Source organism: Equus asinus, chromosome 4 (assembly GCF_041296235.1).
Source record: "Equus asinus isolate D_3611 breed Donkey chromosome 4, EquAss-T2T_v2, whole genome shotgun sequence".
Classification (NCBI taxonomy): Eukaryota; Metazoa; Chordata; class Mammalia; order Perissodactyla; family Equidae; genus Equus; species Equus asinus.
This window is the reverse complement of record NC_091793.1, coordinates 61,591,197-61,734,008: the sequence shown is the minus strand read 5'-3', so window position 1 is coordinate 61,734,008 and position 142,812 is coordinate 61,591,197. Positions and strand designations below refer to the sequence as shown.

The following is a 142,812-nucleotide window of genomic DNA, read 5'->3' as shown; positions in this document are numbered from 1 at the left end:
TTGTGAAGCTGGCCCTGCACGTCCCCAGCGGGACGGAGGTGGCCGTCAAGATCATACAGAAGAAGGAGCAGAGCGCCGCCACTGCCAAGAGACTTCTGTGCGAAACGCAGGGTCTGGCGCGATTACGTCACCCCCATATTTTGAGGCTGGTGGAGGTGATCGAAAGCGAGGAGACACTATTTATAATAAGTGAATATGTGCGCGGAGGCAACCTGCTGGACCACCTGATGAAGCACGGCCCCCTGACTGAGGAGGAGGCGCGAGGCTGGTTCCGGCAGCTCGTCTCTGCTCTCCAGTACTGCCACCGCCGGGGCGTCATACACCGGGACCTGAAGCCAGAGAACGTGCTCCTGGACCCGGCGGGGAGCGCGAAGCTGGCCGACTTCGGCTTCTGCAGCCTGGACCCTGGCGGGCCGCTGAGCACGTTCTGCGGCACCCCCGGCTACATGGCCCCGGAGGTCATGCGGCTGCAGCCCTACGCCGGCCCCCCGGCCGACGTCTGGAGCCTCGGCGTGCTGCTCCACGCCATGCTTGCCGGGTCCCTGCCGTTCTGGGGGGAGGACTTCGACGCCATCCAGCGCAGCACGCTCAGGGGGTCTTACTCGCCGCCCAGGCTGGTGTCGTGCCAGTGCGCCCAGCTGCTCAGAGGCCTGCTGACCCTCGACCCTGGGAAGAGGAAGACTTTGGAGGAGGTGATGGGGGACCCGTGGGTCAACTGGGGCCAGCCGAGGCTGAGGCCTTACAGGGAGCCGCCTGCTGACACGAGGGCCGCCTGGGGGACCGACGAGATGCTGAAGGCCCAGCAGCCGCAGGGGGGTGGTCACGCCAGACCCCCGACCTCCCTCCCCTCCAACAAGGCCCACAGCTGCCGTGCTTTGCAACACTGCACGGCGTGGCGGAGGGCCTTGGAGCCCCGCGGCCGGCGCGCTGGCAGTGAGCCAGTTCTGCCTACCTGGCTCCGGGAGGCTGGCCGTCAGCGGCCCAGCGAGAAGCCGCAGTCAGGGCCGGAGGCCGCAGAGCCTGGCGGTGCTTTGCCCAGCCTGGACTCATGCCCCGCTGCCCGCAGCCCGGCCCCCCCATGGGACCCCGGGGCCGTCCCCTCCTCCGACAGTGCCCGCACCACACGTGGGGCCCAGGAGGGAAGCTGCCAAGGAGACTCCCGGCAGGCGGCGCAGCCCCATGAGGTGACCCCGGCCTCGCCCTCTGGCCGCAGCCAGGGCCGAGGGGGCGCTGCCAGGAGGCTGTTCAAGGCACTCCGAGGTCTGTGCTGCTGCCTGCCAATCAGGATCGGGTCTGGCAAGAGGAACAGGGTGTGGCCCCGGTGAGGTCCCAGCAGGTCCGGTCCCAGCCCAAGGGTCGAGCTGCCCCCTGCATTGTCCGCGCACAGCGAGCAAGTCGCAGAATCCGGAGCCGGCCCCGGGCGTGGGGTTTCGGCCAGAGGGAGACGCCTTCTGCTGTGATTGGGGGCCGTGCAAGAAGGACACGCGTGTGTGCAAAGATGCGGGTGAGAGGCCTCGCTCCAGCGGCCAGGGGAGCTGTGCCAACCACGGCGGCGCTCTCTGCAGAGATTCAACTCGGAAGGGACCTGGCCCCTCTGGGAGCCTCCAAAGCATCGCGGCCAAACACTCGGGGAACCTAGAGGACGGCCTGGAGGCACCTGGGGGACACGAGGAGAGGCCACCCTCGCTGCAGCTCTGCCCCTTGGCCCCACCGGGGTGGAACCTCAGAGCCTGGACTGCTTTTCCCGGAGCACAGCTTCCCTCCCCGTCCTCTCCGTCTCTTCTTCCACGTTGAGGGGCTGACGGTCGGGTCTCGGAAAGTCCTCGGTTTTCCAAGTCTTGTAATAAACTTGCTGCTGCAGAAAGCTGTGTCACAGATGCTCCGTTTTGCACCCTCCTTACACAGAGTGGGGGCTGGGTGGGCTCCAGGTTGAGACGCGTGTAGGGATGTAGCACGAGGAGGTGATCAGAACAACTAGGTGGAGAAGTGACTCAGAATTCTTGGGGTAATGCTCCTAGCAACTAATGCGGGTCTGAAGGGACAAGGCTGGGAGCCACAGTGGAGGGCAGAAAGGCAGCGACCGTGGCTAACACTAGCTGACGTTTCCAGAAGCAGCACGGGAAACTTCGAGCCTGTGGCTTTTATGACTACAAGCGAGAGGTCCAGATAGGGTAACCGAGTCCGTGAGCCACCCTTGGGGGATCGGGGTGGCAGGGTGTGGGCCCCCAAGCGGCCTCAGGTGACTTCCACGTGCAGATGGGTCTTCCGACTGTATCGCAGGACTTGGCCCTGGGCACTGGGACGATTTCTTCTTTTGATGACGGTGATGCGGAGCAGGCCCCTAAGAGCACTGACGAGGTGTGGGCTGTTCGGACAGCTGCAGGTTCCAGGGGAGGCGACAGGAAGCCAGACATCCTGGGGCTCCAGAGGGAGGGTCAACCATCAGGGAGCTTCCGCAGGGGCTCCTCAGAAGCCTGAGGATGGCCAGGAGGCCGCTGGCTGCTGCTCGCGAGGCCGGTGGCACTGTGTGCAGTCTTTCCACGTGCTCACGAGACGGCTCGGGACGGTCCCAGCACGAGAGTGGGCAGAGATTTCCCTGCGCCCCCGGAGTGCAGGGCCAGGGCCAGGAAGAGGAGGGCTGCGGACATGCTGGGAGGCTTGTTGCTCCCCGTTCGGGTCCCCCGCTGTGGTTTTCCTTACGCCAAACAGCCCAGCGTGTGGTCCTCCGGCGCTGCTCTCCTGGCATCTGTCCAGGGACCCCTTCCCTTCAGGGCCAGTCCCACTGCCTCCGTGGGCTTTCGGGACCCTCTGTGACCTGCCCCCGGCAGCCCTTTGCACTCCCACCTCCTCCCTGGGCTTTACTCACACTGACTGGTTCGGTTTTCCACAAATCCTCTGCCCGTGAGGCTCCCCCTCGGTGAAGCCCACATGCTGGGCGCTTGGCCAGACTCCCGGGCTCCCCGAGGGGAATCAGGCATGGATCCTGCTGGAAGAGCACAGACCAGCTGGGAAGAGAAGGCGGGGACCCAACAGGAGGACAGTCCCCTGTGCCGGGGACAGAGGCAGGACGTGCCCAGCTCAGCACACGCTCACCCCCTGCTGGCAGTCTAAAGGGAGGTGGCATCTAGTGGGGAGGGCTGCAGGCTCTGACCGCAGCAATCGGAGGAGGCGTCCCAGACAGAAGGAGGCTGCGGTGGTGGGCACGTACAAGACAGAGGCAGGCGCGAGGCTTGGAGGGACGTGGACCAGCACCCCTTGTTTCTGGGACCACTTCCGCTGGGTGCATTGTGCTCTGCGTCTCTGAACTTCGATATCCCCCAGCTCGGGCCTGGAGAGCAGTCAGCTGCGATGACGGAACGCTCTGCTGATGAGGCTTTCTCTGTCTCTTCTGTGAGCTTGGGCGCTGGCTGGCTGGCCGGCGGCTGCCTCTGAGCTGCCTCGTTAGGCTAAGCTCAGTTCCACAGCAAGGGCCCTGGGTCAGTTTCTAAGGAGCAGGGGAGCAGGAGCAGGGAGCGACGTGCTCGGCCTCCGCTGGAGAAGATGCTTCTGGCTTCAGGTGCACAGTGGGCTCTGCGGGGAGAGACCGTGAGTCGGTGTGGGGCCCCACCAGGGATTTGCCAGCGCAGCTAATGAACGCCCCCGCTGGCCCGGGATCTTCAGCTGACTCCTGAATTATGAATTACTTAATGCAACTGGTCTAATGGGTCATTTTACACAAAACAGCAACTCAGGGTGGGGAGTGGTGGGGTGGTGGGAGAAAACATTACCAGGGGTGTGGCAGACAGGTCCGGGTGGCTCCAATGGCATCGTCCACCTCCCAGAGCAACCGAACCCCTGACTCCTGGCTGGGCATGTGGCCACCCAGGACATAGAGTTCCCAGCCTGCTCTGCAGTGGGCTGGGCATGGAACCCAGCGCTCCCTCAGGACGGGAAGGGAAGTGACTTGTGTGGCTTCCAGATATTTCCCAGGAGAGAGAAGCAGGCTCTTCTATCTGCATCTCCCTCTGTCCTGTTGCCGGGAGCACGAGCTCTGAGGCTGGAGCTCTGTCCTGACCACACGGACGAGGGCGGCTCCTCTGGGATGACAGGGCAACGGGGACAGGAGCCTCCCGGGCAGCCCTGCCAGACCAGCACCAACCGTGTGCCTCCAGACTGAGCGCGGGAGAGGGGCCAGCTCTGTGCGCCACTCTGCCGTGGGCCTTTGTTCCAGTAGCTGGACCTTGACCTGACCAGGATGGCCATCTTGGAGGTGACTTTCTGGGTGGCTCCCTTGGGTCAGGCCACTCCCCGGGCCACAGCTGCCTGCAGTGTTCAGCCCTCCTTTCCGTGGGGTGACAGCCAAGCTCAGCTCCAACCCACTCCCCTCTCAGGGTGCTGCCCTGGATATCGAATGCGTGAAGATCGATGCCCCCAGGAAACAAATCTGGCGTTGGTGCCACCCAAGGCGTCCCCTTGTTCTGTCCTCCCACACTGCGCACCCCCACTCTCTCCCAAAGACACCCCTTGTTGTGAAACAGGCCAGGCTGAAACTGTCTCTCCCTGCTGATGTCTGCAGATTCTCGTCACCTGACTCAGGGAGCAGCGCTCTAACTGGATTATTGCTGGAAAGATAAGTTAGGAACTGAGGGCTGTCTGCTAAAGTGACAAGATTAAAAGCTGAATCCGAAAAACCCACCAAACTCCAGGCTCAGTGGGCGGGCAGAGCCTGGGACTCGGTCAAGCCCTGGCCCCGAGCCCGCCGCCTGGGAAGACAGACGTTCGGGACGTCCCGGGGCTCTGGTCTTGTCCGTGGAATGCCTGATGTGCCCTCCACTCTTCTGGAGCCTCCCGTTTGATGGGGAAAGGAACTCCAGTGTGTATTCCAGGTTCACCTTGTCGAAGATGCTGTGACAGGGCGCACACTTCCTTTGCTCTTCCTCTGTTCAGGCTAAGCGTCTGCAAAGGGTCTGGGAGGGCAGGTTTCACAGAGAATGTGACAAGGGAACGTGTGCGGTTCAGTAAGGCCAGCGGACCTGGAGACGATGCCATTGAGAAGATAGTTGATTACTTGCAGTTCTCCGAGGCGGAGCTCGCAGGGCCACGCAGGGCCACCCGGGAAGACCCGGGGGTCAGGAGGTGAGACAGCAGGGCACTGCGGGCAGGAGCCTGTCCTGTGGATTCTGCGGGGAGGAACAGCGAGGCAGGGTGAGCAGGCTCAGACGGGCTGGTCTGAATAACTCACAGGCTCCGGGGCAGGGGGCGGTCCCGCCTGTCTGGTGCCTGCCCTGGGGGACAAGGGCAGGGGGCCCGTGGCCCTGAGTGTGAGTGTCCAGCAGAGGAGGTGCTTGGGGTGTGGATGGCCCCTGGATGGGTCAGTTTGTATTTGGAATGTGGGCCCAGGAAGGAGGGCTCTTCCTGGGGTGGGGGTGCGACAGGGGAGGCAGGAGGCTGAGCCGAAGGGACTTGGGACAAGGCATGTCCCATGTGCGCACGCGGGCCAGAGGTTAAAGCCTCAGGTTTCCAGAAGCTACAAACATGGCCCAGACAAGGCTCAGCTCCGATGTCACCTCCTCAGAGGAGCCTTCCCTGCCTCCTCTGTCTACAGTGACGGCCTCCCGCCCCGGTCTCCCTCGCGTCGGCCCTTTCATTCCCCTCACTGCGTTCAGAGCCAGGCCCCCCGCTCAGCACCCGCTCAATGGGAGACGGGCAGGAGGTCAGGGCGCCCGTTCATTTCTTCACTCACTCACTCGTTCTTTCCTCATGGATTTGGTTCCTGCCGGGTGCCAGGCCCTGGCTGGATGATGGCTTGTCCTTGGAGACCCTGCTCAGATTTCACCGCCTCCATGAAGCCCTTCTCAAACCACATCCCCTCCTGCAGCCCCCTCTGGCCTCACCTGGGCCCCCAGAGCTGTGCTCACTGTCTGATGGCCTCTCCAGCCTGGGAGCACTGGGAGGGCTCTGGGACAGATACAGAAAGGGGCTCAGAAACGTGTGACGATGGCTACACCCTGACTAGATGGAAGGATTGCCCACAGGCGCACGGGGGTCCAGGTCACCCCCTCCCGTCTTCCTCCGGGAACAGGGCCCCTTCCTCACCAGGAACAGAGGGACCTTCTCTCATCCTGTGCTCATTTAGACCGTTAGCAGTCTGGATTCTTTTCTCAATTTTAATTCTTTTTAAACTTTGAGGACATGTCATGAGGGTATCCCTCGGTACTGAGAAACTTAATTATCACTTCAAGGGAGGGAACCCACCTGTTGTGTCTGAGCCAAGACCGGACAATGTGGAAAGAGCAGGATGCTGAGGAGGAGCCGGCTCAGGGGCTGGGCCTCGGGGCAGCCGGAGGAGGGCTGACAGAGAGATGGATGGAGGCACAGCTGCCGGGGCGGGGGTCAAGCCGGGAGGAGGGGGAGTCCAGGGGCCTCCACAGGTGAGGGCGGTGGCTTCCAGAGCCCCCTCTGTCACGTACAAGCCGTGTTTCTCAGGCCGCCGCACCTCCAGGCCTTAGCATGAACTGGTCCTCCAGCAGGAGCGCCTTTCCTCTGCTCTCCAGACAGCAGTGCCCTCACCCTGCGAGACTCTGCCCTTCTGGCATCTGTTCCCCAGCCTGCCCGGCCAGTACCCCGCCCCCACCATGACACACGCAGCCCGCTCTGTGCTTAGGTCACCTGGTTGTCATCGCCTGAGGCTGGAATGTCTGCTTGTGTGAGAGACCGGCAGACCTGGCTTCTAGCTTTCTAAGTCTGTGTGACCTTGGACGGGTCCCTCGTCCCTTTGGAGGCTCAGTTTCTCTCTATAAGTGGGTCTGGCAGTGGTACCTCATGGGGGCGCTGTGCTCTCTGAGCTGCTGGAGATGGAGTGTTGGATGGGTGCCTGTTGCTGGTGCCCTTGGTGCTGACCCCGGGGCCGTGGCCCCCGCATGCCCAGGGTTTGCGGGATCCCTGGCTGCAGTGATGCACGAGGGAGAGGGAGACGGGCAGGAGGTCAGGGTGCAGCTTTGGAGTCAGAAGACACAGCATTCCTCGGGGACACTTCCCTGAGCCCCTGGTCCCGGGCCTCGCCCACCCACCTCGTCTCAGCTGCCTTCGGGGCACTCAGTGAACCCCTGCTCTGAGGCTGCATTCCCAGTGCATCTAACCCAGGCTGGACACTGCTGTCCTCACGTCTCGGGTGAAGAGGTGAAGCTCCATGGGGCTAAAGGGAGGACCGCAAACTCAGATGCCTCCAAGGGTCAGGTCCAGAGAGGTGGGTGAGGCCCTGGGCCAGAGGCAAGCTGAGGGAGTGGCGGGGACTGTGGTGAGCTGGGAACACATGCTCCATCCAGAGAGTGGCTCCAGCTCAGCTCCAGAAGAGCGTCTCCTAGAGGGACTGTCGCAGGTGGCCAGCCGTTCACATGTCATACCAACAAAAAGCTTGACACCTGGCATTCGGTCTGTAGTCTTCCAGGTTTTCAGTATTAGAATGAGCTTTTAAAATCTACCTTTGCCCTGGCGCCCTGAGTTGAGATGCCCCCTTGCTTCCGGCTTGAACCCTGACTGTGCAGATATGATGGCTGGAATGGAGGCAGCCACACTGCAGTCATGAGGGAGTGACACTAACATTCTGTTAATGGTGGGATAGAGAGGGGGTGGCTTCTGGGTCACCGATGACATTGTCGGGCCACCAGACCACGTCTGGACTTCCCGTCTCTCACATCATTTTTAAACATTACACGTTAGATGTCTTTGTGGTTTAAGCCACTCTTAATAGAGTTTTCCATTATTTGAGCCAAACTCATATCTCACTGGAAGCCTGCAAGTCCCAGCTAAAACTTCTCTGTACTTAAGTAGTTCCCCAGCAGACGTGGGCCTCTGCCCCGACGCCACCGTTCACCCCTGGAAACGGCCCGTGAGCTGCGGTTCTGTCTGCCTGGCTGGCTCGTCCGCGCTTGGGCTGTGAACAGCTCTGGGCCGGCCGCTGTCCTTGCTTCTCTGCACACAGCGGGCCCTCAGACACCGCAGGGACCTCGACCCCCAGCACGGCCAGAAGCCCCCAGCCAGCACGAAGCCTTTGGGGTCCCTTTGGCCCGAGCCCTGTGTCCGCCCCTCGGGGCCTCAGCAGCCTCCTCAGCAGGTGCGAGGTCCCTGGTGGGCAGCTCTCGCCTCAGGGCCCTTGGGGGCTGAGCTTGGTGCACCGTCCACCCGGGCCCTCCTGTGGCGGCCTCTGGAGGCCACGAGGCAAAGAAAGCAGGACCCGAGCTGCGTTCCAGGGTGACGTGGAAAGGGCAGCGAGGGACCCATCGCATTCCAGAAGGAGCGAGGTGCCCTGCATATTCTGGAAAGACCTCCGCTGTGCAAGTGGGGAACAGGGTCCTGCAAGGCCCGAAGGAAGGAAGGGGTGTCCGGAGGGCCGGCGGGCGGCGCAGGCTGTGGCCTCCCCTGTACAGGCTCCAGACACTGGGCCTGGTGGTCGCCTGAGCGTGACTCCCCCAAGCAAAGCAAGACAAAGCCGGGAGGGGAGCCGGGCGGGGCCGGGCCAAGAGCCGGCCCCCTGTGTGTGCAAGCCCTCCGGGTGCCTCTGGGCGGCCCATGCAGCCACCACGGCTCAGGCGCTCCCAGCACACGTGCCACTGGCGCCAGAGCCCCCGGCACGCGGGCAAGCCACCTCGGCCAGCTCCCCAGAGAGCAGCAGCAGCGTCTGGGCCTGCTGCCTGGTCCACACGTCCTCGCTATGGCCACTTGCCTCCCTTCTCTGAGCCTCAGTCTTGTCCTCCAAAACGAGGATTAACTTGGGTAACAGTCTATAGCAGGCCCCCAACAGATATGGCTTGAGTCCAGTTGGGCTCCAGGTTAGACTGGAGCCTTGCAGTGTTATCTGGAAGTTCTTCCTTGAAGCTAGCCTAAATCCTCCATGTTGTAGCCATGCCAGAGTGCTCCATTTGCCAGCTGAAAGGAACAGTCAGAAGCTTTATTCTTTTCCTTTTGTGTTGTGAGGAAGATTGGCCCTGAGCTAACATCTGCGCCAATTTTCCGCTATTTTCTATGTGGGACACCTGCCACAGCATGGGCTGATGAGCGATGTGAGTGTCTGCACCTGGGGCCCAAACCTGCAAACCTGGGGCCGCTGAGGAGGAGTGCAGGAGCTTAACCACTATGCTGCCGACCCGGCCCCGGATTCTTTTGATAGCCTGTGGCAGAAACCCAAGGGGCTTGAACTAGCAAACGAACAAAGCAGGAGAGAACGATTTCTGTAACTAGGCCGTCTAAAGGCAGAGAGCTTCAGGTGAGGCTGTACCTGGGTGCTCGATGCCATCAGCAGGGATCGGCCCTCCCAGCCTCTTGGCTTGGCTGCCTGCCCTCTGTGCTGCTGTCCTGCTCAGGGGGAGCTCTCCACTGCCACTCCCGGGCTGGCCTCAGCACCTGTCAGCAGCCCAACAGAAAAAGAACTTCTCTTCCCCAGGATTCCAGCCCTAACTGCTCCCCGTTTCCCAGGTGGGAGATGGGGTGCCTGGCCGGGCCAAGGTGGGACCGGCTCTGAGTTCACATCAGCCCCGCCGTCGGTTCCCCTTTAGAGAACCCAGCAGAGATGGGCTAAAACTCAAGGCCCACATCCCCAGGGCCCTGGGTCCTTAGTGACACTCATAGGTAAAGGCTTGTTTCTGTGACCTCTGACCCCTTCAGCTATAGAGCCAAATGGAATTAGCAAATTGTTCAAGTCCAGATGGGCTCACGCTGGGCTCCCACTAAAGTCATGCTGATCGCAGGACCTTGAAGTCCTTTTACAGAGAAACTAGCGTCCAGACCATATCCAGAAACCGAGGCTTCCCAGGCCCAGCTCCTCGGCTCCCTGACGTCAGAGTGCACCTTCCCCCGTGGAGACAAACAGCCGAGGACGCTCATCTGAGAAACCCTCTGTCTCCTCGGCTGGAAGCAGCCCCAGACGCAGGCCCATGGGAAAACGCTGACCAGGAAGGCCACGGCACCCTCCCCTACCTAAAGCCCCAAATCAAAAGCCCCACCCGTTTCTTAACGGGGAGCTAGCAATTTGGGGGCCCCTGGCCCTTGCTTTGCTGCCCCTGACTGGTGAAGGAAAGCTTTCCTTTTCCCCCAAGACTCTGTTCTCGTTATTTGAACGGGCATCGGGATCAGAGACCAAACATTCAGTAACCAAGGGTGCAGCCGCCACGCTCCTCTGCACCCGGTCTCCTGGGGAGCCTGTTCCGTGGGCTGCCCACACCCGGTGGTGTGCTCCTCACCAGGGACTCAGGGCCGCACTGCTCCCCTCCCGCCTCCTTTCCGAGCCCCACTTCGCTCGTCTGAAAGAGGAGCAGGAGTTCCTGTGGAAAGGCAGGATTTGGGGTCCGCTCCCAGCTTCACGGCCTGCTTGTGCTGTCCCATTAGAAACATTTATTCAGTCACAAATGGCCCTGAGCACCTACTGTGTGCTCCTCTGAGTTTTCAGCGCTGGGAGTTGTCCCGGGCAGGGGGCATCGCCCAGGAGCCTTCCAAAGGAAATGGGTTCTGTCCAAAAGCTCACTTCTACGCCCCCTCTGCCCCTCGCTGTGTGTCCTGAGGGAATTCCTCCCCGTCTCTGGGCTTCTGCTTTCTCATCTGCAAGCCAGGCTCTGGGGAAAAGGAGGTCCTAGACCCCCTCAGCTCTGACACAGTGGGGCTTGGTCTCAGAGTGTGTCTCCAGCTGCGAGTCAGCCCGTGAGCATCTCGGACAGTGACCATGATGCTCCAGAGGCGGGCTGGGCTGAGAGGAGGCCACAGTCACACAGTTGCACAGTTGACTCCTTCCCCTTCGGGCCGTTAAGGGCACCCAGGGCAGAGGAGGATCCGGGGCTCTGAGCTCCTGTGAGCTGCCCAATGCTGCTGCTGCAACAGAAAATCTCTCCTGGGGTGTTGGTGACTCCCAAGCCCGCCCACCACGGATGGTGAAGTTGTGTACTCCGAAAGGGAAGCACAGGGAGGCCACACGGCGGGAGGAGAGGATGAGGCAGAGGTCCCTCGGAACCGTCCATGTCGCCTGCCTCTCCTTCCCTCCTCCTTCCCGCCCACCCCTCCCTTCTCTGTCACAGCTGAAATTGGTCCGCGCCCTGGAGGAGTGGAGACCCTGAGGCATTGGTGGCGGAGGTGGGGTCCCTCAGAGTATGTCCAGTTCGGACCACTTCCTTTTTCTTCTCGTTGAGCCTACCTTCTCTTCATTCTTTGAACAGCTGGGGACATGAGTGAATCCCCCTGGTGCCTCTGTCACCCGTTTGTCAGTTCACTCAGCACTCCTCGCCTCATTAAGCCGTGGGTTCCCTCCTTTATTCAGCTCATGCTCTTCTTTTGAACAAGATGGGAGATTTATTGGGAGAACACAGGGTGCCCCAGAACAAACAGAGAATAGGCTCACCGGTCTTCCCCAAAGACCAGAGCCCGCGGCTGGTGAGACAGGAGAAGCCAAGCCTGCTCCCTTCCTTCCCCACCCTGGGGCCACATAGCCACCCAGGCCCCTCAGTCAATCGTCCTATCTTTTAAACCTGTTGGTGTCTCCCCACTTCCACTGCCATCACCCTCGTCTAAAGGACTGTCCTGTTTTGCGCTTGGAAAATTGAAACGCCCTCCCAATTTTTCTCCCAATTTATTATCACTCTTGCCCGTTTCCAGTCTGTTGTCCTCCTCGCTGTGGCCAGCGTGACTTGCTGCAAATGGAGAATTTATTCAGTGGTTGTCCTTGCTTCTGGGATAGTCTCCAGAATCGTAGCGTGGTGTGGAACTGGATGATGGCTCACCCACGCTCAGGGCCCTTGTGGTGGCCCCTCCCTCCCTGGAGGATTTGGCGGCCCTGCCCCTTGTTGCTCTCGGGCAGGGCACAGGGGCTGAGCAGCTGCAAGAACCGGCGTGGGCTTGACAACTTCTCCTCCTTCTGAGGCCACGGTGGCATTCCCGACCCAGCCTGCCCTGGCGGCCTGAGTCCAGAGGGAAGGTGCCATGCAGCAGAGCCACGTGGTGCACACATTGCGTGAGAGATGCACAGACTGATAGTAGGCCCCTGAGATCGAGATCTCATTTGTTATTAACCATAACCCAGCTGCTCCTCACTGATGCGTGTGGTCCACGTGACCTCGCTCATTGTCCCATCTCTGCTGGAGCCATCAGTGCTCACACAAGCCTGTCCTCACTGATGCGCGTGGCCCACGAGCCCTCGCTCACTGCCCCTTCTCTCTGCTGGAGCCTTCAGTAGTTACACAACGTGCTCCTTCCCACCTGAGGACGTGGTCTGTTATTCTCTTTTGAAAGAATGAGAGGCACATGTTTTCCAAGCACCCCAGGGGCTCAGGCCACCTCCGGGACAATCCCCGTGTTTTGCAGCTGTAGGAAATAGCTTTTACAGAAAGGGACTCACCCAAGGTCACGTGGAGAGTAGCGGCAGAGGCGGATCACAGCCCAGGTCTTCGGACCACTGGCCGGGAAGCCTTGGTCCACAGCACATCATAACGATTCGAATAATGGCTAACGGACGTCTCTGCATTCCAGACAGTTCGTACGTATTAACTCATTAGCTTCCACAACGACCTAGAGTGAAGGCACGTTTTACATAGGAGGAAATGGAGGCACAGAGAGGTTAAGCACCTTGTCCAAAGTCACACAGCTGGTAAGTGGCAGAGCTAGGATTCAAACCCTGGCATTCTGGCCTGCTCCTGGGGGCTCACAGGTGGTGGGGGGAACGTGTCACATGCAGACAGACTGAGCCTGCCCAGGGCTCAGGTGGTGAGAAGGGGAGGTCAGGGAAAGCCTCACTGAGGAGATGACATTTGATCAAAGATCTGGAGGAGGCGAGGGAGCCGTGTGGACATCAAGAGTGTTCTAAGAGGAAGGACCAGCAAGAGCAAGGGCAGGAATGGTCTTGGTGTGTGAGAGAAGATGGGGAGGCCGGTCGGCTGGAGTGGGATGGGCAGGAGGGAGCGGGGTGGCAGGAAATGAGGTCGGCTCGTCATCAGGGCCTGGCAGGGCCGGGCTTTGCCTGGAGGGTGGCCACGGAGGGTGTGGAGCAGAGGAGGATGTGAGCTGACGTGGTCCGGCTGTGGTGTGTGGAGAGCAGACTGGAGGTGCAGGCGCAGCAAGGGACCACAGCCATTAGAGGGAGGGCTGGTGTGGTTTGGCCCAGGTTGGGGCGGGGGGCATGGGGAAGGAGCAGATTCGCGGAGGTTCTGCAGGTGGAGCCACCAGGATGGGCTGAGGGATGAGATGTGGGTGGAGAGACGGGGGGACAGGCACTTAGACACCTTGGGCCAGGCGAGTTTGTGACATCTACAGGCAGCTGGGCAGATGAGCCAGAAGGCAGGTGGACCTGCCAGGCTCGGGTCTGGGAGGGAGCTGGTCTGATTACATGCGCTTGGTTTCCAGCCCCTGTTGATTCTTGTTGGAGGTGGAAACCCTTCTTTTGAAACAGGAGCAGAACCTTCTGGAGTTGGGCAGAGGCGAGGTGGCCGCTGGTGAGCCCTGCCTGTCCAGGCTCTGAGATGGTCCTCAGAGCCCTCAGGGATGCTCCAAGGGCCGTGCTGAGCCCGGAGGAGGGCCTGAGCACCACCCTTCCTGGAGTTTGCCTCCCTCTGGGGGCAGGAGGGCCCTGGCATCCCGCTGCAGAGGCTGCTGGGGGCTGGTCCCCAGGAGTGACCTGGGAGTGGAGCAGCCCCTGCCTCATGCGGTGCTGGCCCAAGGGAGGAAGTGCTACCGGCACCAGAAGCTGGAGGGCCCTGGGAGCCCCGAGGCTGGCCTCTGTCCAGGGTGGAGACCCTGTGGGCCGGGAGGACCAGCGGCTCAGCCAGGTCTTGAGATGGACATGGGACACAGAGCCAGGGGCTCTGCCCTCTTCCTGACCTGCAGCTCTTGGCCAAGGGATATTAAAGGTCCCCAGCTGGTTGCCTGGCCGAAGGGAGTGTCGCATGTCCTTTCAAGGTGACAGGCTGCTGCAGGACCGAGAGGGAAAGGGAATCCCAAAGTGCTTGGAAGTTTCCCAAAGTTTGTCAGCACCAGGCAGTTCCTTCCATGTTGATCTCAGGAGGAAAAATCTCAAAATGACAGCAAGTTGGCTTCAAGGGGCCTTTCAAGGAAACCCTTTGAGGTTTTTCCTGCCTCCTGAAGATGATGAGACTGTGAGGGTCCCCGGGCGGCCTTGGCCTGCAGTGCTGGGACGGTGCTACATGGTCTTGGGGTCAGAGAGAGCTGCCCTGAGAGTCGGGCAGGAGTCACTCCCGGGGCACAGATGGGGATAGTGAGCCCGGGATGCTGAGGATCTTCCCAGACACACGCCAGGAGGCAGGGAGCACACCGGCCCGCTGGACACGCCGGCCCAGAGCCGCTACACAGGGACCCGGGGACACTGCAACCAGCAGGGTGACCTCGGGGGTTCGCTTTGCCTGTCTGCACAAACAGGACAGTGGCGGTCCCCACCACGCAGACTTATTGCGCCAGGACAGAATGAAGTCATCAACACCAAGGGCTCAGAACGGGCCTGGCCCCTCACCCGCTCTCAGTGAGTGCTCATCAGTAGCGTGTCTGTTCTTGTCATCCTGCTCTGCTGTGCACACCTGGCTAGAGGGCTGGAGCACTGTGTGGGGAGCCCCATGTCCATTCCTGTCGCTCCTCTGCTCCGGCTCCCACCGTGGCTCCCTGTGGCCTGGACGTTCTTTGTCAGTGCTCTCTGTTGAAGTCCCACACCCGCCATCATGTTCTCCCCTCTGTCCTCACTCCACAGCCCTCTATGGAAACAGACCCACTGTGTGCTGGCCCTGCTCCAGCACCTCCTGGCCGTGGCCACAGCTGCTCCCCAGGCCCCACCCTCCCCGGTGAACTTCAGCCTGGAGGCTGAGGCGCTGCTGGCCTCTGAGGCTCAGCTGGGAAGGAGGGAAGAAGAAAGTGTCAAACATTTCCTCCAAAATGTCATTTGGACAGGAAGCATGTGTCCCGTCCGTCGTCCCGGCTTCTATACGCTGTGTCCTGCACACAGCGGCAGTTCTCCGTGCCTGCAGTCGTCTGGGTGGGGCCTGCGTAGCCCACCCCAGGTTCTGGAGGAGGGGAGACACTTTTTGTGCTGACATCCAGGCAGTTGTTGCCCTCAGGCCTCCTCCCAGGAGCCTCTCTGCTTGCCTCCTTGACGCTGCGGCCTGGGTCTCTTGACCCCCGCTTTGTCCCCTCCAGGAGCCTCGCACACACCAAGCCCTGAGCAAGCGGCTCTCTGCTGAACTCTGCTGACATCCGTCCTGGGACCAGGCAGCGGGCTGAGCTGTGTGGATGCTTCCTGTGGAAGGACAAGCACCGACTAACAGAAGTGCATGGGTCCTGGGGCTGTGTCACCTGCAGGACACTCCTCACTCTGCTGACCGCACTGCCCCCCAGGAGGAGTTTCTGGACTTGCCTTAACAGAGAGGGACAGTCAGATCTCAGGGTCCTGGCATCTCCTGATGGCTGAAGGGCCCTTGGAGACAGGGCAGTCCCTTATTTGCTCTGCACGACTTCTCTACCAGCCCAGAATCCAGGGACAGGAGCTCTGTCATTTGGGCTCCACCGTTCCGTCCTGAGAAACCCGCAGTTCTTCAGCGGTTGTGGTGGAGAGCCATACTCCGCCCTCCCCGGGGTCCTGACTCCCCCTGCTCCCTGCCCCGCCCCTCCTGGCTGACTGTCTCCCTGCACACACTCTGGTTTCCCTCCCCCTGAGACCTGACCCCTTTCATTTTTTGGGCAGATGGGAGAATTCGCTCCAGGCTGGGCTCATTGGGGTGGCTGAGAAATGCCTCAGGGGAATGAAGGCTCCAGGATTCCGGATCTCACGGATAGGGGCGTCCCCACGGCCACCCCTGGTGCTCCCGGGAGGGGAGGCTGGGCAGTTCCCAGCAGGTGAGCCGCCTGACGCTGGAGCATGGACTCGCCCCGACTCAGCACCACCGAGGACTCACACCGTGCAGGATCCACGGAACTTTTGGGATGTGTGATTCTCATCCTAAGCTCGTCCTCCCTTTCCGAAAATCCTCTGTCCAAGAGTTCGTAACTGTCACCAAGGGCACAGCAGAAGCGTGTAAACAGGGCGGGCGGCTCCGGTGGGACCGTGTCTACGGATTTGGAGGACGCTTGCTGCCTTCTGCCCGATCCAGGGCACATTGACTGTTGTGCCACGAACATCTTTGACGAGGGAACATTTACGGAAGGAACCTTTTGGGCCTCTTCGCCCTGGAGCGGGCAGCCGCACTGCCCGTGTCATGACACGCGCTGGCCCCGATGCCAACTGTCTCCACGGTGGCCACCCTGGCTGGTGGGGCAGGTGGCCTGGTCGTGTCACATGGAACGTCCTTCCTCGCTGGGCCTGCTGCAGAGGGCTCCCGGAGCCCCTCCTGTTGGGACACAAAGCTCTCTGGGGAAGCCTTTCGGCAAAGACAGGAGATGCCGTCTGCACTCAGTGCACGCGAGTGTCATCGTGACGCGAAAGGAGGGAAGAGGGCAGCCACTCACTCGGTCATCTGCCTCTTCATTCAACAACACGCACTCTGAGCAGCCCTGACGCCTTGGGTTCCAGTTCAGCGCTCTCACAGCTTCCGAGGCTCGGGTTCATTTCCCGGTCCCAGAACCACACCAGCCGTCTGTCAGGAGCCACGCTGTGGCTGTGGCTCACACAGAACTGGAAGGACTTATGACTACAGTGTACTACCATGCACTGGGGCTTGGGAGGAAAGGAAAAAGGAAGATTGCAGAGATGTTAGCCCAGGGAAAATCTTTGCCGCTGTGTGGGACTTGAAGTGGCCGCCCCAAGATACATCTCTTTGGCATGAGGGTTATTTTGGGCTGGCTCCTTTCAGACCCTGCAGACATTGGAGAAGCTCTGAACAACAGAAGTCACCCTTTGTAAGAGCTGACTGCTTTCCAGGCCTGAGCTGGGGGATATCGAAGTTCGGAGACGCAGAGCACAATGCACCCAGCGGAAGTGGTCCCAGAAACAAGGGGTGCTGGTCCACGTCCCCCCAAGCCTCGCGCCTGCCTCTGTCTTGTACGTGCCCACCACCGCAGCCTCCTTCTGTCTGGGACGCCTCCTCCGATTGCTGCGGTCAGAGCCTGCAGCCCTCCCCACTAGATGCCACCTCCCTTTAGACTGCCAGCAGGGGGTGAGCGTGTGCTGAGCTGGGCACGTCCTGCCTCTGTCCCCGGCACAGGGGACTGTCCTCCTGTTGGGTCCCCGCCTTCTCTTCCCAGCTGGGCTGTGCTCTTCCAGCAGGATCCATGCCTGATTCCCCTCGGGGAGCCCGGGAGTCTGGCCAAGCGCCCAGCATGTGGGCTTCACCGAGGGGGAGCCTCACGGGCAGAGGATTTGTGGAAAACCGAACCAGTCAGTGTGAGTAAAGCCCAGGGAGGAGGTGGGAGTGCAAAGGGCTGCCGGGAGCAGGTCACAGAGGGTCCCGAAAGCCCACGGAGGCAGTGGGACTGGCCCTGAAGGGAAGGGGGGCCCTGGACAGATGCCAGGAGAGCATCGGAGGACCACACGCTGGGCTGTTTGGCGTAAAGAAAACCACAGCGGGGGACCCGAACAGGGAGCAACAAGCCTCCCAGCATGTCCGCAGCCCTCCTCTTCCTGGCCCTGGCCCTGCACTCCGTGGGCGCAGGGAAATCTCTGCCCACTCTCGTGCTGGGACCATCCCGAGCCGTCTCGTGAGCACATGGAAAGACTGCACACAGTGCCACCGGCCTCGCGAGCAGCAGCCAGCGGCCTCCTGGCCATCCTCAGGCTTCTGAGGAGCCCCTGCGGAAGCTCCCTGATGGTTGACCCTCCCTCTGGAGCCCCAGGATGTCTGGCTTCCTGTCACCTCCCCTGGAACCTGCAGCTGTCCGAACAGCCCACACCTCGTCAGCGCTCTTAGGGGCCTGCTCCGCATCACCGTCATCAAAAGGAGAAATCGTCCCAGTGCCCAGGGCCAAGTCCTGCGATACAGTCGGAAGACCCATCTGCACGTGGAAGTCACCTGAGGCCGCTTGGGGGCCCACACCCTGCCACCCCGATCCCCCAAGGGTGGCTCACGGACTCGGTTACCCTATCTGGACCTCTCGCTTGTAGTCATAAAAGCCACAGGCTCGAAGTTTCCCGTGCTGCTTCTGGAAACGTCAGCTAGTGTTAGCCATGGTCGCTGCCTTTCTGCAGAAAGGCACTCCACTGTGGCTCCCAGCCTTGTCCCTTCAGACCCGTATTAGTTGCTAGGAGCGTTACCCCAAGAATTCTGAGTCACTTCTCCACCTAGTTGTTCTGATCACCTCCTCGTGCTACATCCCTACACGCGTCTCAACCTGGAGCCCGCCCAGCCGCCGCTCTGCATAAGGAAGGTGCAAAACGGAGCATCTGTGACACAGCTTTCTGCAGCAGCAAGTTTATTACAAGACTTGGAAAACCGAGGACTTTCCGAGACCCGACCGTCAGCCCCTCAACGTGGAAGAAGAGACAGAGAGGACGGGGAGGGAAGCTGTGCTCCGGGAAAAGCAGTCCAGGCTCTGAGGTTCCACCCCGGTGGGGCCAAGGGGCAGAGCTGCAGTGAGGGTGGCCTCTCCTCGTGTCCCCCAGGTGCCTCCAGGCCGTCCTCTAGGTTCCCCGAGTGTTTGGCTGCGATGCTTTGGAGGCTCCCAGAGGGGCCAGGTCCCTTCCGAGTTGAATCTCTGCAGAGAGCGCCGCCGCGGTTGGCACAGCTCCCCGGTTGCTGGAGCGAGTCCTCTCACCCGCGTCTTTGCACACACGCGTGTCCTTCTTGCACGGCCCCCACTCACAGCAGAAGGCGTCTCCCTCTGGCCGAAGCCCCACGCCCGGGGCCGGCTCTGGATTCTGCGACTTGCTCGCTGTGCGTGCACAATGCAGGGGGCAGCTCGACCTTTGCGCTGGGACTGGACCTGCTGGGATCTCACCGGGGCCACACCCTGTTCCGCTTGCCAGACCCGATCCTGATTGGCAGGCAGCAGCACAGACCTCGGAGTGCCTTGAGCAGCCTGCAGGAGGCGCCCTCTCGGCCCTGGCTGCAGCCAGAGGGCGAGGCCGGGGTCACCCCGTGGGGCTGCCCCGCCTGCTGGGACTCTGCTCGGCAGCTTCCCTCCTGGGCCCTACATGTGGTGCGGGCGCTGTCAAGGGGGGGACGGCCCCGGGGTCCCATGGCGGGGCCGGGCTGGGGGTAGCGGGGCCCCAGTCCAGGCTGGGCAGAGCACCATCAGGCTCGGCGGCCTTCGGCCCTGACTGCGGCTTCTCGCTGGGCCGCTGACGGCCAGCCTCCCGGAGCCAGGTAGGCAGAACGGGCTCACTGGCAGCGCGCCGGCCGCGGGGTTCCAAGGCCCTCCGCCACGCCGTGCAGTGTGGCGAAGCATGGCAGCTGTGGGCCTTGGAGGGGAGGGAGGTCGGGGGTCTGGCGTGGCCACCCCCCTGCGGCTGCTGGGCCTTGAGCATCTTGTCGGTCCCCCAGGTGGCCCTCGTGTCAGCAGGCGGCTCCCTGTAAGGCCTCAGCCTCGGCTGGCCCCAGTTGACCCACGGGTCCCCCATCACCTCCTGCAAGGTCTTCCTTTTTCCAGGGTCGAGGGTCAGCAGGCCTCTGAGCAGCTGGGCGCACTGGTGCCACACCAGCCTAAGTGGCAAGTAAGCCCCAATGAGCATGCTGCGCTGCATGGCGTTGAAGTCCTCCCCCCAGAACGGCAGGGACCCGGCAAGCATGGCGTGGAGCAGCACGCCGAGGCTCCAGACGTCGGCCGGGGGGCCGTCGTAGGGCTGCAGCTGCATGACCTCCGGGGCCATGTAGCCAGAGATGCCGCAGAACGTGCTCAGCGGCCCGCCAGGCACCAGGCTGCAGAAGCCGAAGTCGGCCAGCTTCGCGCTCCCCGCCGGGTCCAGGAGCACGTTCTCCGGCTTCAGGTCCCGGTGTATAACGCCCCGGCGGTGGCAGTACTGGAGAGCAGAGATGAGCTGCCGGAACCGGCCTCGCGCCTCCTCCTCGGTCAGGGGGCCGTCCTTCATCAGGTGGTCCAGCAGGTTGCCTCCGCGCACATATTCACTGATTATGAATACTGTCTCCTCGCTTTCAATCACCTCCACCAGCCTCAAAATATGGGGGTGACGCAATCTCGCCAGACCCTGGGTTTCACACAGAAGTGTCTTGTCAGTGGCGGCGCTCTCAACATCATACCCAAGAAGGAGCAGGGGCAGGGGGCCCGTGGCCCTGAGTGTGAGTGTCCAAGAGAGGAGGTGCTTGGGGTGTGGATGGCCCCTGGATGGGTCGGTTTGTATTTGGAATGTGGGCCCACGAAGGAGGGCTCTTCCTGGGGTGAGGGTGCGACAAGGGAGGCAGGAGGCTGAGCCGAAGGGACTTGGGACAAGGCGTGTCCCATATGCGCACGCGGGCCAGAGGTTAAAGCCTCAGGTTTCCAGAAGCTACAAACATAGCCCGACGTCACCTCCTCAGAGGAGCCTTCCCTGCCTCCTGTGTCCACAGTGACGGCCTCCTGCCCTGGTGTCCCTCGCGTCGGCCCTTTCATTCCCCTCACTGCGTTCAGAGCCCGGCACCCCGCTCAGCACCCGCTCAGTGGGAGACGGGCAGGAGGTCAGGGTGCCCCTTCATTCAGCTTTATTCTTTTCCTTTTTTGTTGTGAGGAAGATTGGCCCTGAGCTAACATCTGTGCCAATTTTCCACCATTATCTGGGCGGGATGCCTGCCACAGCATGGGCTGATGAGCGATGTGAGTGTCTGCACCTGGGGTCCAAACCTGCAAACCTGGGGCCGCTGAGGAGGAGTGCAGGAGCTTAACCACTATGTCGCCGACCCGGCCCCGGATTCTTTTGATAGCCTGTGGCAGAAACCCAAGGGGCTTGAACTAGCAAACGAACAAAGCAGGAGAGAACGATTTCTGTAACTAGGCCGTCTAAAGGCAGAGAGCTTCAGGTGAGGCTGTACCTGGGTGCTCGATGCCATCAGCAGGGATCGGCCCTCCCAGCCTCTTGGCTTGGCTGCCTGCCCTCTGTGCTGCTGTCCTGCTCAGGGGGAGCTCTCCACTGCCACTCCCGGGCTGGCCTCAGCACCTGTCAGCAGCCCAACAGAAAAAGAACTTCTCTTCCCCAGGATTCCAGCCCTAACTGCTCCCCGTTTCCCAGGTGGGAGATGGGGTGCCTGGCCGGGCCAAGGTGGGACCGGCTCTGAGTTCACATCAGCCCCGCCGTCAGTTCCCCTTTAGAGAACCCAGCAGAGATGGGCTAAAACTCAAGGCCCACATCCCCAGGGCCCTGGGTCCTTAGTGACACTCATAGGTAAAGGCTTGTTTCTGTGACCTCTGACCCCCCGAGCTATAGAGTCAAATGGAATTAGCAGCTTGTTCAAGTCCAGATGGGCTCACGCTGGGCTCCCACTAAAGTCATGCTGATCGCAGGACCTTGAAGTCCTTTTACAGAGAAACTAGCACCCAGACAATATCCAGAAACCGAGGCTTCCCAGGCCCAGCTCCGCGGAACCCTGACGTCAGAGTGCACCTTCCCCCGTGGAGACAAACAGCCGAGGACGCTCATCTGAGAAACCCTCTGTCTCCTTGGCTGGAAGCAGCCCCAGACTCAGGCCCATGGGAAAACACTGAACAGGAAGGCCACGGCACCCTCCCCTACCTAAAGCCCCAAATCAAAAGCCCCACCCGTTTCTTAACGGGGAGCTAGCAATTTTGTGGGCCCTGGCTCTTGCTTTGCTGCCCCTGCCTGGTGAAGGAAAGCTTTCCCAAAGGGGAAGTTTCCCAAAGTTTGTTAGCACTAGGCAGTTCCTTCCATGTTCATCTCAGGAGGAAAAATCTCAAAATGCCAGCAAGTTGGCTTCAAGGGGCCTTTCAAGGAAACCCTTCGAGGTTTTTCCTGCCTCCTGAAGATGATGAGACTGTGAGGGTCCCCAGGGCGGCCTTGGCCTGCAGTGCTGGGACGGTCCTACATGGTCTTGGGTTCAGAGAGAGCCGCCCTGAGAGCCGGGCAGGGGTCAGTCCCGGGGCCCAGATGGGGACACTGAGCCCAGGATGTTGAGGAGCTTCCCAGACACACACCGGGAGGCAGCGAGCACATCGGCCCCCTGGACACGCCGGCCCATAGCCGCTACGCAGGGACCTGGGACACTGCAACCTGCAGGGTGACCTCGGGGGGTCGCTTTGCCTGTCTGAACAAACAGGACAGTGGTGGTCCCCACCACGCAGACTTATCGCGTGAGGACAGAATGAAGTCATCGACACCAAGGGCTGAAAACGGGCCTGGCCCCTCACCCTCTCTCAGTGAGTGCCCATCAGTAGCGTGTCTGTTCTTGTCGTCCTGCTGTGCTTTGCACACCTGGCTAGTTGGCTGGAGCACTGTGTCGGGAGCCCCGTGTCCATTCCTGTCGCTCCTCTGCTCCGTTATGTTTCTGTTCTTGTCGTCCTGCTCTGCTGTGCACTCCCGGCTAGTGGGCTGGGTCACTGCAGGGGAGCCCCGTGTCCATTCCTGTCGCTCCTCTGCTCCGGCTCCCACCGTGGCTCCCTGTGGCCTGGACATTCTTTGTCAGTGCTCTCTGTTGAAGGCCCACACACGCCATCACGTTCTCCCCTCTGTCTTCACTCCACAGCCTTTTATGGAAACAGACCCACTGTGTGCTGGCCCTGCTCCAGCACCTCCTGGCCGTGGCTGCAGCTGCTCCCCAGGCCCCACCCTCCCCGGTGAACTTCAGCCTGGAGGCTGAGGCGCTGCTGGCCTCTGAGGCTCAGCTGGGAAGGAGCGAAGAAGAAAGTGTCAAACATTTCCCTCCAAAATGTCATTGGGACAGGAAGCATGTGTCCCGTCCCTCGTCCCAGCTTCTATACGCTGTGTCCTGCACACAGCGGCAGTTCTCCGTGCCTGCAGTCGTGTGGGTGGGGCCTGCCTAGCCCACCCCAGGTTCTGGAGTAGGGGAGACATGTTTTGTGCTGACATCCAGTCAGTTGTTGCCCTCAGGCCTCCTCCCAGGAGCCTCTCTGCCTGCCTCCTTGACGCTGCGGCCTGGGTCTCTTGACCCCCGCTTTGTCCCCTCCAGGAGCCTCGCACACACCAAGCCCTGAGCAAGCGGCTCTCTGCTGAACTCTGCTGACATCCGTCCTGGGTCCAGGAAGCGGGCTGAGCTGTGTGGATGCTTCCTGTGGAAGGACAAGCACCGACTAACAGAAGTGCATGCGTCCTGGGGCTGTGTCACCTGCAGGACACTCCTCACTCTGCTGACCGCACTGCCCCCCAGGAGGAGTTTCTGGACTTGCCTTAACAGAGAGGGACAGTCAGATCTCAGGGTCCTGGCATCTCCTGATGGCTGAAGGGCCCTTGGAGACAGGGCAGTCCCTTATTTGCTATGCACGACTTCTCCACCAGCCCAGACTCCAGGGACAGGAGCTCTGTCATTTGGGCTCCGAGGTTCCATCCTGAGAAACCCGCAGTTCTTCAGCGGTTGTGGTGGAGAGCCATACTCCGCCCTCCCCGGGGCCCTGACTCCCCCTGCTCCCTGCCCCGCCCCTCCTGGCTGACTGTCTCCCTGCACACACTCTGGTTTCCCTCCCCCTGAGACCTGACCCCTTTCATTTTTTGGGCAGATGGGAGAATTCGCTCCAGGCTGGGCTCATTGGGGTGGCTGAGAAATGCCTCAGGGGAATGAAGGCTCCAGGATTCCGGATCTCACGGATAGGGGCGTCCCCACGGCCACCCCTGGTGCTCCTGGGAGGGGAGGCTGGGCAGTTCCCAGCAGGTGAGCCGCCTGACGCTGGAGCATGGACTCGCCCCGACTCAGCACCACCGAGGACTCACACTGTGCAGGATCCACGGAACCTTTGGGATGCGTGATTCTCATCCTAAGCTCGTCCTCCCTTTCCGAAAATCCTCTGTCCAAGAGTTCGTAACTGTCACCAAGGGCACAGCAGAAGCGTGTAAACAGGGCGGGCGGCTCCAGTGGGACCGTGTCTACGGTTCTGGAGGACGCTCGCTGCCTTCTGCCCGATCCAGGGCGCATTGACTGTTGTGCCACGAACATCTTTGATGAGGGAACATTTACGGAAGGAACCTTCTGGGCCTCTTCGCCCTGGAGCGGGCAGCCGCACTGCCCGTGTCATGACACGCGCTGGCCCCAGTGCCTACTGCCTCCACGGTGGCCGCCCCGGCTGGTAGGGCTGGTGGCCTGGTTGTGTGACATGGAGCGTCCTTCCTCGCTGGGCCTGCTGCGGAGGGCTCCCGGAGCCCCTCCTGTGGGGACACGAAGCTCTCTGGGGAAGCCTTTCAGCAAAGGCAGGAGATGCCGTCTGCACTCAGTGCACGCGAGTCTCGTCGTGACGCGAAAGGAGGGAAGAGGGCAGCCACTCACTCGGTCATCTGCCTCTTCATTCAACCACACGCACTCTGAGCAGCCCTGACACCTTGGGTTCCAGTTCAGCGCTCTCACCGCTTCCGAGGCCCGGGTTCATTTCCCGGTCCCAGAACCACACCAGCTGTCTGTCAGGAGCCACGCTGTGGCTGTGGCTCAAACAGAACTGGAAGGACTTATGACTACAGTGTACTACCATGCACTGGGGCTTGGGAGGAAAGGAAAAAGGAAGATTGGAGAGAGATGTTAGCTCAGGGAGAATCTTTTCCTTTCAAAAAATAAAATTTATTTTACCACCTGTGTCAAGACCAGATATGGAGATGTGCCTATCTTTCACTTACACCTGTCTTATTCCAAAATGCTGTGCTTTTCTCATTCCTTCTCTCACTTTTAATATCCCTGTTTTACAGGTAGGTAACTTGAGGCCCAGAGTGGGTAGAATTTGCCTGACATCGCCCAGCACGGAGGGCTCATGGATCCAGAGCTCCTTTCCCAAGCCAGGTGTGTGTGTCTGAGGCTGGCAACATCCCCGGAGTGTGGAACTGCCCTGCCCAGGCAGCCCAGGAGACGTGCAGCGACTGGTCAGCGGACTAGGGGAGGCAGGAAGCAGCATCGTCTGCAGAGGCCTTGGGATCTGCTTTCGAGGCATCTGCTGTTGTCTGGAATCACGAGGCCTGCTCTGAGCTCAGACAACAAACCCCTGTGTCCTTTCTGGTTCCCTTCTGCCTTCCACTGGTGCTCATCCTGGGGGCCTCACCTCCTGATCTGCCACACTCCCCACCCCTCCCCAGTGCCTCCCTGGATTCTAGCCTGTGGGGCCACATGCCGTCGCCCAGTACCCCCTCTCCCTGTCCCTTCACATGTCCTGTCTCCTTTGCCCAGCCCAGCCTTCCCACTGGAGGAAGACAGTATTCACTGAACACGTGTTTATACCAACTCTGCTGGGCACCTGATGCCCTGCTGGGCTTCGGGAATACAGCAGCACGGGCTGAAGCTGAAGTTTGCCCATGGCACCAGGGACTCATCACTCGTAAGCTGAGAGCTGAAGGAGGAGCACACGCTATGCAGGCCAAGTAAGAGGTGAGAATCCGGGAGGACCCGCCTGTGCAAAGGCCCTGAGGTGGCCCGTTTGAAGCACTCTAAGTTCCTGTGAGTTCAGGATGGGGACAGCAGCCATCCTGCCTGTTGACTCAGGAGCAAACCCTGTCCTTTCCCACCCCAACGTCCTTCCCAGGCTAAATTTGTAGTTAGAGGGCTAGAGTCTGAATCTGGGTCTGTCACTACTTATAGCTGTGTGACCTGGGCCAGTGGCTTCCCCTCATGAAGCCTCAGTTCTCTCCTCTGTGCAAATAATAGGAGCAAATCGCAAAGCGTTGAAGAAGTCTAGACGAACATGTGTAATGCATGTGAAACACTCCCACGCTCAGTGCTGCATGTGCGCTGCTATTTTCTACTGTTACGACTGTTACTACTCCTTTTGTTCAAAGCTTATATGACTTAAACCCATAATCCCAGTCTAATCATGAGAAAAGCATCGGCCAAAACAAATTGGGGGACATTATACAAAATATCTGACCAGGATGCCTCAGAACTGTCAAAATTGTCAACCTTATGAAAAGCAAGGGATGTCTGAGATGCTGTGACAGCCCAGAGGAGACTAAGGAGGCCTGATGATTGAGTGAGTGTGGTTTGCATCAGGCTCACTGCTGCACCTGGAGATTTTTCCAGTCTCCCGCCCCTGCCCCCAGCCACACACACGTAGAGGCTGTGAGACCAGCCCATTCTCTGGGAATGAGCCCTCTCTGGGCTCAGTCACAGTTCACAGACCATTGCTCTAGAGAACAGTGAAGGGTGGCACACCCAGAGCTGGACCACACATCTCCAGCCTGGGATTCTACGGGTCCAATCACCTCCTCTTTGAGTCTCTTCTGGGGTTCCTCATTTTCTGCCTCATAGTTGGAAATGGGGCGTGGCTTGTGAGGAATAAATAAACTCATGGAAAATACCTTTAGCCTATAACTGGCACACAGTAGATACTTAATAAATGGAAGTTATTATTACCTCTCTTACTGGATTCAATTTTCCTCAGACTATAATTCTTACTCTAAGGTAAGTGGTTCTCAATCTGAAGAGACCCATTCTCTTTTTTTTAAATATATTTTGTGACATTTCCATTATTATCCTGAAATTATCAGATAATAAAACACATCTACACATATGATTTTAAAAATACCAAAGCAATACTAAGAGAGAAGTTTATAGCAATACAGGCCTACCTCAACAACCAAGAAAAATCTCAAATAAACAGTCTAACAGTGCACCTAAAGGAGCTAGAAAAAGAAGAACAAACAAAGCCCACAATCAGTAGAAGGAAGGAAATAATAAAAATAGGAGTGGAAATAAATGAAATAGAGACTTAAAAAACAATAGGAAAACTCAATGAAACTAAGGGCCGGTTCTTTGAAAGATAAACAAAATTGACTAGTCTTTAGCTAGACTCACCAAGAAAAAAGAGAGAAGGCTCAAATAAAATCAGAAACGAAAGAGGAGAAATTACAGCGGACACCTCTGAAATAGAAAGGATTATAAGAGAATACTATGACAATCTATATGCCAACAAACTGGATAATCTGGAAGAAATGGATAAATTCTTAGAATCATACAACCTTCCAAAACTGAATCAAAAAGAAGTAGAGAATTCAAACAGATCAATCACTAGTAAGGAGATCGAAACAGTAATCAAAAACCTCCTAAAAAGTAGAGCTCCAGGGCCAGATGGCTTCCCTGGTGAATTCTACGAAACATTCAAAGGAGACTTATCACCTATCCTTCTCAAACTCTTCTAAAAAATTGAAGAGGAGGGGAAGCTTCCTAACTCATTCTACAAAGGCAAAATTACCCTGATACCAAATCAGACAAAGACAACACAAAAAAAGAAAATTACAGGCCAATATCACTGATGAATATCAATGCAAAAATCCTCAACAAAACACTAGCAAATCAAATACAACAATACGTTAAAATGATCATACACCACGATCAAGTGGCGATTTATCCCAGGGATGCACGGATGGTTCAACATCCTCAAATCAATCAATGTGATACACCACCTTAACAAAACGAAGAATAAAAATCACATGATCGTCTCAATAGGTGCAGACAAAGCATTCGACAAGATATGGAATCCATTTATAATGAAAACTCTGAATAAAATGGGTATAGAAGGAAAGTACCTCAACATAATAAAGGTTATATAGGACAAACCCACAGCTAATATCATATTCAACAGAGAAAACCTGAGAGCTATCCATTTAAGAACAGGAGCCAGACAAGGATGCCCACTGTCACCACTCTTATTTAACATAGTCTTGGAAGTCCTAGCCAGAGCAATTAGGCAAGCAAAAGAAAGAAAAGGGATTCACATTGGAAAGGAAGAAGTGAAACTGTCACTTTTTGCAGATGACATGATTTTATATATAGAAAACCCTAAAGAATCCCCCACAAAACTTTTAGAAATAATGAACGAATACAGTAAAGTTGCAGCATACAAAACCAACACACAAAAATTAGTTGTGTTTCTATACACTAACAGCGAAGTAGCAAAAAGAGAAATTAAGAATAAAATCCCATGTACAATTGCAACAAAAAGAATAAAATACCTAGGAATAAACTTAACCAAAGAGGTGAAAGATCTGTACACTCAAAAGTAGAAAACATTGTTGAACGAAATTGAAGAAAACAAAAAGAAATGAAAAGATATACCGTGCTCTTGGGTTGGAAGAATTAACATAGTTAAAATGTCCATAATACCTAAAGCAATCTACAGATTCAATGCAATGGCTATCGAAGTTCCAACGACATTCTTCATAGTAATAGAACAAAGAATTCTAAAATTTATACAGAAAAACAAAAGAACCTGAATAGCCAAAGGAATCCTGAGAAAAAAGAACAAAGCTGGAGGTATCACACTCCCTGATTTCAAAATATACTACAAAGCCATAGTAACCAAAACAGCATGGTACTGGCACAAAAACACACACACAGATCAATGGAATAGCACTGAGAGCCCAGAAATAAACTGACACATCTATGGACATCTAATTTTCAACAAGCGAGCCAAGAACATACAATGGAGAGCGGAAAGTCTCTTTAATAAAATGGTGCTGGGAAAACTGGACAGTCGTGTGCAAAAGAATGAAAGCAGACCATTATCTTGCACCATACACAAAAATTAACTCAAAATGGATTAAAGACTTGAATGTAAGACCTAAAAGCATAAAACTTCTAGAAGAGAACATAGGCAGTGCACTCTTCAACATTGGTCTTAGTAGCATGTTTTCAAGCACCATGTCTGACCAGGCAAAGGAAACAAAAGGAAAAACAAAGAGGACTACATCAGACTAAAAACCTTCTGCACAGCAAAGGAAACCACCAACAAAATGAAAAGACAACCTAACAACTGGGAGAAGATATTTGCAAACCATATATCAGATAAGGGGTTAATATCCAAAATATGCAAAGAATTCATACAACTCAACAACAAAGACCAAACAACCCAATTAAAAAACGGGCTTGGGGCCGGACCCGTGGCTGAGTGGTTAAGTTCACACGCTCTGCTGCAGTGGCCCAGGGTTTCACTGGTTCGGATCCTGGGCACGGACATGGCACTACTCATCAGGCCACGCTGAGGCGGCGTCCCACGTGCCACAACTAGAAGGACCCACAACTATAATATACAACTATGTACTGGGGGGATTTGGGGAGAAAAAGCAGAAAGAAAAAAAAAAGATTGGTAACAGTTGTTAGCTCAGGTGCCAATCATGGAAAAAAAAAAACAAAACGGGCAAACGATTTGACTAGAATTTTTCCAAAGAAGATATAGGGATGGCCGATAGGCATATGAAAAGATGTTTGATATCACTAATTACTAGGGAAATGCAAATCAAAATTACAATGAGATGCCACCTCACACCCGTCAGAACGGCTGTAATTAATGAAACAAGAAATAGCAAATGTTGGAGAGGATGTGGAGAAAAGTGAACCCTCCTACACTCCTGGTGGGAGTGCCCGCTGGTGCATCCTCCTTGGAAAACAGTATGGAGTGTCCTCAAAAAATTAAGAATAGAACTGCCATACAACCCAGCAATTCCACTTCTGGGTATTTATCCAAAGAACACAAAAACATGAATGCATAAAGATACACGTACCACTTTGTTCATTGCAGCATTATTCACAATAGCCAAGACTTGGAAATAACATAAGTGCCCATCAAGGGACAAATGGATAAAGAAGATGTGGTATATATACACCATGGAATACTACTACTCAGCTATAACAAAAGATGAAATCTTGCCATTTGTGACAACATGGATGGATCTTGAGGGTATCATGCTAAGTCAAATACGTCAGATGGAGAAAGAAAAATATCGAATGATCTCACTCATAAATGGAAGATAAAGAGAACAACAACAACCATATACATAGATACAGAGGTTAGATTGGTGGTTACCGGAGGGGAAGGGGGAACAGGGGAGGCGGGAGGGTGAAAGGGATGATTAGGCGCATGTGTATGGTGATGATGGTAATTAGTCTTTGGGTAGTGAACATGATGTAGTCTACACAGAAATCGAAATACAACGATGTACACCTGAAATTTATATAATGTTATAAACCAATGTTGCTTCAATAAAAATGAATAAATAAATAATAATATCAATATATTGCTCTGCGATGTGAAAAAGAACAAAAGGGAAATAATGTAATCATTTACATTTTTATATAACATAAATCAATATGTAAATCTCAGGCATTGACTACAGTAGAACACATATTTATGAACACATAAGTAATGCAATGTGGTATCCTAGATGCGGTCCTGGTACAGAAAAACAATGTTAGAAGAAAAACTTGAAGTCTAAATAAAGTCTAGAATTTTGTTAATAGTATGTACTGGTGGTGGTTTCTCGGTTTTGACAAATGTAATGACAAATGGTAATGTAAGATGTTAATATTAGGGGAAACTGGATGAGGAATATATGGAAACTATGCTATCTTTGCAAATTTTCTGCAAATCTAAAATTATTCTAAAATTAAAAGTGTATTAAAAAACAAAGACTCCACCCTGTTTCAGTTCTTCGGGATTCATACCAAGGAGTAGAGTTGTTGGTCATATGGTAATCCTATGTTTAACTTTTTGAGGAATGGCCAGACTTCTCCACAGCGGCTGCACAACTTACTTTACCGCCAGCAACCGTATGAAGATTTCAATTTCTCCACATCCTCACCAACATTTGTTAGTGTCTATTATTTTGATTATGGCCATTCTGTTTGGCGTGAAGGGGTGTCTCTTTGTGGTTTTGATTTGCATTTTTCTGATAACTAACGATGCTGAGCATCTTTTCAGGTGCTTATTGGCCATTTGTACATCTTCTTTGGAGAAATGTCTGTTCAAGTCCTTTGCCCATTTTTGAATTGGGTCATTTGCCCTCTTGTTATTGAGTTGTAGGAATTCTTCATATATCCTAAATATTAAGCCCTTATCAGATACACATTTTGCAGAAGACTTCTCCCATTCTGTATGTTGTCTTTTCACTCTCTTGATAGGGATCCTTTGATGTACAGAAATTGTTAGTTTGAATGAAGTCCACTTTACCTATTTTTTCTTTTGCTGCCTACGCTTTTGATGTTATATTTAAGAAACCATTGTTAAATCCAAGGTCCTGTAGATTTGCTTGTATGTTTTCTTCCAAAAGGTTTAGCTCTTACATTTAGATCTTTGATTCATTTTGAGTTAATTTTTGCATAGTGTAAGAGAAGGGTGCAACTTAATTTTTTTTCTATGTGGATATCCACTTTTCCCAGCACCAATCGTCGAAGATACTGTTCCTTCCCCACTGACTGGTCTTGGCACCCTTTCAAAAATCCATTAACCATAGATGTAAGGGTTTATTTCTGGACTCTCAATTCTATTTTATTGGTCTATATATCTATCCTTGTGCCAACGCCACACTGTTTTGATTAATGTAGCTTTGAACATTTTTACTAAGGTAGTAAATTTTGAAATCAGGAAGTGTGAGTCCTCCAACTTTGTTCTTGCTCAAGACTGTTTTGACTCTCCAGGAGTTCCTTGAAATTCCATATGTTTTAGGGTGAGTTTTTTCCATTTCTGCAAAAAAAAAAAAATACCATTGGGATTTAGATAGGGATTGCATTGAATCTGTAGACCATTTTGGATATTATTACCATCTTAACAATACTGAGTCTTCCAATCCATGAACATAAGATATCTTTTCATTTGTTTATGTCTTCTTTAATTGCTTTTAGCAATGTTTTGTAGTTTTCAGTGCTCAAGTCTTATGCTTCCTTGATTAAATTTATTCCTGAGTATTTTATTCCTTTTGATGCTATTATAAGTGGAATTGTTTTCCTAACTTTCTTTTCAGATTGTTCACTACAGTGCATAGAAATAAAACTAATTTTTGTGTGTCAGTTTTGTGCCCTGCAACTTTGCTGCCCTTAGCATCATTATTCACAGTAGCCAAAGGTGGAAACTATTCAAGTTTCCATCAAAAGAATAATGGATAAACAAAATGTGACATATACATAAAATAATATTTAGCCATAAAAAGTAATGAAGTGCTGATCCATGCTACCACATGGATGAACCTTGAAAATACGCTAAATGACAAAAGCCAGTTACAAAAGAACAAATATTGTATGATTCCACTTACATGGAATATCTAGAATAGGCAAATTCATTGAGAAAGAAAGTACCTTAGAAGTTACCAGCTCCTGTGGGGAAGGGAAAATGGGGAATTACTGCTTAATTAGTTTCTGTTTGGGTTGATGAAAAATTTTGGAAATAGATAGTGATGATGGTTGCATAACATTGTGAATGTAATTAATGCCACTGAGTTGCACAATTAAAAACGACTAAAATGGCAAGTTTTACATTACATATATTGTACCACAATAAAAAAATAGTTGGAAAAATGCTGTGAAGGCTGCTTGGTCCAACCATGGTTCCGAAGCAGAATCCCTGTGTTAGACACTGGCCGTCACTGCCCACACACTCTCACTGATGTGAAGCTGAATCCCTGTGTTAGACGCTGGCCGTCGCTGCCCACACACTCTCACTGATGTGAGGCTGAATCCCTGTGTTAGACGCTGGCCATCGCTGCCCGCACACTCTCACTGATGTGAGGCTGAATCCCTGTGTTAGACGCTGGCCGTCTCTGCCCGCACATTCTCACTGATGTGAAGCTGAATCCCTGTGTTAGACGCTGGCCATCGCTGCCCGCACACTCTCACTGATGTGAAGCTGACCACAAAGCAGAACCCAAACCAAAGCCAACTAAACTAAAACAAAACAAAACAAAGAATTCTTTTCCAACTTGAATAATTACTCAGCCACACACAAATAATTATGCACTGGAGAGGTGCTTGGCTCAGAGCAGGGCGCACATCTACGAATTCCATACCAGGCAAGGCCAGAGTCCATGAAGACAGCTCTGCCCAGATCATCGGGCCTGGAGACGGGGCCTGATCATAGCAAGCTGGCCTGGGTACTTTCCACACCATGGGCAACTGAAGGCGGGCACTTCCAGTGTCCAAATTAGGGACTGTAACCTATCAATGGCCTGTGAAGTTAATCTGATATGACAGGACAAAATTAAAGAGAATCGAGGAGAGGTTATGTGGAGGAAGAGCAAGTAGTATATGTTATTAAAAAACCTTAAAGGCTCATTGCCACCCCCTTCCCCCATCCTCCCTTCTACCCACAGACAATCAATACTCTGTTTCTTATACAATTTCCAAATCTTAAAAATACAGCTACAAGCAACAACAAATATACGTTATCTTCCACTTTTCACAAAAGATGGCATACTCTAACACTGTTCTGTATTTTGCACTTTTTCACTGAATCCAGCTTGGAAATCTTTTTAAATCAGCATGTAAAAGAGTTTCATCATCTTTTGTTCTATCTGCATATTATTCCACTGTACAGGTGTATCACCATTTTGTGGTCATTCCTTCCCGGACACTTAGGTTATTTCCAATATTTTGCAGATAGTGCTGCAATGAATAATTTTGTGGTTATGTCATTTGTAGGATATGTTTTCTGAAGTGAAGTGGCTGGGCCAAAAGGGTCTATGCATTTGTAATTTTTATAAATATTTCCAAATTGCTTTCAATCTACTCCCACCAGCAGCGTCTAGAGGGTCTCTTTCTCAAAGCCTCATCAAAGCTATGTTACCAGATTTTTGCAACCGGAAAAGTGAAAAATAGTATCTCAATATGATTTTAATTTGCTTTTATCTTATTTTAGGGCGAACATCTTTTCATGTATCTTAGGGCCATTAATATTTTCTCTTCTATAAATTGTCATATTCTTTGCCTATTTTTCTATTGAGTTATTAATCTTATTGATTTCTGGGAGGTCTATATTTATTAGGGAGATTAGCCCTTGGTCTATGATATAAGTTGAAAAAAGCCCTTTTTTTGGTTTCCTAATCATTCCTCTTTCAATTTAGCTAATGGTGTGTTGTTTTTGCCATGCATATGCTTTTTTTAAGTTTTTATTTTAGGTAGTGAAATTTTTCAGTCTTCTATGGTTTTGAATCTTTGTTGAAAAGTCCTTTTCCCTGTATATTTATTAAGGAATTCTTAGGTTGGGTTTTTGTTTGCCGTTTTTGTTGTTCACATAAATAAATTCATGCCATTTATAGCATTTTATGACTTTTTTTTCACTTCCTATATAGTCTGGACATCCTTCTATGCGAGAGGTGAAGATGCAGTTCAGTTGTGTTAGTGGCTGTGTGGTGTGCCATGGTACTGATGTTTAGTGATTCGCTATTAACGGGCTTTCAAGTGAGCTCCAGTTTTCAGCATTACGAAACTAGGCAGGACAAATCTTGCCTGCGTCCCAGTGAGTTGTGAGGCTGGGATGTGTAAGAAAGTGCACAGAGCCAGGGAAGTAGGCTTAGAATGCACTTGTTTCATCTATGTCTTCACTTGCAGGGCCCCCTAGTGGTTCAAGGACAAGGAGGGTCCAACTTGGAGACCTGGCTTCGCTGACAGAATGATGAAACTCAGGGGCCTTGAGATCTTCTGATTTCACATGTGGCAACTGAGACTCTTAGAAGGCTGGTAGCTTGTCTCAGCTCAGCAAGCACAATAAGCCCAGAGCTTGGTCCGGAACCCAGAGCTCTGAGCCCCTAGTCTGCAGCTCTGCCAGTGCCAGGCTGTTCCTTAAATTGTGTGGCCTCTCACTCTCTGACATGTTCAGCGAGTTACAGTGTCTCAACAGGCTGCCAAACAAATCTCTCATTCATTTAGGGACTCAGCGTCTCTGGGTTATCAGTCAAGGGAAAGAGAGTTCTGCACTGCTGCAAGCTCACTCTCCCTTCCTCGCTTCTCCATCCTTAGCATGCTTGGTGAGAAAAACAGACTCCCTTCTGGGTGCCTCTCCACCCCCACCAGCACGGTCCAACTGTTCTGGGGCTGGAGTTGGGAGTGGGGGTTGCAGAGACAGCAGTCCTCAAAATGCAAAGTGGCCAAGACTTGGAAAGGCACATCTGTGCTGCTCCAGCATTTCTCTATCAGGGGGCCTGAGGGACTCCAGCTGATGAAAAGGGGCTCTGGAAACTCTCCTGGAGTTGTGTTTGCATCAAAAGCACACCACTTTAACTCAGGCTCTACATGTATTTCCAAAGGTGTGTCTTGTCTTACTCACTAAATCGTTGGCCTCCTGAGTACAAAAATCTGACACTTCTTTGCAGCCTTCTGGGGCTTAGCGTTGCTGCGTGTTCAGTCTGCTTGTATCTTCCTTCCAAACTACCAGGACAGTTAGAAACTTACGTTAAAATTCAATAATTATCCTCTCATAATTGCATCGTTTAGCTCAACCGCTTTTATGGCCATTAGTCTTGTACCTCTGGTAAAATTACAAGACCTTTATTCATAGGATTTTCACTAGGTTTCCTTTGACTGAACCTCTTCTTGGACTTCTGCCCTATTCACCTTGCCTTACTTACACAAGTACAACCTCACCCACTCTCTTTAGAAGACAGCTTAGACCTGGGGTCTCTTCTATCAGATGGAGGGAAGTGAATATTTTAATTTCGTAGCTTTGGTTTCAGGCACTGGTCATTCCTTGCTCTTCTGATTCTCACAACAGCCTGAGAAGATGTCATTCCCACAGCTGAAGGGAAGGCCTTGGATTTCAAAGCTGTTTCCACTATAGAGGGGAGGGAATGTCCACGAACTGTCTCATGAGAAAATGGGAATTTACAGAAACCACTCCTTTCTCTTCTCATGTCCTTTCCTGGAGCCTAGAACTGAGTTCTGCCAGCATATTCTGACTGGCTAACAAAGGGTTCAAGGATTATCAAGGCTGGGATGTGGCTTGACAAAGAGCACTCTGAGAACTTATAGCAGAGCTGGCATCAGAGAATCCACAGGTCTCAACTCCAAGGTAGGAGGTGGCCCTTCCAGGACACCACATGATGCCTTATAGCAGGACAGGAATGCCCAGAAATCCAGTCCCAGGTGTGTGCTTTGCCAACTAACAAAAGGCCCTCTTTCTACAAGTCTATGTCTCCTGAGGAATCTTTGCTAATACCTCCACTGGCCCTCCTCCAATCAAAAGGCGAGACTATGCTCCTCTTTCTCTACAACAAAAGCAAACAAATAAGGAAATGGATTTTACTTAGGGTATTGCAATAGGGAAATCATCCCAGATATGAAGACCAGTGTCTAGGCAGTGTGGTTTTGCCTTAGACTTTCACAGGAACAAAAGTGGTGTTACCGTACAAAGGGCATGACCCGCTTGCCACGAGACAAAAGCCAGTCACCAAGAGGCAAGATGGTGGCAGAGAAAGGGCATTTTATTACAGCTTGCTAGCAAGAGATAAGATGGCTGACTAATGTCCAAAAGAACCATCTTAAGGCGGGTGCGGCACAGAATCTTGAAGCAGTTATATATGCCAGTGGGTTTTAGGGGAGAGGGTTGGGAATGTTGACCCTCTGGTGTTACAGGCTGGGAGTTGCCACATCAGGTCTTTCAGTTGTCACGGATGATGGCTATCAGCATACACTCTCTGTTTGGAGGTCATCACATTCCTAAGGAACTCAAAAGAAGGGCGTTATCGTCTTATCACAGCTGGGAGGCATATGCACAAGCACGGGTCATGGAATCTACAGAACAGGTGGATCTCCTGGAGGGTGCAAATCCAGCTGGGTTAGTTAGTCAGAGGTCACTCAAAGTTACAACACGGTCTCTTTTCTACAAGATGATTTCCCTTATGTCAAACTTGTGTTGAGCCAGTTTCAGTGGGATGATTTATAGTTGGGACTGATTTGCAATCAGAAATTTCAGTCAGTCAAGTGGACAGAAAATGTTTATCTCTGTGTCTCCCTGGCTTTATGAGGGTAAAGAGTTCTCACTCAGCTAATCATTCATCAGTCAAAGAACAGGAAGTGGAGAGGTCTGAGTCCTCCCTTAGGAGAAGGTTCAGAAGAAAGGGGAAAGGTCTTTGGCCTTGCAATGGGTAAACAAGAGAGTCATCCACAAGTCTGACGGGAGTCCTGAAAAACAGCGGCGGGTGAGTTTTCTCTAAGGCATTGGGGGAACAGCGGTTCTCTCTAGTGTTCTGGGAACGGTCAGGGGGTTTCTCAACCATCGCTGTTTCCGGGAAGCACAGGGCTGAAGTCAAGCGCAACGGCACCCTCCTCCTCAAGATTTCGTCAGGGGACCTTTCTGGCAGCAAAAATCTGTACTTCCTATTGTTGACCACAAGGTTTCTTAAGATAGAAATTAAGTCGTTATTTTAAAAAAGAAGGAAAAGAAGAAAATACCTTGAAAGGAAACCCTTTAGATCACGCCAGTCAGTAACGCATAACTCCCAAGGCTTCCAACTACAAGTCCCAGAGAGCAGCGCGCCTCCTCCTTCCCGGATTAAGGGCGGGAATGAGGAGCCTCGTTGCATGATGGGAACGATAGTTAATTGGCCGTATGATGGGAAATGTAATTATAGCGGGTCTTTATTTTTCGGAAGAGTAACTCAGAAGTTCCTCACACAAGGTGCGGAGAGAGAACCAGCAAAGTAACATTGCCATCTCCTTGCGGGACAAACCAGGCTCCTGCAAGGGAAGGTATTTAACTGACGCCGGAGCTCCCATTCATTGTCCCTGTAGACTCCTTTCCGGCCTTGCCGTGCGTTATTACCGCTGCGTCTTCTCATTGGCCGGATGACAGGTGAAGGCGCCTGCGCGCTGCATTCCTTTGAGGGTCGTGGGCAGACGCCATTTTGGCCCCAGAGGTGCTTCTGGGAAGTGGCGCTGCGACCGCACGCCTGCCGGCCTGCCGGGCTCGGCCTCTTGTGGCGGCTCCCGGGTGGAAGTGTTGGCGTCCGTCGCTGCTGCGGTCTTACTCTCCGCGCTCTCCAAGCCGTCTAGCGGCGGGAGTCTCTGAGCACCGGGCCGCGCCGTCGGGGTCTCACCGCGGGAAGGAGGTGACGGGGCGGCGCGGGGCGCGGACCCTCGCCGCCGAGAGCCGCCTGCCATGGACTCGGAGTACTACGGCGGCGACCAGTCAGGTGGGGCAGGGGCCGGGGGCGGCGCGGGGCGGGCGGAGGCGGCGCGGGGCGGCCCGAGGGAGGCCCCGGGAGAGGGGTGCGGGCGGGAGCGCCGCCTTCTCGCCGGCCGGGGCTCCGCTGAAGCGCTTCCCGTGCGCAGAGTCCTGGGGGCGGGCTCTCCTGCTGGGGTAGTTTTTCGGGAGTTGAGTGTTTCTTCGGGAATCCAAGGGGCTGGTCGGCGGGGGGTGCTGCGCCTTCCCTACACTCTTCACTGCGAGCTCGGGCCAGTCTGGTCTCGCCTGTGACCCTGGTTTCCCGGAAAAGAGAACGTAGGCCCCGTGTCTGAGCTGTATGAACAGCGTGGAGTAAGGCGTGTGCCTCTGGCACCGGCGTTCTGTCCTTTCCTTCCCCGTGAGGTCTCTGCTCTCTCCCCGCTGAAGTTTGCTCTCCTCTCTTTCCTGTTTCCTCCGTGAGCACCTCCTCGGCGCCCCTCTGCTCACGTGCTGCCGGCACCGGAGATGCGGACGGACGAGGGGACCTGGTGGGGAAGAACGCGCTCGGTCTGCTTTCCCCTAGGCTCCTGGGTGCATTGAGTGCCCTCCGTCAGAACTGCTTCAGTAACTGTCTGAACGTTAACCTCTTTTCTGTTCTGACTTCGCTTCGATTCCTTACATATGACAGCGGATAGTGATGACTGCATACGTGTTTCCAAGCACGCGCTGCTGGCTTAAAACGTCTTCCTGATGTTTTCGAAATAGTTTTCAGTTCCTTTGTGTTTGTAAATAAGTAATTATATGTATTACATGTATATAAAGTGCTAAAAAGACATGAAAAATATTAGTTCCCCGACTTTCCATTTCTTTTAGATGTTTTTTGATATTTACCTTCGTATTACTAACTTATGCTGTCTCTTTTTGCATCATTTTTAGGCATTCTGTAATGATTTCTTACCCTGGGACAGTATTTTAGCCTCTTACGTGCCCTCTTCTCCCCATACTCTCACTGTTGCAGCATAATTGTTACATTTCAAAATTAATTATTTTTGTTGTGACTATAAGTAGAGTAGCTCATTGGTAAGATAATTCGATCCTTATGTAGCTTTTTGGTTTTCCTGTAGTTGACTGATTCATTTAAAAATTTTTTTTATTAAATTTCTAACCAAATCTTCCCATATCCTCCAACAGTCCTAAATTCCTCTCAATACAATTTTGCTTTATGTCTTTAAAGTATTGGTTAAAGGTAGGTAGCAAATGATTTTGTTTTTTTACCACTTTGTAATAGTATAGTACGTGCTTTACTTTGAGTTTGCACTGTTTCTGGACTGGAGTTCCTTGTGCTCTTGTTTTATAAACAATACATACTGTACGTCAGGTACCAGGCAGTGTTTTGGGCTCCGGGGATTCAGCAGTGAGCCAAAATCCCTGCTTTTTTGGCACTTTCCTTCAAGTGAGGAAAGACCCACAGTAAGCAGAATAACTTGGTAAGTCGCATAGTACATTAGGAGGTGGTAAGTGCGTGCTGCGGAGAGAACAGACGCAGTTTTTCACAGAAAGTTGAAATAGTTAAAGAGCACACTGTTACTTAGAGGTTGTCGACTTGGTCCTTAGTGATGTTTCTTAAGCTTCATGTTCCTTTTATGATGTATTTTTGCTGCCACATTTGTCGCAATACATGTCATGATTGTTGGTATTTGTATAAGTGTTATCCTGTTGTCTTATTCACAGTGTCAGCATCACTAGTTCTGCCTCATCGGTGGTAACCTTTGCTCTTGCATTGTTCTTGACTCATTTGTGTTCATTTCAGCTGTAGATGTCATCCATCTTACACCTTAAGTGGGTTTTTGTTTTATTTTTAAGCAGATGATGGTGGCGCTACCCCAGTGCAGGATGAACGGGATTCAGGGTCAGACGGTGAGGATGATGTAAATGAGCAGCACTCTGGATCAGACACTGGAAGTGTAGAGCGTCACTCAGAGGTATTGGCTACACGGCATCTTCGGGGGACATGTCCCTTGCATTCTGTGAGACCTGTTTTGTTGAGGAGTTATAGAGACCTTGGCTCAGGGTTTATACCTCACACCCTGGGAGTAAAGCATTTTAAGTTGAGAATTGCTTTAAAAATAAGTGAATAAATAGGGAGAGTCTGGTTACTTATGACATCAGAGGGAAGTAAGTTCTGACTGGGTTCCATTTCAGGTATTAAGCAGTTTTCACCTGTGCATATTGATTCATAAAATGGGCTGGGCCTTGATGTTTGACTGGGCTTCCCCGTTCCCAAATGATGTCTTACTGGGACAATGAGCATTTGCAATCTGGACAAGTATCAGTTGAAATCGAAAGTTATAGGGGTTTATCACGTATCAGAATTTATACCAGGATTTGGCTTTCTCCCTCTGAACTGTTCCACTGTCTATAATGTGTGTGATAACAGCAAGTGTAATCTAAAAAGCTGTTTTGGCTTAATAGTGCACAGTACTATTGGATCTTGTGTACAGCATTTCAGCCTATTTGGCCTAATACATAAATGTTTTTAAACCTACTTAATTTGCTTCTCTGCTTATACAGTCTGTACTGCACAGTGTTAACAAAATAAAATTGGGATGTTTTCAATAAGTCACTTGGAAGTCTTTGGTGAACACAAACTGAAACATACAGGAATGATACAGATGGCCAAGTTTTCTTCTAAGAGCTTTATATGCCTTATATTTTGCTTGATTACACATGCACAGCAAATTGTCCAGTTTTAAGTAGTAGGTACGATTGTTAGAGATTTATTCTTAACTCTGTCCTTTGACATGTCATTAGTGTATTCATATCCAACAAATATTTATTGACCACCTGCTGTGTCTCAGGCTCATTTGACATATCAGAGACTAAATGAGGTTCCACCACCACTAAAGTCCTTCTCTTGAGTTTATTTTCCAGTAGAGGGAGAAAGTCGTTGAACAACATACATTTTTAAAAAAATTGTAGTTTGTTAGAAGATGATAAATGCTGTGGAGAAAGAACAAAGTTGAAACAGAATGAAGGGTGCCAGGATGGAGGGCCGGTTTGAGTGTTAAATAAGGAGGTACATGGAGGCCTTATTAAGGAAGTGACATTCGAATCAAGGCCTCAGGAGGTGAGGGAATATTCACATGGCTACGTAGGGGAGGAACATTCCAGGCAAAGACCCTGTGGTAGGAGCGTGCTTGCCATCTTCAAGGAACACCAAGGAGCCAGTGTAGTTAGAGTGGAGTAGGCAAGGGGCAGGTGAGATCGGAGGTCAGATGGACTGGGAGAAAGACTTAGTTATTTTGATGGCTCTCAGTTTTTTGTGTGCTCTTAAGCATTTAGGCTAAGTTTGAATAAATATATTAATTGATAGGTAGAAATTACTTGATAATGTAAACATTATTACAATATATTTAGTGTGTAGTATCTTAAGTTTCTCCTTAGGAAAACAGCACCAGATTGACTCATGAATTCATGCTTCAGTTAGAAACATAATGTAGGCTTACCTTTAAGTGTCTTCAATTTGGAAGTTATATAAAAGTTTAAAGAAGAAAATTAAAATCAACGTGCTCCTATCACAAAGATGACTAGCTTTTTATATTTTCCTGCATTTTTATTCTCCCTTATGTATCTAATGTATATATGTATCTTAAGTTGAGATTTTACTCTGTATATTTTGTATGTGTAATATTTTTATGTCTTTAGTGGAGATTGTACTTAAGTATTTCCTCATGTCACTCAAGATTGTCACAGCATAATTTTGACTGGTTGCATAATATTTCATAATATCACTGCACCGTGACTTAGACAACAGTTTCCTAATTGTTGACATTTAGGCCGTTTAGGTATTATAAATGCAGTCTGCCATGAACATATGTTTGTACTTCTCACTTTCCTAAACTACTAGTAGTTTGAGAGTTCTGGTCATACCCTTATTAAGTGTTGAGTTCTATATCAATGCTCTTTTTTCTTTTTTAAGATTTTTTTATTGTTTTCCTTTTTCTCCCCAAAGCCCCCCCGGTACATAGTTGTATATTCTTCGTTGTGGGTCCTTCTAGTTGTGGCATGTGGGACGCTGCCTCAGCGTGGTTTGATGAGCAGTGCCATGTCCGCGCCCAGGATTCGAACCAGCGAAACACTGGGCCGCCTGCAGCGGAGCGCGCGAACTTAACCACTCGGCCACAGGGCCAGCCCCAATATCAATGCTCTTTTGCCTGTTTAAAGTGACTTCTCAGAAATTTTGTATTTGCCCATTAAAAATATTTTCTAGAAGCCATGGCATGTTAAAAGAGTACGGTTGTATGAAGTGGAGCAGTGGAGGTTTCAGGACCCAAACCTTAAAAGATGTGTATTAGTTTCCTGTTGCTGCCGTAACAGCTTGGCACAAAATGTAGTGGCTTAAAACAACAAGGACTTCTTATCATACACTTCTGGAGGTCAGAAGTCCAGAAGGGATTTCACTGGGTTAAAGTCAAGGTGTCACCAGCACTGTGTTCCTTCTCTAAGGGAGAATCCATTTCCTTGGCCTTCTCCAGCTCTACAGGCCACGTGCGTTCTTTGGCTTGTGGCTTCTTCCTCCATCTTCAACACTGGCACCATAACTTTTTTTTTTTTTTTGAGTTATTGATAGGTTACAATCTTGTGAAATTTCAATTGTACATTAATGTTTGTCAGTCATGTTGTAGGTGCACCACTTCACCCTTTGTGCCCACCCCCCACCCCACCTTTCCCCTGGTATCCACTAAACTGTTCTTAGTCCATAATTTTAAATTCCTCATATGAGTGGAGTCATACACAGATTATCTTTCTCTTGCTGGTTTATTTCACTTAACATAATTCTCTCAAGGTCCATCCATGTTATTGCAAATGGAATGATTTTGTTCCGTTTTGCAGCTGAGTAGTATTCCATTGTATATATGTACCACATCTTCTTTATCCATTCGTCTGTTGATGGGCACTTAGGTTGCTTCCACGTCTTGGCTATTGTAAACAGTGCTGCAATAAACAGTGGGGTGCACAGGACTTTTGGGATTGCTGACTTCAGGCTCTTTGCATAAATACCCAGTAGTGGGATGGCTGGATCGTATGGTAGTTCTATTTTTAGTTTTTTGAGGAATCTCCATACTGTTTTCCATAGTGGCTGCACCAGTTTGCATTCCCACCAGCAGTGTATGAGGGTTCCTTTTTCTCCGCAACTTCTCCAACATTTGTTGCTATTGGTTTTAGATATTTTTGTCATTCTAACGGGTGTAAGGTGATATCTTAGTGTAGTTTTGATTTGCATTTCCCTGATGATCAGTGATGATGAGCATCTTTTCATGTGCCTATTGGCCATCAGTATATCTTCTTTGGAGAAATGTCTGTTCATGTCTCCAGCCCATTTTTTGATTGGGTTGTTTGATGTTTTGTGATTGAGTTGTGAGAGTTCTTTATATATTAAGGATATTAAGCCCTTGTCAGATATATGACTTGCAAATATTTTTTCCCAGTTAGTGGGTTGTTTTTTTGTTTCAATCCTGTTTTCATTTGCCTTGAAGAAGCTCTTTAATCTGATGAAGTCCCATTTGTTTATTCTTTCTATTGTTTCCCTTCTCTGAGAAGGCATGGTGTCCGAAAAGATCCTTTTAATACTGATGTCAAAGAGTGTACTGCCTACGTTTTCTTCCAGAAGCCTTATGGTTTCAGGTCTCACCTTTAGGTCTTTGATCCATTTTGAGTTTATTTTGGTGAATGGTGAAAAAGAATGGTCAATTTTCATTCTTTTACATGTGGCTTTCCAGTTTTCCCAGCACCATTTGTTGAACTTTCTTTTCTCCATTGTATGCCCTCAGCTCCTTTGTCAAAGATAAACTGTCCATAGATGTGTGGTTTTATTTCTGGGCTTTCAATTTTGTTCCATTGATCTGTGCACCTGTTTTTGTACCAGTACCATGCTGTTTTGATTACTGTAGCTTTGTAGTATGTTTTGAAGTCAGGGATTGTGATGCCTCCCGTTTTGTTCTTTTTTCTCAGGATTGCTTTAGCAATTCGGGGTCTTTTGTTGCCCCATCTGAATTTTAGGATTCTTTGTTCTAATTCTGTAAAGAATGTCATTGGGATTCTGATTGGGATGGCGTTGAATCTGTAGATTGCTTTAGGTAGAATAGACATTTTAACTATGTTTATTCTTCGAATCCATGTACATGGAATGTCTTTCCATCTCCTTATGTCGTCATCCAATTCTCTCAGAAAGGCCTTGTAATTTTCATTATATAAGTCCTTCACTTCCTTAGTTAAATTTACCCCAAGGTATTTTATTCTTTTTGTTGCGATTGTGAATGGTATTGTATTCTTGAGTTCTTTTTCTGTTGGTTCATTACTGGAGTATAGAAATGCTACTGATTTATGCAAATTGATTTTATACCCTGCAAATTTGCTGTAGTTGTTGATTACTTCTAAAAGTTTTCCAATGGATTCTTTGGGGTTTTCTATATATAAGATCATGTCTGCAAACAGTGAGAGTTTCACTTCTTCCCTCCCTATTTGGATTCCTTTTATTCCTTTTTCTTGCCTGATTGCTCTGGCCAAAACCTCCAGTACTATGTTAAATAAGAGTGGTGATAGAGGGCATCCTTGTCTTATTCCTGTTTTCAGGGGGATGGCGCTCAGTTTTTGCCCATTGAGTATGACGTTGGCTGTGGGTTTGTCATATATGGCCTTTATTATGTTGAGATAGTTTCCTTCTATGCCCATTTTGTTGACAGTTTTTATCATAAATGGCTGTTGGATCTTGTCAAACGCTTTCTCTGCATCTATTGAGATGATCATATAGTTTTTCTTCCTCAATTTGTTGGTGTTGTGTATCACGTTGATTGATTTGCAGATGTTGAACCATCCCTGTGTCTCTGGTATGAATCCCACTTGATCATGATGTATGATCCTTTTGATGAATTGCTGTATTTGGGTTGCCAAGATTTTGTTGAGAATTGTTGCATCTATGTTCATCAGCGATATTGGCCTGTAGTTCTCCTTTTTCGTGGTGTCCTTGTCAGGCTTTGGTATCAGCGTGGTGTTGGCCTTGTAGAATGTCTCAGGAAGTGTTCCGTCCTCCCTAATTTTTTGGAATAGCTTGAAAAGGATAGATATTAAATCCTCTCTGAAAGTTTGGTAGAATTCCCCAGGAAAGCCATCTGGTCCTGGGGTTTTATTCTTTAGGATGCTTTTGATTGCTGTTTCAATCTCTTTCCTTGTGATTGGTCTCTTCACATTGTCTGCTGCTGCTTGACTGAGCTTTGGGAGATTGTAGGAGTCCAGGAATTTATCCATTTCCTCTAGGTTATCCATTTTGCTGGCATATAGTTTTTCGTAGTATTCTCTTATAATCTGTTGTATTTCTGTAGAGTCTGTTGTTATTTCTCCTCTTTCATTTCTGATTTTGTTTATTTGAGCTTTCTATTTTCTTTGTAAGTCTGGCTAGGGGTTTGTCAGTTTTATTTATCTTCTCAAAGAACCAGCTCTTTGTTTCCTTGATCCTTTCCATTGCTTTTTTTGTTTCAAGAGCATTTATTTCTGCTCTGATTTTTATGATTTCTCTCCTTCTGCTGACTTTGGGCTTTGTTTGTTCTTCTTTCTCTAATTCGGTTACGTGTAGTTTAAGATTGCTGATTAGGGATTTTTCTTGTTTGTTAAGATGTGCCTGTATTGTGGTGAATTTCCCTCTTAATACAGCTTTTGCTGTATCCCATATGTGTTGGTATGGCATGTTATCATTTTCATTTGTTTCCAGGTATTTTTTTTATTTCTTCTTTATTTCTTCAATGATCCATTGCTTGTTCAAAAGCATATTGTTTAGTCTGCACATCCTTGTGCTTTTCTCAGCTTTTTCCTTGTAATTAATTTCTAGCTTTATAGCATTATGATTGGAGAAGATGCTTGTTATTATTTCAGTTTTTTTAAATTTCTGGAGGCTTGCCTTGTTTCCCAACATATGCTCTATCCTTGAGAATGTTCCATACGTGCTTGAGAAGAACATGTATTCTGCTGTTTTTGGATGGAGTGTTCTATATATGTCTATTTAGTCCAACTGTTTTAACTTTTCATTTAGCTCCACTGTTTCTTTGTTGATTTTCTGTCTGGATGATCTGTCCATTGATGTGAGTGGGGTGTTGAGCTCCCCTTCTGGTATTGTGTTATTTTTGATATCTTCTTTTAGGTTAGTTAATAGTTACTTTAGGAACTTTGGTGCTCCTGTGTTGGGTGCATAGATATTTATAAGGGTTATTTCTTCTTGATGAAGTGTCCCTTTGATCATTATATATTGGCCCTCTATGTCCCTCTTTACCTGTCTTATCTTGAAGTCTGTTTTGTCTGGTATAAGTATTGCGACACCTGCTTTGTTTTGTTTCCTGTTAGCTTGGAGTATCATCTTCCACCCCTTCACTCTGAGCCTGTGTTTGTCCTTGGGGCTGAGGTGTGTTTCCTGGAGGCAACAAATTGTTGGATCTTGTTCTTTAATCCGATTTGCCACTCTGTGTCTTTTTTTTGGAGAATTCAGTCCGTTTACATTGAGGGTGAGTACTGATGCATGAGGGCTTAATGCTGCCATTTTATTGCTCGTTTTCTGGTTTTCCTGTGTTTCCTTTGTTTCTCGTCGTGTATGTTTTAGCCTACCCCTTGACTTCTGCAGTTTCTTATGGTGGATTTCTTAGATTTTTCCTTATTTATGTTTTGTGTGTCTGTTCTGTTTTTCAGTTTAGTGGCTACCCTGAAGTTTGTATTCAGAATCTCGTGTATAACATAGTCCATTTTCTGGTGGTCTCTTACTTCCTTAGTCTAGACTGTTTCAGTCCCTTTCCTCCTCCCCTCCTAAATTATTATTTTCATCTCTTATTCCAACTTGTGTTGTGAGTTTGTGGTTAGAGTGATAAGATCATTTTTGCTTTGGTGATTTACTTCCCTTTATCCTAATGCTGTAGTTGAATATTTGCTATCCTATTCTGATTCTGTCTGTCTCCCTACTCTGTGTTTTGTGACCTCTGTCTCCCTTTTTTCGTTTTTCAGGTATGAGAGCCTTCTTGAGGATTTCTTGTAGTGGAGGTCTTGTGACTACGAAGTCCCTTAGCTTTTGTTTGTCTGGAAAAGATTTAATTTCTCTCTCATATCTGAAGGATGTTTTTGCTGTATAGAGTATTCTGGGCTGAAGATTTTTATCCTTTAAAGTTTTGAATATGTCACTCCAATCTCTCCCAGCTTGTAAGGTTTCTGTAGTGAAATGTGCTAAAAGTCTGATAGGGGTTCCTTTGTAGGTTATTTTCTTCTGCCTTGCTGCCCTGAGTATTCTTTCTTTGTCATTCATTTTTGCCATTTTTATTACTATATGCCTTGCAGTAGGTCTTTTTACACTGGCAACTCTAGGAGATCTGAAAGCTTCCTCCACACACATTTCTCTCTCAGTCTCTAGATTTGGGAAGTTCTCTTCTAGTATTTTGTTGAGCACACTTTCTGCTCCATTTTCCTTTTCCATACCCTCAGGAATTCTGATTATTCTTAAGTTGCATTTTCTCATTGAGTCAGCTATTTCTCGGAGATTTTCTTCAGTTTTTTTAATTCTTAGTTCTCTTTCTTCTTCTGTCTGGAGCTATTCAGCCAGTCTATCTTCGATTATGCTAATTTTTTCCTCTATGATGTCTACATGGGCATTCAGGGAATCCATATTCTGTTTTATCTGATCCATTGTGTTTTTCATCTCTTCTATTTCTGATTGATTCTTCTTCATAGTTTCAATCTGTTTTGTGAAGTAACTCCAGAACTCGTTGAGTTGTTTCTCTATATTTCCCTTTACCTCATTGAGTATTTTGATGATAGCTACTCTGAATTTATTGTCACGTAGTTTACCTATTTCCAAGTCCTCAGGACATACTTCTGTGTTTTTATGGTTTTCCTTGTGGACTGGAGCCTTCATAAATTGCTGGATGGTAGAGGAGTGGTTTTTACGCATGATGCTGTTATTCGGTTGCAGTTACAGCCTGTCGCCCCTAGATGGGGATCGAGAGCCGTGTGTTCTGAGCCCTCCACCTTCAGGTGGGATGGCGCGGGCTGGGAGAGGAGGGGCACTTTCTCTTGCGTGCTGACCTGGATTTGGATCAGCTCTTGCTTTCTGGTCTCCTGGGGCCCTGGCTGGGGTTCACCCATGTGAAAGCTTTCCCCCATTAGAGGGTTTCCACTGCACCGGTGGTGGGAGTCCTGGACAATCCCCAGACACGCGGCCCCTCCCCGGCTCCTTCCCTCACCTGCGGCAGCAATCCCAGTCTCTAGGGGCAGGAGTGAACTTCTCTCTTACCGCATTCCAGCTCCTCCGAGGGCAGCTCCAGCCTCTCTACCCTCCATTGTTTGGCTCCTGTGGGTGGTTGACAATTTCTGTTATTAGGATTTTTTTTTGGTTGGAAAGCAGTTACTCTTTTTGGTTGTAATTTGGAGGGGAGAGAGTCTCGGGTGAACTCACGCTGCCATGGTGCTTATACAGTACTAATCTTAATGGGACCTCTGTCATTGCCGAAACAGCATTATGTGTTGCATGACTATATTTACAGTAGTGCAACCATTACCATAGTCAATTTTAGAATGTTTTTGTCACCTCAAAAAGAAACCCTTTAGTTATTACCTCTTTATCATCTCCCTGCCCACAAACCCCTCTCGCTTCTGGGTTTAGTATGAATGGAATTATATAACGTCTTTTGTGACTGGCTTCTTTCTCTTAACGTAGTGTTTTCAAAGTTTATCCATATTGCAGCATATATTGATACTTCATTCCTTTTTGTTGCAAATAATATTTCATTGTATGGATATGCTGTATTTTATTTAATTTGTCAGTCGATGGACATTGTTGTTTCCACCTTTTGACTATTATGAGTAATGCTGTAAACATTTACGTAGAAGTTTTTGTGTGGATGTAGGTTATTTCTCTTGGGTATGTGCCTAGGAGTGGAATTGCTGGGTCATATGGTAACTTTATGCTGAATTGTTTGAGGAACTGCCAGACTTGTTTTCCACAGTGGCTGCCCCATTTTCTTTCCCACCAGCAGTGTATGAATGTTCTGATTTCGCCGTATTAGTTTATTTTCTTTTTTCTCCCCAAAGCCCCCCGGTACATAGTTGTGTATTTTTAGTTGTAGGTTTTTCTACTTGTGGCATGTGGGATGCTGCCTCAGCATGGCCCAACGAGCGGTGCCACATCCGCACCCAGGATTCGATCTGGCAAAACCCTGGGCCACCAAAGCGGAGTGCACAAACTTAACCACTCTGCCATGGGGCCAGCCCCTCCATATTCTTGCTAACTCTTGTTGTTACCTTTTTGATGATAGACATCTTAGTGGATGTGAAGTAGTATCTTGTGGTTTTGATTTGCATTTCCCTGATGAGTAATGATGTTGAGTATCTTTTCAAATGCTTATTGGCCATTTGTATCTCTTCCTTGGAGAAAAGTTCATTCATTCAGATCCCTCGTTCATTTTTTAGTTGGTCTATTTGTGTTTTTTATTATTGAGTTGTAAGAGTTCTTTAAGTAGTCTGGGTACGTGTTCCTTATTAGCTGACTGATGAGCACATATTTTCTCCCATTATATGAGTTGTCTTTTCACTTTGGTACCCTTTGAAGCACAAACGTTTCTAGTTTTAATGAATCCCAATTTATCTGTTTTTTCTTTTGTTGCTTGTGCTTTTAGTGGCATATTTAAGAATCCTTTGCCAAATCCAAGGTCTTGAAGATTTACCCCTGTTTTATTTTTGAGAGTTTTATAGTTTTAGCTCCTACATTTAGGTCTTTTATCCATTCTGAGTTAATTTTTGTATACTGTGAGATAAGGGTCCAATTTCATCTTTTGCATATGGCTGTCCGCTTGTACCAGCATCATTTGTTGAGATGACTATGCTTTCCCCATTGGATATTCTTGACACCCTTGTCAAAAATGAGTTGACCATGAAATATGTGGGTTTTTTCTGGACCTTCAGTTCTAATCCATTCATGTCTGTGTCTGTCACTTGTGCCAGTACCATAGTACCTTGAGTAAGTTTTGATATCAGGAAGTGTGAGTTCTCCTTTGTTGTTTTCCAACATTTTTTGTCTCTTCTGGGTCCCTTGCAATTACAGATGTATTTTAGAATCAGTTTGTCATTTTCTGCGAAGAAGTTAGCTGAGCTTCTGGTAGTGATTGCACTCAATCTGTAGGTCACTTTGGAGATGTCATCTTGACAATAGGAAGTCTACTGATTCACGAATATAGAATGTCTTTTTATTTATTTAGGTCTTTCTTGATTTCCTTCAACAGTGATTTGTAATTTTTCAGTGTACAAATGTTGCATTTCTTTGTTAAATTTATTCCCAATTATGTATTCTCATTAATGATTAGTAAGTTAAATTGCTTCATTAATTTCATAGTCAGATTGTTCTTGAACATTTTTCCTACTAAAATTAATTCTTTTTTTTCCCTTGTGGTCTGAAAATATACTTTGTAAATTTATTAAGGTTTGTTTTATGGCCTCGCATACAGTCCATCCTGGAGAATGGTCATATGCAGTTGAGAAGAATGTATGTTCTGTTTCTGAACCTAAAGTGTGTGTCCTGTAGTCTACTTATTTAGATCAGGTTTTGTAATCCAGTTTCTGTCCCTTGATTGGCTTGTTGAATCCATTCACATGTAGTGTTTTGATAGAGTTGGAGTCTGCCATTTTACTTTTGATTTCTGTATGTCTCATGTCTCTTTTTGTTTCTCTGTCCTTCCTGTCTCCTTTCTTTTTCATTAAGTGAATATTTTCTAATGTAGCATTTTAATTTCTTTTTCTTTTTTAAATCAAAGTTCTTTTTACTATTGCAAAACGAGAGTCTTTAGAGAAATTAGTATTCAACTTAGTTATTTAATCTTTTGCTAGACCAATCAGCTCATACCGTTATAGTGCCCTTTGGGATGCTCTGTTTATCAGAAGTTCAGATCTTTTGGGGGGCATGACACATCTATGCTTTTTTATTTTTCATCTTTATTGAGGTATAATTGACAAAAATGTAAAATATTTCAAGCGTACATTGTGGTGGTTTGATATACGTATACATGGTGAAAGATTTCCTCCCATCTAGCTAATGAACATGTTCATCACCTCACATATTTATTTATTTGAAGGAGAACATTTACACTCTACTCTCTTAGCAAATTTCAGTTGTACAATACAGTGTTATCAACTATAGTGAAAATGTTATACATTAGATACCCAGACCATACTCATCTTATGGCTGAAAGTTTGTGCTCTTTTTACCAACCTCTCCTTATTTTCGCCCTCCAACCCCCAAGCCTCTGGCAACCAGTTTTCCACTCTCTCTTTCTCTGAGTTTGCCTTTTTTTCTTTTTTTCCAGATTCCACATATAGATGATACCATGCAGTTTTTGTCTTCCTCTGTCTGGCTTAATTCACTTAGCATAATGCTCTCAAGGTCTGTCCATGTTTTTGCAAACAGCAGGATTTCCTTCTTTCTCATGACTGAATAATGTTGCTTTGCGTATGTATATACACACAACGTCTTTATCCATTCATCTGTGGATGGGCACTTAGACTGTTTCCATATCTTGACTATAGTAAATAATGCTACAATAAACATGGGAGTACAGCTATCTCTTCAATAACCTATTTTCATTTCCTTTATGTATATACCCAGAAGTGGCATTGCTGGATCATGTGTAGTGCTATTTTTAATTTTCTGAGGAACTTCTGTTTTCTCTATTGGTTGCACCAATTTGCATTCCCACCAACAGTGTACAAGTGTTCCCTTTTCTCTACATTCTGGCCAACACTTGTTATCTTTTCTCATTTTAAGGACATTCATTCTAACGTGTGTGAAGTGGTATCTTATGTGATTTTGATTTGCATTTCCCTGATGATAAGTGATGTAGAGCACCTTTTCATGTACCTGTTGGCAATTTGAATAGCTTCTTTGGGAAAATGTTTATTTAGTTCCTCTCCCCATTTTTTAATCAGATTGGAGTTTTTTTTTGCTATTGAGTTGTATGAGTTCTTTATATATTTTGGATATTAACTCCTTACCAGGTATATGATTTGCAGGTATTTTCTCCAGTTTTTTAGGTTGCTGTTTCATTTTGTTGATGGTGTCCTTTGTTGTGCAGAAACCTTTTCGTATGATGTTGTCCCATTTGTTTATTTTTGCTTTTGGTGTCCAATCCACAAAATTATTGACAAGACTGATGTCGAGGAGCTTACTATCTAGGTTTTCTTCTGGGAGTTTTATGGTTTCAAGTGTTAAATTTAAGTCTTCAATCCAATATGAATTGATTTTTGTGTACAGTGTGAGATAAGGGTCCAGTTTTATTCATTTACGTGTGTCTGTCTAATTTTCCCAGCACTATTTATTGTAAAGACTACTTCCCCATTGTATGTTTTTGCTCATTTCTGGTAAGTTAATTGACCATATATGCGTGCGTTTATTTCTGGTCTCTCTCTTCTGTTCCATTGATCTTTGTGTTTGTTTTTATGCCAGTACCGTACTTTTTTTGTTATTAAAGCTTTGTAATATAGTTTGAAATCAGGAAGTGTGATGCCTCCAGCTTTGTTGTTCCTTCTCAAGGTTGCTTTGGTTATTCGGGATCTTTTGTGGTTCCATACAGATTTTAAGATTGTTCTATTTCTGTGGAAAATGCCATTGCAATTTTGGCAGGGATTGCACTGAATCTGTAGATTGCTTTGGGTAGTATGGATCTTTTAACAATATTAATCCTTCCAATCCATGGGCATAGGATATCTTTCCTTTTATTTGTGTCTTCTTCTATTTCTTTCATCAGTGTCTTATAGTTTTCTTTGTACAGGTCTTTTAGCTCCTTGCTTAAATTTGCTCTTAGGTATTTTATTCTTTTTGATGGAGTTATAAATGGGATTGTTTTCTTATTTTCTCTTTTTGGTCGTTTGTTAGTGTATAGAAATGCAACTGATTTTTGTATATTGATTTTGGATTCTGCAACTTTACTGAATTTGTTTATTCTAACAGTTTTTTTTGTGGAATCTTTGGGGTTTTCTGTATGTAATATTATGTCTTCTGTAAATAATGGCAGTTTTACTCCTTCTCTTCCGATTTGGATGCCTTTTATTTTCTTTTTCTTGCCTAATTGTTTTGGTTAGAACTTCCAGTACTACGTTGAATGAAAGTGATGAGAATGGGCATCCTTGGCTTCTTCCTGATCTTAAGAGGAAAAGCTTTCAGCTTTTCACCATTGAATTTGATGTTAGCTGTGGGCTTGTCGTACATGGCCTTTATTATGTTGAGATATATTCCTTCTTTACCGAGTTTCTTGAGAGTTTTTATCATGAATGGATGTTGAATTTTTTCTGCATCTATTGAGATGATCATCTGGTTTTTATTCATTTTGTTAATGTGGTGTATCACATGGGATTGAATTGTGAGTGTTGAACTGTCCTTGCATCCCTGGGATGAATCCCACTTGATCATGCTGGTCTTTTTAATGTATATGATCCTTTTAATGTATTGTTGAATTTGGTTTGCTAATATTTTGTTGAAGATTTTTGCATCTATGTTTGTCAGGGATATTGGCCTGTACTTTTCTTGTAGTGTCCTTGTCTGGTTTTCGTATCAGGGTAAAGCTGGCCTTGTAAGATGAGTTTGGAAGTATTCCCTCTTCTTCTGCTTTTTTGGAGGAATTTGAGAAGGATTGGTATTAATTCGTATTTAAATATTTGGTAGAATTCGCCAGTGAAGCCATCTGATCCTGGACTTTTCTTTGTTAGGAAGGTTTTGATTATTGATTCAGTCTCCCTACTAGTAATTGGTCTGTTCAAATTTTCTGTTTTTTCATGATTCAGTCTTAGCCGGTTGTATGTTTCTAGGAATTTATCCATTTCTTATAGGTTGTCCAATTTGTTGGTGTATAATTGTTCTCAGTCTTTTCTGATCCTTTGTGTTTGTGTAGTATCAGTTGTAACGTCTTCTCCTTCATTTGTAGTTTTACTTATTTGAGTCCTCTCTTTTCTCGGTAAGTCTAGCTAAAGGTTTGTCTGTTTTGTTTATCTTTTCCAAATATCAGCTCTTAGTTTTATTGACCTTTCTGTTGTCTTTTTAGTCTCTATTTCATTTATTTCTGCTCTGATCTTTGTTGTTTCCTTCCTTCTTCTAACTTTGGGTTTGGTTTGTTCCTCTTTTTCTAGTTCCTTGAGGTGTAAAGTTAGGTTGTTAATTTGAGGTCTTTCTTTTTTCTCAGCGTAGGTGTTTAAACTTCCGTCTTAGAACTGCTTTTGCTTCATCCCATCGTATTTGATATATTGTGTTTCCATTTTCATTTGTCTCAAGATATTTTTGAATTCTTTGACCTATTGGTTGTTCAGTAGCATGTTATTTAATTTCCACATATTTGGGAATTTTCCAGTTTTCTTGTAATTGATTTCTAGTTTCATACCAAGTGGTTGGAAAAGATGACTTGTATGATTTCAGTTTTCTTAAATTTGTTAAGACTTGTTTTGTGGCCTAACTTAGGATCTATCCTGGAAAATGTTCCATGTGCACTTGAGAAGAATGTATATTCTGCTGTTGGATGGAATGTTCGGTAAATGTCTGTTAAGTCCATCAGGTTTAACATGTAGTTTAAGTCCAGTATTTTCTTAGTAATTTTCTGTCTGGATGATTTATCCATTGTTGAAAGTGGGGTATTGAAGTACCTTACCGTTAATGTACTGCTGTCTTATTTCTCCCTTCAAGTCTGTTAATATTTGCTTTACGTATTTAGGTGCTCCGACATTGGCTGCATATTCGATATTTACAAATGTTATATTCTCTTGTTGGATTAACCCCTTTATCAATACAAAATGACCTTCGTATCTTCTTTGAGCTTTTGGCTTAAAGTCTGTTTTGTCTGATAAAAACATAGCTACCCCTGCTTTCATTTGGTTTTCATTTGCATGAAATACGTTTTTCCATCCCTTTACTTTCAGTCTGTGTGTGTCTGTCCTTCTGAAGTGAGCCTCTTATAAGCATCGTATGTTTGGGTCTTTTTTTTCTAATCCATTCAGCCACCCTCTGTCTTTTGATTGGAGAATTTAGTGCATTTACATTTAAAGTCAATGTTGGTAGGTATGGCCTTTTTATTGCCATTTTGTTCATTGTTTTCTGGCTGTTTTGTAATTCCTTTTCTCCTTTCTTCTCTTGCTCTCTTCCTTTGTGATTTGATGCTGTTCTGTAGTGTTATGCTTAGATTCCTTTTTTTTTAGTCTCTCGTGTATCTATTATAGGTTTTTGCTTTGTGGATTACCATTGAGGCTTACATCAAATATAATAGCCCATTTTAAGATGTTAAGTTAAAATGAATACTAAAGTTCTACATTTTTACTCTTCCCCCCTCAACATTTTATAATTTTCTTGGTACACTATCGATCTTTTTATCTTGTGTATCTGTTAACAAATTATTGTAGTATAGTTACTTTTAATACTTTGTGCATTTTAATTTCTTAATAATATTTTTGCTGTGTATTTTAAGTGGTTGCTCTAGGGTTTATCACATATAGCTTATCAGAATCAGGTTCAAATTTACAATAGTGTAATTCCAACGATATGTAGAAATGTTACTCATACTCTGTTCTTTTTTCCTTTTTACAATATTATTGTTATATGTATTGTATGTTAATGCTACACATCCAACAATACATTATTATAGTTATTGCTTTACTATCTTAAGTCATTTCCTTAACCATCTTTTATCCCACCCACTTCCTTTGTACTGTCATTGGCAAATATACATATCTTACATTTCTATATATTAAAGAACAATACATTGTATACGTTTTACTTTATACAACTGCTATTTAAATTAAAGAAAGGAGAAAATATGCATTTATGTTTTCTTTTATGATTGCGTTATCTTTACTAGTGTGCATTGTTTCTTTGTTTAGATTCTAGTTACCATCTGAAGTCACTTGGTTTCAACCTGAAGAATTTCCTTCAGTGTTTCTTGTATGGTGGGTCTAGTAGACAAATTCTCTCCTTTGATGTGAACATCGTGCTTTCTTCTTTAATCATGGTTTCCTTTACTTCTGTGAACATTTTTACAAAGGCTACTTTGAAGTCTTTTTCTGATAAATCTGACATCTGGTTGCTCTCACAGGCAGTTTCTGTGGCCTTCTTTTCTGCTAATGTATGGGACATAGTTGTTTCTTTGCATGCCTCTAATTTTTTGTTGGAAACTGGAAGCTCTAGTTATTGTACCCAACTCAGGGTGCTGGTCCCTCCCAGGGCAGGGGCTTTTTTTGTTATTTGCTTATTTGTTTAGTGGTTAGCTGGATTATTTTAGTGAAGTCTGGTTCCTCACCTACAATTTTAAATCTCTGATAACTGCCTCTTAGGGATGTGCAGTTTGGGGCATGCCCACAGACCTGGGATGACAGTAGTATTAGTAGGGCTCTTTTTTCTTTCCCTAACCACAGTCAGCTGTTAAATTCCACTGATTGCTCTATTATTTTCAACAGTACCCTACAGCAAAAATTGCTCCACGAGCTAATCCAGTGAAATTGGGGCTCCTTTGGAGGTGTAAGTTTCCAAGGTCTGTGTTTGATTTGTTCTGACCCCAGGATGACTTCTCCCAGCTGTCTTATTCCCTAGTCCTCTCCTGCAAACTAGCTAGTGTAGTTTTTCCTGCATCTTGACTCTCTTCCCAAGTGCCTCCAACCACAACTTGCAGTATTCTTGAAAGTGTCTTAGCCTCGACTTCCCCAAGCTTGGTAACAAATGAAGCCAGTTTCTTTGATGAGCAATTAGCAGGCAGTAAGCCAGGTAGCTTCTTTTTTCCCATGCAAAATCTTTGAGCCAAGGCTCTAGAGCTGGTGGTGGAGGGCGATGGGAGGTTTCTCTCTGAGTGACACCCCCGCTGCAGAAGCTGAGCTCTCATTGGGGAGTGGACATTGGCTAGCAGCCTGAGGTGCTCTTAGCTTGCCCCTCTTGGCATGGAACCTCTGTCTCACAAGTTGGGGCAAGGGCAGGGTCCCAGTATTCTCAGTGTGCTGGGCCCAGGATAGAGCCTTCATTCTGTGATTGAGGGCTGAACAGAAGATGGCAGCCCCCACTCTAAATCACACTCTCCTGGAACTTAGCCTCAGCAAGTCGGATGCAAGATGAGAAACGGTGATGTCCTGCTCTTCCTGGGTATCACACGGTCTACCTGGGAGCTGGAGGAGAGGGAACCCTGTGTTCTTGGTTGCAGTAGCCTGAGGTGGAGTCTCCTTGCCTAGCTGTGAGGTTGGAAGGGGAGTGGTCTTGGTTCAGATACCAGTTGACTCTTGCCTGTCTTACCAGATTTTTCTGGATCTTCTTGGATAAATGCTGCTTCATATGCTCTTTGCCTTTAGGACCATTTCCAGAGGCTTTAAGTGGTTGTTTTTAAATACCGTCAACTAATTTCACTGGAGAGTGAGTCAGCAGAGGTGTGTGTGCTTTCATACCAGAAGTCCTCATTTGGCTTCATTTTCATTTCTTTTACTAATTGAACCTCTCTGTATATCCCAATTCAAATCCTGGAAGGACTCAGTATACTTTACTTGTATGTTACCATAATCTCTATTGGGCCCTTTGAGTTCTTTCATCTCATTAAGTCACTTACCTGTGTGTGGATGGGTCCTGTCTGTGGCCACCCCTGCATAGAGAGCGGCGGCCTGGTGCTGCTTTCCTAAACAAAGAATTCTGAGTAAGCCAGCTGTTGTCTTTTGGGGGCAGGCCTGTATATTGCAGGACATTTAGGTCTTGGTTCTCAAACATTAAATGACATGCTAGTGACATGTCCTCTGCAGTCATTGACAACCAAAAGTGGCACCTCACATTCACAAATGTCCCTTTAGGTGAGGAGCCAGAACCACCCTTAGGTTGAGAACACGGAAATGGACAAGCGAGGCATGGAAAGCATGAGAAAGGAAACAATACTCAAGAATATGAAAAATGAGTGACTAAAATGTAACTGGCACATTAATAAGGATGGCATTGCAGCCATTCACATTATTTTAAAAGAATATTTAGTGATGTGGGGAAATTCAACATGTTGCTTGAAAGATATAGGCTATTAAATTATTGTGATTCTAGATCCTAGTTTACTTTTTTAAAGTAAATTCACACAGAGAAGAGATTGGAAGGAGATGGTTTAGAATTCTGGCTTGTATAGCATCTTCAGCAAAGAATGTTTTTTTTGGAGAAATGACAGGACAAAGAAAAGCAATTTTAGGCTTTCTAGGATGGCAAACCGGGAAGGTAGAGAGATGGGAAGGAACCAATGTAGTAAGGTTTTTGTGCAATTCTTCTGGTGGCATCTCTGAGCTGTTAACCTGCCTCCAGTAAAAGGAGAGTTTATATCCTGCTGTTAGTCAGGAAAAAAGGGGAAGTTAGAGCTTCTCTCACATTTGCTGCTGCTTAATTGCTTTCAGCTCAAAATTTTATGTCAAGGGACGTATTTTAGGGTGACAGAATCTAGCTTCCCTTAATTACCTTACAATTATCCTCTATAGTATGTAGGGCAGATTTTTTTTTTGGAATTTTTTTTTATTGAGTTCATAGTAGTTTACATCATTGTGAAATTTCAATTGTACATTATTTCTTGACTGTCACCACATAAGTGCTCCCCTTCACCCCCTGTGCTCACTCCCTACCCTCTTCCCCTGGTAACCACTGAACTGTTTTCTTTGTCCGTGGGTCTGTTCATGTTCCACCTATGAATGAAATCATCTCATGTTTGTTTTTCTCAGTCTGGCTTATTTTGCTAAGCATGATGCCCTCCAAGTCTTTCAATGTTGTTGCAAATGGGATGATTTTGTCTTTTTTTCCCGCTGAGTAGTATTCCACTCTCTATATATACCACATCTTCTTTATCCAATCATCAGTCGATGGGCGCTCGGATAGTTTCCATGTCTTGGCTATTGTGAATAGTGCTGCGATGAACATGGGGGTGCATATGTTACTTCGGATTGTTGACTTCAAGTTGTTTGGGTAGATACCCAGTAGTGTGATAGCTAGGTTGTATGGTAGTTCTATTTTTAGTTTTTTGAGGAATCTCCATATTGTTTTCCATAGGGGCTGCACCAGTTTTCATTCTCCCCAGCAGTGTATGAGGGTTCCCTTCTCTCCACACCCTCTCCAACATTTGTTATTTTTAGTCTTAGTGATGATAGCCATTTTAACAGGCGTAAGGTAATATCTTAGTGTAGTTTTGATTTGCATTTCCCTGATGATTAGTGATGTTGAGCATCTTTTCATGTGTTTATTGGCCATCTGTATATCTTCTTTGGAAAAATGCCTGTTCATCTCCTCTGCCCATTTTTTGATTGGGCTGTTTTTTGTTTTTTTTTTTTTATTCAGCTGCGTGAGCTCCTTATATATTATGGCTATTAGCCCCTTGTCAGATATATGATTTGCAAATATTTTCTCCCAATTGGTGAGTTGTCTCTTTGTTTTGATTCTAGTTTCTTTTGCCTTGCATAAGCTCTTTAGTCTGATGAACTCCCACTTGTTTATTTTTTCTTTTGTTTCCCTTGTCTGAGAAGACATGGTATTTGAAAAGATCCTTTTTAGTTTGATGTTGAAGAGCGTACTACCTATGTTATCTTCCAGGAGTTTTGTGGTTTCAGGACTTATCTTCAAGTCTTTGATCCATTTTGAGTTTGTTTTTGTGTATGGCATGAGATAATGGTCTCCCTTCATTCTTTTGCATGTGGCCGTCCAGTTCTCCCAGCACCATTTATTGAAGAGACTATCTTTTCTCCATTGTATGTTCTTGGCACCTTTGTCAAAGATTAGCTGTCCATAGACGTGAAGTTTTATTTCTGGGCTTTCAGTTCTATTCCATTGATCTGTGTGCCTGTTTTTGTACTGGTACCATGCCGTTTTGATCACTATGGGTTTGTAGTACATTTTGAAGTCAGGGATTTTGATGCCTTCGGCTTTGTCCTTTTTTCTCAGGATTGTGTTAGCAATTCAGGGTCTTTGGTTGCCCCATCTATTTCCATGAAGAATGTCATTGGGATTCTGATTAGGGTTGCATTGAATCTGTAGGTTGCTTTGGGTAGTATGGACATTTTAACTATGTTTATTCTTCCAACCCATGTGCATGGAATCTGTTTCCATCTCTATGTCATCATCTGTTTCTTTCAGTAATGTCTTAGAGTTTTCATTGTAGAAGTCCTTCACCTCCTTGATTAAATTTACTCGTAGGTACTTTATTCTTTTAGTTGCAATTGTAAATGGAATTGTATTCTAGAGTTCTCTTTCTGTAAGTTCATTATTGGAGTCTAGAAAAGCAATTGATTTTTTTAAGTTGATTTTGTACCCTGCAAGTTTACTGTAGTTGTTAACTATTTGTTAGTTTTCCAATGGATTCTTTGGGGTTTTCTATATATAAGATCATGTCGTCTGCAACAGCGAGAGTTTCACTTCTTCCCTCTCTATTTGGATTCCTTTTATTCCTTTTTCTTGCCTGATTGCTCTGGCCAGGACCTCCAGTACTATGTTAAATAAGAGTGGTGATAGAGGGCATCCTTGTCTTGTTCCTCTTCTCAGAGGGATGGCTTTCAGTTTTTCCCCATTGAATGTGACGTTGGCTGTGGGTTTGTTATATATGGTCTTTATTATGCTGAGGTAATTCTATCCCCATTTTGTTAAGAGTTTTTATCCTAAGTGGCTGTTGGATCTTGTCAGATGCTTTCTCTGCATCTTTTGAGATGATCATGTGGTTTTTATTCCTCAGTTTGTTGATGTGGTGTATCATGTTTATTTGCGGATGTTGAACCATCCCTGTGTCCCTGGTATAAATCCCACTTGATCATGATGTATGATCCTTTTGATGAATTGCTGAATTCAGGTTGCCAAAATTTTGTTGAAGATTTTTGCATCTATGTTCATTAGCAATATTGGCCTGTAGTTCTCCTTCTTTGTGTTGTCCTTGTCAGGTTTTGGTATCAGAGTGATGTTGGCCTCATAGAATGTGTTAGGAGGTGTTCCATCTTCCCTAATTTTTTGGAATAGCTTGAGAAGGATAGGTATTAAATTCTCTCTGAAAGTTTGGTAGAATTCCCCAGAGAGGCCGTCTGGTCCTGGGGTTTTATTCTTCGGTTGTTTTTGATTTCTTTTTGAATCTCTTTCCTTGTGATTGGTCTATTCAGATTGTCTGTTTCTTATTGATTCAGCTTGGGGAGGTTGTAAGAGTCTAAGAATTTATCCATTTCCTCTACATTATCCATTTTGTTGGCATATAGTTTTTCGTAGTATTATCTCATAATTGGTTGTATTTCTGTGGTGTCTGTTATTTCTCCTCTTTCATTTCTAATTTTGTTTATCTGAGCTTTTTCTCTTTTTTTCTTTGTAAGTCTGGCTATGGATTTGTCAATTTTATTTATCTTGTCAAAGAACCAGCTCTTTGTTTCATTGATCCTTTCTACTGCCTTTTTTGTTTCAAGAGCATTTATTTCTGCTCTGATTTTTATTGTTTCTCTCCTGCTGACTTTGGGCTTTGTTTGTTTTTTTTCTAATTCAGTTAGGTGTAATTTGAGATTGCTTATTTGGGATTTTTCTTGTTTGTTAAGGTGTGCCTGTATTGCAGTGAATTTCCCTCTTAATAAGCCTTTTGCTGCATCTCATATGAGTTGGTATGGTATGTTATCATTTTCATTTGTCTCTAGATATTTTTTGATTTCTCCTTTAGTTTCTTCAGTGATCCATTGCTTGTTCAGTAGCATGTTCTTTAGTCTCCACATCTTTGTCCCTTTCTCACCGTTTTTCTTGTAATTAATTTCTAGCTTTATAGCATTGTGATTGGAAAAGATGCTTGTTATTATTTCAGTTTTCTTAAATTTATTGAGTCTTGCCTTGTTTCCCAACATATGGTCTGTCCTTGAGAATGTTCCATGGGCATTTGAGAAGAACGTGTATTCTGCTGTTTTTGGATGGAGTGTTCTGTATATGTCTATTAAGTCCAACTGGTTTAGCTTTTCTTTAATTCCACTGTTTCCTTATTGGTTTTCTGTCTGGATGATCTATCCATTGATGTGAGTGGAGTTTACCCCACTATTATTGCGATATTATTAATGTCTCTTTTAGATTTGTTAATACTTGCTTTATGAACTTTCATGCTCTTATGTTGGGTGCATAGATATTTATAAGTGTTATTTCCTTTTGATGAAGTGTCCCTTTGATCATTGTATACTGCCCCTCTTTGTCTCTCTTTATGTGTCTTATGTAGAAGTTTACTTTGTCTGATATAAGTATTGCAACATCTTCTTTCTTTTGTTTGCCATTAGCTTGGAGTATCCTCTTCCATCCCTTCACTCTGAGCCTGTGTTTGTCCTTGGACCTGAGATGTGTTTCCTGGAGGCAGTGTATTGTTGGGTCTTGTTCATTAATTCATCTTGCCACTCTTGACTTTTTATTGGAGAATTCCATCCATTTATGTTTAGAGTGATTATTGACATATGAGGGTTTAATGCTGTCATTTTATCACTCGTTTTCTGGTTCTGCATTTCCTTTGTTTCTCATCCTGTGTGTTTTGGTCTACCCATTGAATTATGTAGTTTTTTATGATGTGTTTCTTTGTCTTCTCCTTATTTATTGTTTGTGTTGTTCTGCTTTTTTGTTTAGTGGTTCCCCTGAGGTTTGTATTCAGAATCTCGTGTGTAAGATGCGCATTTTCTGATGGTCTATTTCCTTAGTCTAAATGGCTTCAGTCCCCTTCCTCGTCCCCTCCTAAGTTGTTTTTCTCACATCTTATTTCATCTTCTGTTGTGAGTTTGTGGTTCAAATGACAAGATTATCTTTGTTTTTGGTGTTTTACTTCCCTTTAGCTTAATGCTATACTTGAGTATTTGCTATCCTATTCTGATTCTGTCTCCCTGTTTATCTTGTTACTCTGTGTTTTGTGACACCTTTCTGTCCCTTTTTCTTTCCCTGGTATGAGGGCCGCCTTGAGGATTTCTTGTGTGTGTGGGGTCTCGTGGCTACAAAGTCCCTTAGCTTTTGTTTGTCTGGGAAAGTTTTTATTTCTCCCTCATATCTGAAGGATATTTTTGCTGGATAGAATATTTTTGACTGAAGATTTTTGTCTTCTAAAGATTTGAATATGTCATTCCATTCTCTCCTAGCTTGTAAGGTTTCTGCAGAGAAATCCACTGAAAACCTGATAGGTGTTTCTTTGTAGGTTATTTTCTTCTGCCTTGCTACCCTTAGTATTTTCTTTGTCATTCAGTTTTCCCAGTTTCACTACTAGATGCCTTGCAGTAGGTCTTTTTACATTGACATATTTAGGAGATCTGGCAGCCTCTTCCACATGGATTTCCTTCCCTAGATTTGGGAAGTTCTCTGCTATTATTTCTTTGAACAAGCTTTCTGCTCCATTCTCCTTCTCTTCTCCTTGGTAATACCTATAATTCTTATGTTGCATTTCCTAATTGAGTTGGATGTTTCTCAGAGACCTTCTTTCTTTCTTTTTAGTCTTACTTCTCTCTCCTCCTCTGTCTGAAGCATTTCAACATGTCTGTTTTCGATTATGTTGATACAGTCCTCTCTGATGTCCACGTGAATGTTCAGGGAATCCATATTTTGTTTTATCTCTTCCAATGTATCTTTCATCTCTAACATTTCTGATTGATTCTTCTTGATAGTTTCAATCTCTTTTGTGAAGTAGCTCCTGAGCTTGTTGAATTCTCTGTCTCTTTGAACTCGTTGAGTTTTTTGATGATAGCTATTTTGAATCCATTGTCATTTAGATTACATATTTCTGTGTCCTCAGGACTGAATTCTGGGTGCTTGTCATTTCCTCTCTGGTCTGGAGATTTGGTGTAGTGTCTGATATTGCTAGAGGAGGTGGGTCGGCTCTTACACATTGTGATATTATTTGGTTGCAGTTTTCCCCTATCACCACTGAATGAGGGTCAAGAGCCGCATATTCTGAGCCCTCTGCCTTCAGCCGAGATCCCAAGCGGTGGAGTGGGCGTGGGGCAGGTTGGGGGAGGGCACTTTCTCCTGCGTGCCCTCTAGGCTTTCTCACTCTGCTCTCACACTCTGGTCTCCTGGGGTGTTGGCTTGATGAGGTCACACCATTAGAGGGCTTCCCTCTAGGCTGCAGGGGCCCTAGGGAGTCCTTGTTCCTGCAAAGAAGCGACCCCTCACCCATTCCTTCCCTCATGGAGCCTCCTGCAGTTGCAGTTCACAGTCTTTAGGGGAGGGAGCGAAGTTCTCTCTTACCCCGTTCCAATTCTTCCAAGGGGGGCTCCAGCCTCTCTGCCCTCCGTCCTATGGCTGCATGTGTGTGTGTCTGACATTTTTGTGTTGTGTTAGGATGTCCTCTCTTGGAGTATGGATGCCCCTTTTTGTTGTATGTTGGAGGGATGAGAGTCCTAGGCAAGTTCACTCTGCTGTGATGCTGATGTCACTCTCAGATATTATTTCTTAGGGGGGCTAGTCCAGAGTTAATCTTTATGAAGTTGAGGCTACACTAGTTTAAGGCAAAAGAGACTTATCATATGAAATAAAGTTTATTTCTTTTATTTTTTCCTTTTTTTTTTTTGGAAGATTAGCCCTGAGCTAACATCTGCCACCAGTCCTCCTCTTTTTGTTGAGGAAGACTGGCTCTGAGCTTACATCTGTGCTCATCTTCCTCTACTTTGTATGTGGGACACCTGCCACAGCATGGCTGGACAGGCTGTGCGTAGGTCCGTGCCTGGGATCCAGACCAGTGAACCCCAGGCTGCCGAAGCGGAATGTGCAGACTTAACCGTTGTGCCACTAGGCTGGGCCCTGAAATAAAATGTAAAAGTAGTGTTCTTGAGCTTAGGCTTGGTTTTTAAAAGAAATCTATATATAAGCAATTGCAGTAATAACTTGATTACATATTTAAATTATTTGTTTTTAAGGTACTGACATCTTTTTGACTAGGTTCCTAAGCAGGATGTAAACATCAGTGGGATTTTCATCAAGTATAGTTGTTCTCTGTAGAGCACTTGGGAACTCAGACTCTTCATACACCTTTTGTGGTAGGACAGATAAGGAAAGGGGAAAAGATTGTTAAAAATCTTTTTGAATAGTCATCACTGAAAACATGATTTTTTAGTAAAGCAGTTTGAGCACAAATGTGACCTAGTTATATAACTAGTTGGAATTCTAATCTTTGTTGTTTTTACTTGAATATTCTCTTGAACAGCATGAGATTTGTTATGTGGGTTGTAGTCAGCTGGTTTCTGTTCCATGGAAACTATATTGAAGGATATATGTATTTAAAATCCAGAACCTGTAGATTTCATCTGCATAGAAAAGTAGAGTGTTCCCCTCCTGAGGGTCTCACAGAAAAAAATAGTGTACGGGACTGTTAAGGAAGAGGTTGTTTGGAAATGGAGCCTAGCCTCTCATTGTTATTCTGACTGTGGGCAAAGTGTAGTGGGCCTAACCATCCGTCTGCTGTTGAGGTTGATGTCAGCCCCATTAGCTCCAGTGTCACTTTGAATTGAGTAAAGATGGCAGTCTCCTGTCGTTTGGCTCTTTCCACAGAGAGCTTGTACTAATATAATGAAAGCATTCCCAGGGGGAGTACATCAAAGTAGCTAGAGAATTCTTTTTGGCCGTTCTTTCCTTGTTTCCCCTATTTCTCACCAGTTCTTTGGATTCCATCTGTGCTTTCCTTTCTTTGTGTTAGGCTTCTGCCTTTGTCTTTAAATCTACCAAATTGAAGAGAAAAATATTATTTTGCATTGGTTCCTTTCTCTTAAGCAGTTGTCTTTTGGAGTTTCTGTTTCGTTTTGGTGAATTTATTTTGAGTGTCTTCTGTATACTGAAGGTAAAAGATAACATTTTTAAAAACTGGTCTCTGATGAAGATAAACGGGTAAACAGTCACCTTTCAGTGAGGTGGAGGTGCAAGATGCTATGGGGGTATGTAGGAAGGAATGATTGACCAGCTCACCCTTCACAGATGACATATTTGGGCCACGTCTTGAAGGGGGAGTGCTTCATAATTAGTAATTAACAAGATACTTCATTATGAATGGTTGATAACATTTGTTGAGTGCTCACAGGCACTGTGCTAACTACTTTACATGCATTTGATCCTCAGAATAGCCCTCTAAGGTATAGATACTCTTCCTAACTCCATCAGATTGAGGACATTGATGCTTTGAGAAGTTAAGAAGATTCCTCTTAGATTACACAGTAGAAAGTGGCCGAGCTACGGTTTGGGTCCCATATCTTTCTGACACTGATGTCCATGTTCTTATGTTGCAAAAAGTCCATTCTAGCTAGAGGGAGTTCAGGAAGGGGGTATTTTTGTCCAGTTTTGAGGTATGAAAAGGACATGGTGGGGGAAGGATATTCTAGGCAGAGGGAACAACATTTATAAAGGCATGGAGGTGACATAATGAAGTCAGTGGTTCCACATGTCTGCAGTAGAATTTTAACCTGCAGCCTAGAGTCACTTGGATTAGATATCAAAATGTAGAATGTAGATTCTTTGACCCCTTCCCTAGACTTACTGGATTAACATGTGGAGGTGAGAAGCACAAAAATCAGTATGTTTTTTCACTCTTGGTAGAAGAATTCACCAAATGATTCTTACGCATACTGGTTTGGAAACTGCTGGTGCTGTGTATAGGGTTGATGTTGGTGAGAGGACAGAAATGAGTCTGGAGAGGTGGGCAGCAGTTTGCCTCATTATTGTAAACTCTTAAGCTTTGTGTAGAATTTTCTTTTGCCAGTAATCATCAGAAGTGCTTTTGTTTTTGACTGAGTCTACGATCAGTGAGCTGTTGACAGACAAAGGTCACTCTGGTACGTAGCTTCATTTTATCGTGTGTGTGCCTCCTGTGAATTGGGCTCTCAAAGTCACAGCCTTGCTGCACTCCATGAGCTGCACTGCATTCACAGCGTTGTGTAGGTTAATGCCTGGGCTTCTCAGATTCCTATATTTCCTAATTAAGATATGTACTTGACAGACTCCGAGATGAGGATGTCAAATATATCTTCTGGAACTAAGGGGCAGGTTTTTGAAAATGCTCCTATAGATATTTCCTCGTGGAATTTACTGTGTGTGTTTTACCAATTTATAATGGTAGGTAAGTGTGCAAGTTCAACAGTTTGGAGTTTGACTCTTCTAATGGATAGGGAAGAAACAAGTGTCCTGAGTTGTTTGATTTTTTTGTGAGGATTTCTATTTGACATTCGTGTACTACTTTGAAATTTACAAATTGACTTTTGCCTTCTGGTAGTTTTATTTACTTTGTAATTTTAAAATGTTAATTATCTCTGTGCATGTATATTGTGGCCCTGGCCCATAAGGAGTGGGATTCCTATTTGTATGCAGAGATGAACTACCATGATGGTTCAGTGTGGGTAACTAGTAGTTACAAGGTGGACAATTGTAAGCAGAGGGTGTGAGGCATTGTGGAGCTAGGAGGCTCAGAGTGCTCAATTTCTCTGACAGTTACAGTGAGGAAATTTTTTACATTATTAAGAAAATGACATTTAAATGGCAGTTCCTACTGGTGATTTGTTGTACTCATATCCGAATTTAAGAAAATGTGTTTTGTTTTTTTTAAGTTTGCAACTTGAATTAATTGCTGAAATCAGTCTAAAAATTCCTCAAAAACTGATGGGAACTCCTAACTTTACGATGGTTATTGTATGTAATGTTCTTATAATGGTGGTCTGAATGCATACACCACGTGTCAGGAAACGCAGGGCAGAGTGTAGCAGATAAGTTTTGGGATGACTGCCCAGTTCACGGAATCTCTTCTTTCTTTGGGAGTGGCTCCCAGTGCTGTGCCCCTGCTCTGGCTGTAACCTGTTGAGTCACCGAGTTACAACATCTGGTATTTTGGCCAGCTAGATCCGTCTCTCCTGGGAACTTAAAATTTAGATCCTAGACACTTAAGTTTAGCATGGTTAAAGCTGAGTCTTGTTATGACAGTGCTCTAGTGAAAAGGTCCTTGAGTTCCCTTTTCTAAGCTCTCTGAGCTGCCTTGGTGCCTACCCTTCCTGAGTCTTTCTTTGGTCATTCATCCCACTTTGATGCTCAGAAGATTGTTCTTTTTTCTGGAGCTAGCCAGAGGTGGTTTCTGTTGTTGCAGCTAAAATAAATTGTCACATATGAACATGCTCTTCGTTATGTCATGGTATGTTGTGGAAAGCATTCCAAAAGCCGGTTACAATTTTCTCTGTTGCCTCCTGCTTTAGTTGTCTCTGCTGGTACTTGTGTGTCATCGTGTGTCCTGTTCTCCTCCCCCCTGCCCCCACCCCCAATAATCTAGTTAACTTCTTAACTCAGTCATCACAAACTAATGGCAAATACCTTTGTTTATATACCTTTTATGGCTCAGTCTCATAAAGATCACTTCCTGTAGGCTTTCAAAACATCATGCCTACCTTCATAATAGTCCTTATTGCACTATGTTGTTGTTTTGGTTGGCTCATTAGACAACAGCTTGTTAAGGAGGCACTGAGATGTGTTCAGCTTTGATTCCTAGCACCTTGCACATAGTAGACATTAAAGAGATGCTTGTTGAATTAATTATTCCTCACTTTAAATTATTCCCACTTAACTCCTTTATTGTTCATTCAACGAATTCTTTATTGTGAGTCTGTGTGATGTACCAGGCACCTTTCTGTGCTCTGAAGATACCTGAATGAAGACAACAGATCAAAAAATGCATGCCTCCTTAGGGCTTAGATTCATTTACATTCTTTTAAAATATAAAAATTAAAGTATTGAGTAAACCTTGAGGTTTGAGTAAACCTCAATTGAGGTTCAAAGTAAACCTTTAGCAGTATATGGAGTATTGTACTGTATTGCAAGATTCTCTGTTATTTCTCTTGTCCTAATATCACATTTAGTAGATAAATGCTGGTTTCAGTGGCATAATAAGATGTATAACTGACAAGGAATCCAGTGTCTGCTGAGTTCCCAGTGAGAATGTAAGAAAAATGCCTGTGGGAAATTTGAAAAGTTTATGATTTTAGAAAGTTTCCTGAACATGTTATATTTGAATGAATATGTATAACAATTACTGTTTCTCTGGAACTCGGTGCTATCAAGATGGTAATAAAATATGGAGGAAAACAACTCCTCAGACTTTTGCTTTGTAAGTTTATTTTATAATTTTTTGACGCTGTAGACACAGCATACTTAATCTTTTTTAAATGAGCCTGAGACAAGTTAACGTATGAGTTTGGTGAAACATTTTCATGCCGTTTATCTTGTCACTGAATTCTCTTAATCACTTAATTATTTTCATAACATGATGGTGGGCATGTAGATTATTAAAGACTCTTTGCTCCTTGAAAATTATCTGTGGTAAGTTCAGATATGTCTGTCATATATTCCGAGGAGAAATATTTGGCTCAGTAAATTTTTAAGGGGGAAAACTCAGACACAGAAATACTTTCACTTTTTAAACCAGAATATTAATCACCATGTTATTGAAAGTTCAGATGCCAGATGGGGAAAAACGCCCCAGATCCTACTTATTAGTATTTTGGTATGTTTAATTTTGTATGTTTTCCTCTGCATTTTTAGAAACATAGCTATAACGCGCACAGATCAAGTTTGTCCTCTAGAGCATGTGCTTTCAGATTCCTTCATGTAGCGTCACGTATTAGTGTGGTTAATTAGTCGTGTTTTCCCTGAAACTGAGACTTCTGTACCACAGTTACTATACGTATCACCAAGACTGCTCCAAGCCTCAGTTTTCTTAGGAAGTGCACTGTTGTGAGGAGGAAATGCACCACCCAACAGGAGAGAGCTTAGCATGATATTTGCCTCTTATTAGGTCCTTAGTAATATTAACTGCTCTCCTGGTTTGTTTAGATTTGCTTGAAAGAATGTGCCCTATAAATAATATGGTTCTTTACGTAAAGTTTTGTAGTTCTTTCCCTTAAAATAATTTTAACCTTTAAAACCCAAGAGTGTTCCTTTTAAAAGAATTTGGGTACATGTTTATTTATATTTCTTTGAAAAATCGATCTAGTAGCTAGAATGATTTTGAGAATGTTAGGCTTTTTTTTTAATTTAGCTCTTCAGAGTATGTCTCCTTTCTAGTAATCTGGGGGTGTACTTCACAGATATGGTGAAGACTGGTTATCTTTCTCAGTTTTGGGATTCAGACCATGTTAGCCATTTCATAAATAGACGACCCTCTTTAAAGTGGGATGTTTCTGTATAGGTATAGGACAAGAGTTCTATGTTTAAGTTTGCATAGTTACATTTTAAAATGTTGACGATTTTTAATATTTCACCACCAAAATTTTTTTGCACTTTCCTAATTTTTTCTCCCTTGATTTTTCAGAACGAACCTAGTGATCGAGAAGATGGCCTCAACAAAAGACATCATGTGACAGACTCTGAGAATGATGACCCCTCAAATCTTAACGCTAGTGACTCTGAAAGTGAGGAGCTTCAAAGACAAAAAGACAGTGACTCTGAATCTGAAGAGCATGCAGAGCCTCCTGCAAGTGATTCTGAAAATGAGGATGTCACTCACCAAGGGAGTGACTCTGAGAGTGAGGAAACCAGGAAATTACCTGTTAGTGACTCTGAAAATGAGGAACTTCTTAATGGGCATGCAAGTGACTCCGAAAATGAAGGTGTTAGAAAGCATCCTGCCAGTGATTCCGAGATTGAGGAGCTCCCAAAAAGTCCTGCCAGTGACTCTGAAACAGAGTATGCTCTAAAACCTCAAGTCAGTGACTCTGAGAGTGAAGAACCCGCAAGGCACCAAGCCAGTGACTCCGAAAATGAGGAGCTTCCCAAACCGCAAATTAGTGACTCGGAAAGTGAGGAGCTTCCTAAACCTCGGGTCAGTGACTCTGAAAGTGAGGAGCCTCAGAGGACTCAAGCCAGTGACTCTGAAAATGAGGAGCTTCCCAAACCCCGTGTCAGTGACTCAGAAAGTGAGGGCCCACCAAGGCACCAAGCTAGTGACTCTGAAAATGACGAGCTTCCCAAACCCCGTGTCAGTGACTCAGAAAGTGAGGACCCCCCAAGGCACCAAGCCAGCGACTCAGAAAATGACGAGCTTCCCAAACCCCGAATTAGTGATTCAGAAAGTGAGGACCCCCCAAGGAACCAGGCTAGTGATTCTGAAAACGAGGAGCTCCCTAAACCCCGAGTCAGTGACTCTGAGAGTGAGGAGCCTCAGAAGGGGCCTGCCAGTGATTCGGAACCTGAGGATGCCGCCAGACGCAAACAGAAGCCAGAGTCGGAAGATGATAGCGATGGGGAGAATAAGGGAGAGGACGCAGAAATGCAAAATGACTCCTTTCATTCAGATAGCCATATAGACAGGAAAAGTTTTCACAGTTCTGACAGCGAGGAGGAAGAACCCAAAAGGCCAAAAATGGACAGTGATGAAGATGAAGAAAAAGAGGGGGAGGAAGAGAAAGTAGCGAAGCGAAAAGCTGCTGTGCTTTCTGATAGTGAAGATGAAGAGAAAGCATGTAAGGAAGTATTTGGGGCTGTGTATGGGTAGCTGTACTTACTGTCTAAGCTTACAACTGTGAAGTATTGTTTCTTTCTGGACTGTTGTATCTGTACTCTCTCATTCACCTTGATGTTCTAAAATATTACTGGTTTGCCCTGGTTTTCAAAAGCTAATCTTAGTATTAAATTTACTTTGAGTTGTTCCAGCAGCATTTGTTAAGTTCCGACTTCCTCAAAATGATAAACTTGACTGAGTTTCAATGGGAATATGAAACAGTGTGTTTTTGGTTTTTTTAACTAGAAAGGGTAATGTTTCAAAGAAATATGTTTCCATGAAAACGCAGTCGTATCCAGAGTTAGCTGTGAGTCTTTGACAGCTAATGCACTAGATCCCATCCAGACAGTGACTGAGCTCCCACAGGTACCTCTCTCCATCTGTTAAACATGACTGAGTACCCAAATTCAAGGAAGTTATCAAGGGGCTCTACTTAGAGACTTCATGCCTCTGCAGAGTATTCCAGTCTTTACTACTTGATTACCTTTTTTATGAAACTTATCTTTTTTGGAAAAGACATATTCCCTTATAACCTGACGGTTGTTATAGAAGGAAAGAGCACCACACATCTGTCGGTTTACTAAGGGAGATGAGAAATTCCAACCTGACCATGGACAGTCAGGGAACGATGGGGATCCCACAAAACAATGTCCAGGCCTTTTTAGTTCTGCTTAATACTAGGCAGCATAGAAGGGATCCTAGACCTGCACATCAGTCTCATCTTATTTTCTCACTTCCTCAAAGGGAAAGCTAGCTGTTGATGCCTGCTTTTCTGTTGATTTCATTCTTTGTCTTTTGGCCACTTTTTGTAAACAACAACAAATAATTATGACTCTGAATGAATCTTCTAGTTAATTTTTTATCCTAAACTGTGTGTCAGGAAACCTTTGATTGTTGCCGTGTGCTGCCATTTTAGAGTACCTGTTGTACTTAGCAGTACGATGACCATGATGGGATAAGATTGACGGTAATTTTCTTTTTCAGCAGCAGCGAAGAAGAGTCGTGTTGTCTCTGATGCAGATGACTCTGACAGTGATGTTATATCAGACAAATCAGGCAAAAGAGAGAAGACTGTAGCATCTGACAGTGAAGAAGAAGCAGGGAAAGAAGAATTGTCTGATAAGAAAAATGAAGAGAAGGATCTGTTTGGGAGTGATAGTGAGTCAGGGAATGAAGAAGAGTAAGTGACAGTATAACATGAGTTTTCAAGATTTCCTAGAAAGTGGTAGAGAGGGGTTTGTCTTTTAAGTTTTAGATTTGTATTAAGATTTCATGTTGAAGCGTAATACAGTATATCCTGCCTGATTGCACAGCTTAGAGGGATTCAGGATTTTGGTCCGTGAACTGTTGCTGTACACTACAACACAGGTGAATCTCAAAAATACTATCTTAAGTGAAGGAAGGAAAGAGGACGTATTGTCTGATCCCATGTATGTGAAGTTCAAGAACAGGCAAAGCTAATCTGGTGATGGAAATCAGAGTGCTGATTAGCTGTAGAATGTTGATGTGGGGGGCTGACCAGAAACAGCCACAGGGAAACTTTCTGGGGAGAGGGAGTTGTTCTGTATCTTGATTAGGGTAGTGGTTACATGAATGTGTACTTTTGTCAAAACCCATTGAAATGGACTCTTGAGATCTGTACATTTTTACTATATGTAAATTGTATACTGTTAGAAAAATATTTTATGGTCCCTCTGCAAATAAAAAGAAAGCAGATGAAAGTTTTTTATATTATTTTCCAGAAATCTTATTGCAGACATATTTGGAGAATCTGGTGATGAAGAGGAAGAAGAATTTACAGTAAGTATTAAGATGGAAATATTTCCTCTTTTTTCGGGAGGATTAGTCCTGCGCTAACATCCGCTGCCAGTCCTCCTCTTTTTGCTGAGGAAGATTGACCCTGAGTTCACATCCATGCCCATCTTGCTCTGCTTTATATGTGGGACACCTGCCATAGCATGGCTTCGTAAGGGGTGCATAGGTCCATGCCCAGGATCCGAACCAGTGAACCCTGGGCTGCTGAAGTGGAGCTTGCAAACTTAAGCACTATGCCATTGGGCCGGCCCTGGAAATATTTCCTCTTTGACTATGCTTTTCTTTGTTTTTATGGCAGTGGTTCTCTAATAGGTGATTCTAATAAGTAGAAGTAAGCAACTGTGATGTAGTCAGTAGAAAAATCGAGAACAAAGGGATTCAGAAAGTGAAATAAAAGGGTCTACGCAGGCATAAAAGGAAAATAACAGGCAAAATTGAAGTAAGGGGAGGAGGAAACGCATTAAGGGAGAACGAAAGGCACTTTATAATGCTAAAGAGAAAGACTGACACTAGTTTTGGGACTTCTGATTCTAGCAATGGCAGGCTAGATAATTTGGACCAGTCTTCTGCTAAGGACAACTAGAAAAGCTAGACAAAATGTTTAACAATCTGTTCATCAGCAGAGGAGCAAGATAGCAAAGAATTACTAAGCCAGAAACCATCAAAAGAGAAACCTAAAGAGGTAAGCTCAGCATTAGAACTGCTTTTTCTGCGATGTTTGCCTGTTCAGGCTGAGAGGCTGATTATATTATTGATGGCCTGAAGGCTCAAGAGACAAAACTTAGAGGTCAGGGCCTGTTAAGGTTAGGAGACCCTGAAAACCCCATGCTCTGGCTTGGGGCTCTTAGATTAAGGGTGAGCTGGAAGTAAAGGAGCTTTTGCTCAGATTTTAGGCCAGCTTTGAGTCATCTAGCAACATAAAGAACCTTAGTCTCAGAAATTTGAGTAGTGACTTAATTTGACAGTAACCCTTAATCCATTGGCTAGTGCTCTCAGGGACATGGCATATGCAAACAAAAATCCTTTCAGGACAAAGGTAACATACTCAGAGAACTCACATTATTTCTGTAGTTTTTCAAATACACAGTATGGTACACAATCATAGAACATTAAGAGGAAACAAGCTTAATAACAAACAGTAGAAATAGACCTAGGGGCTCTAGATAACAGGAATTTTAGATATTGCCTTAAAAATATGTATATATATTCAGGGAGATAAAAGATTAAAAATTTTGTTAGAGCAAACAATTTTTAAAAAGGGCAGATTTGGAAGAGAACCAAGTAGAAATTGTGGAACTGTAAAAATGTAGTAACTGAAATTAAGAACTCAGTGGATGAGTTTAACAGCAGATGTATTTGAACAGAAAATGAGTGAACTGGAATATAGGTTAGAAGGAACTATTTAGAATGAAGCATTGAGATATATTAGTATGGAAAATGTAAAAGAATAAAACATAAATTATATGTGAGAAGGTTTAACATGGTGAATTGGAACCCCACAAAGAGAGGGAGAAAATGTATATAGCAGAAGCAATATTTAAAGAAATGATACATAAAGCCATAGATTCTAGAAGTTCTACAGATTACAAGCAGGATAAATAGAAAAAATCTACACCTAAATACATCCTAGTAAAATTGCAAGAAAACGAAACGCAGAAGTCTTACAGGCAGCCAGAGGGGAAAAGATTCCATTTAGAGAGGTAACGATTAGATTAACAGCTGACTTCTCGACAAAAACAGTAGAATCCAATAACTGCAAACTCAGAAGTCTGTTATATTCAGCAAAAATACTTTTCAGGAATGAAGATTCCCTCCTTATGTCATCTTATCAATATACCAACTGAAGCAAATACTAAGGGCAGAAAGAAAATCTTAGGTGGAAGATCAAGGTTGCAGGAAGGAAAAAAGAGCAACAAAAGTATGTGAATAAGTCTAAATGAGTATTGGCCATGCAAAACAAAGTCACGTCTGATGTGGTTTAAAATACATAGAAAATTAAAATGTGTGACAGCGCTAACAAATTGGGGGTATACATGGAGTTGAAGTTGTCATAGGCCTTTGCCAAAGTCTGTAAAAGTACCGTTAATACCTAACTTGATTTTTGGTTGTTTATGTCTTCTAAGCTTGTTACTCTTCAAGATTGTCTTGGCTTTTCTTGGTTTTTTGCATTTCAATATAAATTTTAGATCAAGCTTTTGCAAAAAGTACAAAGTATAGACAATGTTTTCTGAATGCAATCCAATGAAATGAAAATTAATAAAATTAGCAAACAAAACATCCTTGCCCCCCAGAAATTTAAAACTTCCTTGTTAAATAGTTCTTGAGTTAAAAAAGAAATCAGTACTTTTATTCCTAAAGGAAGAGAGAACTAAAGTGGATGAACTTAGAGTCTAATTCAAGATGGTAGAAAAATAACAAAGTAAACCCTAGGCAAACAGAGAGCAAGAGTTTGTTCAACAAGTATTTGAGAGCTTTGATGCCAGGGGTTGTGTGGACGTTGCCCTCATGGAGCTTACACTCAGTTAAGCAGCATTTGACAGGAACGAGATAGGCTTCTCTAATTTGGAGAGTTAACATCTGCCTGGTTATAGGTTCAGTTCAGTCAGAAAAACAGCATGCTAGGTGAACCACTGGAACACCTTTCTAAATATGGCATAAAAGAAGCTATAAAGAAAAGACAGGCCATTTCTTTTTTTTTTTTCTTAAATAGTGGTTTGTTTTTTTTAAGATTTTAATTTTCCTTTTTTCTCCCCAAAGGCCCCCAGTACATAGTTGTGCATTTTTAGTTGTGGGTCCTTCTAGTTGTGGCATGTGGGACGCCTCCCCACCATGGCCCGACGTGCAGTGCCATGTCCACACCCAGGACTCGAACTGGCAAAACCCCGGGCCGCCAAAAGCTGAGCGTGGAAACTTAACCACTTGACCATGGGGCCGGCCCCTGACCATTTTTGTTACATAAAAATAAAAGATTATGCCTGGAAAACCTTACTATAACCAAAATCAAACTGTGCAAATGCGAGGATTATGTAGTTCCTATCACTTTCAGAGGGCTAATTTCCCTAATTTTTAAAGAGGTTTTCCATACCAATGAGACAGAGATTCAGCAGAAAAATGGGCATAGCATAGTGAGAGTTTACAGAGAAATAATTACAGATAGCTTTTAAACATGAAAAAATGCCCAGCCTTCCTCATAATAAACGAATGCAAAAAGAGCGATAGAGATGTCTTTTTGTTTTTCAGTCCAGAGATTAGCAAATATCAATGTTTGACAACCTGCTATAGTAGTGAGGAGGTGGGGAACAGATGCACCTCACACTTTGCTGGAAGAAGAGTTAATTGGTATAACCTCTATGGAAGACAGTGTGGCAAATATTTCTCAAAATTTCAAATATACATTATGTCAGTAGGGAAATGTATTAAAAAATAGGAGTTGCAATCATGGTGAAGTAGTCTAAAGCCTTAAAAAGAACGAGGATACTTGATACCATATGAATTGGTCTCCAGATTCTGTTGTTACGTGTGGAAAGTGCAGAACAGTATTCTGTACCCAGTGTGTATAGTGTGCTGTCATTTGTATAATAAAGGAGAGTAGGAAGTATACATGTGTGGAAGTGCTTATATAAATGTAGGCTATTTCTGGGAGGAGACACAAGAAAACAACACTAGTGGCTAGACTGGGGGAGCTCTTTTCTGTATGCGTTTTGTACCTATTTAATTTTTGTTCTTTGCGAATGTATTACTTTAAAAATGCAAAGAATTAAGAGCAGTTATACAGAAGAAAATCATTTGTTATGAGGTTGTGATAACTCTGGCTAACTTTCCTTGTCTTTAGGGTTTTAACCAAGAAGATTTGGAAGAAGAAAAAAGTGAAACACAGATAAAAGAAGCAGAAGATTCAGATTCTGATGATAACATAAAGAGAGGAAAACAGTATGTTTGTTTTGCCTTTTTAAAAAGGAATTTGTTAAAGAGAACTTTTTAAATGCAGGTAGAGACTATCAGAGTTTGTTGTTTCTCATTTTGGTTCCTGATTAAGTGTAGGAAAGAGCCTGTCCATTTTTCCTCCCTCGGCTGTCTGAAAATTAATTGCTCTTGTTATTTTTCTTTCCTTTGCCCTCTGCTCATCTGTCTTAATTTGTGGAGTTATATGGTGCCAGGCTCTTAATTTATATCTTACTGAGTAAGCTCTCCTGAAAAATAACCTAATAAAAAAATAGTTTCCTTTTTAATTCCTAGTGACATGAATTATTGAACTGAATGAGTTTGACAATACCTTTGGAGATTAAGTTATATAAATTAAATTATCATATAAATCATGTCATCTTATTTATATGGTTGTGACAGAGAGCAGGTTAACTGCCTTGTTAAGTGTAATGATTGAGGTGAAAACTTAGATTTGAGGCCTGTAGCAAGTCTGTAGATGTCCATCTTTATCTCACTCACAGTGTTTCGAGAGTGTACTTTTTATTAAAACAAGCAGCAGGTTATTTTTCTTTTTTTCTACTTATGCTATGTAAGACAAAAATATTCAAGTAGTTGAACACCAATCTATTCCCCCCAAAAGCAGTGCAACCAAAACAGAGCCATGGAATTGCAGGCAGCCTCCCCTGAATGAGAACGTGAAATTGGAAATGTTGCTTCTCGGGCTGATACATGGCACGTGTGAATATAGTCTGTGGAAAGTTTAGGGCCATTAGTGTTTACTGTATAACAGTTGGGGTAGTACAGAAGTTGAACATAAAATCTAGGGTCACCGGTTCTTTTAAAAGCAAGTTAAAAGTACTTGCACTTTAAAACAAGGTAGCACTTCATTGGGTTGGGTTAAAATTAAGAAAGTTGTGGTTCTTAACTGTGATGAAAGGAAATGTGTATTTAAAAGGGAAGTTGTATTTCACTTGATTTTGTGTTACTGCTTAGTATGGACTTTCTGTCGGATTTTGAGATGATGTTGCAGCGGAAAAAGAGTATGAGTGGCAAGCGCAGACGCAACCGCGATGGGGGGACTTTCATTAGCGACGCCGACGATGTTGTGAGCGCCATGATCGTCAAGATGAATGAAGCTGCTGAGGTGAGGGGTCCCTTCCAGCTTCATCTTTTCTTTCTCCCACTTAATTGTTTGTATGGCTTCTTCTTTTGGCTTAACCCTTGTATAAAGATACTTTCATTTTTGTAATAAAGCATTTGCTGTTCTAAATTTTAAGCATGGAGATAATTTTAGTTTTTCAGTAATATGTTTAGGAAAAAAGTGAAAAGACTAAGCATTAAGTAAAATGAGGCTTTTTAGCTGAATGGCTTTCCTCGTTTTATGGGAGAGTGATTTTACTCTTGGGTTTGGCTGTTTACCACAAAATTTGGTGTTTATTCACATATAAAAAATTATAAATTCTTGTTTATTATGCTATAAACTCATGTCATACTTTTGCCTCTGATCAAGGGATTGTGTTTAACTCATTGCATTTTAAAATTCTGCCCAAATTGTAAAAATTGGCCAAGTGTTATGCTTTCTTTTCCTCCTCAAAGCCCCAGTATGTAGTTGTATATCCTACTTGCAGGTCATTCTAGTTCTATGTGGGATGCCGCCACAGCATGGCCTGATGAGCGGTGTGTAGGTCTGTGCCCAGGATCCAAATCTGTGAACCCTGGGCCGATGAAGTAGAGCACGCAAACTTAACCACTTGGCCATGGGGCTGGCCTCCAGCCAAGTATTATGCTTAAAAACAAGTTCTGATCTTTTAGAGATACTTCATGAAGTATATATGGATCCAGTGATATGTGTCTATGATTTGTTTCAAAATAATTCAAGGGTGAAGGGAAAAGTAGCTAGAGAGAGAGCTAGAATAAGACTGGCCATGTGTGTTTTATTGTTGAAATGTACATGCCAGGACTATATTATTTTGTTTTCTATGTTTGTAGAATTCAATATTTTCCATAATTAAAAAAATATAAAAAAATGCCCAAGCAAGTACTAAACCCTTCTTTAGTAACATATTTCGTTATCTTAGAAGCCTCATAGCTGGAAAATTATTCCCGATGATAAACCAAATTTTCCCATATATAGTATTTACCCTGAATGAACTCTGAAAACTTGACAATTATGGCAATATTTTAAATTAAAATTGTTCTTTCAATTTGTAATTTTGAAGCTAATTATTTTAGTAGTTGTGTGGGTTTGAGCAACACAGAGAATTTGAGGCTGTACAAAAAGTCCGTTCTTTATTTAATTATCTTCCTTGTAGGAAAAATTATAATTTCTCAGAGACATTGCTGATTTTATTTTAAAGTTTAGAATTGTGATGGTTATAATTCATTATTAATAATTGCTTTTTTTTAAAAATCTTTTTCTTTCTGGTTAGGAAGACAGACAGTTGAACAATCAAAAAAAGCCAGCATTGAAAAAATTAACATTATTACCTACTGTGGTCATGCACCTTAAGAAGTACGTATTCTGTTTTCTTGAAAATGTTTTTTCCTTTTAATGGAATGATATTCAAACTATGTACTTGTGTTCCAGAGATAATTGAAGATTGATTGCCTTCTATGAATTTATGGAAAAATAATAATGGAATTCCCTACATTATGTTGCTTCCTCACAAATTTGTCTTAAACTTTGATGCCTGATGCAAACAAAACAAATAGCAAACAAATATTAAGGAAAGAAAAACTTGGAAACCGCTAATTTTGTTCTTACTTATTTTATTTTATTATTATTATTATTATTATTATTATTATTATTATTTTTAAAGATTCTATTTTTTCCCTTTTCTCCCCAAAGCCCCCCAGTACATAGTTGTGTATTCTTCGTTGTGGGTTCTTCTAGTTGTGGCATGTGGGACGCTGCCTCAGCGTGGTCTGATGAGCAGTGCCATGTCCGCGCCTAGGATCCGAACTAACGAAACACTGGGCCGCCTGCAGCAGAGCGCGCGAACTTAACCACTCGGCCACGGGGCCAGCCCCTTTATTATTATTTTTTGAGGAAGATTAGCCCTGAGCTAACATCTACCACCAATCCTCCTCTTTTTGCTGAGGAAGACTGGCCCTGAGGTAACATCTGCCCATTTTCCTCTACTTTATATGTGGGACGCCTGCCACAGCATGGCTTGATAAGCAGTGTGTAGGTCCACACTTGGGATCTGAACCAGCAAACCCTGGGCCGCCAGAGCAGAGCGTGTGAACTTAACTGCTGTGCCACTGGGCCGGCCTCTAATTTTGTTCTTTATAGACCATTTTGAGTCTGGTAAAATTGCGTCTGCTTTCCTGACGTGATTGAGAACAGAGCAAATTCTGGGAGACTTTGATACCTGTGTTGTACAAGGCTTATATGGCCCATTACATGATGAATTATGCCATTGGTCCTTCTGGAATAGGGGCCCTTTCTTTTTTTTTCTTTTTTTAAAGATTGGTACCTGAGCTAACCTCTCTTGCCAATCTTCTTCTTCCTTTTTTTTTCTTCTTCTCCCCAAAGGCTCCCAGTACATAGTTGTATATTCTAGTTGTAGGTCCTTCTGGCTCTACTATATGGGACACTGCCTCAGCATGGCCTGATGAGCAGTGCCAGGTCTGCGACCAGGATCAGAACCTGCGAAACCCTGGGCCACCGAAGCAGAGCGTGTGAGCTTAACCACTTGGCCACAGGGCGGCCCCAGAACCCTTTCTTTGGTAGATCCTTTCTACCAAGCTCTTTCATTGGTTTGCTGTTAGTCCTGAACAGCTTTGATTTCTCCTTGAGCCTAGCCACAGCCTACTGTTGATGGCTGAAGAAATGCATTAATATACCAGTGAGCCAACAAGCATGGTCTAGGACTTTCCAGTAGAAAATTTCTACCTCTAGCCCCACAGGCAGAATTATCTGTGCCATGTTGCATATATATGACGTCATGTTTTTTCTATTAATATAATTGATTCTAGTACATAAAATGGAATTTAAATATCAGGATTTCATTGACCTTTTTTTCTACTAGGATAATGGTATTATTCCTGGTGTCCTGCAAAGAATAGCACAATTCTGGGTTCTCTATCACCTGAAACAGTTTGAGAATCACTAGTCTGATAGAGTAAACATTATTTTTTTAGTTGTAATAATTGAAGTTCTTTATTCTTTGTGCCGTTCATATCAGTATTAACCTATCTTGTATAATTTGGGTTTGTTTTGTTTTTAACAGATTATCTTTGCCTGTCAAGTCTGTTTTTTGCAAATAGGAACTAAATTTCATATTGCTTTTCAAATTATGAATAGGTACTCAGTAAATAGCGTATATAAGTAACTCTTCAAAAGCAGTTTTTGGAATCATCACTAAATATCTAAGAAAAGTGAAAGGACACTACAGTAGAACCAAAGTTCATAGACTTTTTTTTTTTTTTTTATTGCAGGCAGGACCTTAAAGAAACATTTATTGACAGTGGTGTGATGTCTGCCATCAAAGAATGGCTCTCACCTCTACCAGATAGGAGTTTGCCAGCACTGAAGATTCGAGAGGAGCTGTTGAAGATTCTGCAAGAGGTGAGAGGCAGATGATGTTTGCTCTTCCTTAATTACCTAATGTGGTTTGTGTTATCACAATCTCTGTGTTTTATACATTCTCTGTGCTATAGCCTGCCGGAAGAGAGGTTTTATTAAGTATGTTTATTAGGAACACACCAAATAAAATGAGCATAAAGGGGGAAGGCCTTTTAAAACTTCATGTAACTATAGTATTGAAAGAGAAAGATCTTGGAGTAGCTGTGGTTTATCTGAGAAGAGTAGTGCAGTAGTGGGCATGTTCCAGGGAGGCGCTTGATATAGAAAGAGCACCAATTTCAGAGTCAGATAAACCTGCATTTGAATCTTGAGCTGGGCTGCCTTTATGTGGCTGTGACACCTTGGGCAAGCTGTTTAACTTCCGAGGGAATTCCTGAGGACCCTCATGTGTGCTAGGACTTTTATATATGTTTTGGTGCATATATTCTTCATAACAAACCTGCAAGCTAGGTATATTGTCTCCATTTTATAGGTGAGGAAATTAAGACCCAGAAGTTAAATGACTTGTCCAAGTTCACATAGCTAGCAGATGGCTATGCTTGGGTTCAGACTTTGGTTTATTTGGTTCAGAGGCCTGTGCTGACTCTTGTGTTAAATTGCTAACCTCTAAATTGCTCACGTGAAGTTTTTTACTTTGAGTGAGTGGTAATACTGAACTCTCACCTCCTGATGTGAACACAAAGTATCTTTGTGTTCCATGTCTATAGATCCTGAAAAAGAAATTCTTTGTTATTTGTTCTATTGTGAATGAACCTGATCTTGGAGGTCCTCTAGAGTAGATTGGCAGGACTCCCAGCTTCTGAGTGATTAATATGTATGTATGTGTTTATGTTCCCCAGCTACCTAGTGTGAGCCAGGAAACCCTGAAGCATAGTGGGATTGGACGAGCAGTGATGTATCTCTATAAACACCCCAAGGAATCAAGGTCCAACAAGGACATGGCAGGGAAATTAATCAGTATGTACCTTTTGCTTTTTATTTGTTGTGTTTATGTATAGAAAGAGACATGTATATATAAAAACTCAGTATATTTTTACCAATATTCATTTAAAATGAGTCAATGAAGTGGAATAGGAAGGTTTTTAGATAAATTTTCATAGGTACCAGCTTTTTTCCCCTTGGACTTAAAGTGCTTCTCAGTATATTTAAGTGTGCTATCCAATAGTAAATATAGCAAGTAAAATCATGCATTTTCTGATCATGGATCAAGAGCATATAGAGAGAGAGGTGTTAGAATGCAGACCCTAGAGTCAGCCAGACCTGGCTTCAAGTCCTGGGTTCACCACCTGCCTCACTGCATATCCTTAGGCTAGTAATTTCAGCTCTAAGCTTGGTTTCGTCCCTGTAAAACACAGAATTATGTGTTTACTTTGGGTTATCATAAAGATGAAATGAAAGGATGTACATAAATCACAGTGCTTGGCACATAGTAAGTGCTCAAGAAATGTTAGCCACTGCCTTATTGTTACTTTTATAATGGTCTCCAAAGGCTTTTGCATGTTACTATTTAATGATACCAGAGAAATCTCGAGGAGTCTGAAGTTCATCTAAACAACAGCATATTGTTTATGAAATCCTTCAATATTGAGGATGAAAACCATGTGTATTTTCATCATCCTCAGTAACTCTTCCTGTGCTTCATGTTGGGAAGGAATTTTTTAAACTTAAGGCTAGATCAAAAAATTAACTGCTTCTGGGGCCAGCGAGGTGGCATAGCAGTTAAGTTCGCACGTTCTGCTTCGGTGGCCCAGGGTTCACTGGTTTGGATCCCAGGTGTGGACCTACACACCTCTTGTCAAGCCATGCTGTGGTAGGCATCCACATATAAAGTAGAGGAAGATGGGCACAGATGTTAGCTCAGGGCCAGTCTTCCTCAGCAAAAAGAGGAGGATTGTTGACAGATACTAGCTCAGGGCTGATCTTCCTCAAAAAAAAAAAAGTAACTGCTTCTGTATCTGAATACAGTATTTATTTTTCTGTTGAATTTTTAAGATTATCAAAAGCTTTCAGAGGAATTTAAGTTTTGTTAATAAACGAGAAATATAACATGTTTGATCTTAATAGTCTACACTTATTGCCTATCAAGTAATAAACTTCTGATGCTATTATTTAGTGGTTCTCCGATCCTCTTTTTGCTCTAGACTGAGAGAAGTAGAATGTGCCCCCTGGTACCCATAAATTACTACAACAGTGATTCTGAATCCAGGGGTGGGGGCAGCGATCAGTTTTTAAAGAGATATGGACCCCTGAGATGCTCTGCTTCTTTCTTAGTGTGACAGCACCTGCTGCTCTATCTGTAAAGGCCCTCTCTTGTTTTCGTAGTGTATTAAATGCAGCAGTGAGCCACATTATGTTTCAGAACAGAAACAGCAGCTGGCACCTCTGGACTTTTATTGACTAGACAGTGGGCATGGAGTACTTTTTTCATGTTCACCTTAGCAGCTTTCTTAGACTTAATCAGTACAGACTCTACACTTGCACTGTTAAAATGTAGTTTTTAAAGATTTAGACCATTTTGACAATTAAGGGAGCTTGTTTTAGGTTAGAATAAGAAAGTAGAGGAATTTCGAGATTTTCTGTTTTCAGTAGAGTAAATTTGGAAATTAGACTATGAAATGCCAGCACAGCTAGTTGAAGACTGTCAGAGCGAGTCACATGTTACTTTCTGTAAACCTCTGTGGTGATTATAGGTTTACTTGATCTTTTTACGCTGAATTTTCTCAATCAGCTGGAGCTGGTTATGTTACTGGTATTATGCTGTGTTTATCCTATCAATGGTCCTGCAATAATATCTTTAAGAAAAGAGTCCTCTAAATGCCTGGGATATGACATCACACTAGGGTGTGATTATTTCAAGGAATAGTAGTAGAAATGCTACTTGGTGGACTAAATAGTTGACTTTTCCTTGTTACAGATGAATGGTCTCGGCCTATATTTGGTCTTACCTCAAACTACAAAGGAATGACAAGAGAAGAAAGGGAGCAGAGAGATCTAGAACAAATGCCTCAACGACGAAGAATGAACAGGTATGAGGGAACAGGTATGAGTAAGTGGAGTAAATATTACTGTTGTGATAAGTAAGTTTTTTTGTAAATAAGATCATTAAGAAACCTGTAAGATGGTAGGATTTTGTTTTTCCTCTCAACTTGATATGTCTGTGTGGTTCATAATACCCTTCTAGTTTAAATGTGATAGTGTATAGTGAAGGTTCACACCCCCTTCCAGACTCTTTTGGTTCAGTCTGGTAGAATATGGCCTCTGCCACAGTTGTGGAGTTTGCTTGTGTTGTTCCAGCCACTTGTGGAAAAAACTTTCTCTTTCTTAGTCCCATTCCCAGATTCTTAGGGAAAAAAATGTTACTCGTTCAATTTGTGTCAGTAAACTGGATACAGTTGCATCCAGGATGGCAGGGTCATTAGTTACATGTATAGCAGTTCCTGCTCACCCATAATGATGCTTGGTATGCAAATAATCACTAAAATAAATAGTACTTTTACAAGGTTAGGAATTATTTTCCATGATCCAGTGTAAAGGACCTAATTGTAGTCTTAAGTTTGATCTTCTTTTCTTAGTTACAAGGTTCTAACATTCCTAGTATCTCACTGATTACTTTTTTCCTAGCACTGGTGGTCAGACACCCCGAAGAGACCTGGAAAAGGTGCTGACAGGAGAGGAGAAGTAAGAATTTTATATTAATTTTTTCTTCTGAGACTATATAAGAATGTTCTGCTTGATGCTTTAAGAAGAATAGCAGGGGCCAGCCTGGTGGCGCAGCAGTTAAGGACACATGTTCTGCTTTGGCGGCCCAGGGTTTGCTGGTTCAGATCCCGGGTGCGGACATGGCACTGTTTGGCAAGCCATGCTGTGGTAGGCGTCTCACAGATGAAGTAGAGGAAGATGGGCATAGATGTTAGCTCAGGGCCAGTCTTCCTCAGCAAAAAAAGGAGGATTGGCAGCAGTTAGCTCAGGGCTAATCTTCCTAAAAAAAAACTCAAAAAGAATAGCAGATGAAATGATGTTGGGTTCACATGGTAGGGGATGATTTTCAGTTTAACATTTGTTGAATATCCACAAAGCATTGTATTGGGTTCTCTGGAGGATATAGGAAGTGGAGAAATAGTTGACTCAGTAAAGATTTTGTTGCTCCTAGTTAGATTCTGTGTTAAGCTCTGGAAATACAAAATCTAATTAAAAATAGTTGATGCTCTCAAAAAGTCTTTAGAGAGATTGTAGGCAAAGGGGAAAGCTTAAGCAAAGATAGAGGGTAAGCATCCAAGGCCTGTTCTAGGAATGGCAAGTCGACTGGAGTGGTTGGGCAGTAGTGTGGTGCCTGAGATTGGGGAAGGTAAGGTTGGAAATGCAAATGTGGACCAAATTTTGACAGGCTTTAAATCAAGATGAGGAATTTTCCCTCTCTCTGTGATTCCATAGAGAGTTTTTGAACATGGACATGAAGCCATCAGATTTAATTTGGAATGGTGATGCTGGTGGCATGGTTTAGGATGGGTTGGAGGGCAGAGGAACCAAAGGCAGTGATACAGTCAAACTGAGACTGTAGTGGGGAAGCAGAAGGTTGAGGAGACTTAGTAGAGGCAAACTTGCAAGGAGTTGGTGACGTAGTGGGCAAGGAGTTGGCTAGAGTTGAGGATGCCAACCAAAACTTTAACCTAAGTAACTGAGACGATGGTATTACCGTTCACTAAAATGGAGAGGAGGAATAGATTTGAGGACACAGGTGAGTTCTCTTTTGAGCATATTAAATGTGAGATGCCTGGTGAGATAGTCCTAAAAATATCATGGGTCTAGAACTTGGAATTTGAGACATAGATTTGGTAGTTACCTCCATAGAAAAGATTGTTGAATCAAGAAAGTACAGAGTAAGAAATAAACTTAACAGTTTTGCAAGGGGGTAGCCAGAGTAGCCAGGGAAGGCAAGTAAGCAGCTGTGGTCCTATGTGTTGGAGGAGAGCCTAGAGGAGAGTGAGTGGCTGAAGTAAGGCAGTGACCAAGGGTTTGGGTGGTGCACATGCTGCATAGGGGTTTGTACCATGAGTGTTGGCCATCAGGCAGCACCCAGACTGCAAGAGGAGAAGGGGAGATGAGCTAGAGGGGGCAAGTGTCATTTGTTTATGGATGGGTTTGATGATGAGACAGATGGTGGCTTCAGGGAGAAAATAAGAGTTACGGGAAATTTTCTTTGGCTAGCCAATTAATCTAGTCATGTACATGGAGTTACAGAAGCTTGATATTAAGAATGGAGTAAACCATGCAAAGAGTAGAAACAATTTAGAATTTTTTATCCTTCTCTTTTCCCTCTCCCCTCTCCCCAATCCTACACACGGACACACATATGCTCACTCTCCATTTACCACTATGGTGGATAGTTACCTAAAGGTTGAATGATTTGAATGCCCAGACATCTACAGTAGGCTTTACTTTTGGATAACGATAGTCTTACTTTAGCCTGGTAGTTCTCAATTTGTACATAAAAGTTACTGTATGTGACACCACCAAATGTTGACGAGGATGCAGAGAAACTAGATCACTCCTATATTGCTGTGGGTAAAATGGTATAGCTACTCTGGAAAACAGTTTGGCGGTTTCTTATAAAGTTAAACGTGCAGCCACCATACAGTCCAGCACTTGTACTCTTGGGCATTTATCCCAGAGAAATAAAACTTTATGTTTGTGCAGAAATCTATGTATGAATGTATAGCTTTTTAACAAAATATTGATAGATGGAACAACTTGCATGGGTCCTCAAGGGCATTGAGTTGAGTAGATAAAGCCAGTTTCTAAACGTTATGTAGTGTAGCATTCCATTTATATAGCATCCTTGAAATGCCAAAACTATAGAAATGAAGAACAGATTTGTGGTCACCAGTGGGTAGGGAGGTGGGCATGTTACAAAAGGGCAACAGGAGGGGTCCTTGTGGTGGGTACACAGACCTCCACGTGTGACAAAATTGCATAGAACTAAATACACACACACGTGAGTGCAAGTAAAACTGGGGAGATGGAAATAAAATTCAGTGGATTCTGTCAGCATCCATATCCTGGTTGAGGTATTGCACTACGGTTTTGCATGTTACCATTGGGAGAGACACTGGATCTCTGTATTATTTCTTACAATTGTACGTGAGTATATGCTTATCTCAAAAATGTTTAAAAAACAAGAAACAGACAAAACAATTACTGTATGAGTTGCATATGCAAAACCATGTAAACTATTTTATGGGCATATTCAGTTTTGGGGGGGCATTTTGACTACCTGATTTTTTACCTCACAAGTGAACTCATGAGCGACTCCACTAGACTAGAGAAATTGGGATTCAGAATCCTGATGGAAGAACCAGGCTTGGAAGGGAGAGGGGCAGATTGTACCTGAAACTGAGGAGAGGTGACAAGGAATCAGGAAAATGCTGGGGAGGCTGGCTTTGGGAGGGAAGTTGAGGAATGCCTACGGTAGCAGAAGTGACAATGAGGCCAGCTAAGACAGGCAGCAGGAGGAAGGATGGGGTGACCTTGAGAGGGCAGCGGAGGTTTGAAACAGGTCTGCAGCTGAATGGGATGGGCCCAGCTATGGTTGGCTCCGTAAATAGCATGCTCTTCTTCCTGTTCTCAGGGCTCTGAGACCTGGAGATCCTGGATTCTGTGCCCGTGCGAGGGTCCCCATGCCCTCAAACAAGGACTATGTTGTCAGGCCCAAGTGGAATGTGGAAATGGAGTCATCCAGGGTAAGCCAGAGGGGAACATCAAGGCAGATAAATGCAAATTACTGTTTTGTCTTTTACTTCATGTTTCATAACCTTTAGCAGCTTCTGAGATTTATCTGATTTAAAGAGCTGTTTTCTGGTCTCTTACGTAGCCAGGTCATTCATTGCTGATGAACTTTACCTCAGACTTAAAGCACCAGTATCAAGCCAGGAAGTTTCCTATTATTAATCCCTTTATTCCAACTGAGTCTTGCAGCTTCGAGTGTTGTGATACATTCATTTTTTAGAACCATGGGACACAGCAGTCACCTGCTCCTGCAGTCTACCCCTCCCTTTCTCTTCAACTGTTTGCAGTAATTCTGTTGTGAAATATTCAGGGTAGACACTTGCTCTGTCATCACTGTAAATATACTCTGTGATCTTCATTGCTTCTCAGTAATCTTTTTTTATTCTCCGTTCAAACTGCTCGTTCTAGCCTGGTATTCTTAAAAAGGGCCTAAGCCGATTGGAAAAGCATAAGAGGCGATTTGCAGAACAGAAACGACTCAGCAGAGTGCACCGTGCTGTCAAGTTCAGCATTGAAGGCAACAGGATGCCCCTGTAGGCCTGGCCCTGCCAGACTTTATCCAGGAGGTATCCCCAAGGAAGCGTGCTCTGTGCATGGGTTTGAATTGTCATCAGCTCAAGTACAAACACGTGTGTGCATGCTTTCTGAGCCACAAAAGGCCCAGGCCCCCTCCTAATATCTGAAATAGTGATCCTAATAGGCACTTAATGACACTCAAGTCCTTGTCAGTATTTATTTATTTATTTATTTTTTAAAGATTGGCACCTGGGCTAACAACTGTTGCCAATCTTTTTGTTGTTGTTGTTTCTGCTTTATTTCCCCAAACCCCACTGTGCACAGTTGTATATCTTAGTTGCAGGTCCTTCTAGTTGTTGGATATGGGATGCCGCCTCAATGTGGCCTGATGAGCAGTGCCATGTCCGCACCCAGGATCCGAACCCTGGACCGCCACAGCGGAGCACGTGAACTTAACCACTCAGCCACGGAGGCGGCCCCTCCTCTTCAGTATTTAGAAATTGATATGGTAGTCCCTTCCTTTATCATTACCCCAGAGATTAATAATTACTTCCTTGTTAAGAATTTTGGTCTTCCTGACTGGTAGCTGTTTTTATTAAAAAAGGATTTTATGGGCCGGCCCAGTGGCCAAGTGGTTAAAGTTCTACGCCCTCCACTTTGATGGCCCAGATTCGTGGGTTTGGCTCCTGGGCACAGACCTACTCCACTCAGCAGCCATGCTGTGGCGGTGTCCCACATACAAAATAGAGGAAGACTGGCACAGATGTTAGCTCAGGGCCAATCTTCCTCAAGCAAAAAAAAAAAAAGAGGAGAATTGGCAATGGATGTTAGCCTAGGCAAGTCTTCCTCAGCAAAATAAAAAAATACGGATTTTGTTAAGGCCCAGAATTATGCTGGTCTGCATTACAGGTGCATCAGCTGGTTAATAGCTACTTGGTGGAGGAGAAGTGGCCTCTTGCCTCTTGTCAGTGACTCACAACATGCATTAGAGGAGTCATAAAGCCTCGCACTGAATATTTAGGAGGTAGATTTGATTCGTACTAGTCAGTGCATGGTCAAAAATGAAAGAGACATTGGAACGTTCCTAAAGCTGCACTCAGGGCCTGCTCCACTCTGAGATTGATAGAGGTGCCTTTGTTGCAGTGCACTCTTGAGAGTCTGACTGTGTTGCCTGCCTTGTGTGACTTCTCCGTGACCCCTACTTTGGCTCCTGTTTCCATGGACTACACTCACCTTCCTGCCAGTTCACTTTGCTGTTAAGCTACTATCAGGACAAAGCACACTTTATTTACTGAGACTAAATAAAGAGTAGAAGAGCACTAGTTAGTGCCAGGAACTGCTTTATTTATGCTGCTTTCCCTTTGTTCTTTCTTTTATCCATGTCCACGTCCCCTGATAGCCCTTCTCCCCACAGCAACCCCTCTTTCTTTTTACTTTTGCTTTTTTTCCAGTGGCTCTTCCCTCTTTTTAGCTCTTTCTTCCGTAATATTTTTTCTTCCCCAGAACACTTACATTTGAGAATTGAGAATTACAATATGGTAAAAAAATGTAATAAAAAATCTTAGTGGCCAGTCTACTCTGGAACATACCTTGTGTCCTGAAGGGCATATGCCTATCTGCTCGCATTGCTCGTTCTGATCACACCCTCCCTGTAGGTGATGGCGAGGTGGGAACAAGTGGCCCAGGCTCCTGCTAGAGCAGAGGGGTGACCAGCATGAGGAGAGGGAAATTCAAGCAGAGTTCCTTTGCTTCATCCCTAACGCTCCCAAGATCATAATGTGCTGGTATTTATCTGGGCCTGAGTCTGACTTACAGAGCTCTGTCAAAAAAAAATAACGCATAGTTTGGGGGCTGGTGGTCGCATGTCACATTTCAGTGTACTGTCCTTAAACCACCTGATGCTGTTTCCCTGCTCAGGAAGAGTCCTGCTGTATTCACCTAGGGCTTCCAGATTCCAGAGACACGCATGAGTATTATTAGAAAACATTTTCCAAGAAGAAAATTGGAGTGAGTGGCTTTCAAATGAAACTCTTGGTTTTATTTATTTATTTATTTTATTTATTTTTTAAAGATTGGCACCTGAGCTAACAGCTGTTGCCAATCTTTTTTTTTTTCCTTTTTTTTCTGCTTTATCTCCCCAACCCCACCCTGAACACAGTTATATATCTTAGTTGCAGGTCCTTCTAGCTGTGGGATGTGGGATGCTGCCTCAACGTGGCCTGGTGAGCGGTGCCATGTCCGCGCCCAGGATCCCAACCCTGGGCCACCGCAGCGGAGCGCACAAACTTAAACACTCGGCCACGGAGCTGGCCCCCGAAACTCTTTGTTTTAAATGTCATTTTTATTTTTGAAATTACATAGTATAAAACACTACAGAATAACCCCATTCCTAGAGTTCTGCTCTTCCTCTAAGTCGCCACTTTTAACAGTTTGATGTGCTAAGTGTATTTCCGGTAGTGCCTCAAACTTAGTTTTTTATGGTTATAATTGTAGAAAAATTTGAGCTTATAAAGAGGAAAATTACAATTCAAAAGCAATTGATATTTTTGCCTTTTTCTGTTGATACTTTAATATAATTAAAATTATACTGTATATAATTTTGATCACTTCCCCTTGTTAAACCACCTTATATGTTTATCATTTATAATGGCTGCATAATGGTCCATCGTGTGAATATGTGATTTACTAATTACTCTGGCTTCTGATTTTTCATTCCTAAATAATGCAGTAACCCACACTACACTGTATGTGTATATGGTAATTTAGTCCATAGAATGCTTTTAAAATAACATTAAAACGACAAAAGCAATGCATGTTTTTATATAAACTTTTAAATACGGAAAGCACAAACAAATTAATGTCACTTGTAATCCCACCAAACCTTAATATTAACATTTTGGGTTATTTCTTTTTGGTCCTTTTCATACATCTACAAAAGCACTGTTACTGGTTTTTGGGGTTGTTTTTTTTTTTTAAAGATTTTGTTTTTTCCTTTTTCTCCCCACAGCCCCCCGGTACATAGTTGTGTATTCTTCGTTGTGGGTTCTTCTAGTTGTGGCATGTGGGATGCTGCCTCAGCGTGGTCTGATGAGCAGTGCCATGTCCGCGCCCAGGATTCGAACTAACGAAACACTGGGCCGCCTGCAGCAGAGCGCGCGAATTTAACCACTCGGCCACGGGGCCAGCCCTTTTTTAAAACTTTTAAGCAAAATTATGATCATAATATTTTATACCTGGTTGGGTTTGTGTTTTACCTAACATGGTAAAAATTCAGTTGAGTAAACATCCTTCAGTGACTTAATGTATCATAATACAGGTCCACCATAATTTTTTTAAGCAAACCCACCTTGCTAATCTTTTAAGCTGCTTTTGGGTTTTCACTGATAAGCAATGCGGCATACACTTTTACTATCCTAAGGAAGTGGTACAGCATTGATGAATCAGGAGAGAGGTCATTGAATTTGGCATGTTGGGTACTGTGTTCCGTGTGTTTTCAGCCTGGCATCTGCTGGCCACAAGTCTTAGGAGCTGTACCTAGGAGGGGGTCCGCACAGCCAGGGTGTGTCTCAGGTGCTGAGGCTGGAGGGCCAGCCTGTTACAGAAGGTCCTGGGAGTGGGCAAGGAGAAATCCAAGCTGGTATGGAGAGCTGCTGGGAGTTGGCTAATTGACAGAGATCTTAGCAGCTAAGGCTTCCTATATGGACTGTCTACAAGTGCTAAAAGTCACAGCACCTTGTCTGAAAGGAGGCCAGATATTTGCTGCTGTCCAGGAAATCTGGGGTATTTGATAATTGTGTAGCTCTTTCTCCTCTGATAAAGAATTTTTATTCTAATTCAGAGTACTAGTGCCAAGTATAAAATTGATACAAAATAATATTTGGAATTGCGGTGTTCTTAGAAAATCTAGGATGATCAACATGGCTCTTGTTCAGGAATGACTTAGACTTCCGTGCCTCATGTCTGAGGTGGCTGCTGAGTCCAGAGGTGGGATAAGACTTAGGAGGCTCCCCGACTCAAAAGAATTTCACCAGTCTGGCACTGACCCTGGCTGTCTCCTAGGCCCTACCTTATTTTAGCATTCTTTGACTTGAGCGTCACAGGTGATTCAGTAGTAACATCTGGGGAGAAGAATTAGAAAAACCCACCTCTCTTTAACCAGTCAGGATTCTTAAAGATCAGAGTTGGTAGCAACACTGTAGTCAGCAAGAGTTCCCCGTGATCTTTGATGTAAATGGCAGTCCTTTTCAGCATTTCTGAAAGGTGTCGATTTCTAGGAGACCACGTCTTTTCAAGACAGACACTCTTTTCAAAATATAGAAGAAATAACCTAATAACCAAACGTTTAAACAGAAAGGGCAAGCAGGAAGAGATGCGAAAAGTAGTAAGCCTCTTGGAGCAAGAGATTTAATTTAGTTTTCTTTTCATGTCAAGTATACTTATTTAACATAAATCTAATTGGTTGCAGAGTAGTAGTAACAATAGTAATAGCTGATAGTTATTTTGAGCACTGACTGTGTGCTAGCCTCTGTGCTTGTATTTGACATTAGCATCTCATTTCCTTCTCACAGCAGTCTCAAAGCCAGGGGCGTGCTTTGCCCAGGGTCACGGAATCTGCTGAGGCAGAGCAGGTGTTCACCCCAAACCTCAAACCAGAGCTCCCGCGCCAAACGGGTTTGCTTTACTGATCCTCTGACCGCATCCATTATGCTGAAGGCTTTTCTCAGATGACTTTTCCTTGCCTGAGAAGGTCTTTATTCTTTATGCCAACACTGTTTACAGGTGTATGTGTCAAGCGGTCAGTTCCGCATTTGGCCTTTGGAAGGGAGCACATACAGTCAAAATGTAATCTGATGCAACTGGGGGAATCATAGTTTTAATTTTTCCCCCTTTCTCTCTAGGAGATTTCTGTGGACTGAGGGAAAATTTGAAAATAAGGCAGAGACAACAAAATTCTTCACTGAGGGAGTTTAGTGTGTTTTTCCACCCTGCTGAGTACATTTGCTCTGTCGTTCCTGGAGTCGTCACAGCATATTCTGGTTGTTCCTCAGCTAGGAGCTCTTCTGACTGCTAACTTTCAGATAAAAGAAGGTGAAAACAGAGCTTGATTTATGTATGTCGATAATTTGCTCTTTCATTTTTACCCCACTCTTAGTTTCAGGGGACCTCCAAAAAGGGTATCAGTCGACTGGATAAACAGATGAGAAAGTTCACAGATATCAGGAAAAAAAGCAGATCTGCACATGCAGTGAAAATCAGCATCGAGGGCAATAAGATGCCATTGTGACCTTGCCTGGGATGTGTCCTCACCTCTAAGAAATGCACAGTGGACTCTTTGGAGAAAGAAGATATTTTAAAAAAATTTTTTAGTGTATCTGTAAATGGTTCAGCTTGTATCAAATGTTGTCATAGGACTCTCACTTCTCTCAGTTGTATTTAAACCATTTGTTGTGAACTTTGTACAGAGGAATACTAGTCATACTTCTATAAACTTTATACAATAAAATTCCCTTCTGGTTTGGGGGGCTGTCTCTTCATTGTCTTAGAGGATGCATTATCAGTGGGGATGAAAATTGGTTCTTGATGAGTGAAAAAGATCTTAGATTACAGTGATTTGTGTCCTTTCAAAAGTTGAGTTTACCTGATTGTGGTATGATAAGAAATTTGTGTGGTCTCTATCCTGTGTTCCTGACAGAGAGCTGCTAAAACCTAGGGCTTTTCTGAGCGATAGGAATGTTTTTTGTGATGCTAATGAGGTGACTCCTAGCAAGCTCCTAGATAGCTTTAGGAGGGAGCTGGTCACCAGAATGACCTACCACACAATTAGAGACTTTGGGCAGGCCTGACCTCTGCAGGGTGAGGGGTGCTGGAGATTAAGTTCAGTCACGTGCCCAGTGGTGTAATCTGTCATGCCTCAACAGTCAAGCCCTAGTGAGAAACTCCGGACACTGAAGCTCAGCGGGGCTTCCTGACTGGTGGACACGCTGAGGTGCCTTGATTCCACATGGAGAGGGTTCCAAGCTCTGCCTTTCCCTCCAGACCTCACCCTGTGTGTCTCTTCATTTGGCTGGTCCCCCTAATTTGAATCCTTTATAATAAAACTAATTGTAAATATAGCGCTTTCTTGAGTTCTGTGAGTCATTTTAGTGAATTCTTGAACCTGAGGGGATCCTGGGAGCCTCCATATTTGTAACCAGTCAGTCAGAAATGGGGACGGACTCCACTTGCAGCTGGCATCCGAAATAGGGGCAGTCTTCTGGAGGACTGAGCCCTTAAACTGGCGAAGTCTGATGCTGGCTCCAGGCTGTTAGCGTGGAAGTGAATTGCAGTATCCAAGTTGGGGTGGAAGTGAAATACTGATGAAATCTTATTTCTTAGTATCTCTCTTGTTGGGGGAATTTTAATTATTTTATTTTAATTAATTTAAATTTTCTCCTAGAAAGAGAAATGAAAAAAAACTGAGAAATGCTGTGGTGGAGGATATGTGAATATAATTGAAAATCACTCTGCCAGTTGCTGATAGCAGTTGGGCAATTGGGATATAATTATAGCTTACGGCTATATTCTATTTTTGTGATATTTTAAAATTATTTTAATAGTCTCTGCAGATTTAATTATGGGAAATCTCTGATTAGTCAATATGACTAAATCCAAGAATTAGTAATCCATTTTAGTTATATAAATCCTACTCTGATACAAATTGGGATAGGGTATCTGGCAACTTTGATTTTCAAAAATATGTGAGAATCTCACCATGAAAGCCTTCGAACAGCCAAACTAGCATGAAGTTTATGCACTTTACTCAAAAGAATGTCTCAGGATCTCTACACTGACTTTCAACAAACTTAAAAGCACAAATTGGAAAGTGAGTTGTAAAAAGCAGGCACATAAAGACATGATCAGATAATAGCGAGTCATGCAGGTCAAAAACCCACGTTCTGCAGTGTCATTTTGCTTTATATAAATACCCCCATAAACACTTGTGAGAACAGAAAAAAACCCAGCCATCTGCTGGAGCAGATGTTGATGACCCTGATCATTAAATATTCTAAACAAGAAAGATAAAGTAGTGCTTTTTAAGAAAAATTGTCAAGTTATTAATACAGTATTTTGGCGTTTAATGGGGTAGGTACCAATTATTGGAAAATTTCACCTATATAGGGTAAAACTCATGGTGCTAGAAAGTAAAGTGATAATCATACCTAAGAAATTCAAGATGATAAAAGATTCTCTTATACTATGTTTAAGAAAAAGTTACTGGTTTCTGTTTAAATGATCTTTGGTGCATGGTTTAAGAGTCTCAAACCTGGCCAACCAGAAGAACTTTCCCCCCTGATTTTGGAAACATTTCTAATTTACAGTGATGTTGCAAGAATGGTAAAATAAACGCCCATACACCCTTTGCCTGTATTTACCAAGTGTTAACATTTTGTCACATGTACTTTATCACATATGAATAACTTGCTGACACTTTCCTCGTCATCTCCAGATAAGCATATTTCTCCCCAGAACAAAGACCTTTAGTTTGTCCCAGTATTGGTGGTGGTAGTTTTGACCACTTGGATGGAGTGATGCAGAATCACTTTTTTTTTTCAGTTAAAAAGGTTTTTTTGTTGATTAATTTTATTTTAAATTAATTGTAAATATGTAAAATATGCATAAAATCTGCCATCTTAAAGGACCCTTTTTAAGTGTACAGTTAGTGGCAATAAAAGTACATTCATTTTGTTGTGCAACCATCACTATTTTCCGTCTGCAGAAATCTTGTCAACTTGCAAAACTGAAACTACCCGCTGAGCGGTGGCTCCCATTTCCCCTCCTGCCAGCCCTGTTAGCCACCGTTCTACTCGCTCTCTAATTTTGATTTTGACTTCTCCAAGTACCTCATTTAAGTGGAACCATGCGTGCGTTATCCTTTTTTTGACTGGTTTATTCACCTTGCGTAATGTCCTCAAGGTTCATTCATGTTGTAGCATGTGTCAGAATTTCTTTCCATTTTAAGGCTGAATGATACATATTCTGTTGTGTGTTTTTGCTTTGTTTATCCATTCATCTGTTGATGGACACTTGGCTGGCTTCTACCTTTTGGCTATTGTGAATACTGCCATGAACATGGGTGTACACATGTTTCTTTGGGACCCTGCTTTCAGTTCTTTGAAGTATGTTGCCTGAAGTGAAATTGCTGGGTCATACAGTAATTCTGTTTTTAATTTTTGGGGGAAGTGCCATGCTATTTTCCTTAATGGCTGTACCATTTTACATTCCCGCCAACAGTGCAAAAAGGTTTCAATTTGTCCAAATCCTCACCAACACTTTCCTGTTTGATTAGTGGTATTGAGCACCTTTTCATGTTCTTATTGGTGCTTTGGATGTCTTCTTTGGAGGAATGTCTCTTCAAATCCTTTGCCCATTTTTTTTTTTTTTTTTTTTTTGGAGGAAGATTAGCCCTCAGAGCTAACTACTGCCAGTCCTCCTCTTTTTGCTGAGGAAGCCTGGCTCTGAGCTAACATCCGTGCCCATCTTCCTCTAGTTTATACGTGGGACGCCTACCACAGCATGGCTGCCAAGCAGTGCCTTGTCCGCACCCGGGATCCAAACCAGCGAACCCCGGGCCGCCGAGAAGCGGAACGTGCGAACTTAACCGCTGCACCACCGGGCCGGCCCCTCCTTTGCCCATTTTTAAACTAAGTTCTGAGTGGTTGAGTTGTCAGAGTTCTTTGTATGTTCTGGATAATAGCTCCTTATCAGATGCATGACTTGCAAATATTTTTTCCGTTCCATTGATTGGCTTTTCTCTCTGGTTATTGTGCCCTCTGATGCACAGTTCATTTTAGTTTTGATGTAGTCCAGTTTATCTGTTTCTTCTTTGATTGCCTATGCTTTTGCTGTTGTAGTGAAGAAATCATTGTCAAATGCAATGTCGTGAAGCTTTCCCCATATGTTTTCTTCTAAAAGTTTTATAGTTTTAACTCTTACATTTAGATCTTTGATCCATTTTGAATTAACTTGTATTTGGTGTAATATAAGCATAAAACTCATTTTTTTTTTTGTATGTGGATATCCAGTTTTCCCAGCACCATCTGTTGAAAAGACTGTCCTTTCTCCATTGAATAGTCTTGGCACCCTTGTCAAAAATCGTTTGACCATGTATGCAAAGGTTTATCTCTGAACTGTATTTCGTCAGTCTTATATATATCTGTCTTTGTGCCAGTGTGACACTGTTTTGAACTACTGTGACTTTGTAGTAAATTTTGAAATCAGAAAGTCTGAGTTCTCCAGCTTTTTTTTTTTTTCAAGACTGTTTTGGCTATTTGGGATCCCTTATGGTTTTATATGAATTTTAGGATGGATTATTCTATATCTGCAGATAACACCGTTGGTGTTTTTATAGGGTTGCATTGGTTCTATGGGGCATTTTGGGGAGTGTCGATATCTTAATATTAAGTCTTCCAATCTGTGAACACAGGATGTCTTTCCATGTGTTGTTTAATTTCTTTCAGCAACATTTTGTATTTTCAGGGCAAAAGTCTTGCCTCCTTGGTTAAGTTTGTTTCTGAGCATTTTGTTCTTTTCGATGCTGTTGTAAATGAATTGTTTTCTTAATTCCCTTTTAGGGTGTGTTCATTGTTCATGTGCAGAAATGTAGCAGATTGTTGCATATTGATTTTATATCATTCAACTTTGCTGAATTTGTTTATTCTAACAATTTTTCCTGGAATCTTTTGGCATTTCTACGTGTAAGATCATATCTAAAAACAGATTATTTTGCTTCTTCCTTTCCAGTTTGGATGATCTTTATTTCTTTTCTTGCCTAATTGCTGTGGCTAAGATTTCCAGAACTGTATTGATTGGAAGTCTCAAAAGTGGGCATCCTTATCTGGTTTCTGATCTTAGAGGAAAAGCTTTGTCTTTCACCACTGGGTATGATGTTAGCTGTGGGCTTGTCATATATGGCCTTTATTATGCTGATACAATTTCCTTCTATTCATAGTTTGTTGTGTTTTTATCGTGAAAGAGTATTGAATTTTGTCAAATGCTTTTTCTGCATCAATTGAGATGGTCATGGGTTTTTGTCCTTCATTCTTTAATGTGGTATAGCCCACTGATTGCGTTTTGTGTGTCAAACCATCCAAATCCCTCTTGGTCATGGTGTATAATCCTTTTAGTGTGCTGTTGAATTTTGTTGGCTACTGTTTTGTTTCGGATTTTTAAAAAACATTTCCTAGAATAAAGCCATGATTTTGTTGTTGTCGTTAATCGCAGTGATTAAAACTGTTTATCCCTACTCTTTATTAGTGTTACTTGAATATTGTCTCGTCCCTACTGTCAACATTGAACACCTGTGATAAATGAATGCACATTCTTGTTTATGTTATATGTTACCGTCATAGGATTCCTAGACTGGCACAGACCTTACTGCTCACAGATATTTCTTACTTAACAAACAGCCTAAAAGTCACTCTGATAGCAACTTGTATCTTAACTTTAATTATGCAAAATTGTTTTTCTAGCTTTTGTGGCAGTGTGGTCTAATTCAACTTCATAATTTGATATAATGCACAAAGTTATTGTATGTAGCCAGTGAATTATTATAACATGACTCTTTCCTTCCTCTACTGGTAGGAATAAAAGGTTAATAATTAACCAAATATCTCTAATGAAAAAAGTTCAGAATTTTAAAGGCTATCTCTAATTACTCTGTTCTGAAATTTAATTCATACTAGTTCTTTATTTTTGAAAATGTGGTAATGTATACAGCTTATCCACATACAAAGTTGATCAACTAAAGCAACAGTTAAGGGATGGATAATTGTTTAGTATCTATATAAATTTGTTTTTCTTAATAAGAGCTTTTTTCTTAGTCATAATACTTTTTTTTGATGAGGAAGACTGGCCCCGAGCTAACGTCTTTTGCCAATCTTCCTCTTTTTTCTTGAGGAAGATTGTTACTGAGCTAACATCTGTGCTAATCTTGCTCTATTTTGTATGTTGGATGCTGCCACAGCGTGGCTTGATGAGCAGTGTGTAGGTCCACAACAGTCTCTGAACCCATGATCCCCAGGCCACCGAAGCAAGGCATGGGAACTTAACCACTACACCACTGGGCCAGTCGCATCATAATGCTGCTTTTCTTTTTGAGGAAGATTAGCCCTGAGCTAACTGCTGCCAATCCTTCTCTTTTTTCTGAGGAAGACTGGCCCTGAGCTAACATCCATGCCCATCTTCCTCAACTTTATATGTGGGACTCCTGCCACACTGTGGCTTGACAAGCAGCGCATAGGTGTGCGTCCAGGATCTCCACTGGCAAACCCCAAGCTGCCAAAGGGGAGCATGTGAACTTAACCACTATGCTACTGGGCCAGTCCCCCATCATAATACATTTTAATTTCACAAGCTTTCAGAGTTACATGTGAGTCTACTATAACATGAGAAATAGATTTTATTTTTTAATAAATTTTATTTTCTTAGAATTTGAAAATAAAATCATAGCCATGCCATTAGACCTTCAGCTTATGCAGTCAATTTAATTTAATAAACAGTTATGTTTAGGTCATGATACTTAATGGTGTAGGGAATCTCAAGGTGTAGAAAGTATGATCCTAATTCCAAGGAGTTTATAATCTTGGAAATAATTAGAAATGCCATGGGGCCGGCCCCTGGCCGAGTGGTTAAGTTCATGCGCTGCTCTTCGGCGGCCCAGGGTTTCGCCGGTTCGGATCCTGGGCATGGACAAGGCACCGGTGGCTCAATCAAGCCATGCTGAGCGGGCGTTGCACCTAGCACAACCAGGGGCACTGACAACTAGAGTATACAGCTATATACTGGGGGGCTTTGGGGAGAAAAGAAGAAGGAAAAAGAAGATTGGCAACAGATGTTAGCTCAGGTGCCAATCTTTAATAAAAAAAAAAAAAGGAAATGCCTCACTCTAATGCTAATGGTAATAAGCATCTGTTAGAGATCGTTACTTTGAACAACCTCACAATCACCTGGCACATAATCATCTATGTCGTGGCCAATATTCAGAAAGTCCTTCTGAAAAGAGTCTCCACTGAGTTACATGTGAATAGTATAGGCTTACCGATTTTATTTATTTATTCTAGACACGGACACAAGGAACTCTCTTTCCCCTCTGTTGAGAGTGGTTTCACCTATCCTGTTCAATGTCCCCATTTAATGTCCCTTGCAACAATTCTTTTAAAGATGTGGATCTTTTAAAGAATTGACATACTTTCTTACACTGAATAGTGACAATTTTGAAAGCCAATATGTTTAAGTTTCTTTTTTCTGGGGGGGCAGTGAGTTATTAAAATTAAAGTGATTTTTTAAATAACTTTTTAATTACTTTAACCTAAAGCAGTGTTTTTTTGGTGGTGTTTTTTATTGAGGTATAATTGACAAACATCATTAGTTTCAGGTGTATAATAATCATTTGATATTTGTATGTATTGCAAAATGATCGCCACAGTAAGTCTAGTTAACATCTGTTATGATACATAGTTACAGAATTTTTTTCTTGTGATGAGAACTTTTAAGATCTACTCTCTCTTTCAGATATGCAGTACAGTGCTATTAACTATAGTCACCATGGTGTGCATTACATCCTCATGACTGACTTATCCTGTAACTGGAAGTTAGTAGCTTTTGACCCGCTTCACTCATGTCACCCACCCCTCTCCCCCTGCTTGTGAGGGTTTTTGAATGAGTCCTCAGCAGGGACATTGGTCTGTAGTTTTCTTGTACTGTCTGTCTGGTTTTGGCATCAAGGTAGTGCTGGCCGCAGAGCTGAGAGTTGGGAAGTGTTCCCTCCTCTTCAGTATTTTGGAATCGTTTGAATAGGATTGGTGTTAATTCTTTGCATGTTTGGTACAATTCACCAGTGAAGCCATCTGTTCCTGGGCTTTGCTTTGTTGGGATTACTGACTTATTCATTACTGATTCAGTCTCTTTACTGGTTGTAGGTCTATTCATGTTTCTATTTCTTCATGATTCTGTGTTGATAGATTGTGTTTCTAGGAAATTTTCCATTTTCTCTAGGTTATCCAATTTATTGGCATACAGTTCATAGTACTCTCTTATAACCCTTTTTGTTTCTGTAAAATTGGTAATATTCTCTCTTCTTTCATGTCTGATATTAGCTATTGGAGTCTTTAGTCAGTCTAGCTAAAGTTCAATTTTGTTGATCTTCTTGATGAACCAACTCTTTCTTTCATTGTTTTCTCTTCTCTCTCTCGCTCTCTCTCTCTTTTTTTTTTTTTTTGGTGAGGAAGATTGGCAGTGAGCTAACATCTGTAGCGATCTTCCTCTATTTTGCATATGGGACACCACCACAACATGGCATGATGAGTGGCATGTAGGTCCATGCCCGGGATCCAAACCTGCAAACTCCAGGCCGCCAATGTGGAGCATACAAACTTGACCACTACACCACTGGGCCAGCCCATATTCTCTTTTTTTTTTTTTTGGATTCTGCTCTAATCTTTGTTATTTCTTTCTTCTGCTAGCTCTTGGTTTAGTTCGTTGGTTTTTTTTTTTTTTTCCAGTTCCTTAAGGTGTAAAGTTAGGTTGTTGATTTGAGATATTTTTTTAATGTCATCATTTACAGCTATAAATTTTTCTCTTAGCTTTGCTTTTGCTGCATCCCATATGTTTTGGTATGTTGTGTTTTCATCTTCATTTGTCTCAAGATATTTTCTAATTTCCCTTGTTATTTCTTTGATCCCTTGGTTACAACACATAAGAATGTGTGTTGTAAATTCCACATATTTGTGTATTTTCCAGTTTTCCTTCTGCTGTTGACTTCCCTAGTTTCATTCCATTGTGATTGGAAGATACTTTGTATGATTTCAATCTTCTTAAATTTATTAAGACTTGTTTTGTGGCCTTACATGTGGTCTGTCCCAGAGAGTGTTCCAAGTGCACTTGAGAAGAGTGCACATTCTGTTGGTTGGCACATTCTGTGTGTGTCTGTTAGGTCCAGTCAGTCTGTGGTGTTGTCCAAGGCATCTGTTTCCTTGCTGATCTTCTGTCTTGTAGTTCTATCTATTATTGAAAGTGGGGCACTGAATTGTCCTACTATTATTGTAAATCTCTCTGTTTCTTGTTTCAATTCTGTCAGTGTTTGCTTCATATATTTAGGAGCTCTGATGTTTGGTACACATATGTTTATAATTGTTATATGCTGTTGGTCAGTTGACCCTTTTATCATACGATGTCCTTCTTTATCTCTTATAACAGTTTTTGATTTAAAGTCTACTTTGTCTGATATTAGTATAGCCACCGCTGCTCATTTTGGTTACTATTTTCATGGAATATGTTCTATTTTTTTCATTTTCAGCCTTTGCATATTGTTGAATCTAAAGTGAATCTCTTGGAAACAGCATATAGTTAGATTCTGGTTTTTTTATCCATTACACCAGTCTATGTCTTTTGATTGGGGAGTTTAAGCTATTAACGTTTAAAATGATTACTGATAGGGAAGGACTTATTGCCATTTTCTTATTTTTTCTCTGTATGTCTTACAGGTTTTTGTTTGTTTGTTTTTGCTGAGGAAGATTAGCTCTGAGCTAACATCTGTGCCAGTCTTCCTCTGCTTTATATGTGGGTTGCCACCACAGTATGGCTGATGAGTGGAGTAGGACTGTGGGCAGGATCCGAACCTGCAAACCCCAAACACTGAAGTGAAGGGCGCTGAATTTAACCACTACGCCATGGGGCCAGCCCTTACAGCTTTTTTAAAAAAAGACTTTGTTTTTTTTTTAGAGCAGTTTAGGCTTATAACAAAATTGAGAGAGGTACAAAGATTTTCCATATGCCCCCTGTGCCCACACATTAATAGCCTCCCTCATTACCTACCAACATCACTTAACAGAATGGTACTTTTTTTTTTTTTTTAACCAAGGATGAACCCACATTGACCCCTACATCGTAATCACCCAAAGTCCATAGTTTACCTTAGGCTTCACTCTTGGTGGTATACGTTCATAGTTTGGATAAATGTATAATGGCAGATATCCACAGTTGTAATATATGGAGTGTTTTCGTTGCCCTTTCTGGGAGTTTTTGTCCCTCGTTTCCTCCCTTACTGCCTGCCTTAGTGTTAACTTTTTGTAGTGACATATTTGACTTCTTTCTCATTTCCTTTTGTATATATTCTATAGATATTTTCTTTGTAGTTATTGTGGGGATTACATATAACATTCTAAAGTGATAAAATATTTTTAAGTAACTTTAATCACATACAAAAACTACTCCTTTATAGTTTCACCCTTGTTTATGTTATTGATGTTACAAATTACATCTTTATATATTGTCTACCCACTAACAGATTTATAGTTATTCTTTATGCCTTTCTATTTTAAATCCTGTAAAAAAGTGGAGTTATGAATCAAAATTATGATAATACTGGGTTTTTGTATTTGTCCATGTGTTTACCTTTACTGGAAAGAGTTATATTTTGTATGGCTATAGGTTGCTCTCTGGTGTCCTTTCCTTTCGACTTGAAGGACTACCTTTAGCGTTTCTTGCAGAGCATGTCCAGTGGCAATGAATTTCCTCAGCTTTTGTCTATCTAGAAATGTTTACTTTCTCCCTCCTTTTTGAAAGGCAGTTTTGCCAGTTACAGAATGCTTGGTTGACAGGTGTTTTCTTGCATCACTGTAGCATCCCACTGCCTTCTGGCCTGCAAGCCTGCTGCTGCAAGTGTGGCCTGAGAGGCAGAGAGGGATGGGTTTCCCAGTCAAGTTCTCTGCAATGTTTTGAAGGGCCTTGGATTAAACATTGTTTCCAAACTGACTTCTCCCCACCCACCCACCTGCCTGCCACTCTTCCTCTCAGACTGGCAGAAATTGTTGAGCCAGCCCCATGCTGCCTCTGCTCTCATGATCTTCCCCTCCTGTGGTAGCAGAAGTCTTCCACCGTCAGACTCACTGTGGGACAGGAAGGGTGCACTGTGGAATGATGCAAATGTATATTACCTGTGCATGTGAGGATGGCTGAGCTGTCAGAGAAGTCCTGAGGGGGCAAGATTGCCCGGTGTAGTAATGGGCTAGAAATTTACAAAAGTACATGTGTTTCTGTAGAGAGCTGTCTCTATTGGCTGACATGCAGTGCATATGTTCATCAGTTTTTTAAAGAAAGTGGTGCACTGTATCACCTGATTACCTGTATGCCTGGTTTTAAGCAAGTTCAATACATAAACATAAAAGTTTGACCAAAACTTGGAGGTGATAGTTTATAAAAGCATTTACCATAAAATCTTTTCAAAACATTCTTGCTGCTTTAAAGCAGGATTTGAACTACAAAGTTTGAAAGAGCAACTAGTTAAAACACCACTCACTCTAGGAGAGGAGGGTTTGAGTCTGCAGAGACCCCCGGCCATTCCCTGGGACACAGGGCAAGTTGCCAGAGGCAACCAGCCTGCTCAGTGCTGGCAGGTGGACCACATCAGGCCCTTGCCTCTCTCTGATGCCTGTCAATATGCCCTTACTTGTGTGGACACATATACAGGACTGCTGCGGGCATACCCCAGCAAGAGGGCCACACAGAAGACCACTAAAAGAGGCCTGAACACCTCTGTACCACGTATGGTGTTCCCACAGACATTGACAGTGACCGAGGTATGCATTTAACTGGCCACCAAGTACAGATGTGGGCTGATCAGAGGAACATACATTGACATTTTCACCTGTCACACAGCCCCACGGCTGCAGGGCTGGTGGAATGAATGAATAGCTTGCTGAAACACCAAAGACAAAAGATAGTGCCCTAGCCCACTGGATGAGATGCCTGACCATTGCAATATGTCAAGTGAATGAACATGAGAGACACACCCAACCCAGTGCATATCAGATGTTGACACAAGGACCTGATCTGACAGCACATCTACAGACAAAAGCTAATCAAGGAGACAGTGCAGCCACAGGTGGGCACTCAGAACAACTTGCCTCTGCCTCTGCCACAAGAGCTTCCTACCCAGACCCGTGTGGTCACTTGGCCCTGGGACTGTCAAGTGGGCCCTGCTGGGGTGGTCTCTTAGCCCCTTAGGGAATAGGCTTAAAGCAGGCTATCACAGTGACACCCTTCATCGTGGAGGGGACACCCAAAACCTCCAAACTTACCAATCCAGAAAAATATTAAGAGCAGCAAGGCAGAAGAAATTAACCTACAAGGAACCCCCATCAGGCTTCCAGTGGATTTCTCAGCAGAAACCTTACAGGCTAGAAGAGAGTGGAATGATATATTCAAAATTCTGAAAGACAAAAACTGTCAGCCAAGAATACTCTATCCAGCAAAATTATCCTTCAGATATGATGGAGAAATAAAAACTTTCCCAGATATGGGGCCGGCCCCGTGGCTGAGTGGTTAAGTTCGCGTACTCCGCTACGGCGACCAGGGTTTCTCTGGTTCAGATCCTGGGCGCGGACATGGCACCACTCATCAGGCCACATTGAGGCGGCATCCTACATGCCACAACTAGAAGGACCCACAACTAACATATATAACTATATACTGGGGGGATTTTGGAAAAAAAACCACAAACTTTCCCAGATAAACAAAGGCTGAGGGAGTTCATCACCACAAGACCCCATACAAGAAATGGTCAATAAGGCCCTCATACCTGAAAAAAAGAGTTCAAAGCCCTGAGTAAGGAGATAAATAAGTAGACAAAATCAGAAAATTGGAGCTCTCTGCAAGAACAGGTTAGCAAACAATTATAACAATAAAGATAAACAGAAGGAAAACATTAAGAATACCTATAATCTTGTCCTTTTAACCACAAACTCACAACATAAGATGGAGTAAGATGTGACAAAAATAACTTAGGAGGAGGAGAAGAGGGGATGGAATCGGCTTAGTCTAAGGAAATAAGAAGCTATCAGGAAATGGACTATCTCATCTACAAGATCTTTCATACAAGCCTCAGGGTAACCACTAAACAAAGAATTAGAACAGAGACACAAATAATAAATAAGGACAAGACTAAGAAAACCAGCATAAAACTACCTAATGAAACTGTTAGTCTGAAATAGGACAAGAAACAAAGGAAATGCAGAAGAACTGGAAAACGAGTGATAAAATGGCAGCATTAGGCCCTCATATATCAGTAATTACTCCAAATCTAAATGGATTGAATTCTCCAATCAAAAGACACAGTTACTGGATGGATTAAAGAACAAGACCCAACAATAGGCTGCCTTCAGGAAATCTCATCTCCAATGACAAACATAGGCTGAGAGTGAAGGTATGGAAGATGATACTCCAAGCTAATGGCAAACAAAAGAAAGCAGGCATTGCAATGTTTATATCAAACTAGACTTCAAGATAAAACAGGTAAAGAGAGACAAAGAAGGGCAGTATATAATGATAAAAGGGACACTCCACCAAGAAGACACATCGCTTATAAATATCTATGCACCCAACAACAGAGCACAAAAGTTCATAAAGCAACTATTAACAAACCTAAAAGGAGATATTAACAACAACACAATAATAGTAGGGGACCTCAACACCCCACTTACACCAATGGATAGATTATCCAGACAGAAAGTCAACAAAGAAACAGTGGAATTAAACGAGAAACCAGACCAGATGGACTTAATAGACATATATAGAACACTCCATCCAAAAACAGCAGAATATACATTCTTCTCAAGTCCACATGGAACATTCTCAAAGACAGACCATGTGTTGGGAAACAAGGCAAGCCTCAATAAATTTAAGAAGACTGAAATCGTAAAGCACCTTTTCTCACCAAAATGTTATGAAACTAGAAATTAACTACAAGAAGAAAGCTGAGAAAGGAACAAAGCTGTGGAGACTAAACAACATGCTATTGAACAACCAATGGATCAATGAAATTAAAGGAGAAATAAAAAAATATGTGGAGACAAATGAAAATGAAAACACCATACCAACGCATATGTGATGCAGCAAAAGTGGTCCTAAGAGGGAAATTCATCACGATACAGGCTCACCTTAACAAACAAGAAAAATCCCAAGTAAGCAATCTCAAACTACACCTAACAATTAGAAAAAGAAGAACAAACAAAGCCCAAACTCAGCAGAAGGAGGGAAATAATAAAAATCAGAGCAGAAACAAAGGAAATGGAAACAGACAGTAGAACAGATGAGTGAAACAAAAAGCTGGTTGTTTGAGAAGATAAACAAAATTGACAAACCCTTAGCCAGACTCACTAAGAAAAAAGAGAGAAGGCTCAAATAAATAAAATTAGAAATGAAAGAGGAGAAATTATAATGGATAGCACAGAATTAGAAAAGATAAGAATACTATGAAAAATTATATGCCAACAAATTGGACAATCTAGAAGAAATAGGTAAATTCTTAGACTCTTAATCCCAAAGCTGAATCAAGAAGAAATAGAGAATCTGAATAGACCAATCACAAGTAAAGAGATTGAAACAACAATCAAAAACCTCCCGAAGAATAAAAGTCTAGGACCAGACAGCTTCTCTGGTGAATTCTACCAAACATTCAAAGAAGATTTATTACCTATCCTTCTCAAACTATTGCAAAACATTGAGGAAGATGGAATACTTCCTACCACATTCTATGAGGCCAGCATCACCCTGATACCAAAGCCAGACAAGGACAACACAAAGAAGGAAAACTACAGGCCAATATCACTGATGTGCATAGATGCAAAAATCCTCAACAAAATATTGACAACCCGAGTTCAGCAATACATCAAAGAGATCATACACCATGATCAAGTTGGATTTGTAACAGGGACACAGGGATGATTCAACATCTGCAGGTCAAATCAATGTGATGCACCATATTAACAAAATAAGGAATGAAAACCACCTGATCATCTCAATACATGCAGAGAAAGCATTTGAAAAGATCCAACATCCATTTATGATTAAAAAAAAAACCTCTTAATAAAATGGGGATAAAAGGAAAGGACCTCAACATGATAAAGGCCATATAGGACAAATACACAGCCAACATCATACTCAATGGGGAAAAACTGAAAGCCATCCTTCTGAGAATAGGAACAAGACAAGGGTGCCCACTCTCACCACTCTTATTCAACATAGTACTGGAGGTTTGGGCCAGAGCAATTAGGCAAGAGAAAGGAATGAAAGGAATCCAAATAGGGAGTGAAGAAGTGAAACTCTCACTGTTTGCAGATGACATGATCTTATATATAGAAAACCCCAAAGAATCCATTGGAAAACTAACAGAAATAATTAACAACTACAGTAAACTTGCAGGGTACAAAATCAACTTACAAAAATCAGTTGCATTTCTATACTCCAATAACAAACTAATAGAAAGAGAACTCAAGAACACAATCCCACTTACAATCGCAATAAAAAGAATAAAATATCTACAAATAAACTTAACCAAGGAGGTGAAAGACCTATACAATGAAAACTATAAGATATTACTGAAAGAAATTGATGATGACATAAAGAGATGGAAACAGATTCCATGCACATGGGTTGGAAGAATAAACATAGTTAAAATGTCCATACTACCCAAAGCAATCTACAGATTCAATGCAATCCCAATTCAATGACATTCTTCACAGAAATAGAGCAAAGAATCCTAAAATTCATATGGGGCAACAAAAGACCCCAAAGAGCTAAAGCAATCCTGAGAAAAAAGAGCAAAGCTGGAGGTATCACAATCCCTGACTCCAAAATGTACTACAAAGCCATAGTGATCAAAATGGCATGGTACTGGTACAAAAACAAGCACACAGATCAATGGAACAGAACTGAAAGCCTAGAAATAAAACACATCTATGGACAGCTGATCTTCGACAAAGGTGCCAAGAACATACAAGGAGAAAGGAAAGTCTCTTCAATAAGTGGTGCTGGGAAAACTGGACAGCCACATGCAAAAGAATGAAGGTAGACCATTATCTTTCCCCACACACAAAAATAAACTCAAAATGGATCAAAGACTTGAAGGTAAGACCTGAAACTATAAAACTGCTAGAAGAAAATATAGGTAGTACACTCTTTGACGTCCGTCTTAAAAGGATCTTTTGGAATACCATGTCTACTCAGACAAGGGAAACAAAAGAAAAAATAAACAAGTGGGAGTTCATCAGACTAAAGAGCTTCTGCAAGGCAAAGGAAACCAGGAACAAAAGGAAAAGACAACCCACCAACTGAGAGAAAATATTTGCAAATCATATTTCTGACAAGGGGTTAATCTCCATAATACATAAAGAACTCACACAACTGAACAACAAAAAAACAGCCCAATCAAAAAATGGGCAGAGGATATGAACAGACATTTTTCCAAAGAAGATCTACAGATGGCCAATAGGCACATGAAAAGATATTCAACATCACTAATTGTCAGGTAAATGCAAATCAAAACTACACTAAGATATCACCTTACACCCATTAGAATGGCTATAATCACTAAGAGAAAAAATAACAAATGTTGGGGCCGGCCTTGTGGCTGAGTGGTTAAATTTGCACGCTCAGCTTTGGTGGCCCAGGGTTTTGCTGGTGCAGATCCTGGGCATGGACAGGGCACCGCTCATCAAGCCATGCTGAGGTGGCGTGCCACATAGCACAACCAGAAGGACCTACAACTAGAATATACAACTATGTACTGGGGGTTGCTTTGGGGAGAAGAAAAAAACAAGATTAGCAACAGATGTTAGTTCAGGTGCCAATCGTTAAAAAAAAAAAAAACCCAAATGTTGGAGAGGGTGTAGAGAAAAGGGAACCCTCATACGCTGCTGGTGGGAATGCAAACTGCTGCAGCCACTATGGAAAACAGTATGGAGATTCCTCAAAAAATTAGAAATGCCATATGACCCAGCCATCCCACTACTGGATATCTATTCCAAAGAACTTGAAATCAACAATTCAAAGAGGCTTATGCACCCCTATGTTCATCACAGCACTATTCACAATAGCCAAGACGTGAAAACAACCCAAGTGTTCATCAACTGATGATTGGATAAAGAAGACGTGGTGTATATATATACACAATGGAATACTACTCAGCTATAAAAAAAGACAAAATCGTCCCTTTTGCAAAAACATGGACGGACCTTGAGGGTATCATGTTAAGTGAAATAAGCCAGACAGAAAAAGACAAACACCATATGATTTCACTCTTATGTGGAAGATAAACGCACAAAGAGAACAGTTTCGAGGTTACCAGGGGGCAGGGTGTTGGGGGGTGCGGATAAGGGGTGAGGGGGAGCACTTACATGGTGACTGACAATGTACAACTGAAATTTCACGATGTTATAAACTATTATGACCTCAATAAAAAAAAAACATGGGGTGGACACCTAAAGCAGTGTGTAACCAAACAATTCTCATTACTGCTGATATGTGGCTGGGAGACAAAACAACACCGTCAGAGGAGCCTGTGCCTCTGCTCAGGGGTGGTTGTGGGCTCGTGGCGCCCATGCGTGGCCCTGTCTGCGTTGTAATTGGACCGGCAGGTGCACATGCGGGTGCCGCTATACCCCTGCACTCATCCTGTCCTCCCTTCAACAGCTCTGTCTCACTGGGAGGCAGTCTGGGCACGCCACTGTGTGCTACACACAGCAGGGTGGCTTCACCGTCTTGCCATCTTCGCCCTGCCAGCTGTGGCCATTGCTGTAGAATGCACGTGTCTGCCCTCACCCAACATGTGGCGACAGCTCTGATAACACCACATACGCAATAACACTGTTGAATGAGGGAATATCCCAAATGAGACAAGTAATGTTACAAAATAGGATAGCTCTGGATGTGCTCACTGCCGCCCAGGAGGACCTGTGCTCTGATCAAGGCAGAACGTTGTGTCTCTCTCCCAGACTATGCTCGTAACATTTCTTCTGTGATGGCCTCCTTCCGCACCCATACACAGGCTACTGACTCCCTGTCCACTGCCCTGGTCTCGGCTTGGATTCAGTTCCCCCCTCCACCTGGCAAAAGGTGTCCTTTGGCATTCTTGCCTTCTTATTATTGATTTTGTTCTCTTGCTGTGATCTCTATTGCTGTTGTGGCATCTGGTTACAATGCTCCTCTGTGTGTCTGGCTCAGGGACTCAGCAGAAGAATGACATGATAAGTTTGTGAGGGCCATTCGGACACATGGCAGGTGGAGTGTAGGTGTCTGGGGCCTTGCTTGCTCAGCAAGAGCCCACAAGCCCACCACGACCATGTGTCCCTCAGGCTCCCTTCTGGGCAAGACGCCCGGCTTCTGGGATGTGTCACAATCCAGGGCCTGGCCAGCCCGGATCCCACCTTATCTCACTTTAAGAATGTCGCGTCTTGAAGGGACACACAGCCCTCCACGCGAGCTACTGCTCCTGGGAACGCTGGGCGTACCAGGAACAGCCCCTTGGCAGGCAATGGCCTTTGTGTCCCCTGCCTCTGTAAGAGCCCCCTCCGCGCCTGCGGTAGCGGGTGCACATTGCTGTCCAGACGGCCGCCCCTGGGTCTCCCTGTAAGTGCCTCCCAATAAACCCATGTGTCTCATTCACCGACTCCGGGTCTTGTCTTTGGTCTCCCAGCTACCTACCTCCACTGCTCACCCGGCTGGGCGTGTGGCGGAACAGCCCCCACACCTTCCCCCACTCTAGTAATAAAGGCTCCCACCGTACTTTCCCCTGGCTCCTCCTGTCTCGGACCAGCCCCGGGCTCCACGGGCGGCTCTGCACAGCGTGGTGTGGTGCGGCGTGCCCCATCCTCTTGGGAATTGTGAATAATGAACTCTTCTTTCAAGGCACTCATCTCCGTGTCTGTCGTCTTACCAGTCCTGATTAAAACAGAACCCCAGGCACGTTCTAAAGCAGCGGAGACGGGAGGGAGGGCGTTCCCAACTGTGGGAAGGGCGTGTGCCAACCTGGAGAGGCGACGGAGGGAAGATGTTCTGCTTGTGTGGAGCGGGGGCCGCAAAGCACGTGTGGGAAGCTGAGGCTAGAACAGGAAGGGCCTGGGCCCCAGGGAAAGGAGCCTGGACTGGTCGGGCCCGGTGGGGGCCCCCGGAGGGAGCGGGGCCTGGGCGAGGCGGTCTGATTTCCTGGCTGCCCTGTCTAAACTGACCCCTCCCGCGTGCTCCCCCTTGCCTTCCTCTCTTTGCTGTCTCCCTGATCACTTGACGCTGTCTAACATAGCATTTCGTCCCGTTTGTTGGTCTTCGTTGCCTCTCTTCTAGAGTGTGAGACCCACCAGGGCAGGGATGCTCGTCTGCTCTGTCCTCCGCCGAGCCCCCTGTGTCAGAACGGTGCCGCCCATGGTGGGTGCTCAGCAAACACTCGTTAAATGAACGCACGACAGGTGCTGGACGTCTCACCCTGGCAGCCCCGTGGATCCCAGATGCAGGGTGGCCTGGGAGGCGGGGGCGATGTGGGGTAGAATCGTCCCCTTGGTCGTGGGGTTGGACAGGCTATGCTGGGAGGAGACGCCCTGTGAACCCAACTTCATTGTAGCCGCGTCCAGAGAGCTTTCTTTCAAAGCATCGTTGCGCTGACTCCTCTACGTCCACAGGACGAGCTCTCAGCTAGGAAAATCCCAGGCAGGAGTCAGCTGGATGGTGAAATTTCAGTCTGAGAGAGAAAGCCCTTGGACTTCTTCCTGGAGTTCCCAGCCCCGGGCTGGAGCCTTCCACAGGGTCCCACGGGGGATTCCAAGACCCCCACTTCCAGATGGGGAAGGTGCAGCCCAGAGAGGGGCCACACAGCAAGGAAAGAGGCCTCCTGGAGCCACGGGCGTGGTCCCAAGCCCCCTTCTGCCCCTCTCCCAGACCTCAGATGCCTGGCCTCCAATCCATCACTGCTGATGGGCTGAGTGACCGCAGGCAGGGCACCACCCTCCCTGCTTGTGCATTGCCATCCTGGGGACAATGACAAGGCAGCTCCAGCTCCTTCCCCAGGTTCCTTGAAGCCTCAAGCAAAAGCAATCAGCACAGGGCAGCCGTCCTAGCAGAGAACAACCAGGCTTGGGGTCAGTCAGATTTGCCCCGGGCTGCCAGGTAGGGGTTCTGTGACCTCCCTGAGCCTCGGTTTCCTCATCTGCTAAAGGGGCCATGAGACCGATGTGTGTAAAACAGCTAGCACAGTGCCCGACACAGCAGTGAATGGTGACCTTAATTATTATTATTATTTACGTATTTATTTGTATTATTACAGGTGGCATGGTGGATAAGGTCAAAGGACAGAAAGTGAAAACTCTTATGAACATTTTCCCTCCAGACCCACTTCTGGCACTGGGCCCACCACCCCCAGAGCCCCTCCCGCCCGGCGGGATCTCCCGATGGTTTTTTCCATGAATAGGTTCTGAGAGTTGACTCTGTGAATCTTGTTTGTGCACAAAATGGCATGTTCTCTAAAAGAAATACTGCCCTTTGTTGTTCAAATAAACCTGCTCAGTTTAGTAGTGGGACAGAAGGGAGGGGTAAGTGACAGAGAAAGAAAATGTGAGAAACAGAGCGAGAAAGTGACGGAGCAAAGGCTGCAGAGAGACAGAAGAAGTCAAGGGGGGAAAAGGAGCAGAGAGGAAGGAAGAGGCAGAGCGGGCACCTAGCCCTTTGCCCCGACTCCAGAGCAAGGCCTTCTTCCCTTCATGCTCACACAGCAGGGCCAGGGCTGTCTCCACACAGAATCACCAAAGAAAACATTTCAGTCTGAAGACAAACGTGAGCACTTCTCCCTGAGCAGCGCTGAAGACCCTTTGACAAACAGCCTCGAAAGCCCCGTTCCGCGCTCTATGGCTTTCCAAGGCCTTCCCCGTTTTCTTTGAATTTCTCAAGTTCCCCTCCAGCTCCAAACCTGCTTCCACTGCATCAGTTCTGCTTATGGTCATCTCCCATCTCATCACCTGCGAGATGCACGAGGACCCCGAGTGGAGGCTCAGCCCACCCCAAACTCAACGGGAGACAGCTCCGTCACGCAGCTCCTTGTACCAGATTCTGCAGGTGGGGAGAAGGGCTGAACAGCACAGAGCGAAGCTGCTCCACAGGGCTGGTCCTGCTCGAGAGCCCGCCAGCCCCCGCCCCCGGAGGAGCTCCTGCACTGTACTCACACAGGCTGGCCTCAGGCTCCGGCCGCCAGGCCTCCTCGTCCGTCCCCATTCCCTCTGTCCTAGCCGCTTTCCTCCAGGACTTGCCCATCTCTAGGAAACCGTAGTTTCTCTCTGTGTCTCAGGTGGAGGTTTCAGCTCCTCTGAGTTCCCTTCTCAGCCCCTCTTAGCTCCTGCTCTGCTCTCAGCCCAGCAAGAGAGACTTCCCCTTAACAACACCCATCCCTCTTGGAAAGAAGCTGGGTTTTGTGAAATAGTAAAAACCTCCTTCCATGCAGACTCCCGAATGTGGCTGGTCTGCAGACCCAACTCCTAATGGGGCAGGTAACTGAGAGAAGGGGAGCTCTTGATGCAAAAGGCTGTCTGTTCACCTCGAGGTCCCGAGCCAGTTTGGCACCTCTGTCAACGGTGTTAAGAAGATGCCGGGAGCAGCCTGCAAGCCAGCGTGGGCCCACCCCACCCCAGGCCTCAGTCCTGTCCTCCTCTGTCCTTCCTGATACTGCAGCCCAGGCTGCGAGCTGCGAGCTGAGTCCCTCCCTCGAGTGGGGCCTCAGGGCCTCTCAGCGCTCTCCGGTTAAGGTCCCGACGCCTTCACACGGCCTGCGAAGCCCTTCTGCGATGAGCGCCTGCCCACTTCTCCAGCGCAGTGTGGAGGATGATTCCAGAAGGACAGGTCCATTCAATAAGAATTTAGGAGCCACTCATGCCTGACTCAGTGCCAGGCACCGGGGACACAAAAATGAATACAGTACACCTCCTAATTCACTGGGGGTATGTTCCAAGCCCCCTAGTGGATGCCTGCACTGCAGACAGTACTGAGCCCTATAGATACTATGGTTTTTCCCATACATATGTACATGATGATGTTTAATTTATAAATTAGGCAAAGTAGGAGATTAGCAATAGCTAATAAAATAGGACAATTATAACAATCTACTGTAATAAAAGTTACCACAGAGCCTAGCAACCTCAGCATATGATTTTTTTCCTTCCTTATTAAATGGAGAACTTTCAGCTTTTCACTTAGAGGAAGGACTCTACAGCTTCTCTTTGGCGCGCCTGAATTGCCAGTATCACCACTCTCCCACTTTGGGGCCATTAAATAAAATAAGGGTTATCTGAACACAAGCACTGCAATATAGCAACAGTGGAGCTGGGACCCGAGGGGGCTAAACGACTGACAGGCAGGCAGGTGTACAGTGTGGATCCACTGGATAAAGGGACAACCCACGTCCCGGACAGACGGAGTGGCACGGCACGAGGTTTCATCATGCTACTTGGAAAGGTGCACAATTTAAAACTTATGAATTGTTTATTTCTGAAATTTTCCGTTCAATATTTTGAGACTGCCGTTGACCACGGTACCGGAAAGCGCAGAAAGTGAAGCCGCGGATCGGGGACCACTGTGCTTCCCGGGTGCCTTCTCGCCTTTAAACACAGCGTTCATGTTTCCCCAGCGCTGGCTCCCCAGGGCCCGACCTCCGTTCTCCTCTTGGTCTGACGCATCGGCCCAGGGCTGACGGCTGACTGGGGAGGACAGACATGTCACAGCAGTGCAGCGGAGCGGGTGTTCCCACGTGATGCCCCGGGGAAGTGGGGACAAGGAGCAAGGCCAAGGAAAGCGTCACCAACCAAAATGGGGTCACTCCAAAGGACATGGCTGATGCAGCACTATCTCCTGAGTCTCTGTCATGCTGTGAGGCCAAAGTAAGCTGCTTGCCTTGAAAGCGCTTCTGGGCTGGCTGTATATATATATATATATATAATTGCTTATTTACAATTACATATAACATACAATTTTTATTTATAGTTAAATATATAATACATGTAATTTTTAAACCGTATGGTTCTATTTACATAAACAGCGCTCACTAAGCCCCGCCCCGGGCAGGAAGTGGAGCACTGGGTCCCCAGAGCCACCCCCAGCCTTGAGTCCTCTCCCGCCGCCCTCCCCCGCGGTCACCCAGCAGCCTGCAGCCACGTGGTCACTGCCCTGCCTCTCCCGGGGCGTGACCCCACCAAGGAGCGCCGCGGGGCTACGCGAGCAGGGCGGCCGCGCGCCTGCTCTGCGGCGCCTTGGCGGGGCGGCACCGCGGGCGGTGGCTGCGGCCGGGCTGGCTCTGCGCCCCTCCCTGCGCGCACGCCCGGCGCCGGCTCAGTGCTGCTCGGCCCGGGGGCTCCGGGGGCTGCGGGCGCTGCAGGGCGCGGCGCAGGTCGGACCCCCGCGCCGGGGCGTCCTGTGTGAGCGTCGAGGACTCGCCGAGGACCTCCCCTGTGCTGGCCGGCGCACGAAAGTGCCACCCACCTGGGGATTTCCAGGACTGAGTTTGAGCCCCGCCTCCACCGCTTTCTGACTGTGTAGTCTTGAACAAGGTCCTTGTTTTCTCCGAGACTCTGTTTTCTCCTGTGTAAAATGGTGATAACATCCACTTTGCAGGATGGTTTGAAGATTACGGATGTGGGGTAAATGAGGCGCGTAGTAGACCTCGTTTCCTATAGGCTACTGCACGCCCAGCCCGATGTAGGTAACTCGTTACTTGTAAAGCAACCACGTGTACGAGGGGCCCTCTCTCTCCTGCGGGTAGGAAAGTGTGATGGGGTCTACAAAGTGCCACCACAGCGCTGAGCTCAGAGGACAGCCCCCGCAAAAGGTCCCTCTGCCTCCCGTCCATCTCCCAGCCGTGAAGGGCATGGGAGGAAAGGCCCTGCTCCCCTGGGGGCGCCCTGGCCCAAGGGGCTGTCCCCAGTCCTGTGCCTGCAGGAGCCTCCCAGGGCCCCTGGATCTCGCCTTTGCCCTCTGGACTCCACCACCTCAGAGCGAGGGTGTCCACAGAAAACGCTACAAAATCCTCTGTGCTCCACCAGGTTTGCTATTTCAGACTGACCCCACTAGGATCAGAGAGGACAACTCTGTAAGCAAACGCACCAGTGTTACAAGGAAAGGCAGGTGGAAGGTGACGTCTCTAGAACAAGGCCAGCACACCAGGAATCGTGGGCAGCAGGCAGCTGGTGGCACGTGGAGCAGGACCCTTGAGTGTCTCTCAGGCCTCCCCCAGGTGGTCTCCCGTTCCTACCAGGCAGCCTGCCAAGACCAAGGCACCTCTCAGTTTGGAGGCCACACTGCCCTGGGGGTGGCTGTGTCCCTGCACTCTGGCCTGACCTCTGCTCTCGAGTCTGTCCTGGCCACAATGCCCCTTTGAAGTCAAAGTGTTGAGAATCCTGGCCAGGTGGAAATCAGTTTCAAAATACGGAGGACAGGGGCTGGCCTGGAGGCGCAGTGGTTACGTTTGGTGCATTCCACTTCAGTGGCCTGGGTTTGTGGGTTTGGATCCTGGGTGCGGACCTACACCACTCATCAGCCATGCTGTGGCAGGGACCCACATACAAAGTAGAGGAAGACTGGCAGGGATGTTAGCTCAGGGCAAATCTTCCTCAGCAAAAAAAACCAAAAAGAAACACAGGACAGTGGCATAAATAAATGAACAAATGAATGAATGAATGAAATGAAATTTGACATACTCATTTGCACATGAACCCTCCATAATTGTGTTGTCGAGTCTATTTGCAATTTCACCCCTAGATGAAGATGTCCCCCTGACTGAGAAAAATGGAATTTACTCAAGTCCCCAAATGTCCCTTCTGTTCCCATGTAACTGCTGGACCCCAAAGGGACAGGCTGGAGAGGGCAGGCTTGGGCCATTTTCCTTTAACTGGAGACAAGCAGCATGGGCCCCAGATGGTGAAAACCACACAGCACTCAGGGCCACCTCGCAGCTGGCCAGGTCGCTGGTCTTGAGCACAGGCAGAGTCCCCAGTGGCATGAAGAGGCCAGAAAGCCCGCAGACCGGACGTCGGCTCACACCTTCTGCCGAACATCTCACCATGAGCACCTGAGCATTTCTAAGCCTGAGGTTCCCTGGAGAACAAGGACCACAGGCCTCACTCACAGGGTTGCGAAGGTGCGATGGCCACTGCCGGCCTGTGCCCAGCGAGGTGCCTGAGCCGCATGCACGCACTCAGGAAGGGGTGCTGACAGACATCTGGAGCAGACTCTGGCAACCCCGACACTCCCGTCTCCCCTCCCTTGGGGGCGGGGGCTCAGCTGCCCCCCACAGAGGGAACTTGAGCCTGGCCCTTTGAAGCTGGACAGCCAATATCCACTTGCCTCAGCGCCCTCCTCTGGGCAGGTGCACGGGGCACCTAAGGGCTCCTTGTGATGTCCCACGATCCTCCATCCTCGTCCCCTCCAGCTTCTTCCTGCAACCCGTCTCTGGAAGGCAGCCTTCTCCTGGTCTCCTGGTCCAGCGCCGCCCTCTCTGCCAGCGAAGCACCCTCAGTGGCCACTCTATCCCCAGAACCACCCACCTCCTGGCACGTTCCTCTTCTCTGGGTGGGAAGGGCCTGGGTTTGAGGGCAGAGCCCAGGCCGAGGACATGGGCAGCTGGGTTCCTTCTCAGCCTGGATGGGCCACCCAGTCACCAGGGGACCTTGACATGCTGCTTCCTTTCTGTGGGTCTCAATTTCCCTAGCACTGACAGCAGCAGCAGTGACAAAAGAGGTTAGCCAGCCTCCGAGTTTTCCACACCCTGCCCCCCACAGCCCTGGGCGTCCTCAGAGCCCCCTCTCCTAAGTCCGTGGCCCCCACCCACCCCAGCCTGGGCCCTCACAGCAGCTCTTAGTTTGGAATCACTGCCACGTGCTGTTCCCTTTAAGGAAGGGTTTGGGGACAAGCGTGAAGCCCCCTGGCCTGGGTGGTGTCGAGGGGTCCCTGCAGTGCTGACTCTCAGGGACTGTGTTACTGGGGTCTGGCGGGAATCCAGCCCCCAGGGCCGCAGCGGCGTCACGCGGGAGCAGTGTCCTCCCTGCCCCCTCCTCCACGGTCGTCTGTGCCAGAGACGGTCAGACGGACACAAGCCCGGGGGCCTCAGCGCGCCCCACAGCGGGCCCCTGTGCCCAGGCCCAGCTCTGTTTTGTACATAAACACCCAGCACGGGGCACTGGCAACCTGCGGGCTGACTTTGTCTTTCCAACAACAACGCCCTTTTTTTCCTAAAGGCGCCCGAGCACACTCTTTGGTTTGGAGGCAAGTAGAGGCCACAAGAGGAGCCTGGAGGAGGCGAGAGACTACAGTCATTTCTCAATCCCTGCGTCTCCCACTACCTGCACTGGGTGGGGTCACCCCACGCCACCCCTTCCAGCAGAGTGCCTGGCACACGGCACCACAGGCTCAGAATGACCGTGGGCTAGGACAAAAAGATGAACAAATGAATACTGACACGGGGCCCCAAGATCAGGGGCAGGCTTCCTGGAGGAGGCTAGCTACTCTTTGCTTGGCGGGACAGGAGGCCTCCAGATCTGGACAAGGGCCCCATGGGGGTGATTTTAGATGAGATTGAAATGCCTGTCAGACATCCAAGTGGCCGTGTCCCTGGCAGCTGGGAGATGATTTTGGAGTTAGGAGATGAGTCCAGGAAGAAGATATAAATTGGGGAGCTGTCAGCACAGAGATGGTGATGACAGTCTTGACACTGAATGAGATCAGCACGTTCTTCGTGCCCCCTCCTTGGTCCAGTAAGCCCAGAACTTCCCATGCAGGCTCGAGGCCGTGCAGCCCAGTGGGAGAGGGCTGGGGTTCTCCTGGCTTCCTAACACACTCACGTCCACTCGTTTAAAATTCCCAGGGCCCACGAGGCAGAGACACAGTTTTAATTAGAAGTTTTCACATTTCACATTAGGTCAAAGAATGTTAGTTGTCTCCAATGTCCATATGGATTGAGAAAAATACACCTCGGACAGAAAGAAAGACGATCAATTGAAACTGTTTAAAAGTTTTTCCATGAGGAATCGTGTGGGGCCTGAAAAAGAAATTTCTTTCATAGGCTTTAGAAAAGGTGACAGCTCTGCAAAGAAAATCACTCCCAGGTCACGGATTTTCTGCTTATAATTTTAATAGCATATTTCACTTAACCCTTTTGGGTTGGGGTTCCCAGGACCACCCCCGGGGTAGAGGACGCCCCCGGAGAACTCAGCATTGGACCCAGGCATGGCTAAGGCGTTTTTACAGCAGAAGAACACAGAGTGGATCAGTAAAGGAACAGGAGTTGGGTGAAGCCCAGCAGAAACCAGACACAAGCTTCCTCGAATCTCTCCTGGCCGGGTCACACAGGACGTGCCCAGTTCCCCCAGCAACGAGGTGTGACGACACGCGTACTGCTGTCTCCCGGGGAAGCTCGTGAGTCTCGGTCCCAGGCTCGTTCCTGGGCCGGGTCACGGAGGCCCCTCGACCGGCACGTGCCCACGCTCCTGACTCCCTGGAACGCGGAGAGCAGGCGCGCCATACCCCACGTCGTTGTCAGACAGTCTAGGTGCCATGAGCGCTCTTATCATTTGAGGAACGGTGGGCGCCCTCCCAGGTCCCAGGTTTCTAACAATTGCTATTTACTCTCAGACTGTTTCAGATTATTTGCCATCAGATAAAGAGCAAGTCTACACAAGACACGCTCACTTTTCTGACCTCCCTCCTGCCTCGCTGGCTACTCCTTTGAGGCCTCCTTCACCAGTTCCTCTCGTCTCCTTGACCCCTAGATGTGGGGTCAGCTCCCCGCCTCTCCCCCCGTCACTCCCACATCCATCCTGAGGGCTTTAAGTACCATCCACGGTGCAGCGATGCCCTGCAGTCCGCCCTCTCAGCATCCACAGTGGGTGGCAAATGGGCACCTGGAACCTGACGCGACTTTACGCCTTTATCCCCACTCCTCCCCGTCCCCAGCTCCCCAGCTCCCCAGCTCCATCTGGGGTCGTCCTGGCGTATCCCTTCTTCCCTCACAGCAGTGCCCCCAGCTAGACCCCTCAGTGTTGCCTCCAGCTGTGTCCTCCTCTGTCTGCTCCTGTGTCCCCTCCCTCCCAGGGCCGGCCACCACCTCAGACCTGGATGCTGCACTGACCTTTCTGGGCCACCTGCCTGCTCTCCTGTCCCTTGCAGACCAGTGTCCACACAGCGGCCAGAGGGAGCTGTCCGAGACGTGCCTCAGCCGTCCCTTCTTGCCTCCCCTCCACAGCCAGGGGCTCTGCACGGTCTCTCTGCCTGCCTCTCTGGAGTGGGCTTTTCCTGGCCTCCCCTCCCTCATCTGCTCCAGCTCACCGGCCCTTGTCTCACCAGCATCAAGCTCATCCCACCCAGCGCCTTGGCACTCTCCACTTCTCCGAGAAGTTCTGCTCCCAAACCTTCCCACGCGATGTGTGAGCAGGCTGGCCAGCCGAGGGAGGCAGTGGCTGCCATGTGCAGTGCTGGGAGCTGAAGGACAGGCACGAAGAAGAGAAGATGGCTGAGTGGGGGCAGCAAGGACACGTGGGACCCAACAGGCTGAGTTGGAGCCCGAGAGGAAGAACAGGGTCCCTAATGCATCTGTCCCCACCTCCAGGCCTACACCTTTGATGGTAGGATCACCTTCGGAGAAATTGCTGCCTTCTTCCTGGGCTAAGCACCTGCCTAACCCAGGAGTCAAGAAAGGCTCAAGGAAGGTCTCGCAGGAGCTGGAGCAGCTGTGGCCTGGCCGCCTGGCACTGAATCCATCCCTTGCAAGTGAGCAACACTGTGAGTGCCACAGCGGGCCCCTGGCGCCCTCACTTCTTCTGAGTGTGAGAGGACGTGGCTGCTCCCCCTCTGCCTTCACATCGAGTGCATCGGGGGGTAAGTCCGGGGCCCCCGCTGAGCCAGGCTATGCTGGAAGGGCGTTCTGGGAGCTTCAGTTCCAGCTCAGCCAAGGTGACCGCGCACAAACCCGTCAGGCCACCCAGAGCCAGAGCCTGGGCTGTCCCCAGGGAACCCATCATCCCTGGGAAGAAGGACCAGTCAGGAGACAAGTAAAACACTGCTGAACACACCCTTCCAGAAGTGTGGACCAGGGCCCAGGGGCCATGGGAGGGAGAACTTATCTCTAGATGGGGGAGGGGAGAGGCCTGGAAAGGCCCCCAGGGAGGGACACCTGAGCTGGGTGGCGAAGCCTGGAGGGAGGCTGACCAGGCAGGGCCAAGGTCCTGGGGGAAGGGACAGCCCTAGCCAGCACCCGGGACTGGCATTTCTGTGCCTTGGGTTGGATGGTGCTCCCTTGAGAGGGCAGAAGGGAGGCGGGCGAGGGGTGGGCTTTTGGGGTGAGCTTTGGCCTTGCCAAGCCTTACATTCCTATCTAGAAAATGGGGCTGTTGGGAGAATTCAGGACAATATTTGTACAAGTATTGCACTATACCCACCGCCCAGCCCCAAAACTGGCTGTTCCTAAAATTGATGTCTTTGCTATTGGATCCTGAAAAGTCCAAGAGGAAGATGAGATTCCCTGTCTCTTTTCAGCAGTCACAGCCCCTCTTGAACTTGGGAATTTCCCAGAGTGCGAGGGGGTGGGGCCCAAGGGCTGGGACACAAGCGGGGCCTTCCTTCCGGGTCTTCCCCTGATGCCAGCCCTGATATCAGTTCCCCTACATACCCAGTGTACGTGAGTCTAAAACCAAAGCACTCTTTCTCTGCTCACTCCCCAGCTCCCTGCCTCCAGAATCCATTGTCTGCCATGGAGACAAACGGCCAAGGACAGCCGCCTGGGTTCCTTATCATCTCCACCTCCCTGCAAGCAGTGTCCCAAGGCCTACGGGCAGTTCTGGTGGGAACCTCGGGGAGACGAGAGGAAACAAGACAAATTTGAGGGCTCACTCTCATCTCCTAGCTGATATCATCTGAAATAAAAACCCTTTCCTTGCCATAAGCCAGGCATTCCAGTTTTTATTTGGCCCCTCTTGTGTGGTGGGTAAGGAACCTATGTTTGTAGGTAGTAACAATCTGGCGTTCCAGCCAGGAGGCTCTTGCCGGTGGCTCCACAGCCCAGGGCCGACTGGGATTTCCTGGGAAGCAGTCCAGCAGCTGCCTGGGTGACTTGCCCTAGGGACTGTCCCAGTACTTTCCGTCTGGCCCAGCATGCTGACCCTGGGCACATTTTCTCATGGCAAGGAAACAGGCTCCAGATTTGTTTGTCTGTTTGTTCTTCATTCTGTGGAGTCGGTGGACTCTGTCTGAAATGTGGTTAAGTCTCCTTGGGGACACCTGTGAACTTCCTTCCCCTCCTCTGGGGTCCCTTCCATTCACGGAGGGGCCACCTGGGGTCCCTTGTCCTTCACGGAGGAACCATCTGGGGTCCTTTCTGTTCGCGGAGGGGCATCTGGGCGTGCATTCGGAGTGGGAACAGTTGTAGGACTTTCTACCCTAAATCTGGGAACTGGTTCACTCATGCCTGGCTTTTCTGTGTCTGCATATGTGTGTCTGTCTGTCTCTGTGTATCAGAATGAGAAACACGCTGTCTGTCCCCAAGCAGAGCCCAGTGGGGCTAATTCTGAGTAGTGGTCTAATTATCTAATTACAGTCATAAGCCAATGTCTAAAAGGGATAATTTTCTTTTGTAACACTGCATGGCCACAATATTCTTTAAAACTCCAGAGAGAAAATGGCCAAACAATGGATCCTTAAATTGAGAAATTTTGGGAGAGCTCTCGTCATAAATAGCGTTTTATTGGTACCTATGAAAAGACCAAATTAAAAAGAAAATATAATGACTAGTCTTAAAAACTTAATCAAACTTGGGGTCTCAGCTTCTTCTTGTGGGCGTACAGATACTAATGAAAACATTAAGTTAACAAAGAGGAATCAGAAGGGAAGAGTCGCAGAGCTCATCCCAACTGGATGGAAATCTTTAGCTGGTTACTGCAAAGGAAAATGGGATAAATGGAACAGACATGAATAAAATTAAAACAAAGCTCTTAATAAAACACTGTGTAAGGTTGGATGGGCTAAAGGGACCCCCTAGTGGCCCCCCAACATTAAAGGACATCGGCCAGACCTATTCTATTCACTCCTGTTTGAAAAAATGCAAAAGGTCAGGAGGCAGAAATCACAGGGACACACGATCAACAATTGTTTGCGGCAACAGTCAGTCTGCTCAGGTTGATAAGACTGTAGAGATTAAAGTGTTTAATATTATGTGAAGAGGTTATGTCAACTTTGCCTGAATGATTTTTTGGGAATAAATCTTGTGTCTACCTGGGAATACTTTCCCTACATAATATTGTAATCCGAAACCTGTTAATGGAACACTAATATGTTATAATTAAAAGTATAAGAGATGGTAAAATTAAGATAAAGTTTTCTAAAATTGGTATATTTACATGGGCTTCCTGTAAAATGATTACACCACTTTGTCTGATTGTATTATAGATTATGTTGTGGGCATAAACACTGTGTCACTGACCGTTTCCCCTGCCTGATTCTGTGAAATCTAGAAACCCACCCTCAGGCTGTGTTAAACCTGCTAAAGAGATCTCACTTTAAAATGGTCAAAATGGGGCAATTTCAGTTTATTCAAATTGATGTAGGTAATTGGAAAAAGCCAGCTACAACCATGGGAAACCTATTTTAACCTTTCAAGGCTTCTAAATAAAGTCATAAATACTTTACTGCCTCTTTACGAGAAAATAATTAAATAATTAACCATGCCTGCAGCCGACCCCAAATCTGCTGCTTTCCTCTACTCTACCGCTGAGCTTCCCAGCAAGCTGAGCTCCACTTCAACTCCCCTGACATTCCTGATCTAAAATTGAACAAGTAAAAACAAGCAAACTTTTACAATAATTAAAAATTGTAATGGCTGTTCTGCGAAACCTGTTTCAGAAAAGAGAGGATTCAAAATCTCTCATGATGGACTGCAGTCTTTGATGAATATGTCGGAACTTCTAAAAGAAAAGTAATTTAGCATGATATAAAGTGACCTTTGGTGAATGAAAGCCTGTTTCAGTTTACCGCTTTGATTTAGAACGGACGCATCCTCGGAGCTGTCAGCACCGGATGTGACACAGATGGACAGCCTGGGTTTACTGGGCAAGTGGGCTCACGCCATCTCTGCCACAAACTTTATCAGCAAAACTGATAACTCAGGGTAATGACTAATTTTGTTTGCTGTTTCATGAGGTTTTTGTAGATGATCTAAATATAATTGCTAAAGACAGGTAAACTGAATGTAAAAGGATCAAAGTTTTGGGGAAAACTCTTTAATAATAATTATATGTATTATGGTGTATGCACAGAAAACAACTTCAAATGATGGTTAACTGCTATAGTGTCACATGAAGTTTTTAAGAGTAATGTAAACATAATTGTTAAAACTGAGTAAGAGTTTTTAAGTACAATAATTATGTTTTATAGTCTGCATACTTAAAAAAACAGCTTCCAAAATCTTTTTGGAAACTTCAGCTTTATAGCTTTACTAGGTTAAATTAAATAATAACAGTTTATTGGGCATCTAGGTCATTTCCACATAAGATAAAATAATAAAGGCTAACTACCAAGCATAGCTTTGTCTGCTTTTGGTTTCTTATATCAAAGAAACTGAAAAGCTTAGGTTTATTGATAAACATGTTTTATGTGTTCTGAGGAACTTTCTATGAAAAAACGCACATTTCTAAAAGGTCTGTGTACAAGAAAAGTAAAATGTATGTTTACAGTTAAAAAAAAAAGGTATAAAGAGTGGAAATATTTTTGTTTCTTGAATTAAGAAAGATAAATTTGTCCTAAAGTACTGGAACAAATTCTGATGGAAAAGCTAGGTAACTGAAACTTTGTGAAAGTGAAGCCCTGAAGAGTGTTCTGTCTGGTCAGTTTGGCTGAGATGAAATAAAAGTATTAAGTAAATAAGTTTCAATGTCAAGTGTAAACGGGTGCAAAACTAAAATTTGGCCTTCTCTCTCTTAAAAAGAGATACTCTTCTTAAACTTTTAGTCTGTTCTTAATAAAGAGGTTGTAAAAAATATTTTTCTTTACCTTCTAATATTTTTGACAAGCTCCACCACACACAAATATTCAAGTCCTGAATAAAGGCTTTCTTTTGACCTGGAAGACGAGGGAGAGTTTCTCTGTGGATTTTCAGAGGGCCCCTGGGACTTCTCAGAGAAATTTGCTCTCTTCCTATAAGAAAAAAATGCTAAGCTAATTAGGCTTATTTGGCATATTAGATTACATGGGAAACGTTGTCAGATGAGTAATGATAAACTTTCTTAAATGGTATTATGTGAATGAGTGTTATTGATATAAGTATTTTAAAAATTATCTAAAATTCTGATCTGTTCAGATTGTCAGCCATGATTCTGGTTATTATCTCGAAGTATCATATGTCACAAGAATGGTCAAGTGTCTTTGTCACTTACCATTTTTGAATGGTAATCATTTTTGAATGATTTGTTATTTACAGACAGTTGTTTTACTCTGGTGTTTTTGCAAATATGTTTCATCTTCAGAGAGATTCATGGAATGGACTCTGACACTCTAGAATACAGGTTTCCAATAAACTTTCAGATTATAAAACTGAACTGGGTAGGAAATTACAGAACTCTAACAGACAAACTGATGACTTCATGAAACTGCTGACAGAAGATTAAGATCAAGAACCAATTACACAGGACAGAATAAACTGATAGGGATGATTATAATTTTTATGGCTTTTTGCTTGACGTATTGCTGATTTTTGATGCTTTTGTTTTTTTACAGATTTAAGAAAAGCTTTTTCTCTATTCTCTTAAGGAACTATGATTTATAGCAATTTGTAAACAAAATCGAAGCATTTATCTTTTTCTGCCTATCTGAGCCCTCCAAAAATGTAAAAACTCCTGATGAGTAAGTATTCTTATTCTCATGGCAACATGGTTGCTTGCATAAGTCCAATAAGAATCTGTTCTTCTTATAACAGGACACCATTGGAAACACCAGTTATAATACCAAGGCTTTGACTGGAACATCATATTTGAGAAAAACATACAGGCTCAGATATGACCAGACAGCTTTTGAGGAATGAAGGTTGACTTTCTGGAATAAAGCCACTTGGAAATATGGGCCTGGTACCATTCTTATGAGTTTCCAGTGACCTGGTAAGGTTGAGCAAAGGATGTCACTCCCTCTGGCAGGTACAAGAAACCTCAATATTTTGAGGACCTTGTGAACAGGGGAACTCACCCAAATCTGTAGGTACTGCAGGCGGAATCTGATGACAAGTTATTGGTCTGACTTTCCTGGTTTGGGGAGGACCTTAAAGAGATTCCTTATAAAAAAATCCAGCAAAGCAGATTTGAAAGACCCTGTATAATCAATTGCTATTCTTGCTGTACTTACATAAATAATTATGCCAAATTTATTAAAACTAGACTTATTTTGCAAACCAGTTAGTCTTAATTTAGCTATGTCTAATGAAATTGAGGGTGATTTTAGAGAGAGAAAACTTGTGTTTCAATAAAGACTATAATACATATTTGTGGATGTTGGATTTTGGTTTTGTCAATTGTCTTTAAGATTTTTGTTACATCTGTTAACTGGACTGGATCCTGAATTCTTCTAGCTTCCTGAAATATCTGGCTAGAAGCCTCCAAACTAACATTTTCAGAGTTTTTTTCCCCATCATTTTCATTAAAAATCATTGAAAACTAAACCTGCCCTTTTTTTCCTGTAGCCTTACAAACTGAAGCTGGAGGACCAGATGTAAACTTAAGAGAGATTTATGTCTGCTGCTGTGCAAGCCACTCAAAAAGCTACCTGAGTGCCTGATGACACCATCAGAGACATTTCAAACTGCAAAAGATGCTTCGACCCTGACTTCTAGGAATCTTGATTATCTTCCCCCTGGGCTCAGGAACTGGTTTATAATTTGCTCCAACCATAAACCTTGTTTTTCTCTTTTTGTTTCTCTAGAAAAACTTCTTATTAAATACCTGCTTACTTACTTGCATGATACAGGCCTAACTTTGGGAGCCTAGCTGAATCACCACCTTATGAAAAGACTGGTTCAGTAAGATGAAACAACCTATGCCCCATTTCAGCAGGAAGTTGCTAGATCAGTTGCCGCCACAAATCCCTCAAGATTGAGCGACGAACATAAAATAGAGGTGAATTGATACCAGCCCTGATATCAGTTTCCTTACATCAAACTCAGCATATATGGGGTTAATACCAAAACACTCATTCCCTGTTTACTCCTGGCTTCCTGGCTCCAGAATCCACTGTCCACCATGTGGACAGACACTGCCAAGGACAGCAACCTGGATTCGTTATCTCCTCCCAGCACAGGCTAGTGGGAAAGCTGCTGACCAGCAAGGTCATGGGCTCCCTCCTCTTTGCAAGTGTCTCAAGGCCAAAGAGAGGCTGGTGAGAAAGCTCCGACCAGCAAGGCCATATGCTCCCCCTCCCCTACCTAAAACCCCAAATAAAAACCCTTCCTTTTAGCTTTTTGGGGAGTTTGGGATTTCAGCACTAGCTGCCCTCTCTCCTTGCTCAGCATTGTGCAAAAATAAAATTCCTACTTTCTTCCACTGCACCCAGTGTCAGAGATTGGCTTGCTGTGTAACGGGTGAGCGAACTCACTTCAGGTTCGATCTCACTTGGGTGAGTCCCTATCTCTAAATATTATTTCCTACAGCTGCAGAATATGAGGATTATTCCAGAAGTGGCCTGAACCCCTGGGGTGGTTGGAAAACATGTGCCTCTCATTCTTTCAAAAGAGAATAACAGACCACGTCCTCAGGTAGGAAGGAGCACATTGTGTAATTACTGAAGGCTCCAGCAGAGATGGGGCAATGAGCGAGGTCACGTGGACCACGCGCATCAGTGAGGAGCAGCTGGGTTATGGTTAATAACAAATGAGACCTCGATCTCAGGGGCCTACTATCAGGTCTGTCCATCTCTCACTCAATGTGTCCACCACGTGGCTCTGCTGCATGGCACCTTCCCTCTGGACTCAGGCTGCCAAGGCAGGCTCTGTCGGGAATGCCATCGTTGCCACAGAAGAAGGAGAAGTTGTCAAGCCCACGCCGGTTCTTGCAGCTGCTCAGCCCCTGTGCCCTGCCCGAGAGCAACAAGGGGCAGGGCCGCCAAATCCTCCAGGGAGGGAGGAGCCACCACAAGGGCCCTGAGCGTGGGCGAGCCATCATCCAGTTCCACACCACGCTACGATTCTGGAGACTATCCCAGAAGCAAGGACAACCACTGAATAAATTCCATTTGCAGCAAGTCACGCTGGCCACAGCGAGGAGGACAACAGACTGGAAACGGGCAAGAGTGATAATAAATTGGGAGAAAAATTGGGAGGGCGTTTCAATTTTCCAAGCGCAAAACAGGACAGTCCTTTAGACGAGGGTGATGGCAGTGGAAGTGGGGAGAAACCAACAGATTTAAAAGATAGAAGGATTGACTGAGGGGCCTGGGTGGCTATGTGGCCCCAGGGTGGGGAAGGAAGGGAGCAGGCTTGGCTTCTCCTGTCTCACCAGCCACGGGCTCTGGTCTTTGGGGAAGACCGGTGAGCCTATTCTCTGTTTCTTCTGGGCCTCCCTGAGTTCTCCCAAGAAATCTGCCATCTTGTTCAAAAGAAGAGCATGAGCTGAATAAAGGAGGGAACCCATGGATTAATAAGGCGAGGAGTGCCGAGAGAACTGACGAATGAGTGACAGAGCCACCAGGGGCATTCACTCATGTCCCCAGCTGTTCAAAGAATGAAGAGAAGGTAGGCTCAACGAGAAGAAAAAGGAAGTGGTCCGAACTGGGCATACTCCGAGGGACCCCACCTCCGCCACCAATGCCTCAGGGTCTCCACTCCTCCAGGGTGCGGACCAATTTCAGCTGTGACAGAGAAGGGAGGGGTGGGCGGGAAGGAGGAGGGAAGGAGAGGCAGGCGACATGGACGGTTCCGAGGGACCTCTGCCTCATCCTCTCCTCCCGCCATGTGGCCTCCCTGTGCTTCCCTTTCGGAGTCCACAACTTCACCATCCGTGGTGGGCGGGCTTGGGAGTCACCAACACCCCAGGAGAGTTTCTGTCGCAGCAGCAGCATTGGGCAGCTCGCAGGAGCTCAGAGCCCAGGGTCCACACAGGCTCAGAAAGCCCCGGATCCTCCTCTGCCGTGGGTGCCCTTAACGGCCCGAAGGGGAAGGACTCAAATGTGCAACTGTGTGACTGTGGCCTCCTCTCAGCCCAGCCCGCCTCTGGAGCATCATGGTCACTGTCCGAGATGCTCACGGGCTGACTCGCAGCTGGAGACACACTCTGAGACCAAGCCCCACTGTGTCAGAGCTGAGGGGGTCCAGGACGTCCTTTTCCCCAGAGCCTGGCTTTGCAGATGAGAAAGCAGAAGCCCAGAGATGGGGAGGAATTCCCTCAGGACACACAGCGAGGGGCAGAGAGGGCCTGGAAGTGAGCTTTTGGACAGAACCCATTTCCTTTGCAAGGCTCCTGGGCGATGCCCCCTGCCCGGGACAACTCTCAGCGCTGAAAACTCAGAGGAGCACACGGTAGGTGCTCAGGGCCATTTGTGACTGAATAAATGTTTCTAATGGGACAGCACAAGCAGGCCGTGAAGCTGGGAGCGGACCCCAAATCCTGCCTTTCCACATGAACTCCTGCTCCTCTTTCAGACGAGTAAAGTGGGTCTCAGAAAGGAGGCGGGAGGGGAGCAGCGTGGCCGTGAGTCCCTGGTGAGGAGCACCCCACGGTGTGTGGGCAGCCCACGGAGCAGGCTCCCCAGGAGACCGGGTGCAGTGGAGCGTGGTGGCTGCACCCTTGGTTACTGAATGTTTGGTCTCTGATCCCGATGCCCGTCCAAATAACGAGAACAGAGTCTTGGGGGAAAAGGAAAGCTTTCCTTCACCAGGCAGGGGCAGCAAAGCAAGGGCCAGGGGCCCCCAAATTGCTAGCTCCCAGTTAAGAAACGGGTGGGGCTTTTGATTTGGGGCTTTAGGTAGGGGAGGGTGCCGTGGCCTTCCTGCTCAGCGTTTTCCCATGGGCCTGCGTCTGGGGCTGCTTCCAGCCGAGGAGACAGAGGGTTTCTCAGATGAGCGTCCTCGGCTGTTTGTCTCCACGGGGGAAGGTGCACTCTGACGTCAGGGAGCCGAGGAGCTGGGCCTGGGCAGCCTCGGTTTCCTGATATTGTCTGGATGCTAGTTTCTCTGTAAAAGGACTTCCAGGTCCTGCGATCAGCATGACTTTAGTGGGAGCCCAGCGTGAGCCCATCTGGACTTGAACAATTTGCGAATTCCATTTGGCTATATAGCTCAAGGGGTCACAGGTCACAGAAACAAGCCTTTACCTATGAGTGTCACTAAGGACCCAGGGCCCTGGGGATGTGGGCCTTGACTTTTAGCCCATCTCTGCTGGGGTCTCTAATGGGGAACCGACAGCGGGGGTGATGTGAACTCAGAGCCGGTCCCACCTTGGCCCGGCCAGGCACCCCATCTCCCACCTGGGAAACGGGGAGCAGTTAGGGCTGGAATCCTGGGGAAGAGAAGTTCTTTTTCTGTTGGGCTGCTGACGGGTGCTGAGGCCGGCCCGGGAGTGGCGGTGGAGAGCTCCCCCTGAGCAGGACAGCAGCACAGAGGGCAGGCAGCCAAGCCAAGAGGCTGGGAGGGCCGATCCCTGCTGATGGCGTCGAGCACCCAGGTACAGCCTCACCTGAAGCTCTCTGCCTTTAGACGGCCTAGTTACAGAAATCATTCTCTCCTGCTCTGTTCGTTTGCTAGTTCAAGCCCCTTGGGTTTCTGCCACAGGCTATCAAAAGAATCCTGGGGCCGGGTCGGTGGCATACTGGTTATGCTCCTGCACTCCTCTTCAGCGGCCCCAGGTTTGCAGGTTTGGACCCCAGGTGCAGACACTCACATCGCTCATCAGCCCATGCTGTGGCAGGTGTCCCGCCCAGAAAATAGCGGAAAATTGGCACAGATGTTAGCTCAGGGCCAATCTTCCTCACAACAAAAAAGGAAAAGAATAAAGCTTCTGAATGAAGGGGCACCCTGACCTCCGGCCCGTCTCCCACTGAGCAGGTGCTGAGCGGGGGGCCTGGCTCTGAACGCAGTGAGGGGAATGAAAGGGCCGACGCGAGGGAGACCGGGGCGGGAGGCCGTCACTGTGGACACAGGAGGCAGGGAAGGCTCCTCTGAGGAGGTGACATCGGAGCTGAGCCTTGTCTGGGCCATGTTTGTAGCTTCTGGAACCCTGAGGCTTTAACCTCTGGCCCGCGTGCGCATCTGGGACATGCCTGGTCCCAAGTCCCTTCGGCTCAGCCTCCTGCCTCCCTTGTCGCACCCCCACCCCAGGAAGAGCCCTCCTTCGTGGGCCCACATTCCAAATACAAACTGAGCCATCCAGGGGCCATCCACACCCCAAGCACCTCCTCTCTTGGACTCTCACACTCAGGGCCACGGGACCCCTGCCCTTGTCCCCCAGGGCAGGCACCAGACAGGCGGGACAGCCCCCTGCCCCGCAGCCTGTGAGTTATTCAGACCAGCCCGTCTGAGCCTGCTCACCCTGCCTCGCTGTTCCTCCCCGCAGAATCCACAGGACAGGCTCCTGCCCGCAGTGCCCTGCTGTCTCACCTCCTGACCCCCGGGTCTTCCCGGGTGGCCCTGCGTGGCCCTGCGAGCTCCGCCTCGGAGAACTGCAAGTAATCAACTATCTTCTCAATGGCATCGTCTCCAGGTCCGCTGGCCTTACTGAACCGCACACGTTCCCTTGTCACATTCTCTGTGAAACCTGCCCTCCCAGACCCTTTGCAGACGCTTAGCCTGAACAGAGGAAGAGCAAAGGAAGTGTGCGCCCTGTCACAGCATCTTCGACAAGGTGAACCTGGAATACACACTGGAGTTCCTTTCCCCATCAAACGGGAGGCTCCAGAAGAGTGGAGGGCACATCAGGCATTCCACGGACAAGACCAGAGCCCCGGGACGTCCCGAACGTCTGTCTTCCCAGGCGGCGAGCTCGGGGCCAGGGCTTGACCAAGTCCCAGGCTCTGCCCGCCCACTGAGCCTGGAGTTTGGTGGGTTTTTCGGATTCAGCTTTTAATCTTGTCACTTTAGCAGACAGCCCTCAGTTCCTAACTTATCTTTCCAGCAATAATCCAGTTAGAGCGCTGCTCCCTGAGTCAGGTGACGAGAATCTGCAGACATCAGCAGGGAGAGACAGTTTCAGCCTGGCCTGTTTCACAACAAGGGGTGTCTTTGGGAGAGAGTGGGGGTGCGCAGTGTGGGAGGACAGAACAAGGGGACGCCTTGGGTGGCACCAATGCCAGATTTGTTTCCTGGGGGCATCGATCTTCACGCATTCGATATCCAGGGCAGCACCCTGAGAGGGGAGTGGGTTGGAGCTGAGCTTGGCTGTCACCCCACGGAAAGGAGGGCTGAACACTGCAGGCAGCTGTGGCCCGGGGAGTGGCCTGACCCAAGGGAGCCACCCAGAAAGTCACCTCCAAGATGGCCATCCTGGTCAGGTCAAGGTCCAGCTGCTGGAACAAAGGCCCACGGCAGAGTGGCGCACAGAGCTGGCCCCTCTCCCGCGCTCAGTCTGGAGGCACACGGTTGGTGCTGGTCTGGCAGGGCTGCCCGGGAGGCTCCTGTCCCCGTTGCCCTGTCATCCCAGAGGAGCCGCCCTCGTCCGTGTGGTCAGGACAGAGCTCCAGCCTCAGAGCTCGTGCTCCCGGCAACAGGACAGAGGGAGATGCAGATAGAAGAGCCTGCTTCTCTCTCCTGGGAAATATCTGGAAGCCACACAAGTCACTTCCCTTCCCGTCCTGAGGGAGCGCTGGGTTCCATGCCCAGCCCACTGCAGAGCAGGCTGGGAACTCTGTGTCCTGGGTGGCCACATTCCCAGCTAGGAGTCAGGGGTTCAGTTGCTCTGGGAGGTGGACGATGCCATTGGGAGCCACCCGGAACTGTCTGCCACACCCTTGTTAATGTTTCCTCCCACCACCCCACCACTCCACACCCTGAGTTCCTGTTTTGTGAAAAATGGTCCATCAGACCAGTTGCATTAAGTAATTCATAATTCAGGAGTCAGCTGAAGATCCCGGGCCAGCGGGGGCGTTCATTAGCTGCGCTGGCAAATCCCTGGTGGGGCCCCACACCGACTCATGGTCTCTCCCCGCAGAGCCCACTGTGCATCTGAAGCCAGAAGCATCTTCTCCAGCGGAGGCCGAGCACGTCGCTCCCTGCTCCTGCTCCCCTGCTCCTTAGAAACTGACCCAGGGCCCTTGCTGTGGAACTGAGCTTAGCCTAACGAGGCAGCTCAGAGGCAGCCGCCGGCCAGCCAGCCAGCGCCCAAGCTCACAGAAGAGACAGAGAAAGCCTCATCAGCAGAGCGTTCCGTCATCGCAGCTGACTGCTCTCCAGGCCTGAGCTGGAGGATATCGAAGTTCAGAGACGCAGAGCACAATGCACCCAGCGGAAGTGGTCCCAGAAACAAGGGGTGCTGGTCCACGTCCCCCCAAGCCTCGCGCCTGCCTCTGTCTTGTACGTGCCCACCACCGCAGCCTCCTTCTGTCTGGGACGCCTCCTCCGATTGCTGCGGTCAGAGCCTGCAGCCCTCCCCACTAGATGCCACCTCCCTTTAGACTGCCAGCAGGGGGTGAGCGTGTGCTGAGCTGGGCACGTCCTGCCTCTGTCCCCGGCACAGGGGACTGTCCTCCTGTTGGGTCCCCGCCTTCTCTTCCCAGCTGGGCTGTGCTCTTCCAGCAGGATCCATGCCTGATTCCCCTCGGGGAGTCCGGGAGTCTGGCCAAGCGCCCAGCATGTGGGCTTCACCGAGGGGGAGCCTCACGGGCAGAGGATTTGTGGAAAACCGAACCAGTCAGTGTGAGTAAAGCCCAGGGAGGAGGTGGGAGTGCAAAGGGCTGCCGGGGACAGGTCACAGAGGGTCCCGAAAGCCCACCGAGGCAGTGGGACTGGCCCTGAAGGGAAGGGGTCCCTGGACAGATGCCAGGAGAGCAGCGCCGGAGGACCACACGCTGGGCTGTTTGGCGTAAGGAAAACCACAGCGGGGGACCCGAACGGGGAGCAACAAGCCTCCCAGCATGTCCGCAGCCCTCCTCTTCCTGGCCCTGGCCCTGCACTCCGTGGGCGCAGGGAAATCTCTGCCCACTCTCGTGCTGGGACCGTCCCGAGCCGTCTCGTGAGCACGTGGAAAGACTGCACACAGTGCCACCGGCCTCGCGAGCAGCAGCCAGCGGCCTCCTGGCCATCCTCAGGCTTCTGAGGAGCCCCTGCGGAAGCTCCCTGATGGTTGACCCTCCCTCTGGAGCCCCAGGATGTCTGGCTTCCTGTCACCTCCCCTGGAACCTGCAGCTGTCCGAACAGCCCACACCTCGTCAGTGCTCTTAGGGGCCTGCTCCGCATCACCGTCATCAAAAGGAGAAATCGTCCCAGTGCCCAGGGCCAAGTCCTGCGATACAGTCGGAAGACCCATCTGCACGTGGAAGTCACCTGAGGCCGCTTGGGGGCCCACACCCTGCCACCCCGATCCCCCAAGGGTGGCTCACGGACTCGGTTACCCTATCTGGACCTCTCGCTTGTAGTCATAAAAGCCACAGGCTCAAAGTTTCCCGTGCTGCTTCTGGAAACGTCAGCTAGTGTTAGCCACGGTCGCTGCCTTTCTGCCCTCCACTGTGGCTCCCAGCCTTGTCCCTTCAGACCCGCATTAGTTGCTAGGAGCGTTACCCCAAGAATTCTGAGTCACTTCTCCACCTAGTTGTTCTGATCACCTCCTCCTGCTACATCCCTACACGCGTCTCAACCTGGAGCCCACCCAGCCCCCGCTCTGTGTAAGGAGGGTGCAAAACGGAGCATCTGTGACACAGCTTTCTGCAGCAGCAAGTTTATTACAAGACTTGGAAAACCGAGGACTTTCCGAGACCCGACCGTCAGCCCCTCAACGTGGAAGAAGAGACGGAGAGGACGGGGAGGGAAGCTGTGCTCCGGGAAAAGCAGTCCAGGCTCTGAGGTTCCACCCCGGTGGGGCCAAGGGGCAGAGCTGCAGCGAGGGTGGCCTCTCCTCGTGTCCCCCAGGTGCCTCCAGGCCGTCCTCTAGGTTCCCCGAGTGTTTGGCCGCGATGCTTTGGAGGCTCCCAGAGGGGCCAGGTCCCTTCCGAGTTGAATCTCTGCAGAGAGCGCCGCCGCGGTTGGCACAGCTCCCCTGGCCGCTGGAGCGAGGCCTCTCACCCGCATCTTTGCACACACGCGTGTCCTTCTTGCACGGCCCCCACTCACAGCAGAAGGCGTCTCCCTCTGGCCGAAGCCCCACACCCGGGGGCCGGCTCCGGATTCTGCGACTTGCTCGCTGTGCGGGGACAATGCAGGGGGCAGCTCGACCCTTGGGCTGGGACCGGACCTGCTGGGACCTCACCGGGGCCACACCCTGTTCCTCTTGCCAGACCCGATCCTGATTGGCAGGCAGCAGCACAGACCTCGGAGTGCCTTGAACAGCCTCCTGGCAGCACCCCCTCGGCCCTGGCTGCGGCCAGAGGGCGAGGCCGGGGTCACCTCATGGGGCTGCGCCGCCTGCCGGGAGTCTCCTTGGCAGCTTCCCTCCTGGGCCCCACGTGTGGTGCGGGCACTGTCGGAGGAGGGGACGGCCCCGGGGTCCCCTGGGGGGGCCGGGCTGGGGGCAGCGGGGCATGAGTCCAGGCTGGGCAAAGCACCGCCAGGCTCTGCGGCCTCCGGCCCTGACTGCGGCTTCTCGCTGGGCCTCTGACGGCCAGCCTCCCGGAGCCAGGTAGGCAGAACTGGCTCACTGCCAGCGCGCCGGCCGCGGGGCTCCAAGGCCCTCCGCCACGCCGTGCAGTGTTGCAAAGCACGGCAGCTGTGGGCCTTGTTGGAGGGGAGGGAGGTCGGGGGTCTGGCGTGACCACCCCCCTGCGGCTGCTGGGCCTTCAGCATCTCGTCGGTCCCCCAGGCGGCCCTCGTGTCAGCAGGCGGCTCCCTGTAAGGCCTCAGCCTCGGCTGGCCCCAGTTGACCCACGGGTCCCCCATCACCTCCTCCAAAGTCTTCCTCTTCCCAGGGTCGAGGGTCAGCAGGCCTCTGAGCAGCTGGGCGCACTGGCACGACACCAGCCTGGGCGGCGAGTAAGACCCCCTGAGCGTGCTGCGCTGGATGGCGTCGAAGTCCTCCCCCCAGAACGGCAGGGACCCGGCAAGCATGGCGTGGAGCAGCACGCCGAGGCTCCAGACGTCGGCCGGGGGGCCGGCGTAGGGCTGCAGCCGCATGACCTCCGGGGCCATGTAGCCGGGGGTGCCGCAGAACGTGCTCAGCGGCCCGCCAGGGTCCAGGCTGCAGAAGCCGAAGTCGGCCAGCTTCGCGCTCCCCGCCGGGTCCAGGAGCACGTTCTCTGGCTTCAGGTCCCGGTGTATGACGCCCCGGCGGTGGCAGTACTGGAGAGCAGAGACGAGCTGCTGGAACCAGCCTCGCGCCTCCTCCTCAGTCAGGGGGCCGTGCTTCATCAGGTGGTCCAGCAGGTTGCCTCCGCGCACATATTCACTTATTATAAATAGTGTCTCCTCGCTTTCGATCACCTCCACCAGCCTCAAAATATGGGGGTGACGTAATCGCGCCAGACCCTGCGTTTCGCACAGAAGTCTCTTGGCAGTGGCGGCGCTCTGCTCCTTCTTCTGTATGATCTTGACGGCCACCTCCGTCCCGCTGGGGACGTGCAGGGCCAGCTTCACAATGCCGAAGGAGCCCTCCCCAAGGGTCCTTCGCAGCTGGTAATCCCGCGGACAGGGCTGCCTGCCAGCAGAGGTGGCCGCCAGGCCAGGAAGCATGCTGGCTCCTGTCTACGCTAACTGGTAACACTAACTAACTAACGACACTGACTACGCTTACTATGTGAACAAACAAAACGATAGTAGGCTAGCTAATATGGGCTAACTAAAGTAACGAGGCCAGCTATGCTTCCTAACTACGCTAATAAATAACACGAACGCTACCAAAGATACTAACTACTGACTATGCCAACACTACTAACTATACTAACTATGCTAACTATGCTAACTATGCTAACAATACTAGCTAAAAAATTTAAAGAAAACGCGAGGAAGAACAAAAACAAGGAAAAATTAAAAATGAGAAAATAACAAGGAAAAACTGAAATATAAAAAATATAAATATAATAAAAATATAATGTAAAAATATAATATAAAAATAAATCAATAATAAAAAAATTAAAAATTTAAAAGGGGGAAAAATAAGAAGGAGAACAAAACCCAAAAAAATAAAAAAAGGAAAACAAAGAAAAGTAACAAAACAAAAAGAAAAGAACAAAAAAGCAGCAAACTGAAAAAAAATGAACAAAATCAGGGGGCAAAAAAAAAAAAACGGAGAAAACAAACTAACTGTGGCAGATTCCTCAGGTCACCAGAGCAGCTTCCTGGGTAAGTACCAAAGCCCTAGGCCGGGCAGAGGCTTATACAGGCTTTTGGGAAATTCCATCACAGGGGCTCCTTATGAGGTCAGAGCAGGAAAGGGACCAGGCATGGCTGGGGCTAAACTACAGCGGTTGGCTCACTTCTGGCTCTCAAGACCCCTTTACTCTGAAAAACAGGGACCCCAAAGAGAGTTTCATTAATGTGGGAGATTAGAGAGTGATATTTACTTTATTCAAATTAAAATCTGTAGGATTTTTCAGTGGCCTTTGCATCTATAATTCAAAAATCTCTAATAACTCTTGGCTGTTAAGACCTCAAAATATCTACACTTAAAACGCACAACTCCTGGGGCTGGCCCCGTGGCCGAGCGGTTAAGTGCGCGCGCTCCGCTGCAGGCGGCCCAGTGTTTCGTTGCTTCCAATCCTGGGCGCGGACATGGCACTGCTCATCAAACCACGCTGAGGCAGCGTCCCACATGCCACGACTAGAAGGACCCACAACGAAGAATATACAACTATGTACCAGGGGGCTTTGGGGAGAAAAAGGAAAACATAAAAAATCTTTAAAAAAAAAAATACACAACTCCTTTTCCTTAAACTCTGATTAGTTTCAAAATGATCGTACCCCTGAAGGGCTGTTATAGTCCTATAGGAAAACGTTCTGTTGCATGAGACCTGAGAAGGGGCATCATTAACGTTCACAGAGCTGAGGGGAAGAGAGCTTTCCTCCTACTTCCCCAGGGAGACCACGAGCAGATTCCTCACCAGAAACCCTGGAGGCCAGAGGGCAAGGGCTGATGTACTCAAAGTGCAGAAGGAAAAGAAGCCGACCAGGAACCTATATCTGGAGAGCAGTCCTTCCAAAATGAGGGAGGAACCAAGACGTTCCCAGAAAAGCACGGCTCAGAGAGCGCTGTCCACCAGACCCACCTCCGAGGAAGGGAGTCCTTCAGGCTGGAAGGAGAGGACGCGGACGGGCACTCGACGCCTCGGGCAGAAATGAAGGTCTCTGCTCAAGTAAGTAGGAGACGACTACAAAAGCTGGAACTATTCTAACTTTGGCTTGTACCTCCTCTTCTTGTTTTCTGCATTAAGAGACTAAAGGATTAAAACCCCAATTCTTAGTCTGTGTTGTTGGACACACAACGCCATTGATGGAATTCTGTGACATTAAGAACTGAAACAGGCAGCGTGAGAGCTCTATAGGGTCCCAGTTTCTCTATGTTACTGAAGTGACGCTGGCATCAATTGACATTTGAGTGTTATGACTTTAGGATGTTAAGTGTAATTCCACGGTAACCACAAAGAAAAGAGCTATCGAATATACACAAAGCAAAATGAGAAGGGAGTTAAATTGCCTTTTCAGTAATTGTACAGACGAGCTGCACGGCCCCGTCTACCACAACTGGGTCTGTGTTCATGAGGTGACCTTTTAAAGCCACTAAAGGTGAGGGCTGGCTGCCAGGGGAACCCACCTCCATCCGACAGTCGGAACTTTCATTCCCACCCCCTGATTTCCTGGGAGGGGAGAGGGGGCGGCGGTCGAATCCATCACCAACGGCCAATGAGCTAATCAATCCTGCTTCTCTAAGGAAGCTTCCATAAAGACCTCCAACCCCAAAGGGGTTCAGAGCGCTTCCAGGGGGGGAGCTAGCACGCTTCCGCGGGCCACCTGCCGGGCCCCGAACTGCACGAGGACAGAAGCTCCTTCGTCAGGGACCTCGCCGTGTGTATCTTCATCTGCCTGTTGATTCGCATCTTGAAATCTTATGTGAGAAACCAGTAATCTAGTGAGTAAACTGGTTTCCTGATTCCTGTGAGCCACTCTAGCAAATTAATCGAGCCCACAGTGGGGCTCGTGCTAACCTCTGATTTATATCCTGCTGGTCAGTAGCACAGGTGACAACCTGGGCTGGCGACTGGCGTCTGAAGTGGAGGCAGCCTGGTGGGACCGAGCCCTCGACCCGTGGAACGTGATGCTGGCCCCGCGGAGAGGGTCAGAATCGAGGCGAAGTGTCAGGGAATTGTCAGGGGTCAGGGAACGGCTTGGTGGGGTGGGAACACTTCCCTCTACACACATCAGAAGTGGGTACCAGAATCTTCCCCAGGTGAGCTCACAGTGTGAAAGCTCGCCCTGCGCACACTTAGGGCACAAGCGCTTTTCAGTGTGTGTGCCAGTCCATAGAAAAATTGAGAGAAATAAGATGAAAGGGGGAGGGAGGAGGGCAGGAGAGATGACACGAGTGGCTCAGAGCTGATAATGTAGAAGCTGGGCACGTGGGGAGGGTGGCCATTATACCATTTTGCCTACTTTTGTGTATATCTGAAGTTTTCCCCAAGAAAAAGTTGAGAAAGGAAAACACAAGAGTGAGTGGATTCGGAGCCTGCGCTCCTGGACTCCTGCTGAGTGGGCTGTGGGGAGCAGACACGTGAAGCAGCGTGGCTTCTGGGAGGTGGGCTCGGCGAGGACGGACAGACGGCATCCTCCTCTCACAGCCGCATGGCAGAGCTGGAGTGCGATCAGATCCGTGGTCATGATCACGGCACCCCTTCTCTGGCTGAGAGCCCCATAGAGCCTCTGATCAAGGCCAGGGACCCCCCCCCCCAGAGAAAGGCACACACTCGGCTGCAACTCCAGCTGTGGAGAGCCCCGTGCCCTGGCCAAAGAGGGATGTGCCACGTTTGAGACGGCTGGCCCCGATTCTCCCAGCTTTGGCGTGCTCCAGCCCCATCTTGTATGGGGTGGTGCTGGCTTGGGGGAAGAGCAGGGCAATATGCGCTTCAAGGACAAGAAGCTATGTAGCCCAGGAGGTGATGCCAACATAAGAGGCGGGCATTTCCCATCGCACACGGCCGAGAGAAGACGAGGCCTGTGTGGTCAACAGGGGCAGGAGCGGGGGGGTGGGGGTGCCGGGTCAAGGGCTCACACTGCAGTTAGGAGGGTGAGTCAGCCCGGGGACGTAATGTGAGCACGACGACTACGGTTAACTTTGCGTCTCACATGCTGGAAATTCGCTAGGAACACACTGCAGGTGCTTCTACCACGCCAGAAAAGACAATGCCGTGAGGAGAGGCACAGGTTAATTAGCTGTATTGTAGCAACCATTTCACTATGCATCTGTGAACCAAAGCGTGCCGTGCACCTTAAATAGATAGCATTTTTATTCAAAAAACACCAAGACGAGGTCTGTGGTGTGAATGGCCAGGAGCTGTACCTCGACACTGTGACTTTTCTGATGGCAGGAAGGACACTCCTGCCGGGTTCAGGCCCAACCTCTCTCTCAGAAACACTCTCACTCTTAGAAACAACCAGGACGCCGAGAGGAAGCCCACGTAGCCACACGCAGGAGGACCAAGGCCCCAGGCTGCCAGCCCCGCCAGCTCCCAGCTGTCAGCCAGCACCAACTTGCCAGCATTGGGAGCAAGGCCTCAGCTGATGTCACACAGGGCGGAGAGGAGCTGTCCCCCAGGCCCGGGCCCAAACTGTGAAATCCTGAGTCAATAAATGATGATTCCGTTTTAAACCGCTAACATTGGGGC

The 142,812-nt window shown here is 46.5% G+C and overlaps 2 protein-coding genes and 1 long non-coding RNA gene across 18 annotated transcripts; 1 reads left to right on the top strand and 2 right to left on the bottom strand.

Moving 5' to 3' along the window:
• The first annotated feature begins 37,303 nt into the window (after positions 1-37,303).
• IWS1 (interacts with SUPT6H, CTD assembly factor 1) lies at positions 37,304-95,132 on the top strand. 16 transcript variants are annotated; one of them, XM_070507376.1, is made up of 15 exons: positions 37,304-37,912; positions 39,751-39,866; positions 70,203-71,352; positions 72,375-72,570; positions 73,133-73,190; positions 77,038-77,135; positions 78,123-78,273; positions 79,559-79,641; positions 81,573-81,702; positions 82,560-82,677; positions 84,635-84,746; positions 85,342-85,398; positions 88,346-88,457; positions 88,912-89,069; positions 94,172-95,132. In XM_070507376.1, exons 1-14 carry the CDS (start codon positions 37,879-37,881, stop codon positions 89,038-89,040), a joined length of 2,544 nt encoding a protein of 847 aa, XP_070363477.1. In that variant the 5' UTR covers positions 37,304-37,878; the 3' UTR covers positions 89,041-89,069; positions 94,172-95,132. The 16 variants fall into 16 exon arrangements, 13 of the variants coding, with proteins under 13 accessions (XP_070363477.1, XP_014701014.1, XP_070363478.1 ...); XM_070507377.1 differs by having other exon boundaries at positions 37,391-37,912; positions 72,378-72,570; XR_011502731.1 differs by having other exon boundaries at positions 37,744-37,912; positions 39,748-39,911; positions 84,635-84,760.
• A 21,292-nt stretch (positions 95,133-116,424) lies between these two features.
• LOC106834140 (uncharacterized) lies at positions 116,425-117,473 on the bottom strand. Its single transcript, XR_001398782.3, has 3 exons — positions 117,337-117,473; positions 116,664-116,773; positions 116,425-116,558 (listed from the first exon to the last, which is right to left on the bottom strand). It is a non-coding gene; the product is annotated as an uncharacterized lncRNA (long non-coding RNA).
• A 19,778-nt stretch (positions 117,474-137,251) lies between these two features.
• On the bottom strand, positions 137,252-138,670 carry LOC139045005 (serine/threonine-protein kinase MARK2-like). Its single transcript, XM_070506605.1, has one exon. The coding sequence runs from the start codon at positions 138,668-138,670 to the stop codon at positions 137,252-137,254; it is 1,419 nt and encodes a 472-aa protein (XP_070362706.1).
• Positions 138,671-142,812: the final 4,142 nt, after the last annotated feature.

Bases quoted from the DNA above. Each gene is read 5' to 3' on its own strand.
- IWS1 (XM_044769209.2), top strand. From the start codon at position 37,879: ATGGACTCGGAGTACTACGGCGGCGACCAGTCAG. The intron at 37,913-39,747 runs GTGGGGCAGGGG...TTTATTTTTAAG, and splicing joins CTACGGCGGCGACCAGTCAG to CAGATGATGGTGGCGCTACC. The intron at 72,571-73,132 runs GTAAGTGACAGT...ATTATTTTCCAG, and splicing joins GAGTCAGGGAATGAAGAAGA to AAATCTTATTGCAGACATAT.
- LOC139045005 (XM_070506605.1), bottom strand. From the start codon at position 138,670: ATGCTTCCTGGCCTGGCGGCCACCTCTGCTGGCAGGCAGCCCTGTCCG.